Here is a 129,691-nt window from a genome sequence, read left to right as displayed (position 1 = left end):
CTGGTCAACATGCCCCAGTATATATCAGACAGAGGAACACAAAGATCACTTCAGGAAGGGTTAGACAATGACTATTGTGCAGTCAGGAATCCTGATACAAGTATCTTTGACATCCCTAACCTTGATATAAGAGTTCAGAAGCCTCCAATATCAGTAGAGCAGGAGATGAGTTAAGCTAGCTGGGAATGGGAGGCATTATATGGAGTTTTTTTTTTTGCACGCGTTTAATCGCCTGATGGCATTGTATGACCCATGTGCTGAAAAGGGCACATTAGCAGCACGTGTAGGCAAGTGGCTGCTTTTGAGGATTTAAAAAGAACAAAAACAAACAAAAAAAAAAATCCACAATTAGTTGGCCAGTTCACGTAAGCCTCATACACACTACTAGTTTTTCTTGGCTTAGAGCAGTGATCGACAGACCTTTTTCAGTCATGAGCCTTCAACAGAACTGCCCGATATTTGGCCCGCGTGTACTAGGCTTTACTCCTATGCCATTCACCATTGAAAGGATAAAAAGAAAAAAAAAACATCATGCCAGAAGTTACTTTGTAGGTTGTATACCACCTCTTCGATATGTGTGACCAAAAACCAACATTTTTTTGAGAGGGGCTGACAGCCTATAGCTGCAGGATTTCACACCACAAGTTAATGCCCTTTGTTTAGAGCTGGTCAATGTATACTTTTGCAGGAAATTTGTGTACAACATATCTACCGTCGGTAAATATACACAGGATGTACAGACTCACTTTTCTAAAGAAACATGAGCAGGGATGGCCATACAACTTGGCTTACAACCTAAAGAAAAAAAACATTTTTTAGGCATACTAGAAGCACTGCGGGCAGCAGTAGGTGAAGGGTGAATGGCAAGAAGAAGAAAAAAAAAAAAAAGCACCAGAATGATATTGGTCATAGGCAGCCCACCCTTACACAACAAAATTGTATATTTACATTTTGGGTGCTCCCTGGCATGAAAAAGGCCCCCCAAGTCTTCCACTTTCCATTTACTGATGCCCAATCTTCACCCGTGTTGTAGAAGGGTGGGTAGCCTATGACCATTTTGTTTTCCCCCTGCAACTATGCCTCAAGATTTGAGAGAGGGGATAATCCAAACCATGATCAGGGAAAATGCAGTAAAATAGTTTCTCTTGAACCGTATGGGATGTGACAATAGATCCCTCAATTTTACCCTTGTATCATAGTCATACAGTGCAGGACATAGGTTTTATATATATTTCTAGGCCCTGTGATATCCCCAAACAATTGAGGGGCAACAAAGAACAGTGCCGAAAAACACAACTTCGGATACTACGGCAAAAACCTTGCCACCAAAAGGTGCATCCGCAAAAGGTCTGAACATACACCTGGTAGAGCTTGGAAAAGTATGAGCACAAAACTAGGTGGCAGCCTTACAAAGTTAGGCAACAGAGGCTTAAAGAGGAAGTAAACCCTAATGGGTTTACTTCCTCTTTGATTCCCTGCAAAGGTAAAGCATAATGGACTACTATGCATCGCTGCTCCACCGCTGTCATTCGTCGAAGCCGCGATGTCACTTCCGTGCATGCGCACGGGAGCCGCCACTCGCGGAATATCGCCGTTGACAGTGGCGCACTCGGTGCACATGCGCGACGCTGTCTACTGCACATGCGCTGTAGATAGCGGTGCCTGTCTTTCAGCAAATATCTCCTAAACCGTGTAGGTTTAGGAGATATTTCTTGGACCTACAGGTAAGCCTTAATCTAGGCTTACCTGTAGGTCAAAGTGGTTTGTAAGGGTTTACAACCACTAAAGCGGGAGTCCGCCGGGACCCCACGTTTTTTTTTTTTTTTTAAAGCCAGCAGCTACAAATACTGCAGCTGCTGACTTTTAAAATAGTGACACTTACCTGTACAGCGCGCCTGCGATGTCGGCACCCAAAGCCGATCTCTCGATCGTCTCTCGGGTGCTGCCGCCGCCATCTTGGGTATGGGAATCAGGAAGTGGAGCCTTTCGGCTTCATTTCCCAGTTCCCTACTGCGCATGCGCGAGTCGTGCTGCACAATAAGGATGGACCCGCTGCCTCTGGGATCTGTGTGCTTCCCAGCAGGCAGCGGGGGACTTTCGGAAAGGGGCGTAATCTACGCCCCTTTCCGCAGAGAGCTATCCCGGAAGTGGGTGCAGATACCTGTACTGTACAGGTATCTGCACCCCCCTCCCCCCTGAAAGGTGCCAATTGTGGCGCCGGAGGGGGGGGGAGGGTTCCGATGAGCGGAAGGTCCACTTTAGGGTGGACCTCCGCTTTAATGTCAACCGAACAAAACCATACCGCCCTTAGTGGAGTGAGCATGTGGAGGTGCTTTATGCTAGGTTCACACTAGAACATACAGTGGCTCACCGTTTCAGGTCCAATTTCAGCCCGAATTTTGGTCTGAATTAGGACCTGAAATGGACCAAGAGATGCATAGGGCTCCTGTGTAATTCACACCGGAGCCGCTGTGGAGATGTGTGAACCGGCTTCATATAGAGAGCCAGTCACAATCTTCTGCTATGCAAATTGGATGCAGGGAAACACGCATCCAATTGGCATAGGTGTGAAGCCAGCCTTAGCATGTAATCAGTCAAGATAATTTGTCACAACTATCACCATCTATCAATGGTGGATCTTAAAGCAGGTTGTCTCTTGCGAGGTCCTGAGGAAAGACAAATCAGAATGCCTCTTTCCTGACAGAAGCGATAGCCTTAATAAAGGAGAAACGTATAGCCAAAGCTTGTTTTGATGTACTTCTATAGATCACAAGAGTGCAATTCATTTTGCACTCCTGTGGCCCATTTTCAGCAGAGAGCGTGTTGAAGTCAGCTCTCTGCTGACATCACAAACGTCAGTCCAGGCACAGAGTCATCCCAACACTGGGAGTCTGGATCCACCAGGTGCCTGGACTGACACCCCACTAAGCCTCTCAGCAAGCCGCTGAGAGTCTGAGCTGGCCGCTCCCTGCCCCTCCACAGCTCAGCGCTCCAGTGAGCGTAGAGGCAGAACAGAGTGATCGTGGTGTTCCATCGCTCGGTTCAGTGTTGAGGCGAATGCGATGTGATGTGATTTCAGCTAGTTTGAATGGCTGAATTTACATTACAGACATCGAATGTGATCTGCACCGCAATGCGGTGTGAAATCATATGTGATGTCTGATCACACAAGCGTAAACCCAGCTTGAAAGTGGCTTTTCTTGCTTTTGGAAGGATGGGAATGACGGAATCAGAAACCCTCAAGACCTGGGATTCAACAGCCATAAGGTTAAAAGCCAGAGACTAGCAGCAGTATGGAACGGGGGCCCTGAACTGGTCTGGTATATTTGGAAATGGCCAATGTTTTTTTTAGTCTGAGAATGTCTTGTTGAAACTGGGGACTCCCTTGGGTGACCATGTTCCTTGAGAAGTGTGATTAGAACACACATCCCCAACCCCAAGAGGTCAGCATCTGTTTGGATGCCAAGACTGGGTTGGAAATCCACTAGGCTAGGGAGCTTTTTGCTTTGCTGGATTGAAGCAGAGAGAGCCTTTAAAGAAATTGGGCAAACACCTCAAAAAAGGAGATTGCCATGAGGCAGAGCTTATGGAGAATCTCAGACCTAAAAGTGTCACTTCACCAGAAAAATTGGCCCCTCCCTCCCACCCCCTTTTTACATTTGGAACTTTTTTTGGTGGGGGAGTGGGTACCCGATTTTGAAAGGTACCCGCTCCTGCTGCTTGTGAATCCTAGACAGTGATGGTTAAATCAAAGGCATTTGTGAGAAATTGCAACATGGTGGAAGAAAAGCCTGCTTTACTCAGGTAGGCGGCTGCTTGTTATGAGAGCTAGAAATGCATGCAGACTGGTGTTAAAATAGGGTCCTGCTCCGGTGCAAGGAATGCATCACTGAGCAGTTTGGGCGTTTTATAGACCTTTGGTAGACAGAATGTTTGCCTGAGCTTTTGCCATGGTTCCCCTACAACTGGTTTCTGCAACTGGCATCAGTGAGGATATTCCTCTGTGGGGTACTCACAGGGTAGGGTGAGGAAATGGTGTAAGCGTGTCCACCAGCCAGGCATCAACCATCCTGTAGCAAAGTTCTTGTGGCGAGCAGGCAGGAAGAATCCTCCTTCCCCCACAGATTACCATTAGTGATGGACGAACTTCCGACGGGACGTTTCGCGAACGCGAAACGCGAACGGACACAAACGTTCGCGAAAACGACCGTTCGCCGCGGGCTCCATTGACTTCAATGGGAGGCGAATTTCGCAAACCTTTAGGTCGAATTTGCGGCCACGGGGTAATTATTAGGGGGTAGCACGTAGTCCCACCACCTGGACAATAGCATAATACATGTATGAGGTGAATTTGGGATCGATAACTACAAGCATTTTTTTTTTATTTGGGAAATTGTTCTGACAATTCAGGACTATGGAGCTAATGAAGGCAATGGAGGAGAGGGAAGGTCAGGGACCAGGGTAGGCAAACAAGAGGGTGCAGGAGATACAGAGCACTGACAGCAGCACCGTAATACAGAGCACTGACATCAGCACCGTGACATACAGCGCTGACAGCAGCTCCGTGACATACAGCGCTGACAGCAGCTCCGTGACATACAGCGCTGACAGCAGCTCCGTGACATACAGCGCTGACAGCAGCTCCGTGACATACAGCGCTGACAGCAGCTCCGTGACATACAGCGCTGACAGCAGCACCGTGACATACAGCGCTGACAGCAGCTCCGTGACATACAGCGCTGACAGCAGCTCCGTGACATACAGCGCTGACAGCAGCTCCGTGACATACAGCACTGACAGCAGCTCCGTGACATACAGCGCTGACAGCAGCTCCGTGACATACAGCGCTGACAGCAGCTCCGTGACATACAGCGCTGACAGCAGCTCCGTGACATACAGCGCTGACAGCAGCTCCGTGACATACAGCGCTGACAGCAGCTCCGTGACATACAGCGCTGACAGCAGCTCCGTGACATACAGCGCTGACAGCAGCTCCGTGACATACAGCGCTGACAGCAGCTCCGTGACATACAGCGCTGACAGCAGCTCCGTGACATACAGCGCTGACAGCAGCACCGTAAGCAGCCCCAGGAGGAAGTCAGCACAGCACAGGGATGGTGTGATCCCCTCATAATAAGAACCCCCAGGAGGAAGTCAGCACAGCACAGGGATGGTGGGAGCCCCTCATAATAAGAACACCCAGGAGGAAGTCAGCACAGCACAGGGATGGTGGGAACCCCTCATAATAAGCAGCCCCAGTAGAAATATGACACCGCTCAACCTCTTCAAAGAGGAGGGTAGGGGCATATAGTACGGTGTGCTTTTTTGGGTCAGGGAAGTGAGCCAAATGAATTAAGAAGGTCTGTGTGCTTGATTCCAAAAATTGTTTATAGACATATACATGGTCTACTGATCACATGTGTTGAATTCCTCCGAGATCCATGCCTCATTCATTTTTAGAAATGTGAGGTAGTTAACACTGTGGTGAGCTAGGCGAGTACGCTTATCGGTCACAATCCCCCCTGCTGCGCTGAACGTCCTTTCGGACAGGACACTGGATGAGGGGCAAGCCAACAGTTCGATTGCAAATTGGGCAAGCTCTGGCCAGAGGTCAAGCCTGCCCACCCAGTAGTCTAGGGGTTCATCACTCCTCAGAGCGTCCACATCGGCCGTTAACCCAATGTAGTCGGACACCTGACGGTCTAGGCGTTCCCTGATGCTGGATCCGGATGACACCTGTCGATGGGTCGGCTGAAAGAATGACCTCATATCCGAAGTCACCAACACATCTTCAAACCGGCCTCTTCTTGCAGGCGCTGTTGGATTGGTACCCGCAAATCCTTCTCTGGGAGTGGGAATTGCTCCTCTGCCAGCGCACGCAAAAGCAGAATGCAGCATTTCTCGAAGCAAGGCCTGGAAGTGCTGCATTCTGACAGCCCTCTGCGACGGCGGTAACATTTCCGCCATTTTGTGTTTGTACCGGGGGTCTAAGTACGTTGCCACCCAGTACTGGTCCTTGACCCTCATGCTTTTTATACGGGGGTCCCTATTAAAACACTGGAGCATGAAGGCCCCCATTTGCACTAAAGTGGAAGCGGTGTGGTGGCCTGGCTCCTGCTCATCATCCAGGATAATGTCGTCCTCTTCATTCTCCTCTCCCCATCCTCGCACAACAGGGATCCCAGAAAGGTTTAAAGCATGCTCTTCTTGCTCCTGCTCATCCGCCCCGGCACCATCCTCCTCTGACTCCTCATCAGACTCCTGTTGTTGACTTGTCTCAGATAGAGTAGCCCCCCCTGGGAATTCATCCAGCATTGCGACTTCCTCATCTTCCCGCTCCTGCTCCTCCACAGCCTGATCAATGACACGACGCAATGCACGCTCCAGAAAGAAGGCATAAGGTACCATGTCACTGATGGCGCCATGGCTGCGACTGACCAGTTTGGTGATCTCCTCAAATGGCCGCAGAAGTCTGCATGTGTCGCGCATGAGCAGCCACTGGCGCGGTGAAAAAAAACCCAGCTCCCCAGAACCGTTTCTTTCGCAGAGTTCATACAGGTAGACGTTAACTGCACGTTTCTGCTGGAGCAGCCTATCAAGCATATAGAAGGTTGAGTTCCATCGCGTCGGGCAATCGCAAATAAGACGTCTGACCGGCAGATGGTGTCGCCGCTGAATGTCAGCAAGGCGAGCCATGGCCGTGTAAGATCTTCTGAAATGGGCCGAGATTTTCCTTGCCTGCCGCAAGATGTCCTGGACCCCAGGGTATTTGACAAGGAATCGCTGCACGACCAAGTTTAAGACGTGTGCCATGCACGGCACGTGCGTGATTTTGCCCTGTTTCAATGCGCTAAGCAGATTGGCACCGTTGTCACACACCACTTTACCAACTGTCAAATTGAGCGGTGTTAGCCACTCATCTGCCTGTGAACGCAAAGCTGAAAGGAGTGCCGGGCCAGTGTGGCTCTTTGCTTCCAGGCACAACAGACGCAGCACGGCATGGCAACGTCTCACCTGGCATGTGGAATAGGTTCTGGGGAGCTTGGGCGGTGCAGTGGAAGAGACGCTAGCAGCGGAAAAGGAGGAGGCAGCTGAGGAGGAGAGGGAGGAGGATGGAGTAGGAGGAGGAGAAGAAGAGTCAGGCCTGCATGCAATCCGTGGCGGTAAAACCAAATCTACACGGGTGCCACGGGTTACATGCTTGACGGCCGTCAGAAGGTTCACCCAGTGGGCAGTAAAACTGATATACCTTCCCTGCCCGTGTTTGCTAGACCACGTGTCTGTGGTCAGATGTATCTTGGCACCGACACTGTGTGCCAGAGATACATTCACTTGCCGCTGAACATGGCCATATAGCTCTGGGATGCCCTTCTCTGAGAAATACTTCCTTCCTGGGACCTTCCATTGTGGTGTTCCAATGGCCACAAATTTGCGAAAGGCCTCCGAGTCCACCAGTTTATATGGCAGTAGTTGGCGGGCTATGAGTTCTGACAAGCCAGCCGCCAACCGTTGGGCAAGAGGGTTATCCGGCGTCATCATTTTTTTACGCTCAAACATTAGGCCCACGGAAGCCTGCCTTTTTGCAGAAAAATGTGAGCTTGGCGTGATGGAAGGTGGAGTGGAGGACAATTGTGAGGAGAGAGGAGAAGGAGAAGTAGAAGACGAGGCTGGACGGTGAGAGCCTGCAGTGTGGCTTTGTGTGTTCCGTTGCTCCCACTGGGCTCGGTGATGGCTGCTCATGTGCCTTCTTAAGGCGGTCGTCCCTAGGTGAGTATTGGGCTTACCGCGACTAACGCGTTGACTGCAAAGATTGCAGATGGCAACGCTATTGTCAGCAGCGGACACGTTAAAAAAAGCCCACACTGCGGAGCCATGTGCCGGTGTCCTGGGAGCGCCAGATGTGACCGTACATGGTCGATGACTCGCTCCTGATACATTTGCAGTCTGCTTTGTCCCTGCTGTGCAATGTAAGTCATTGCTGCTTCTCCTCCCTATCTGCTGGTCCATATCTCCCTCTGAACTCCCCTCCTCTTCCTCTCTTGTGGGCACCCACGTGACATCACTAGACACGTCATCATCAACGTCACCTTCCCCACCGCTATAAGTAGAGTAGGCAGCAACACCGGGGACCAACCTCCTCCTTGGGCTGATCTGGGTACTGGCGTCAGACTGCTGAGTAGCGCTTGTTGCTACCTCCTCTTCCTGATCCAATACCAAGAGTGGCTGCGCATCAGAAATGTCCTCTTGATATGGATCGGAAAATAATTCCAGTGACTCAAGCGGAAGGTATGTGGTGGTGGTGGTGGTGGTCGTGTTGTTGGTGGTAGTGTCTTTGGGGGTGCACATAGCAGAGAGTGAAGAAGAGGGTGCAGATCGAGAGGATGAGGAGGGTGCAGAAGAGTAAGGCTGAGCGAGCCACTCAACCAAGTCTGGTGCATCCTTTAAAGTAATTGAACGCACCTTCTGCAACTTCCCACTTTGGCTCAAGCCTGTTGCTCCTGCCCTACCCCTACCACCCCTGCGGAAGGGCCTGCCTCTTCCTCTGCATGTCATTTTTTAAATGACCCTGTGACAAAACTCTTAGTCCCTATACCGCTGAAGGACTGCTGCAGTATAGGTGAGCGGTCAGCAGTGGTGCACGTCAACCCTATCTATTGTGGACCTATAGCGGTCCTTACAGAACAGCAGACTGTACCGCACTCAAGCCTATGTACCGTAGCACCCTATACCAAGTTACCAGTCCTTATAAGAACTTTTGTGGACCAAGCAGGTTGTGTATTAGTGTTTAGCAGACTGTACGTCAGTCCCTATACCGCTGAAGGACTGCTGCAGTATAGGGCAGCGGTCAGCAGTGGTGCACGTCAACCCTATCTATTGTGGACCGATAGCGGTCCTTACAGAACAGCAGACTGTACCGCACTCAAGCCTATGTACCGTAGCACCCTATACCAAGTTACCAGTCCTTATAAGAACTTTTGTGGACCAAGCAGGTTGTGTATTAGTGTTTAGCAGACTGTACGTCAGTCCCTATACCGCTGAAGGACTGCTGCAGTATAGGGCAGCGGTCAGCAGTGGTGCACGTCAACCCTATCTATTGTGGACCGATAGCGGTCCTTACAGAACAGCAGACTGTACCGCACTCAAGCCTATGTACCGTAGCACCCTATACCAAGTTACCAGTCCTTATAAGAACTTTTGTGGAACAAGCAGGTTGTGTGTTAGTGATTAGCAGACTGTACGTCAGTCCCTATACCAATGAAGGACTGCTGCAGTATAGGGCAGCGGTCAGCAGTAGTGCACGGCAACCCTATGTATTGTGGACCGATAGCGGTCCTTACAGAACAGCAGACTGTACCGCACTCAAGCCTATGTACCGTAGCACCCTATACCAAGTTACCAGTCCTTATAAGAACTTTTGTGGACCAAGCAGGTTGTGTATTAGTGTTTAGCAGACTGTACGTCAGTCCCTATACCGCTGAAGGACTGCTGCAGTATAGGGCAGCGGTCAGCAGTGGTGCACGTCAACCCTATCTATTGTGGACCGATAGCGGTCCTTACAGAACAGCAGACTGTACCGCACTCAAGCCTATGTACCGTAGCACCCTATACCAAGTTACCAGTCCTTATAAGAACTTTTGTGGACCAAGCAGGTTGTGTATTAGTGTTTAGCAGACTGTACGTCAGTCCCTATACCGCTGAAGGACTGCTGCAGTATAGGGCAGCGGTCAGCAGTGGTGCACGTCAACCCTATCTATTGTGGACCGATAGCGGTCCTTACAGAACAGCAGACTGTACCGCACTCAAGCCTATGTACCGTAGCACCCTATACCAAGTTACCAGTCCTTATAAGAACTTTTGTGGAACAAGCAGGTTGTGTGTTAGTGATTAGCAGACTGTACGTCAGTCCCTATACCAATGAAGGACTGCTGCAGTATAGGGCAGCGGTCAGCAGTAGTGCACGGCAACCCTATGTATTGTGGACCGATAGCGGTCCTTACAGAACAGCAGACTGTACCGCACTCAAGCCTATGTACCGTAGCACCCTATACCAAGTTACCAGTCCTTATAAGAACTTTTGTGGACCAAGCAGGTTGTGTATTAGTGTTTAGCAGACTGTACGTCAGTCCCTATACCGCTGAAGGACTGCTGCAGTATAGGGCAGCGGTCAGCAGTGGTGCACGTCAACCCTATGTATTGTGGACCGATAGCGGTCCTTACAGAACAGCAGACTGTAACGCACTCAGGCCTATGTACCGTAGCACCCTATACCAAGTTACCAGTCCTTATAAAAACTTTTGTGGACCAAGCAGGTTGTGTGTTAGTGTTTAGCAGACTGTGCGTCAGTCCCTATACCGCTGAAGGACTGCTGCAGTATAGGGCAGCGGTCAGCAGTGGTGCACGTCAACCCTATCTATTGTGGACCGATAGCGGTCCTTACAGAACAGCAGACTGTACCGCACTCAAGCCTATGTACCGTAGCACCCTATACCAAGTTACCAGTCCTTATAAGAACTTTTGTGGACCAAGCAGGTTGTGTATTAGTGTTTAGCAGACTGTACGTCAGTCCCTATACCGCTGAAGGACTGCTGCAGTATAGGGCAGCGGTCAGCAGTGGTGCACGTCAACCCTATCTATTGTGGACCGATAGCGGTCCTTACAGAACAGCAGACTGTACCGCACTCAAGCCTATGTACCGTAGCACCCTATACCAAGTTACCAGTCCTTATAAGAACTTTTGTGGACCAAGCAGGTTGTGTATTAGTGTTTAGCAGACTGTACGTCAGTCCCTATACCGCTGAAGGACTGCTGCAGTATAGGGCAGCGGTCAGCAGTGGTGCACGTCAACCCTATGTATTGTGGACCGATAGCGGTCCTTACAGAACAGCAGACTGTAACGCACTCAGGCCTATGTACCGTAGCACCCTATACCAAGTTACCAGTCCTTATAAGAACTTTTGTGGACCAAGCAGGTTGTGTGTTAGTGATTAGCAGACTGTACGTCAGTCCCTATACCAATGAAGGACTGCTGCAGTATAGGGCAGCGGTCAGCAGTAGTGCACGGCAACCCTATGTATTGTGGACCGATAGCGGTCCTTACAGAACAGCAGACTGTAACGCACTCAGGCCTATGTACCGTAGCACCCTATACCAAGTTACCAGTCCTTATAAAAACTTTTGTGGACCAAGCAGGTTGTGTGTTAGTGTTTAGCAGACTGTGCGTCAGTCCCTATACCGCTGAAGGACTGCTGCAGTATAGGGCAGCGGTCAGCAGTGGTGCACGTCAACCCTATCTATTGTGGACCGATAGCGGTCCTTACAGAACAGCAGACTGTACCGCACTCAAGCCTATGTACCGTAGCACCCTATACCAAGTTACCAGTCCTTATAAGAACTTTTGTGGACCAAGCAGGTTGTGTATTAGTGTTTAGCAGACTGTACGTCAGTCCCTATACCGCTGAAGGACTGCTGCAGTATAGGGCAGCGGTCAGCAGTGGTGCACGTCAACCCTATCTATTGTGGACCGATAGCGGTCCTTACAGAACAGCAGACTGTACCGCACTCAAGCCTATGTACCGTAGCACCCTATACCAAGTTACCAGTCCTTATAAGAACTTTTGTGGACCAAGCAGGTTGTGTATTAGTGTTTAGCAGACTGTACGTCAGTCCCTATACCGCTGAAGGACTGCTGCAGTATAGGGCAGCGGTCAGCAGTGGTGCACGTCAACCCTATCTATTGTGGACCGATAGCGGTCCTTACAGAACAGCAGACTGTACCGCACTCAAGCCTATGTACCGTAGCACCCTATACCAAGTTACCAGTCCTTATAAGAACTTTTGTGGAACAAGCAGGTTGTGTGTTAGTGATTAGCAGACTGTACGTCAGTCCCTATACCAATGAAGGACTGCTGCAGTATAGGGCAGCGGTCAGCAGTAGTGCACGGCAACCCTATGTATTGTGGACCGATAGCGGTCCTTACAGAACAGCAGACTGTACCGCACTCAAGCCTATGTACCGTAGCACCCTATACCAAGTTACCAGTCCTTATAAGAACTTTTGTGGACCAAGCAGGTTGTGTATTAGTGTTTAGCAGACTGTACGTCAGTCCCTATACCGCTGAAGGACTGCTGCAGTATAGGGCAGCGGTCAGCAGTGGTGCACGTCAACCCTATGTATTGTGGACCGATAGCGGTCCTTACAGAACAGCAGACTGTAACGCACTCAGGCCTATGTACCGTAGCACCCTATACCAAGTTACCAGTCCTTATAAAAACTTTTGTGGACCAAGCAGGTTGTGTGTTAGTGTTTAGCAGACTGTGCGTCAGTCCCTATACCGCTGAAGGACTGCTGCAGTATAGGGCAGCGGTCAGCAGTGGTGCACGTCAACCCTATCTATTGTGGACCGATAGCGGTCCTTACAGAACAGCAGACTGTACCGCACTCAAGCCTATGTACCGTAGCACCCTATACCAAGTTACCAGTCCTTATAAGAACTTTTGTGGACCAAGCAGGTTGTGTATTAGTGTTTAGCAGACTGTACGTCAGTCCCTATACCGCTGAAGGACTGCTGCAGTATAGGGCAGCGGTCAGCAGTGGTGCACGTCAACCCTATCTATTGTGGACCGATAGCGGTCCTTACAGAACAGCAGACTGTACCGCACTCAAGCCTATGTACCGTAGCACCCTATACCAAGTTACCAGTCCTTATAAGAACTTTTGTGGACCAAGCAGGTTGTGTATTAGTGTTTAGCAGACTGTACGTCAGTCCCTATACCGCTGAAGGACTGCTGCAGTATAGGGCAGCGGTCAGCAGTGGTGCACGTCAACCCTATGTATTGTGGACCGATAGCGGTCCTTACAGAACAGCAGACTGTAACGCACTCAGGCCTATGTACCGTAGCACCCTATACCAAGTTACCAGTCCTTATAAGAACTTTTGTGGACCAAGCAGGTTGTGTGTTAGTGATTAGCAGACTGTACGTCAGTCCCTATACCAATGAAGGACTGCTGCAGTATAGGGCAGCGGTCAGCAGTAGTGCACGGCAACCCTATGTATTGTGGACCGATAGCGGTCCTTACAGAACAGCAGACTGTAACGCACTCAGGCCTATGTACCGTAGCACCCTATACCAAGTTACCAGTCCTTATAAAAACTTTTGTGGACCAAGCAGGTTGTGTGTTAGTGTTTAGCAGACTGTGCGTCAGTCCCTATACCGCTGAAGGACTGCTGCAGTATAGGGCAGCGGTCAGCAGTGGTGCACGTCAACCCTATCTATTGTGGACCGATAGCGGTCCTTACAGAACAGCAGACTGTACCGCACTCAAGCCTATGTACCGTAGCACCCTATACCAAGTTACCAGTCCTTATAAGAACTTTTGTGGACCAAGCAGGTTGTGTATTAGTGTTTAGCAGACTGTACGTCAGTCCCTATACCGCTGAAGGACTGCTGCAGTATAGGGCAGCGGTCAGCAGTGGTGCACGTCAACCCTATGTATTGTGGACCGATAGCGGTCCTTACAGAACAGCAGACTGTAACGCACTCAGGCCTATGTACCGTAGCACCCTATACCAAGTTACCAGTCCTTATAAGAACTTTTGTGGACCAAGCAGGTTGTGTGTTAGTGATTAGCAGACTGTACGTCAGTCCCTATACCAATGAAGGACTGCTGCAGTATAGGGCAGCGGTCAGCAGTAGTGCACGGCAACCCTATGTATTGTGGACCGATAGCGGTCCTTACAGAACAGCAGACTGTACTGCACTCAGGCCTATGTACCGTAGCACCCTATACCAAGTTACCAGTCCTTATAAAAACTTTTGTGGACCAAGCAGGTTGTGTGTTAGTGTTTAGCAGACTGTGCGTCAGTCCCTATACCGCTGAAGGACTGCTGCAGTATAGGGCAGCGGTCAGCAGTAGTGCACGGCAACCCTATGTATTGTGGACCGATAGCGGTCCTTACAGAACAGCAGACTGTAACGCACTCAGGCCTATGTACCGTAGCACCCTATACCAAGTTACCAGTCCTTATAAGAACTTTTGTGGACCAAGCAGGTTGTGTGTTAGTGATTAGCAGACTGTACGTCAGTCCCTATACCAATGAAGGACTGCTGCAGTATAGGGCAGCGGTCAGCAGTAGTGCACGGCAACCCTATGTATTGTGGACCGATAGCGGTCCTTACAGAACAGCAGACTGTACCGCACCCAAGCCTATGTACCGTAGCACCCTAGACAGACCAAGTTACCAGTCCTGATAAAGAGCTTTGTGGAACAAGTGAGTTGTGAATGATTAGCAGACTGCAGCAGAAGGGCAGCAGTCAAGTATAATATTCTTTCTATATTTGGAAGAAAGAATATTATACGTGTACAAGCCTATTACCGTACCACTGATACCAGTCCTGAAAAGAACCTTTGTGGAACTAATAGTAACAGCAAGTCTTTAAAATTATCCTCACTGCCTGACACACTGCTTCCTGCCTGTCCCTATACAAATTGGCAAAAAAGAGTAGGCTGGAACGATTAGCTGGAACAGCTCTTTTGTGGACCTGATAGTAACAGCTAATGATGATGATGATGATGATGATGAAGAAAGACTAATCTGGCTGAGCTGTCCCTAAAATAGCAGCATACAGCGCTCTGTCCCTTTATCTAAACTGACAAAAGAAACTCAGGCTGCTGACCTAACACCTATACCAGTCCTGAAAAGAACTTTTGTGTACCAAATAGCTAGCGTTTTCTCTGTCCCTACTCCACACAGGATCCTTTCCCTACAGTGACAGAAGAAAGAATGTAAAATGGCCACCGGATCGGGTGTATTTATAGGTTAGGGGGAATGTCCAAGTGTCCATGAGCTGTCATGTCTCAATTGGTTGTCCTGTAACACATGATAAACGTGTCACGAAAGGTTAAAGTTCTTGTATACATTAAACACGTAAGTCCGCCGGGGCGAACGACGGAAAAAGGCGTTCGAACCCGCGGACGGCGAAAGTCGGAAATTCGCCGCGAAACGACCGCCGGGCGAACCGTTCGGCCATCACTAATTACCATATACAAAGAACTCTTGGCAGAAGTGGTTGTAAATTGTGTGATCTATGGTGAAACTTCAAATAGATCTGGAAAAGTTTAAACACTAAGTGAATACATTTCAAACTGTTTCCAATATAATAACAGACTATTCAGAATCCACAAACACAGCAAAGCAACTAATCAAAGCATTATAACACATAAGTGCTGTGTGGCTACATTGACAGTCCAATTCAGAGGGTGACCCAGTCTTACCTTTCCATATAGGGCTTAGGTTTCCACAAAGTGACCCTGAACCTGTAAAGCACCCTGCAGCTAACTAAAACCATTGCACCAAGTGCCCAAGCAGGATCCAGTACCTGAAGCAACATTACAGGCCATCCTCCACAGTGTGGAATCTGGGTACAAGTCCAAGGTTTTACCAAGCTTTCACTGATTCCATTGTCTGACGTGTTAACTGAAGAACCAGAAGGAAAATCTAGTTAAAAAGACTCTTACCCCAACCTTTCATTATTCCTGGTATGTGCCTTTTGTACCATATACTCATGTTAAAAAGTATCCTGTTTTGTACCGCTTGCTTTGCACATTCATCGCAGCAAGGTCAGTTTTCTGGCTGTGCTGGGAGCACAGCCTGCCTGTTCAATGCCACAATGCATTGCACAGAATGCCTTGTGTTAGGCCCCATGTACACGGGACGCTGCTAAACGTACGTTCAGAGGCAGTTGTACGCTTTTTTTCAACTGCCCTGAACTCAACTTTATCCTATGTGACCATATACACAGTCATGTTTATTGCCGTTTTTTTAGGCAGTTGCGTTTAACAGCGTTTCTTTGAAAGAAAAAAAAAAATGCGTTCAGACGCCAAACACTTTTTTTTTTTTTTTAACGATTCTAAAAACTTAAGTGCTGCATGTAAACACGGCAAAATGGACGCTTTAAACGTGGTTACTATCTGTCAAGTGAAATCATTCAGGAGAGTTTTTAACATGCCGTGTACATGAAGCCTTACCATAGTGATAAAACATACATAAGCTACAAGGCATAGGTCAGAAGGTAGCCTAAAAGGCTGAAGAACTAAACTCTTAGGCCCCATGTACACAGAATGCTGAGGAAGTCCTCTGAACTAAGTTTGACACCTTGAAACCTGCGTTTATATGCCACGTTTAACTGCATTTGTGTCTAGAAGCGTTTAAGATTACCTCATTTAAGACCCTCCCCAAGCTCAAAAAAAAAAACGTAGTTAACCATTTCAGCAATTTTGACCAGAGTGAGTAGCAGCAGCAGAGAGCAGTTGTCTTCTTGTATTTGCCTCTATTTCTGTGCTTTTTTTGCAGTGGATCCCATAATTAGCATATGAGAGGAAATGCTGCTGACATAGTTCTTGATGAGGCTAGGTCGTAGAAAATTGCGTGAGGTCCAGTGTCAGTTCGTTGCTATTGGACCCATCCTTTGATTGCACAGCAAATGTCAGCAGGATATTTTGTAAACATGTGCATACAGTTGCGTACCTACCCAGACACATTTAATTTCACACGCATGTCCATTGCCACATTTGACCTTCTACTTGAAAAAGTACAACTATATATGGCTATATATGGTCTATGAATCATTGCAATTAAAAAAACATTTCATAGGGGCGTGGCCTGCAGCGGAGCCAGATGGTGGCATAGATCCAGAGCTCCGGCGCTTCAGGGATTAAGCGGCTATTAGCGAACCATCCCACCACCGATTTCACTCCTAAAACCGGCGATTTAGCTTGGGCAGCAGGCGTGACCATGCCTAGCAAACGGCGGAACCAGAGGCGCCCGCACCGCTTAACGGACTTCTTCCACATGAAAGCGATGGAGGGTAAGCAAGATGGCGCCGAGGCCTACTCCATCCCTGCAGCCCCAGCAGCAAGACATCACACTAAGACAGGGAATCCTGCTAGGATGACGCACTCACCCGATTCCCAGCCCTCCCCACCTTCCCCAGCAACCTGGAGCCCAGTTAAGTCCAGACCCAGGCTGGATGGCAACGGATTGCACAAATTGGATAGCCCAGGCCCCGAGTCGGGAGATGACACGAGGGACATGCCGGAATCGATCGAATCTTTCCCTACACAGAATCAGCCTGTGATGGACACTGTATTAAAAGACATGCTGTTGTCCCTTAGACGTACCATTCAATCAGATATGGCATCCTGTAAGCACAAGTTTAATCGTGATATTCATGAACTGGTTGAGAGGGTAGATCACATTGAGGTGAAAATGGGCGAATACGCCAATACGATTAACGATCTGGTCGATGTGTATGAGGACAAAGAAAGTGACACTGCATGGGTTAAGGCAAAATTGGCCGATTTGGAAGACAGGTCTAGGAGAAAACCTGAAAATAAGGGGTATCCCCGAATCAGTGCAACAACCTGACCTAAACTCCTACACTACAACGCTCTTTAAAACCCTCATTCCTGAGCTTACTGATCTTGATGTTACCATTGATAGAATACACTGGCTGCCTAAACCTTCCCATTTGTCTGAGCAAATACCACGGGATGCACTCCTCCACCCACCACTTCTTTCACGTTAAGGAAAACCTCATGTTATACATGAGAAAGCAGGAGGTCATTCCCCCACAGTATCAGAACCTGCAGTTTTTTGCAGATCTGTCCCAATACACCCTACAAAAGGAGAAACCTGAATACTGTTACGAAAGTTCTCCGGAACCACAAAGTTGCATACAAATGGGGTTACCCCACGAAGCTTGTAGTGACACGTGATAATCGCACATATGCGATCTCTTTAGAGGAGGGTATTGCTCTCCTGCGAGAATGGGATATTCTTCCTGAGGATGTGATCACTCCCCCATCCACCAGCACTCCCAGACAAGTTGACAGGGACTGGAAAGAGGTCACTGGCAAGAATGCTCGTTCTCATTCATGAGCTTATTGGATGGTCATAAGAAACTCTATCCCTGGAGTGTAGGGCCGTGACTTGTACGGTCGGACTAAACCCCCACAAATAGCAGCAGCTGCCCGCTGACTGCGGGTGACTTGTTATTCCTTTAGTGGAGCACCCTGTTTGGTGCTCAGCTGCACTGGACTATTTTACGTTTTTACATGTTTACTTCCTTTTTTTCCCAACATGTTCCGTTTCTTTTTCACGAGATGTCTACCTGCAACAGAAGCAGGAAACTTTGCGAACCTTCAGGAGACCAAGACAGGAAACCCGGACCATTGGCATATTACTTCTGAGTCTCTCAGGTGGACCCTATGTTTCTATGATCGGCAATGTGAGTACACTTTGTTACTGGCTATAGGACTTTTTCATTGGTGCACCCCCACTTCCCCCCCTGACGATTGCACCGCAGCCTCGGATCCTTATCACCGCTACATCCTAGCACATAGTTCCCAGAACATATGGCTTTGAGGATCCTCACTATCAACACTAGGGGTCTTAATCACCCCGCAAAGCGGAAATCCCTATGGCGGGAAGCCTTGCTCCACAACTGCGATATTGTCTGCGCTCAGGAGACACACTAACTCCTCGGCTCCCCCCAAATGCTCACATAGCAATTATCCCTATGTCTTTACAGCCAACGCTGACGCCAAGTCTAGAGGTGTGCTCATGGCTATCAGAGATACGGTGGCGTTTAAGCTACACCTAGAGGTAAAAGATCCAAAAGGTCTGTGAAGTGAATTCTACTACCTACACGATCGCCACCATATACTCCCCTAATGTGCACCAAGTACATTTTTTCAACAAACTTATTAGGAAAATCTGGAAGATCCAAAAAGGTTTATTAGTGCTATGCGGAGACTTTAACGCCACTCCAGACCCGACGTGCGATTCAACCTCGATTTCCCACCGGAAGGCGGTTAAACTACTACCCTCCATTCACACCAACAATTTGTATGATGCTTGGCGCTGCTTCCATGCGGCTGAAAGGGATTTCACTTTTTTCTCTCTTCATCCCACCGGGTCTACACGCGAATAGACCTATTTTTAGTTGATCAAAGAGTATCATTATTGTCGAAATCTGTCTCCATTGGTACAATATCTTGGGCGGACCATGCCCCAGTGGTGTTGTCCATTGTCGATCCAACAGCGGTGCAGAGGAGTCCGCTATGGAAACTTAACTCTTATCTTCTTCAACAGAAGGACTCTAGAGACACTGTTCAAAAAATTCCCAAAGGCGGGTATGATCATAATGATGGTTCAGTCGGAGATAACTGTACTATGGAATGCCCATAAGGCATTTATACGGGGAATTTTGCTACAGCTGGGAGCGAGGGCAAAGAGGCAGAGGCTGCAGCGTTTCAACGTGCTAACTACAGCAATTGCTGACACAGAGGCACAAAACAAACTTCACTCCACACCGACCTTATCCGCCAGACTGACCCAACTCAGACATGATCTTAGGCTCCTGCTCCTAGAAGAATACGAAAAAACATCCAAACGAGTGAAAATTAACTACTACATTCACAGCAACAGAGCAGGCAAACTCCTAGCGCACAACTTGAGGGGCGACAGACAAATATAAAATTCCTTACATAATTCACCCTATGACTAAGCAAAAAGTGTATCACCCCCAACAAATAGCTGATGCATTTAGCTCATATTATGAATCATTATACAACCTTAAAAAGGACCCTTCGACACACCAACCACAATTAGGTACGATTAACGACTTCATATCCTCCATCTCCATTCCCCGACTGACGCCAGTCCATCTACAAATCACTAAACGAACCATTTACCGATACAGACATCCACAAAGTTATTGCCACTTTACCACTAAATAAATCCCCGGGTCCGGACGGATTTGGGGGGGAATATTACAAAGAATTTGCTCCAATACTGACCCCTTACTTAGTGAAAGTTTTTAATGATGCGGCTGCCTCTGCCTCTTTCCCTCCTGAAATGTTAGAAGCAATAATTGTTACTATACCCAAGCCAGGGAAGACTCCCGATACCCCCTCCAATTTTAGGCCGATATCACTCATCAATACAGATGTGAAACTATATGCTAAGCTGATTGCTCAGCGCTTAGTCGAAATAATCCCTACAATTGTTCATCCGGATCAAACAGAGTTTACCTTGGGCAGACAGACGTCCGATGCCACCCGCAGAATGATTAATATCATCCACATGGCCGAGAAGCAGAAAAGGCCGTCTCTGCTTCTGACTTTAGACGCAGAGAAGGCCTTTGATCGCATACACTGGCTTTATATGAAAAGAGTCCTGGAAACCTTTGGTTTTACTGGCAATATACTCCTGGCCATTTTAGCACTATATTCGAATCCCTCGGCTAGAGTGAATGCATCTGGGGTTCTGTTCACCCCTTTGGCAATTTCCAATGGCACAAGGCAGGGGTGTCCGTTATCCCCGTTAATGGAACCCCTAGCTATATATATCAGAAGCCATCCTGAAATTAGAGGTTTCCCAGTAGGCGCAGACAGCCATGCTATCAGTTTATTTGCTGACGACATAATCTTGATCGTGACAGAGGTGGAGTCTTACCTGGCTGCGATTTCTGATACTTTGACTATGTTCAACCGCATTTCTTACTACAAGGTTAATGAAAACAAATCCCACATTCTTGGCCTAGGCATCAACCCTGCCATTCAAGCTCGCATAGAGGGAACCTACCCTTACTCCTGGAACGCCAATGGGATACAGTATCTAGGCATTACACTAACGGCTAGGACTGCACAATTAGCTGAAGCAAATTACACAGCTTTTTTCCAACATTTAGAACCCAAATTGCATTCTCTATCTGAAGTAGAACTAACGTGGTCCGGTCGACTAGCAGCCCTTAAAATGACAATACTCCCCCAATTTATATATCTGTTTCGCACTCTCCCTATTCCAACCCCGAACATTTACTTTACTAAAGCTCAATCCATGTTGAATAATTTTTTGTGGCAGGGGAAAAAAGCTAGATGCGCATTTCACAAACTTATCAAGTCTAGACTAGTAGGAGGTATAGGACATATCGCTCTAAAAGACTACTACCTCTGCCTACTACTATCTGGCAGCGTGCTTAGCCCAAATCAGTGGTTTTTAAGTGGGGCCAATGCTAGATGGATCGAATTGGAAGTCTACCAATGTCCTTACAGGAATCCATTGGATCTACTGATAGCAGCTAGATTTATGTCCGCACTACCCCCTAACATATCTCCGCCTATGGTGGCAGCCATAGAGGCTTGGAGAATCCTACTTCACACTCCATCGGATGATGTTCCTTCAAAATCCATTCCACTATCCCTATGCAGTCTTCAACTCTTGATCCCGAACTTAAAAATCAAACAATGGTTGGCCAAAAGGTGTCACTACAGTTACCGCATTGCAAATAGGACCATCTACGAAAACCTTTAGAGCATTACAATTGGAATTCGGATTGCAATCAGACATTTTTACTTACAATCAAATCTCCCACTTACTTTCGACACTTCCCGACCCGTCCACCGTTTTACCGTGGAAGGTCTACCTTTATTTCAACAACCCTACCACATCTATTAAAGGAATCTCACTAATGTATAGCCTTCTACAGCAGAAAACAACATTTGTTAAAACTCCTTCCATGCGGCCGTGGGAGTTGGACTTGTCCAAGTCTTACACCGACGATCAATGGCGTATTGCCATATCTTCTACCTACAAGACCACCAGAAGCGCCAACTTGTGGGAACTTTACCAGAAGTTGCTGTTGCGGTGGTACCTCACACCCTCGAGGATAGCCTGCTATACCCCACAAGCCTCGCCATTGTGCTGGAGGAACTGCGGCTATAGAGGCACACTCATTCATATCTTTTGGGAATGCCCAGTGATACAACCTCTATGGACTGGCGTATTCAGCCCAATATCCATACTTTCAAGCATCCTTGTGCACCCATGCCCAGAACTAGCTATTCTATCTCTAGGCATAGAAAACTTACCCCCTCGTTTAAGGAAAATCATAACTCATATTTTCCTGAGTGTACGTCTGGAGTTGGCCAGGGGGTGGAGGTCGGTGGTGGCACCTTCGCTCTCGGTAATTCTACAGACAACGCACTTACACATTTCTTATGAACTGATGTTTGCCTCTTCTCTGGGCAAATATAGGCAGGCTTGCAAAGAATGGGAACAGTGGCTGAACTGGTATAAGGGAAACAAAGTATAACTGCATATTCCTAATATGTAACTAAATAGTTTTTGGGCAACGCTAGTCACCGGAGAGTGGAGAAATCCATGACCCATAGCGTGGGGAGGTGGGGCCCACTGGCTCGGGTGCAGTTTGATCCCTGAGGGGGCGCCCGGGTCGGGGAGCCGCAAGCTCCCTATCTAACCGTTTCACCTCTACTCTCTGAAGACTATCCAGTGGTTATTCTACACACACACACACACACACACACACACACACACACACACACATCTAGATCGGGATGCTCCTCTCTTGATATATTATCTTATATTACCCAGTGTATAATACACATTTGCTTTGGCGGGTCTCCATTAGAGTTATATTAGCTTTAGTGGGTCTCTGGTCTCCATTAGAGTAATGTTGAACCTTATATACTTATTGTTTCATGTGCTGAATTTTTATTGCTTAAAACTATACTCTGTATGCTGTTGAATATCCTTTACTACTATTCTTGTGAAAATATTCAATAAAAACCTATTGTTATAAAAAAAAAAAAAACATTTCATTGTTTTCCCATCATATTTTTGTCTTTTCCGGTCTAAAACATAGGGCAACTTTAAAAATGCTTAAACGAAAAAGCGGCTAGACGCAGGTGGGTACCCGCGTTTTGGCATCTGAAACGTAGAAATCTTCTGCGTCTAAACCTATTTTTTGCTTGCAAAGAAACGCTTTTAAATGCAACTGCAAAAAAAGGGCAATAAGTGCGACTGTGTACATGGTCACATAGGATAACATTGAATAAGTTCAGGGGCAGTTGAAAAAAGCGACCAACTGCCTCTGAACGCAGATTTAACAGCGTCTCATGTACATGGGGCCGTGTACATGTACACAGGTTCGTTTAATGTCGTTTTTAGGCAGTTGCCTTTAGAGGCTTTTCTTTGAAGGCAAAAAAAGTTCAGATGCCAAAACACGGTACCGGCGTTTAGCATACACTTCTAAACACAAAGGCGGTAAAACTGATGTTTTAAATGTGGGCTTTTAGCTGTCAAGTTAAATCGTACAGGAGAGGTTATAAAAACGTCCCGTGTACATAAAGCCTTATTATGCACTTTTGCCTGAACCTAGCCCTACAAAGTGTAGTTTTGTTTTCACTGTAGGAAAGAAGAACAAAACCCAAAGTTAAAAAGTAACATTTTTATTTGAAAACAAGATACATACAGTACAACAACCTTCATGTGGGCCCATATCAAACTGGAACGTTTCATTAATATTTTGTTGCCAGTGGTCTGCTGCTCTGGCAGTAAAGTGGTTTACCTCTGCAGAACATCAAGGCAGATGTGGCTTCATTTTATATGGGAGGCGATGCATATTTAAAAAAATAAAAAATTACTCTTGACATTATAAAAACTACAAGACCAGCAAATCATTAAATACAAAAAAAAAAAAAAAAAAAAAAAAAAGGGAAGTAGCAATAGTACAAGTTAGAAGGTCAATTAGAGAGATGTAGCCCAACTACCATTTTTTTTTTTTACGTTCGATGCAGCAGGCAAGAATTGGGAACCTTTGATCAGATTTTGCTGTTTGAGTCTTCTCATTTCTCCTCATTTCCTGTCCTAGCAAGATCTTGTATGGGTTAAAGGAGGTTTGAAAAAATAGAATTGCAGGAACTATTTCCAATGACAAAAAAATAAAATAAAAACCTTACAGAGGTTCTAACCCTTCAAACTATGGAGAAAAAAAATGGGGTGTGCACTGTACAGCACTTTTACAGGTGGTGACTAGCTTACATGTAACAACCTAAGAACAGAATTTGATTGGGAAAACTTGACCGAGTAGGTTGAAAACGTGCCAATGTAGAGAGAAACTGTAAATACAACTTTCTTGACTTGAATCTTAAAAATCAGTCACTGCTTGTTGGTCAAATAAGCAGGGCATTCAAGATTGTTCCATATGAACAGTATCAGTATTAAAAAGTCAGAAAAAGCAATTTGTCTGGATGAGTTGAATTTCACACTCATTAATGACCATGTCAGACCACCATTAGTGGCTTCAATAAGAATCATCTTGAAGTATCGGGACACCTTACACTGCTTGAATTTCAGGCAAGTCCCACTAAATCAGCCAAAATTCTAGCCATGGGTGGTGCTGCAAGCGTCACCTGGCAGATTTAAAAATCAACTGAACCAGGTAGTGGATATTTCTCCATCCATGCAGTTCATGTGGATTGAAAAATCAATTGATTTTCTGATTCAGCATGTGTATAAATCAGCTTTAGCTCAGGCTTACGTTGCCTTTAATGCAATGCGCTTAAAATATTGGCCAAATATATTTTTATTTTACATTTTAGATGGCAAAGGAAATGGTTCATTTAGTTTTACTGCCATTTGAATTGCCACTGAAGATTTGCATGGGTACAGACGACTGACTGGTCAAGGTAGTGTTGTTCTTTTCTCTTCTCACCACTGACCAACAGGGCTGCGCAATTCTGGATAAAATGAGAATCGATTAGAATGACTCTTGGTGTAACATTTTTCACATAAAACTCCCTAAAATTGCACTTGAAAGACCATGCAACATAAAATATTGCAACAGCCATTTTATTCTCTAGGGTTTCTGCTTTAAAAAAAAATTTTTTTTTATATAAATATAATATTTATATAAAGTCTGATGCCGCATACACACAACCGGACTTTCCAGCCGACTAGGTCTGATGGGATCAGTCCGTCGGACAATCTGATCGTGTGTGGGCTAATCACATAGTTTTTCGTTATAAAAATCAGACATACCTAGAAATAGAACATGTTTCAAATCTGTCCGACGGACTCAATTACTAATCGGGAAAACTGAACGTCTGCATGCTGGTCCGACGCACCAAATACGACGCAAGGGAAGCTATTGAACTTTAGTCTCGTCTTAAGTCATCACATTCAAAACGAACAGACTTTCTAATGAAGTCCGTTCGTGTGTGGCCAAGTACGTTTGTTAGGAAGTTCGTCGGAACTCCGCTGAAATGTCAGTCGGGAAGACCGTCGGACCTAGTCTGCTGTAAAGTCCGGTCGTTTGTAGGCGGCATTAAAGGTTCTATAAACTTCCTCCATTTGAAAAAAAAATATGTTTGGCTGCCGCTCTATTTTAATGATAGAGTAGTAATTTAAAAATAGTAGGATTTTCCAAAAGCAAAAAATAAGAATTGGAAATTTTAGATACCACATTTCCCCCATGTTTTATCCCTGTAAATACACTGCAAGTACAGGAAAAAACTGTTGGTATGCCAGAAATAAAATATACTCTTGTCTTTAAGACATGACAAAATGGCTCCAAAATGTTAAAAGCACCTGTGATGAACACTGCTCTTACCCCAACCTTTCCTATTCTATTCCCGTCTCCATACCGCCAGAAGTTATCAGCTCATAAGATGTCTAGTACAAACAGCTATTTTTTGCACTTACTAAACAGATGAACCACTTTCAAAAGCGCAAAAGGGAGCAACCAAGAAAAGTTCAATGTTAAGGTTTACATGGAGATAGTAGCCTTTGCTATGGACCAAGCAACTAGCAAGTGTTCAGCATGCTTAACTTTAGAAAATTATGTGACAAGGAGCTGACCCCTTTAAAACGCTGGAAGAGCTTTGAGAGATATCCACTGCCTTCTCTGGCTGTGAAAGGTTTAATACTGAAGTGTGCACCACATCCGCACAGATTTAACAAATCCACACAACATCCACGTTACAGAAGCTTTAAAAAATATCCTAATATACATCAGCTTTTTCTGCTATAATCAAATCTTGAAACATGTCCTCCGGACCCGAAGAGGGCAAGAAAAAATAAATTAATACCCTCATGGGAAGAGGTAAATTCCAATGTTTGATGCATTGTAGCAGCATCTGAATCTTATCCTGTGAAGTCCTTGGAAGACAGAATCCAAGCGTTGCGTATGGATGGGTTTTGTACTGTCCACTTGTTCCTGTTAGATAAAAAAACTTTCAAATGGGTGGCCGCTACTTGTCTCAGCATTCAAACTACATGAATAAAAAGCAGCCAACCTAACAAGTTTAAAAAAGGGGAGTCTGAACAGATTGCATGAATAAGGCACATGCTTTAACATTCATAGAACTGAAGAATTTAAAAAAATAAAAATATGCAACGTTTAGTTTCTGTCTGATGAAAGGTTTGTGTGTAAGCTAGGAAAAAAAAAAAATGCTTCAAATAAGGCTTTAAAAACAGAATTCTATCCTAATACCGGGCTAGTGTGACGTATCAGTGTCACCCTGTTGATGGCTACCACCCAGCACACAAGGGCAAAAATAAAATAAATTGTCCTATATGTTACTTTCCTCTTCTTTTACAACATCATCTGAATTCTGAGGAACGACTGAGAGTTCATTGTTGACTTTGTGTTCTGCTTCGCCATTTGCTTCTTGGCTCCTCTTTTTCTCCTCTGCTTTCTGCTCTTTTGCAAGAAGTCTGTAATGGATAGTCATCCCAATAATCAGGTAAAATGCAGCTACGATGAGTACTATCCCACACGCTTGATAAGTATACCTGTAGTCTCCATAAATGTCATTTAATCGGCCTGGGGGGAGAAGAAGAAGAAGATTCAATGCAATTCTCATGCTGAATGGTAGTTACAGTATGCACAAGGTCGTCTGGTTTATACTGCCATACTTGAGCCACTCTTCACATACAACCAGCATGCAAAAAGATCCAGATTTAACATGCAAACAGTGCAAAAAAACAAAACAAAAAAAACAGAATTCACTTAAAGCGGAGGTCCACCCTGAAGTGGACCTTCCGCTCATTGGAATCCTCCCCCCCTCCGGCGCCACAATTGGCACCTTTCAGTGGGGTGCAGGTATCTGCACCCACTTCCGGCGTAGATTCTGCAGAATCCGCACCCCTTTCCAAAAGTCCCCCGCTGCCTGCTGGGAAACACACGGATCCCAGAGACAGCAGGGACCATCCTTATTGCGCAGCGCGACTCACGCATGCGCAGTAGGGAACCGAGAAATTAAGCCGGCAGCTTCATGGTGGCGGCAGCACCCGAGAGACGATCGAGAGATAGACTTCGGGTGCCGACATCGTGGGCGCGCTGGGCGGGTAAGTGTCACCATTTTAAAAGTCAGCAACTGCAGTATTTGTAGCTGCTGGCTTAAAAAAAAAAAAAGTGGAACTCCCGGCGGACTCCCACTTTAAATGGCCTTACTTCACACCAGGAACAGGGAGAGGAGGGAGGGAGGAGGAAGGAGCCCCAGGGTCATGTCACGGGCCACGGCCTGGACTCCCATAAGTGGGAACAGGATACCGGTCAAAGACAGGTAATCCTGTCCCCCCCCCCCCCCCCCTCGAAAAGGTACCAATTGTGGCACCAGAGGGGAAGAGGAGACAAATGAGCGAATGTTCCACTTTTGGGTGGAACTCCTCTTTAAGTGGAAAAATAGGCGCTCTGTTACCAAGCCAAGGTCCAGTAGACCAAGAATAAATGCAGCCACAATTGGCAAAAGAATTGCTCAGGATACAAAGAAAAACGCACAGGTAACCACAGGAGAAATAAAAACAACCACACTGTCTTTTTGTAAGGAGCACAATTCAACAATACTTGAACAAAAAAGAGCTGCATGGCTGAGCTGCCAGAAGGAAGCCTTTACTGCGCAAATGCCACAAAAAAGCCAAACAAGGCATGTCAGGGTGTTGGGCACATTGTAACCAGGCTTTTTTGTGGAACTTGTACAGTAAAGGCTTCATTCTGGCAACTTGACCATGCAGCTTTTTTTGTTCAAATATAGTATCATGCTCCTTAAAAACAACCACATCATTTTCCAGAGCAGCCTGCATTTCTCCTGAGGTTAACTGTGGGCTTTTGTTTGTATTCCAAACAGTTCCTATGGCAGTTGTGGCAGAAATCCCTCTTGATCTACCGGACCTTGGTATCAAGAGATCCTCAAATTTTCCACTTTTTAAGTGAACAGTACTGACTGGCATATTCAAGGCTTTAGAAATCTTTGTATATTTTTTCCCCATCTTTGTAAAGTTTTGTTATCTTGTTACGCAGGTCTTTTGACTGTTCTTTTCCATCTCCTCATGGCTCAGTGTTTTAAGCTGCTTATTGTATCCATGCAAGAGCTAATTTATTGACTATTTATACACAGACACCAATGGTGATTTTAAAAAAAAAGCCACAAATTTGGGAAATTGACCTTTAATTTCCATTTTAACCTGTGTGCCACCTTCTGTGTCTGTACCAAGGCCAAACATTCCATGGTATATAAATGCTTTATCAGGGCCATTTGGGTATGCATATGGATTTGATTTAAATCACTAGAGAAAAAAAAAAAAAATAAGCTTGATTAAAATCTGAATTTTTAAAGCGAAAACTGTCATTTGCTCCTCTGACCCACTGTTGACACACCGACAGCCCCATTCACTTTAATAGGATGGCTGGTGATGTGGCAGTGACAAGGTGAGAAACATGGCAGCAGCAGGTGAGTGGATGCCCACTAACAGGCGCTGCATGATGGATCTGAAATGACAGGTGCTCTTTAAATATAAGGACTTATTCTTGCTGGTAGTTAGAATCTTTAACCACTTTCAGACCGGACCATTTTGCTGGTAAATGACCAGAGGTCTTTTTACACTTTGGCACTGCGCTGCTTTAACTGGTAATTGCGCGGTCATGCAATGTTGTACCCAAACAAAATTTGCGTCCTTTTCTTCCCACAAATAGAGCTTTCTTTTGATGGTATTTGATTGCCTCTGCGATTTTTATTTTTTGCGATATAAACGTAAAAAGACCGCAAATTTTGAAAAAAAATGATATTTTCTACTTTTTGTTATTAGAAAAATCCAATAAACTCAATTTTAGTCATACATTTAGGCCAAAATGTATTCAGCCACATGTCTTTGGTAAAAAAAAAGTCAATAATTGTATATTTATTGGTTTGCGCAAAAGTTGTCACATCTACAAACTAAGGTACGTTTTCTGGAATTTACGCAGCTTTTAGTTTACGACTGCCTATCTCATTTCTTGAGGTGCTAAAATGACAGGGCAGTACAAAACCCCCCCAAATGACCCCATTTTGGAAAGTAGACCCCCTAAGGAAATTGATAAGAGGCATGTTGAGCCCATTGAATATTTTATTTTTTTGCCTCAAGCGATTGAATAATGACAAAAAAAAAAATTTTTTTTTTTTTTTACACAAAGTTGTCACTAAATGATATATTGCTCACACATGCTATGGGCGTATGTGAAATGACACCCCAAAATAAATTCTGCTGCTTCTCCTGAGTACGGGGATACCACATATGTGGGACTTTTTGGGAGCCTAGCCGCGTACAGGGCCCCGAAAACCAAGCACCGCCTTCAGGCTTTCTAAGGGCGTAAATTTTTGATTTCACGCCTCACTACCTATTACAGTTTTGAAGGCCATAAAATGCCAAGATGGCACAAAACCCCCACAAATGACCCCATTTTAGAAAGTAGACACCCCAAGCTATTTGCTGAGAGGCATGTTGAGTCCATGGAATATTTTATATTTTGCCACAAGTTGCGGGAAAATTACAAACTTTTTTTTTTTTTTTTCACAAAGTTGTCACTAAATGATATATTGCTCATGCATGCCATGGGCATATGTGAAATGACACCCCAAAATAAATTCTGCTGCTTCTCCTGAGTACGGGGATACCACATATGTGGGACTTTTTGGGAGCCTAGCCGCGTACGGGGCCCCGAAAACCAAGCACCGCCTTCAGGCTTTCTAAGGGCGTAATTTTTTGAGTTCACTTCTCACTACCTATTACAGTTTTGAAGGCCATAAAATGCCAAGATGGCACAAAACCCCCACAAATGACCCCATTTTAGAAAGTAGACACCCCAAGCTATTTGCTGAGAGGCATGTTGAGTCCATGGAATATTTTATATTTTGCCACAAGTTGCGGGAAAATTACAAACTTTTTTTTTTTTTCACAAAGTTGTCACTAAATGATATATTGCTCACACATGCCATGGGCATATGTGAAATGACACCCCAAAATAAATTCTGCTGCTTCTCCTGAGTACGGGGATACCACATATGTGGGACTTTTTGGGAGCCTAGCCGCGTACGGGGCCCCAAAAACCAAGCACCGCCTTCAGGCTTTCTAAGGGCGTTACAGTTTTGAAGGCCATAAAATGCCAAGATGGCACAAACCCCCCCCCCCCAAATGACCCCATTTTAGAAAGTAGACACCCCTAAATTTAGGGGTACACTAGTGAGACTAGGTAATAAATGGCGGGTGCCCTGAAACTATAAAAAAATAACTAACCAACCAGCGTCACCTGTAACAGTTATATGGTGATCACTGGTGAAAGGGTTAACTAGGGGGCAATCAGGGGGCTTTATGCGGTAGTATATGGGGGTCCCTGGCGCTATAAAAAGCTGCGGCGAACCTAAATACCTACCTGCCTAACTAGCGTCACCTGTGACACTAATACAGCGATCAGAAAAACGATCGCTTATTAGGCTGGGTTCACACTGGAGCGATGCGGGAACGCCACGAATGCGCGGCGGGTTCCCGCATCGCATGCCTCCCGGCGGCAGTTCACACTGCCCTATGCGAACTGCTGGGAGTGTCAGTGAAATGTTAATGACACCCCCAGATCAGTTTGCATATCGCAGTGCGATCTGCAAACTTGGATCGCATGGTGTGAACACCCATGCGATCCGATTCTGCTGCGGACCAAAAAAAGGGTCCCGTGCGAGTTTGCGGCGGGTGCGGCGGGTGCGACACGAATTCAGCCATACTATCTGTATAGCTGAACTCGAATCGCACAGAGATCGGATGTGATTTGCACTGCAGTGCGGTGCGAATCACATCCGTTCTCATAAACCGCTGCAATGTGAACCCAGCCTTAGTGACACTGGCGACGGGGGGTGATCACGGGGTTAAACCTTTATTGGGGGGGTTAGGGGGGTACCTTAGAACTAAAGGGGGCTAACCCTAACTGCCCTAACAGTTATTAGTCACAAATGACACCTGCCGGGTGATCAGGGGGTTAAACCTTTATTAGGTAATAAATGGCGGGTGCCCTGAAACTATAAAAAAATAACTAACCAACCAGCGTCACCTGTAACAGTTATATGGTGATCACTGGTGAAAGGGTTAACTAGGGGGCAATCAGGGGGCTTTATGCGGTAGTATATGGGGGTCCCTAGCGCTATAAAAAGCTGCGGCGAACCTAAATACCTACCTGCCTAACTAGCGTCACCTGTGACACTAATACGGCGATCAGAAAAATGATCGCTTATTAGGCTGGGTTCACACTGGAGCGATGCGGAAACGCCGCGAATCCGCGGCGGGTTCCCGCATCGCATGCCTCCCGGCGGCAGTTCACACTGCCCTATGCGAACTGCTGGGAGTGTCAGTGAAATGTTACTGACACCCCCAGATCAGTTCGCATATCGCAGTGCGATCTGCAAACTCGGATCGCATGGTGTGAACACCCATGCGATCCGATTCTGCTGCGGGCCAAAAAAAGGGTCCCGTGCGAATTTGCGGCGGGTGCGGCGGGTGCGGCGAATGGCTGAACTCGAATCGCACAGAGATCGGATGTGATTTGCACTGCAGTGCGGTGCGAATCACATTCGTTCTCATAAACCGCTGCAATGTGAACCCAGCCTTAGTGACACTGGCGACGGGGGGTGATCACGGGGTTAAACCTTTATTGGGGGGGTTAGGGGGGTACATTAGAACTAAAGGGGGCTAACCCTAACTGCCCTAACAGTTATTACAGTCACAAATGACACCAATGCAAAAAAAAAAAAAAATAAAAAAAAAATGACATTGGTGTCACTGTGACTGGGGGGCAGGGGTAATTGGGGGGGTGATCGGGGGGTAAAGGGGGGGTGTGAGTGTGCCTGGCATGTTCTACTGTGTGTGGGATGTGTTGGTGCAACTCACTGATCCGCTCTCCTCCGTGTCGGAACGAAAAATACCGACACGGAGGAGAGAATACATCACTTCCTCTCCTGTGTTTACATTACAGGAGAGGAAGTGATGTCACCGGGGATTTCCATTCGTCGGGAGCGATCGCGAGGGGGTGGCCATGAATGAATGGCCGTCCCCTCGTCCGGGATCGCTCCCGAACGAAAACCGACCGCCGCAGGCACCGGGCGGGGGCCCGATCGGGCCCCCGACCCGCGGGAGGCAAATCACGTACATGTATGTGCTTATGCCTGCCCGTGCCATTCTGCCGACGTACATCGGCGTGCGGCGGTCGGCAAGTGGTTAATATATCTGCAGACAAAACAAAAAGGTGTCCTATTTATAATAAGCTGTCGGGTTGGTAATACAGCGATATCAGAACAGATTCAGTCAGTTTGTAGTGTACATAGATTTTTTTTTTTTTGTTTTGAAAAAAGGATAAAAAAGGAATATTCCAGGCATTTGTTTTATCTCATGATTACTTGAAATTATGTGAGCGCATGTTATCTCAGCTTGCATTCACTGAACGATTTCTATTTAATATACATACATAGTGGGGACAGAAAGTATTCAGACCCTCTTAAATTTTTCACTCTTAAATTGCAGCCATTTGCCAAGTTCATTTTTTTTTCCTCATTAATGTACACACAGCACCCTATACTGACCGAAAAGCACAGAACAGTTGAAATTTTTGCAGATTAAAAAAGAAAAAAACTGAAATATCACATGTTCCTAAGTATTCAGACCCTTTGCTCAGTATTTAGTAGAAGCACCCTTTTGATCTAATACAGCCATGAGTCCTTTTGGGAAAGATGCAACAAGTTGTTGCAATCCCTCCATGCAGATCCTCTCCAGTCCTGTCAGGTTGGATGGTAAATGTTGGTGGACAGCCATTTTTATGTCTCCCTAGAGATGCTCAATTGGTTTTAAGTCAGGGCTCTGGCTGGGCCATTCAAGAACAGAGTTGTGAAGCCACTCCTTTGTTATTTTAGCTGTGTGCTTAGGGTCATTGTCTTGTTGGAAGGTTTACCTCCCCCCCCCCCCCCCCCCAGTCTGAGGTCCTGAGCACTCTGGAGAAGGTTTTCATCCAGGATATCCCTGTACTTGGCCGCATTCATCTTTCCCTCAAATGCAACCAGTCGCCCTGTCCCTGCAGCTGAAAAACACCCCCCAGCATGCTGCTGCCACCACCATGCTTCACTGTTGGGACTGTACTGGACAGGTGATGAGCAGTGCCTGGTTTTCTGCACACGTAACACTTAGAATTAAGGCCAAAAAGTTCTATCTTGGTCTCAATCGTATTTCTCACCATCTTGGAGTCGTGTGTGTGTGTGTGTGTGTGTGTGTGTGTGTGTGTGTGTGTGTGTGTGTGTGTGTGTGTGTGCGTTTAAAGAAAACTCCATGCGGGCTTTCATGTGTCTTGCACTGAGGAGAGTCTTCCATCGGGCCACTCTGCCATAAAGCCCCGACTGGTGGAGGGCTGCAGTGATGGTTGACCTTCTACAACTTTCTCCCGACTGCCTCTCCGGAGCTCAGCCACAGTGATCTTTAGGTGGTTCTTTACCTCTCTCGGCAAGGCTCTTCTCTGATAGCTCAGTTTGGCCAGACAGCCAGCTCTAGGAAGGGTTCTGGTTGTCCCAAACGTCTTCCATTTAAGGATTATGGAGACCACTGTGTTCTTAGGAACCTCAAGTGCAGCAGAAATGTTTTTGTAACCTTGGCCAGATCTGTGCCTTGCCACAATTCTGTCTGAGCTCTTCAGGCAGTTCCTTTGACCTTATGATTTTCATTTGCTCTGACATGCACTGAGCTGTAAGGTCTTATATAGACAGGTGTGTAGCTTTCCCAATCAAGTCCAATCAGTATAATCAAACACAGCTGGACTCAAATGAAGGTGTAGAACCATCTCAAGGATGATCAGAAGAAACTGGACAGCACCTGAGTTAAACATACGAGCGTCTCAGCAAAGGGTCTGAATATGTCGGACCATGTGACATTTCAGTTTTTCTTTAATAAATTTGCTAAAATGTCGACAATTCTGTGCTTTTCTGTCAATATGGGGTGCTGTGTGTAAACAAGGAAAAAAATAAAAATAATTAAACTTATATTTTAGCAAATGGCTGCAATATAACAAAGTGAAAAATTTAAGGGGGTCTGAATACAACACTGAAAAATAGATATATATCTATATATCTATCCATCAGCACAGTGGAGCGATCCCCCACTGAGCAAAGTAGAGTCCTTCGAATGGACGGCCCATTTAAAAAGGACCCTAGGGTATCCCCAGACAACTAGATTCCTTATCAGACCAAGTTTTCAGGGATATAGTTTTTCAACGTAGAAGTCTCACTGTGTGGAGAAATTAGTATAGTTATTGCTATTGAATTGCAACTAAATAAAGGGGAATGTGCATCCAAAATCTTGGATCCGTGGGTGGACATTTTAAAAAGGACTGTAGTCTTATAGTTACTTTTGGGATGCAGGATGTTTAAAACCGTGGAAGATATACACATTTTAAAGCGTGAAAAAACTAAAAACTCAGGTCTTAAGATAACAGTATCTAAAACATCAATCTTACCCAAGAGGGGTGGCCCAAGAAGAACAGGACAACATTCCACAATTGTCACCAGTCCAACGGCACTGGAAAATCTCTGTGCACCAACCAAATCCATTAAGGTTTCAAAAAGGACAGAGCTAAGCCAGCCAAAAAAAAAGCCAAAGAATGCAGCATAGATTGCAAAACCAGTATAATCAACTGATAAAGGTGCCAACAGGTGGCATACGCCATTAAGGAGCACAGCTACAGCAAAGAAATATTGCACCTTAGGTCTCACCAACTTGGTATTTGCCACAATCCCCATAGAAGGCCTTGCAACCATATCTACAAAGGCAAGGATGGAAAGCAAAAAGGCAGCACGCTCTGGAGAAATGTCTTTGCTTTTTGCATAGTTACTAAGAAAGACTAAAGGTGCAAAGAGTCCAAAGAACATGATTGTATGTCCAGACAGATAGATCAAGAATCCTCTATGAGTAAAAAGGGAGAAGTCCAAAAACGTGTTCATTGTCTGAAAGAAAGTTGGTTTTGTTTTTACTGTGCCATCAATAAGGTCTTTGTTGGCATCCTTGTCTTCTTTTGAGTTGCATTTTCCAGCTTCCTCCAATACTTCCTTAGTTACTTTCTTTTTCAAATCATCAGGCTTTGGTCCAATGGGGCGCATCAAGGAGCCTGCAACGCAACAATTGAGAAGAAGTCCTCCCAGGATCAAAAAGCTTCCTCTCCAACCAAAGATACTGTAGAAGTATTGGTTTAAAGGTGCAAGAGTTGACAAAAATACAGGACTGCCTGCCATTGCCAAGCCATTAGCAATTGGTCTTTTCTTGAAGAAGTATTTGCCAATCATTGTTAGAGCTGGATTTAAGTTGAAAGCAAGACCAAAACCTGCAAAGAAAAATAAATAAAATTTAAGCATACTGGTTGAGGGGTGGGTGAAAAATAAAAAGTTAAAGGTTAAATTAATTTAATTGCAGTAAAAACAAAAGTGCGTTATTCTTTTTACTTGGAGCCTGTAAAGGAATATATATTAATATAGTCAGCCTCTCCCTCTCTCAACCCTTAGCTATCCCTAACCAGCCCTAATAAAAAAAACAAAAAAAAAAAAAAAAAAACAAAGACCTCACCATACATTTGGGGAAAAATAAATCCCACACAGGTTCAGAAAATATTTAGGGCTACAGTCAGTTTCACGCTGTGCTGTATTAGCTGCCTATATAGAGGCCACAGTGACTATAGCCAGGAACCCCACCTTCATGAAACCCCAATACTCAACTCTATCAATCTCCTGTTGCCTCTAGCATAAATGGCACAATATACACAGCTTATATACAGGGTAGCATGTGCCTGAGGGTTTAGTAGTCAACCACTAGGACCAAGCATGGTCACATGGATAGAGTGACATCACCATTATCTAGGCTCTGAAAATAACCAAGACCCGCTGTTTTGGTGAAAGCTGTGCTGTGGAGCAAGGGTCTCCAAACTTTCTTTACTACCCTTCAGGTTTTAGGGGGGCCGAACTGTGGCCATTGGGAGTAGAAAAGCATTGAAAGAAAAATAATGCCCCATTGTTGGTCTCAGCGGGAGGAACTGTGTCCCATTGTTGGAATCACTTGGAGGAATTATCCTCTATCATTGGAAGAAATTGTTCACCATCACTGGTGTTATTGCAAGGAATTGTGCCCCATTGTTTATATCATTGGGGGGGAATAGTGCCCCATCTTTGTTGTAATTGGGAGGAATTGTGTGCCTTCATTGGTGTGAGTGGGGGGGGGGGGGGGGTATGTCCCATTGTTGGTATCAGAGGATGAACTAGTGCCCCGAGGGCTGCATAAAAGCAAGAAAAGGGCCACATATGGCCCATGGGCTGCAGTTTGGAGACCCCTGCTGTAGAGGCAAAATCACTAGAGGGAAATTGCTGGAAAGATCAGTGGGTTTCGTGAAGAGCTTTATTTTCCCCTGAATTTAAAACCAGGTAGGCAGGAGGAGAATAGTTAGGCTTTTCTTCTAATTTAAAGCTAAAATTTAAGCATGATTTTCGTTGCATAGTCACACTGGTATAGCTACATCTCAGTCCTGACCTGATAGGACGGCAGTGCCAAGCAGGCAGAGACTACTACACAGAAGGACAGGCACTGGACCCAAAAAGACTGCTGGCATCATGTAACAGTGCCGACTATTAGCGATATGCAGCTTCCACAGGGATCAGTCAGGTGGAAAATGTGCATACTTCTATTGGCCTAAAAAGGTGGATCAATGAAAAAAAAAAAAAAAAAAAAAACCCCCACACGATCATATCCAAACCTCACCTTTAAAAAGAACATGAAAATCATTTTGGTACGTCAATACCAGTGCATTCCAAAACTATAATTTGATCATAAAACGTTCAATTACCTGGAACTAGAAAGGATTATGGGTATATATTAATGGATTACAGAACTGCATTAATGTGTGTAAAATTAAATATATACCGTATATATATTCACATTCCTACAGTTCAGTGTTAGTAGGAAAAGTTATTGCATGGCAAATCTGATATTCTTATTACTCTGTGTACCTCTTTTTATTCTCACGTAAAAAATATAAAAAAAAAAAAAAAAAAAAAAAAAAGCATACAGCAAGAAAGTTAAAGCAGCACATTCACAGAATAGTAGTTTACATAAAAGCTTTCACAAATGTCAGTTATGAAGGTGGAAAAAGACTTACCTCCAATAACACCAATACAAAAGTAGAGTTGGCTCACAGTGTGACAGAAAGAGGCACCAATTAAACCAATTCCAGAGAGAAGACCACCACACATCATAATCGGTCTGCTCCCAAACTTATTCACCAATACACTGGATATAGGGCCTAAGAGAGAAAAGGTTAACACAATTGTGTTAAAGTTGCTAATCACAAAACAAATAAATCCATAACTTTAAAAATTTAGTGGCAGTCACTTAACACTGAAATAATTTATACAGCACATTTATTGCCCCCACGCCTCCAAAATAAATGGCATGTGTGACAAAGTCTTGGTTAAGGCATAGAAAAATTTGACTTTATGGTCATTGGGGTTCAATTTGTTAATGCATGATCTAATAAAACCCCACATCAAGTTAAGAGTATCTAAAAAAATAAATAGACGATTTTACAGGTAAATCAAATCAGGACAGGCTTGATATTCATAGATCCTGGGGTTATAGGGTGGTACCGTCAGGTGACTGGACATTGGCAAAGCTTTTGAGGACAAGGCATCTTTAACCCTACCCTAATCCAGGAGTTTTATTAGCAATCCATGCAGGGCGACACATTAACAGAGGGGAGGATGGCCTGTAACCTGTACTCCCAAGGTCTATGCTTTTATTTTTATTCACACAGTATATTGCACATCCATAGACACTGGGAGATCCCCAAGCAATGGATAAAAGGCCCACATCGACCAACAACGGTCAACAGATCCAATGCAAGAGTGCTGCTACAAGAACCTTGCACCTGAAAGCTGCTTCCTCAAAAGGATCAGACATCCACTTGGTAAAGCTTGGAAAAAAGGTATAATTCTTAAAAGGCCAACTTCACCCCCCCCCCCCCACTTCTAAATTCCAGCTCCCCAATGTACCAATATAGCATTAGTGTATTACTTTTGCAAAAATATCAAAGCTTCCCATCAATTCTACAGACACTTCACTGTCCTCATCCATGTTTCCAAACATATCCATTAGTTCTGCCTTACTTCCTGGTCAGACTTTAGGTCATGACACAGGAAGGAGTTGACCAGCTGACCTCATTAGTACACTCCCTGCATCATCCACCCTCCTACCAATCAACCACTTCCAGGTGCAGGTTTTCTTAAATGAAACAATCAGTGATCACCCTTCTTACAAAATACACAGGCATCAATTTTTTTTTCCTTCTTTAAATTTAATCTTAGATCATTTTGAAGTGTGCAGGAAATTATGAGAGAAGATAACAGCCTATGTGGATAGAGCTGTAGTAGTGAAAACAGGAGGAGTGTGCAATGGGTTCTGTAAAGTTCACTATACAATCCGATCGCACAATCTCCTTCAGAGCTACCATGAACAACGATGCAAGGGCCTGCCTGATTGGATATAGAGCGATTGGCTAGATAGGGGTTTCTTCCCATTTTATAAATTTGGTAAATTTAAAGGAGATTGTATAGTATATGGTCATCTTTATACACCTAAATTTACCTAGTGGCACTTTCAGTGCCTTAAATTGTTAACGGCACACCAAACACAAAAGCAAACAAATTTTGGCATGTGAAAAAAAATGAGTGGCAAATGCTGCAAAAAAAAAAAAAAAAAAAAAAAAAAAAAAAAAAAAAAACAAACACACAGAACATGCCAAAAATGTCCCGTGAGTCACATGTAGAGCACCGTTGAAATCAACAGGCTACCCTATGCACATCACACAAAAACGAGCCACAAAACGTGTGCTTCCACCATGCTAGATCTGAATGGGACGTGAAAGTGAAATTGGTGCATCAATACAACAATGAGGCTCCATTTACATCTGTGCATTTCCTTGCATTTGAGAAATGCGTTAGAGGTACCCACCCATCTATCCATTCACTCTGTATCCAATCAGGCAGGCCCTAGCACTAGGGTTGATGGTAGATCTAAAAGGAGATTGTACAATCAGACTATATAGTGAACATTACAGAACCCAGGACACACTTCTGTTTTCAATACTACAGCTATGCACCACATTAGAGCTGCACAATTAAATCGCAGAGACTAGTTATCGTGATTCTCCGCCCGCAACTCTGGAGTTTTGGGCGATTCTGACCCATCAAGCAATTTGTTGTAATGTGCTCACATTAAAAGCGTGCACCAAGTAATGGTGTCCCCAGGATGTTTCCCGTTTCCCTGTTGCTGAGGGGAAGCCGGAGCCAGCGCAAAACGTCTGACATCACCAAAGAGGAATGTGATTGGTCGGTAAGCATGTCAGTGACAGTCCTGCTCCCCCAGTGTTGGTAGGTAGGGGACGCTGCCTCTTTCTGTGTGCATCTGAGCGCGTGACGTCAGTGGGAAACATGGCGGAGAGCAGGAGCGGGCTGTACACCCCCCCCCCCCCCCATGAAGTTCCTTTGAGTGCTTAGCAGCAGGGCACAAGGAAGGATGTCGTCTTTGTTAAGATAGAGTACCAACACCACCTTAGAATAAATGAGGATTTCTGTTGCAAGACTTTTTCCTTGTGAAGAATGAGGCATGGCTTCTTACGAGAGTCACAGATTAAGACACGTCTGACATGTGATAGCCACCTAGGCTCTACGGGGCGGGTTGGGGCACGTTCATCCAAATATTGTACCCCCAATTAGTTTATGGGTGGTTTCTGCAGGGCAGAGAACTGAATTGGGGTCACAAGGAAGCACATGGTGCTTTAAGGGAGGTCTAATCCAAGAAAACCCGATGGAATAAAGGTTTTTACCAGGTAAAACTAAGCCAGGGGCTTAATGGAAAATAGAAGCCTGTCCCTTAAGGGTGTTTAAGGCCAAGTTCTGGTCAAGTACTAATTGTAGGAAGGCCAGAATGAGCGAAGGCGCATATGACCGGACGCGAGAGTGGGTACCAGTGTCAAAACCAGGTACCCACTCCCCTTCCCCCCAAAAAGTGCCGAATGAGGCAGTGGAGAAGGGGGAGAAGTCAGATGCAAACAAGTGGAACTTTCAACTTTTGGGTGAAGTTCTGCTTTAAATGCAGTTCATCTGTAATTGTCTTGATCAAGTGCAGTGGTCATTAAATGACAGACTGAGCGATCTTCCTGTCAGAACAGTCAGGCCACCAGTGTACAGGGTCAAATCCTCACTATGCACTCATTGGTTGCTGGGGCTGCAAACATTGCTGCAACCAATGTCCCATGCACACCCCAACCCCTGCTGTTTACGCTCTCCTGGCTGCAAGGTGGGGAGTGACATCACGTATGAGGCACCGTCCCCTGCTGCTGGTAGTCTCGCAGCTCCTGGTTCTCATTTGGCTGGCCGCGAGGTACAATATTATATATGTGTGCCTCACCCCCTTCAGCAGGACTTCCGGCACAGCTCTTGCCCCCTGCAGCTTAACTTGAGGCAGGCAGGGAGTCAAAGCCAGCTGAGGTATGTGGGATGCAAGGGAGCACTCTGATGAGGACACCTGATGCAAGGGGGCACACAATGTAATGAATTACTCTGGTAGGGGCACCTGATGTAAGCAGAAACATTGGGGACATTTACATTGGAAGTTTACATTAGTATTACCAGAGTATGCGGAAGAAGCAGCAAGAAAAGTGGCTTGTGGCAAAAAAAAAAAAAAACACGCGTACAATCTTTCATGGCAGACTTGTGATTCGGACATTGCCCGGAATATTTTTTTTTTTAGAGACCAGACCTCCTTGACTTAATTCACTACCCCGATCTAGTGTATAAGCAGGGCTGGTACACTTACTGCGGTAGCCTAAACATCCACCGAACATTTAGTAAATGTGTGAACAGAAAACCGGGCAGACCTGTGAACAGGAAAGATGTCAGATGCTGAAATGCACCAAAGGGCACTTGGTGATCCACTACAGACCCACAGAGGTTTTGAAGCATCTGTGTGCTTTTAGGTATATTCCAAGCAGGCTGTTTTGTGTTGTCAGGGCAGCAAAAATGGCTAACATTTTACTAATTCTGCTGAGGGTATGGGAGCACCCTTTACTTCCAATAGGTGTCACGTCTACTCCAACACAGGTGGTCAGACACTATAGCAGCCCCCTTTCTCATAAGGCAAGCAGGCCTACCGGCATGCAGTTGCTTTGAGGACTTCTACACAATGTTATAGTCCCTGGCTACTACACAAGGGCAGGCACAAACTGAGCAAAGCAAACATACTTGTGGTTGGCAGACAGGCAGAGTGGTTCTATGACAGTCCAGGCAAAAGGCAGGCTGAGTTTAGGGAATAGTCCAAAATCTGGTCCCAGGTCATACACTGGGAAATCCAATCTAGCAGGGCAGATAGACGGCTTTATCAGGAATTACACACGTATCACAAGCATGCGATTGAGTGTTTGGCTGGCTTAAAACCAGTTTGGTTTCCCCCCCAGAGACCGACCACATCAACCACCTTGCAGGTGGACAAAGACAGGAAGAATGCCATAGCCAAAACAGATGCTGGAATGAAGAGTAGGAGCGCTAGAAGCTCATGACACTGACAGAATACACTCTGGCTTGAGGGGGGCTGTGACTGACTGTAGAGTCCATGTGAAATTTGTACACAAATTAATAAGTGCTTAGATCCAGAATGGGGAATATGCCCCTATCTGCTTTGGGAAGTGGACAGGTTTAAGTAGAAACTTCTCTCTGGAACAATGGCATTACTCCAAAAGATAGGGGTGATGTGGAGGTCGGTTAGTTGGAGATGTTCACAAGTTTGACAAAAATAAATCAGGCAGAGTGAAAACTCCTGCTTATAGTTCCTGGATACTTCATCTTTGACCCATGCTGGATGCTTTTGGTACAGGTGACCGCAAAGGCTAACAGATGCCTCCCCACTTTGGGAAATGGGGGCATCACCCAAAAGTGAAAAGTTCTTTGCAGGTTTGGAAGGTTTTGGGAATCCAAACGGTTTAAAATAGACTGAAGAGAACAGAAGTATTCTTGTGATGCCATGGGTTTTGGGTCAGCCAACACAGCAGAGATCTTACTCATGAATTCAGATATAGTTTAAATGTAGCAGTCTAGTAACAAACATCCACCAAGTCACCCCGCTGCCAGACTCACATATATCACTTGCAGAGACAATGAACAGTCTTTTGCTGGTTTCGTTTTTGTTTATTTGGGAGTACAACTTGGATCACATGTTAAGCGGTGGCCTACTGTTCCCAGCTAGTAAATCCTGCGCCTTCAGGCCACATCGATTTGACACAAATCCCCAGTCTCTCCTCTGATCCAGGACTCATTGACCGTGTAATGAAGAAGACTTTGCTAATGACTGTGTAAAAGCAAAGTTCCCTCACAGACTTCCTGGCACATCCAGCACTCCACTGTGGTACACTCATCGACCTTTCTGTGCCCCGAGTACTTGATGGAGAACTTGACCGGGAGTTCTTTACCAATAACCGTGTAATGATAAAGACATTACCAATAACCATTTAAAGGAAAGTTTCCTCACAGTTATCCCTGGCTCGCCCCCTGCCAATACCAGTTGGGGATTGGTCAGGGCTCCTACACAACCTGCCTGACACTCCAGTTCCAGGCCCTGCCCCTCCACCAGAACATTATCCCTGGAAGGAGGGGAGGTGCGTCAGAACTAGAGCACAGGTGGTCAAACCCACCGCTACTCTAACCACTCTAGGGCTGAAACTAATCAATTAATCGACAACTAATCGATTATGAAATTAATAGATTACCATTTTCATAATCGATTAATCAGCCAGTAACAAAATGGGTTTAAAGTTGATGAGGCTGATGATATTTACCAGATTGACCCTTTAATAGTACATCTTTATACTTTACATATTAACTAAATTATAGACCACACTTTAAAGGTTATTAACCTATTAATCGAAACAATAATCGGCCAACTAATCGATTATGAAAATCATCCTTAGTTGCAGCCCTAAACCACTCCCTGTCCCCAGATCAAAACAGACCTAGCTTGTTTATGAAAAAATACAGAAGAGATGAGCTAATGAAGCCTTCCAAATAAAAAAAAAAAAAAAAAAAAGGGAGAATGTAGTCTCAAGCAGGGATCAATGCTAGCTGTGCTGTTAGCAACTGGTCTGAAAAAGCCCAGGGAACCCATTACTTGTGCTTATTAACTGCAATTTAATATTGACAGTATGATGGGAGAATGTACCTAGAAGCGGTTCGCACTGGCCAGCTACAGGAGGGGTTAATGTCCATCTATGAGTCACTGAGGTGGCAATAGCAACAAGGACAGACCTGGAGCCTTTCGGGGAACCAGCAGTGGGTCACCTCACATGAAGAGTGGAAGAAAAAAAAAACTGCACGTGCAACAAGTTGGCTGCCTTTGGTGTGGAAGGTACCTGCCCAGGGCATATGGCACAGAGCTGCATGGTGATTGCAACACACTGAGAAATGGTGTGGCCCTTTTCGGTCAAGACGAGCATGACGTTTAAAAAAAAAAAAAAAAAAAAAAAAAGTTGCATTCCTTGGGTATGGAAGGTCTGCATTTTTCACACCTCACAGAGCTTCAAGTTATGACCCCCTGTGGCAAAACAATAAAAGTACCAGAAAGCGATTTGCAATACCAAGTGAAACATGTATACACCACGCCATCATCCCCTCCAGTGGGTGAAATTCTGAAGAAGTCTTCAAGAAAAGGGTTACGGCCAGTCTCACAGTCCTGGATCTGCAGTGCTCTGAAGTTAAACAGCACACAAGGTGCCTACCGAGCACCCAAAGCAAGATTCTAATCAATGGGTCAAACTGACTTGTTTTTGACGTCTGACCAAAAATTTTAAGGAGCAGGATGGAAATTCTCAAACATTTCTAAATAAATAAATTTTATACATACACACACACACACACACACACACACACACACACACACAGTACAGACCAAAAGTTTGGACACACCTTCTCATTCAAAGCGTTTTCTTTATTTTCTTGACTATGAAAATTGTAGATTCACACTGAAGGCATCAAAACTATGAATTAACACATGTGGAATTATATACTGAACAAAAAAGTGTGAAACAACTAAAAATATATGTCTTATATTCTCAGGTCTTCAAAGTAGCCACCTTTTTCTTTGATTACTGCTCCGCACACTCTTGGCATTCTGTTGATGAGCTTCAAGAGGTAGTCACCCGAAATGGTTTTCACTTCACAAGTGTGCCCTGTCAGGTTTAATAAGTGGGATTTCACGCTTTATAAATGGGGTTGGGACGATCAGTTGTGTTGTGTAGGAGGAGGATACAGTACACAGCTGATAGTCCTACTGAATAGACTGTTAGAATTTGTATTATGGCAAGAAAAAAAGCAGTTAAGTAAAGAAAAATGAGTGGCCATCATTACTTTAAGAAATGAAGGTCAGTCAGTCCGAACAATTGGGAAAACTTTGAAAGTGTCCCCAAGTGCAGTGGCAAAAACCATCAAGCACTACAAAAGAAACTGGCTGACACGAGGCCCGCCCCAGGAAAGGAAGACCAAGAGTCACCTCTGCTGTGGACGATAAGTTCATCCGAGTCACCAGCCTCAGAAATCGTAGGTTAACAGCAGCTCAGATTAGAGAACAGGTCAATGCCACACAGAGTTCTAGCAGCAGACACATCTCTAGAACAACTGTTAAGAGGAGACTGTGTGAATCAGGCCTTCATGGTAAAATAGCTGCTAGGAAACCACTGCTAAGGACAGGCAACAAGCAGAAGAGACTTGTTTGGGCTAAAGAACACAAGGAATGGACATTAGACCAGTGGAAATCTGTGCTTTGGTCTGATGAGTCCAAGTTTGAGATCTTTGGTTCCAACCACCATGTCTTTGTGCGACGCAGAAGAGGTGAACGGATGGACTCTACATGCCTGGTTCCCACCCTGAAGCATGGAGGAGGTGTGATGGTGTGGGGGTGCTTTGCTGGTGACACTGTTGGGGATTTATTCAAAATTGAAGGCATACTGAACCAGCATGGCTACCACAGCATCTTGCCGCGGCATGCTATTCCATCCGGTTTGCGTTTAGTTGGACCATTTATTTTTCAACATGACAATGACCCGAAATACACCTCCAGGCTGTGTAAGGGCTATTTGACCAAGGAGGAGAGTGATGAGGTGCTGCGCCAGATGACCTGGCCTCCACAGTCACCGGACCTGAACCCAATCGAGATGGTTGGGGTGAGCTGGACCACAGAGTGTTGGCAAAAGGGCCAACAAGTGCTAAGCATCTCTGGGAACTCCTTCAAGACTGTTGGAAAGCCATTTCGGGTGACTACCTCTTGAAGCTCATCAACAGAATGCCAAGAGTGTGCGGAGCAGTAATCAAAGCAAAAGGTGGCTACTTTGAAGAACCTAGAATAGAAGACATATTTTCAGTTTCACACTTTTTTGTTCAGTATATAATTACACATGTGTTAATTCATAGTTTTGATGCCTTCAGTGTGAATCTACAAATTTTCATAGCTATGAAAATAAAGAAAACTCTTTGAATGAAAAGGTGTGTCCAAACTTTCGGTCTGTACTGTGTATATAGATATATAGATATAGTTTTCCACCCAGTCATTACAAAAATGAAATGTTAAAAGCAAAACTAAAATTTGAATGTTCAAGAATTTTTCTAAGAAAAATTCTTTCTATCTATGGGCAGCTTAACCACATAGCATGTATTCCTGGCTGTCAATGGGTAGATGCTGGCTGTGTGAATAGCTGCCGCCGTCAGCAACCTACCATTTTAGTGACCGTGGCTGGTGGCTGCTCAGAACAGTAGCAGGAAGCAGAAGATTCCAGCTGTTACAATTTGCACTGACCTAAATCATCAGTGTGAATGTAGCCCAAAGCTAGCATTAAGGCTAGTACCTTGGATAACAGTATGCCAATGGCATTAACAGATATACATTTTTTACAAAGCGCACAGAAAAAAAAAAAAAAAAAAAAGGGAAAGATTTGGCATTTACTGTATCCTTACCTCCTGCATACATGACTGCCAGCATTATTGAAGAAATCCAGGAAACTTCACTGCTAGTTGCACCAAATATTGCTTCTATATCCTTAAAGAAGACAGTGATGGATTTGGGGAAGGCATATGAAAAGCCAATCGATATAAAGGCTCCAATGACCACTGCCCAACCCCAGCCTCCTTCGGGGGGCGTGTAGCCCACTGGACCTCCAACGGCAGGTGGCATGGTTGCAGCTTCAAGCTCTTTTCGTTAAAAAATCCTAAAGATGAGGAGAAAAATAAAATAAAAAATAAGTTACATTACACAAAACTGTTTTAAATTAGCAAGTCATTTTACAATGTTCTGCAAGCAGACAAGGAAGCAATACCTCGATACAGCTTTACAAACAGTTCCAGTTTTAATAAGTTTACATACTCCCAGCAGAATTAGTTCTGCGCAAAAAAAAAATAAAATAAATAAAGAAAATCTATATTTGCTGTGACAAAACAGCCTGCTTAGAATATACCTAAAAGCACACAGAGGCTTCAAAACCTCTGGATTTAGAAGTAATAAGACAAAACTTTAACTTCATCGGCACAAACAATATTTTTAGCAACCAATAAGGCTTATAGGAAGCAGCACACCATTCCTACCATGGTAGCATGGAGGTGGATTTTTGCAGTTAGAGTATGCAAGCTGCAAAAGTACAGAGAATTTAGTAAAAAAAATAAATAGAAATAATTACCTGTTAACTACCGTATTTTCCGCACCATAAGACACTTTTTACCCCAAGAAATGTGGGGAAAATGTCTCTGCGTCTTATGGAGCGAATTTATGCTAGACATCGCCCCCCGCCACAGATGGCAATGCCCCCCCCCCCCCCCCTCCGCACCAGAAAAGAGGCAGGAGAGTGGAGGACCGACAACTGAAGCCCCTGTGAGCAGGGCCGGACTGTCCTACCTGTGACTGCAGCCCTGTCCTCCCTCTGTCCTCCGGCGCTCATATGTCACAGAGCACCGGGAGAGGGAGGTGAGCACCGTGTTGCGCAGAGGCTGCAATTGGCGGGCCGGCAGAGGCTGCAATTGGCGGGCCGGCAGAGGCTGCAATTGGCGGGCCGGCAGAGGCTGCAATTGGCGGGCCGGCAGAGGCTGCAATTGGCGGGCCGGCAGAGGCTGCAATTGGCGGGCCGGCAGAGGCTGCAATTGGCGGGCCGGCAGAGGCTGCAATTGGCGGGCCGGCGCCCATCTCTATAAGCCATTCTGGAAGAAGAATACTTGGAAAAAAGGACGGCAAGACAAGCGCAATTTGCATTCATCAGCCAGGGAAGCACTTGGGCTTTACAGTATGAGAATGAGCCTAAACATAAGAACTAGTCATTCTTTTAGGTGAAAGGTCTAAAGAGGCCATCACAATCTACTGGCAACACCCCTAAGCCACTATGGTAAAATTTTAGCCAAACTGCTGATGCTAGACAACCATAGAAGTGACACTACCTTGAGGCTTTTTGCCAAGAACCGACAGCTTTACCACAGGAGCAAATAAAGAGCCCCATTCACAACTAATCTTCTAAAGACTGCAAGCAGTCAATGCTAAAATGGGTAATACACCAGATTAAAATCTCAGGGTTTGCAAACTTTTTAAACAGGACTGTATTTCCTTTAGGGATCTGGGCAACAATTGCACTGTTCTGCAACACCTAATCGGTAATCTGATTAAAATGAAAAATAAACACGTTTGGTCTCCTCACTTATGCTTTCTTGGTCCACATCTTAAAAATTCTGTCAGATGTATATAAAACTTTATAGGCACAACTGTACATACACTGTTAAAATACATATGGGAACCATTTTATCCAACGACAGGATTTGTTAAGGCCCGTACACACGATGAGAATATCGGTAGAATTCTTATCTATTTTGCATGGTAGTCTCAGATCGAAAACTATGTGGTTACTCAATTTAAGAAAATTCAACTTTAGAAGTAATGCAATGTATCCTTTCGTCTGAGCATGCGCAACCTTGTTCCTCCAATTATTTTGGACAAAAGAAAAATTTTCGTTTGTTCCTTAGTATAATTTCACATGAACTGTCGTGGTCGCCTCTTGAAACCAACGATCAGATCATACAATCACTTTGAAAACAGTATTCTTTGTCTGATTTTCTGATAGTGTGCACTAGGCTTTAGCCTGAATTCAGGTTTGCGATTTAGACAGCAATTGCCAGACAGGGAAAAGAAATTAAAAAGGTTGTATGAGCTTTAGGCCCCTTTCACACGGGGCGGATCAGGAATGATCCGCCCCGTGATGATCCGCTCGCTCAGCGGAGATCGCTCAGTTGTCCCCGCTGAGCCGGCGGCAGACAGGGCGGTCTCCACACACTGTGCGGGGACCGCCCTGTCAGCTCTCCGCTCTCCTCTATGGGGATCGGATGAGCACGGACCATCTGTCCGTGTTCATCGGATCCGCTCTGCAGATGGATAGAAAAATAGGATTTTCCTCTGCAGAATCGGACCATAGCGGGTGTCTGCGGATGAACACTCCCATAGGGATGCATGTATGTCCGTATTTCATCCGCAAACGGATGGATTAAATACGGACATACTGTCCGCATGTGTGAAAGGGGCCTTATAGTGAAGTTCAAGGTTAGGCTAAGGAGCTAGGTATAGGGCAAATGCGATGCGTATTCAGCCATACCATCTGTATGGCTGAAATCGCATGTGATTTGCAGTGTGAATCACATGCGATATCGCATCACGCACTGGTGTGAACCAGCAATTAAAGTGCAAGTCAAGCCTAACACTAAAATCCCTGCGTCTCTAGACATCCACGATCTAACACTAACTTATCTATCCCTGTAAATAAGAAAAATTGGTATACATAACTTTTTCAAACCAATCAGACCTCCAGCAAGGGAAGCTCTGCAGAGGACACAGCCGACAACGGCTGTGAAATGAACGCACCCGCCTCCACAGCAAAGCCACTGCTGACAGCACAGCATGGGATTGCGTTGAATCAGCTTCAGAAAAGTTATGCATACCGATTTCTTCTTTACAGGGTTAGATAGGTTAGTGTTAGATTATCAATGTCTGTAGCTTCAGAGATTTTAGTGTTAGGGTGGGCTTCACATTGGATCAACTTGTCATGCAATCTGTCATGCACAAAAAAGCACATGACAAGCATCCTATTGCCAGCAATGGCGCTGTTCAAATCATTGCAATGCTGACTTTGCAGGGCCACACCGATCTGAAATCGTACATGCACTTAGTGATTTCGGGCGCGACTTGAATAGACATCTGTGCATGATGCTGTACAGATGTCTTCAAAGTGGCACTGAGCTGCGGCTTTGAAATGATCGATTTCAACTAAAGTGACGTCTCATGCTAGCCTCTATTCCTAGTCAAAGCCTCCCATGAGAAAACACGTTTGATCGGAGCTGGCAGCACAACGTCCATCATTGCTTGCTGTTTTGCAGGCGGCCGAGCAGGATTACCACATACATAGCCCATTTTTAGCATCTTGGATGCAAGTGAATTTTTTATTCAATAAATCCGTTTTATGCACAGCAATGCACTATTAGCCACCTCTATTGCTTAGTGAGACATGCGGGAGTAAGGAGATATATACGTGAGTCTTGAAGCCGGCTGGCCATTCGATTATGTGGAAAGTTGAATACACTAAAGACCTGTACACAATCAAAAAAGCTATGAAAATCATACGTTAATCTAATCATTAGTACAGAATTTGAGAGCCAATCATGACAGTTCATCCGATAGGACACGCATTCAATTTTTTCGTACAATTGTCGTTTAATCAGTACAGCCGTTTGAAAATTCAGTACAAATGCATTAAATCATTTTGTATGAGAAATTGTGACTTTAATAAACTCTTCAAGTTCAATCTGAGATTAGCATGCAAACAAAAATAAATAAAGCCGATCATTTTTCCCCATACTCCCATCGTGTGTACTGGGCATTACATCTTTTCCCCCCTTTTTGTGTACACATGAACAGTGGAACATGGTTTCTATTTTTTATTATAGAGACTTCTCTGTTGGATACGTTTCCAAGATTCTGATAATTGTTAAGTATTAGTAGGTTTTGTGTGTTTAAAGCGGAGTTCCACCCAGGTGGAACGCCACTTTAAGCTAATACACGCTGTGTTTATTGCAAGCAGTTTTCACAACATTTTTTGATTACCTTTTTTGTGGGCATTCGACAATGTACATGAATCACCCAGAGGGGAATTTTCTCAAAGTGGGGTTACTCTAAGGATCTCAACAGCATCTCATATGATCATAAATGATGTACTGATGAATTACACTGAGCTCCTGAACTTTCCAATATGTTTACTGTTAAACACCACTATAGGAAGTAGAATAACTTGAAAGAAAGATCAATGTTTTAAACCACAGGAGACCTGAAAAGTCAGCAGCTGCAAATGCTGGATCTGCTGCTTTTTAGGCTGCAATCACACTAGTGTTTTGAATTGAGGGGGAAATCGCAGCAACCCATATCGAGGGACACATGTCGCCCAAAAGTAGCACCTGAACTATTGCAGCATATTTTATTGCATGACAATCGCGGCACACCCACAAAGCTATTTGAGGGGTCATTCAAATTAATGGCATCTCAAATGCAGGTCCTGCGTTGTCATTCACACCTTAGCTCTGTCAAATCACAAGCAGATCCGCGGCAAATCTGCCCACGGTTTAAAATGCTGTAGTGTGAATGCAGCCTAAATATATGGACACTTACCAATCCAGAAAGCCCACAATGTCAGCACTCCACCTGAACTTCGGAACAACTGTCGAGTGCAGCCACCACCAATACTGATAAGGGAACCCAACAGTGAAGCCTGCACATGTGTGAAGCTTGCTGCACTTTCCAATTGGCCTGGCAGTGGATGAAGGAGGCGGCCCGTACAGCGAGATGGCGCCGCAGAACCCGTTCCCAGAAGTGGGCCTGTTAAAAACAGGTCCCTGTTCTCCCCCCCACCAATTGTGGCACAGGAGGCGGAGGGGACAAATAAGCACAAGTTCCACTTTTGGGTGGAACTGCGCTTTAACCCCATCTTGACAATGGTCAGCAGGTTAACCACTTCCCGATCGGCACACGACAATGTACGTCAGCACAATGGCACGGCCAGGCAAACTGGCATACAGGTACGTCCATTTGAAATTGCCACCCTGCCATCACTTGCGCAGCGGTGCGCGTGCCAGTCGGGAACCCTGCGAGTCCGATCGTGGGTCCCGTGGACTCGATCGCCACAGGAATGCCCGCGATCATCTCACGGGGAGGCTGAACGGGGGGATGCCGATGTTCTCCCCATTCTGCCTAGCAACAAGCGACACTGATCTCTGCTACCTGTGATTGGAGCAGAAATCAGTGTTCACTAACAGACAGCCCAGCCCCCCCCCCCCACAGTTCGTAACACGCCCCTGGGACACACTTAACCCCTACACTGCCACCTCCAGGTTAAGCCCTTCACTGCCAGTGTAATTTACACAGGAATCAGTGCATTTGTATAGCAGTCACAATAATTGCTGATCGCCGTCATTACTAGTTAAACAAAAAATAAATAAAAAAAATTATAAAAATGCCATAAAACTATCCCATATTTTGTAAACTCTATAAATTTTGCGCAAACCAATCACTTATGATTTTTTTACCAAAATTATGTAGAACATGTACATACATACATACTTGTGGGATATTACAGCAAAAAGTAAAAATAAATGCTTTTCAAAATCATTGCTCTATTTTTGTTTATAGCGCAAAAAAATAAAAACCGCAGGGGTGATCAAATACCACCAAAAGAAAGCTCTATTTGTTGGGGGAAAAAAAAAAAAAAAAAAGAACGTCAATTTTGTTTGGGAGCCACATCGCACAACCTCACAATTGTTAGTTAAAGCGACGCAGTGCCAAATTGCAAAAAGTTGTCTGGTCTTAAGCCAGCAAAATGGTCCGGTCTGAAAGTGACAACACATTGGTGGAGGGCTTTGTTTGCAGCAAGTTTCACAGGTGCTAGTAAATTGGGACCTCAGCATCAGTCCAACTGGACTATGAGCTGTTCAGCCTGGCCACAGGGGGCACCGTCTCTTCTGGCAGGCATGGAACTATGGTCTGGTTGGGTACTTAAGTTAGTCTCGGTGAGAGTGGCACTCTTGCTGTGCTTTCTGGGAGAGGGTATTTAAGATGCGGATGTCACATGGTCCGGGGTTCCGGTCCAGAAGGATGTACTGACTTCATGGTCTTGGTCCTCCTGACAGCCCCCAGGAAGGCTATGGCATGGGGTGCAGATCCACCCGATCTGGTTGTCTCGGAGCTGGCTAGCCCGAGGCAAGGAAACTAAAGGAGGATTCTGAGGCGTTTGGGTGCAGTCTCAGGTTTGGGAGAGACCCAGTGACTTCACGCTATCCAGGAGAGGACTCTTCAGAAGGCCACGTACGGGTTGGTTTCTTAGCAAGAGCCCGGAGGAGCTGAAGAACCCAAGAGAACCTGGTCTCGTGGATATCGCCAAGCTGGCTGAAAGATCCAGGTATCACACAAAGGTTCTACAAAAACGTCTGTGGCAGAGACTTGTTCCCAAGTAAGCACCTTGCTGGCTGCTAGGCCTTGTCTGAGGGACTATCAGACTTGAGTGAACATCCAGTTGTGAATGGCTATTCTCTGGATTTAGTCAAAGTAAGCAAGTTCTTCAATATTGACTTTGACATTAAGAGTACCTGAATTTAATTTTCAACCCTCTGATCGATCCCATTTTAAGAGGCTGTTCATGGTCTACGTTTTTGCAAATAAAATCCATTTAAGTGGATCTGTCGTCAGTCTCTCAAGTTATTGGGCCATCTACCACGGGACACCCCTAGACATGAAATGGAGAAAGAAGGTAACGGTAAGCACAAGCTAACCAGCAGCTCCTTCAGGGGTTAGTGCCACACACACACACACACTTTAGTTCCGCTTTAATGTCACACTTACAAGTGATTACAATCTTATAGTCTTGCCCTTTGGCTCAGTCACACAAAGCTTAACCCGCTTAGTACCTTTGTGTTGCAAATAAAACTGAAGCGCTACATTTCTAAATCAAATCTCATGGAGTTGAGCCCTCAGGAGGTCATTTAAAGTGTAAGCAGATAAATGATGTTTTTACATTTGCTGACACACAGGAAGAGATGGAAAAGCTGAAGTAAGAAAATGCGGGCCAGCAGTGTTACTGTGACAAGTGCAGTCTCAAAACGTCAGGGAATTAAAGTTCTGTGGTGCCATACGCTGTTACGTGCAAGCGAAGCCAAACAATGTATGTTTTATTCAGAAACCTGTGGCGTAACTAGCACAGATTACGCAGCCAGGAAGAGAATGAGGACACATACAGTAAGAGTCCCTAGTGTGATGACGTTATACAGCAAGTCTAGTTTCTTAGTCACGAGGGCTGGTCTCTTATACTACAGCTGATTTAACTGTCCAAAGAGCATGGCTTAGAGGCACAAAAAATAAATAAATAAATAAAATGAATTGTATTACATATAAAAGCACCATGTTGGGCATCACTGGACTATCAAAGTAAACAGCAAGTGCTTATTTCTATGAAATGTTATCCCTAGATATCCCACCACAGAACAATGCAAGCACACATGCAAAGGAGGAAGAGAACTGAGAAAATGCAGCAATTCAGTAAACCTAAATGGCAAAACAATGCCTAAAGCCCCATACACACTATCAGATTTTCTGCTGATTTTTGTCTACAGATTTACCAAAACCATGTAGTGCAAGAGCCTGCCTGACTGCATACACATTGAACTCCTAAGGTTTCACCTATTATATGGTTTTGGTAAATATGAAGGAAAAAAAAAAAATCTGCAGAAAATCAGATAGTGTGTATGGGGCTTAACATTTAACTAAGCTGCAATAAAGTAAGCATACAAATGTTTTACATTGTTCCAGCTTGGAGCAAATTATGTACAGTGAGGGAAAGTAGTGGCAAGACTACTAATCGATTATGAAAATAGTTGACAAACAATCGATTAATTGGCCAGCCGATTAGTCTGCATACAGAATGCATTATTTGTTTACATATCAGGAAATACAGTGCAGTACACATACAGCTCAGTACACCATCCATGTCAGTAAGTGCCTGGGAACTTGTGCGTTTGGAACAATGCCTCATGGGAAATGTAGTCCTGGGTAGGAAGCAAGTGGCTCTAATAGGCATAATTTTTTTTTTACCTTAGACCCCTTTCACACTTGGGCACTTTGCAGGCGATACAGCGCTAATAGCACCTGCGAAGCACCCTGAAACAGCCGCTCCTGTGTCTCTAATGTGAAAGCCCCAAGGGCTTTTACACTGGAGTGGTGCGCTGGTAGGATGCTCAAAAAAGTCCTACTAGCAGCATCTTTGGAGCTGTGAAGGAGCTCCTAAACCCCTCCTGCCCATTGAAATCAATGGGGCAGCGCGGCTATACCAGCGGCACAGCACTGGCTCTGCAGTGATTTTTAACCCTTTTCTCGCCTGCTAGCGGGGGGGGGGGGTTAAACCACCCCGCTAGCGCCTGAATAGTGCCACTACGACGACGGTTAAGTGGCGCTAAAAAAACGCCCCTCTCCATTGAGATTAATAGAAAGCTCTTAAATGTTTTACTGGCAGTTTCAAAGCGCCTCATTGTGAATGGGGCCTAAGGGAAAGTATTTGATCCCCTGCTGATTTGTACGTTTGCCCACTGACAAATGGTCAGTCTATATTTAATAGTAGGTTTATTTTAACAGTGAGAACAAAAAAATATCCAGAAAAACATGAGTGAAATAAGCATTTGATCCCCTATCAGCAAGATTTCTGTCTCCTATACAGGAGACAAGCTGAGATTAGGAGCACTCTTAACCGCTTAAGGACTGCGCCAGAGATGCCCTTACCTCTTGCCAACAAGCTGCCGTCATACTTCGGCAGGCCGGCTCCCCTGCAAAAATTGCCGTATGTGTACGTCAATCTGTACAAGGATTATAGTGGGCGTGCGGGTTCTGCAGACTATGTCCGCTGGCCACCTGCAATCGCTGTGCACAGAGGCAGAACAGCAAACTGCCTTATGACATGTCAGATCTTCTGTTCCCAGTGAGCCCACCCCCCCCCCCCCTACATTTTCAACACTCCCAGAGAACACAGTTAACACACACACACACACACACACACACACACACACACACACACACAAAATGTGCTGATCAATGTAATGTCACTGGTCCCCAAAAAGTATAATTTGGGGTCAGATCCATCTGACGCAGTCCTGGAAAAGTTGCAAACCACCACTAATATCAGTAAAAACAAAAATAAGTCCCTAAATGCGATAACTTTTGCGATTTTTTTAGACATACATACACACACTAACGAATAAATTAATTTTTTTTATATTTTTGGGGATATGTATTATAGCAGAAAGTAAAACGTTTGTTTTTTTCAAAATGATCAGTTTTGTTTATAGCGCAAAAAATAAATAACGCAGAGGTGATCAAATACTACCAAAAGAAAGCTACTTGTGGGGTGGGGAGACATTTGGGGACAGTGTCGCACGAGTACGCACTTGGCAATGAAAGCAATGCAGTATCGCACAAAATGACATGGTCAGGAAAGGGGTAAAACCCAAACTTTACATTTTTTTTTGTTTTTTTTTTAAGCACAAAAGTGTTTTTCCCCCCCAAAACAACACATTCGAAAAATTACTGCGCAAATACCGTGCGAGATAAAAATTTGCAACGGCTACCATTGTATTCTCTAGGGTCTTTGCAATAATATATATATATATATATATATATATATATATATATATATATATATATATATATATATATATATATATATATATATATATATATATATATATATATATATATATATATATATATATATATATATATATATATAATGTTTTGGGGTTCTGTGTAATTTTCTAGCAAATAAATGATGATTTTTACATGTAGGAGAGAAATGTCAGAATTGTCCTGGGTGCTCCAGAATGCCTGATGGCGCTCCCTGTATGTTGGGCCTCTGTATGTGGCCACGCTGTGTAAAAATCTCACACATGTGGCATCGCTGTACTAGTAATAGAATGTGTTTTGGGGTGTAATTTGTGGTATGCATATGCTGTGTGTGAGAAATAAACTGATATGTCAATTTTGTGGGGGAAAAAAAAAATCTTGATTTTGCAAAGAATTGTGGGAAAAAAATTACAACTTCAAAAAACTCACCATGCCTCTTACTAAATACATTGGAATGTCTTCTTTCCAAAAAGGGGTCATTTGGGGGGTATTTGTACTTTTATGGCATGTTGGGGGTCTCAAGAATTGAAATAGGCCGTCAGTACTTCAGGTGGGATCAATTTTCAGATATTGGCACCATAGCTTGTGGACTCTATAACTTTCACAAAGACCAAATAATATCCACCAATTTATACTTATTTTTACCAAAGAAATGTAGTAGTATAAATTTTGGCCAAAATTTATGAAGAAAAAAATTACTAATCTGCTAAATTTTATAACAGAAACGAAGAAAATTCATTTTTTCACCAAATTTTCGGTCTTTCTTTTATAGCACAAAAAATAAAAACCCCAGAGGTGATTAAAGCTCTATTTGTGTGAGAAAAAAAAAAAAGACAAAAATTTCATATGGGTCCAGTGTTGCATGAGTAATTGTCATTCAAAATGTGAGAGCACCAAAAGCTGAAAACTGGTCTGGTTATTAAGGGTGTTTAAGTGCCCAGTGGTAAAGTGGTTAAATTATATTTTTTTTTATTCTCTCACTGTTAAAATAAACCTACCATGAAAATTATAGACTGATCATTTCTTTCTCAATGGGCAAACATACAAAAGCAGTAGGGGGATCCAATATTTTTTTCCCCCTCACTGTATGTGCCACACTTGTGGGATCATGGAAACTAAACGCCATTACTACAGCAATTGTTGCTAGCTTCAGGGTGCCTGCCCGCCCCTTTCTGTACACAGGAGGAGGGTCACCCACTTGGCACAGGCACCATTTAGAGAACACTTTGCTTTTTCTGAATGAATGCAAAATATTCAGACTGGAAGTCACTATGAAGTATTCACTAGATGCCTATACCAGGACCCTGAAGCAATTGAGGATCACGGCAATAGTGGTGCCTACTACAGATATTTCCAGCTTCCACATACTTGCACCAATGTAAAGCGGAGTTCCACCCACTTTTGAGAGGTGGTCTTAAATGAAAGCACACTTTCTTCTAGCCAAAAAATGCCCCTCTCTTCTATATTAACTTTTTATGAAGTATGCCCTGTACTTCTGATCCATCCGGTCTGCGAAACAGGACGTCATATCCTCTTGTGTACCGAAAAGGTTGAGGGTGGGATTACTAAAAGCTGAGACTTTTTGCAAGGATATAATCATTTTTAAACATAATGCACAATATTGGTAAACTTACTTTAAATATCAGCGTAATGCCTTTTATTACCTCCTGTCTATCAGCATCCAGCTTATCTGGCTTCAGATGCTGATCTTCCCTGCACAGAACTCTTACATAATTTCCTTTACCTACCCAGGACTACATGTCCCATGAGGCATTACTCCTCACCCTTTCTCAGGTACTTACTACCATGTATGGACAGTATACAGAGCTGTACGCACTGCAGTGTTTACTGGCATGTAAACAAAAAATTGCATTCTGTAAGCCAGGGGTGCCCAACCTTTTAAAGAGTGAGGGCCACTTAAGCGACTTTGTAAGCGTCCACGGGCCACAATGAGCAAAGCAGGTGGATGACATGTCCATGTCCACTTTGCATATGCAGATTGGACACGGACATAGCTCACTCTATTCTATGGATCCTCCGATCTGATCCATTCAGATGGATCCTCTTCAGTTTTTTTAACGGATCAGATTGGAGGTAGGCGGGTGTAAATGGACACATCTGTTTACATCTGCCGTTTCATAGAGGTGAATGGAGGGCCCGTTTGAGTCAGACGGAATTTGTGAAAGGGCCCCAAGACTGTTTTCACACTAATGCAGCGCAGTGAACCTGTGTCTTTCCTGCGGGTTAGCTACACTTTGCCATAGACTTCTATTATATACTGCAGGTGTGGTGCACTCTGAAAGAACACCAAATCCACAGGTAATAAAAAGTGTATGCATCAGTGCAGGTAACTTGAAGGTGCACTGCACCTGCAGATCAGTTTGAAGGCAGCCCAGTAACCGCTGCACAGATATGCCTATATATACATACATACACTGCAATTTTTGTAATAAACTGACCTTTAATAACAGTCTCCCATTCAGGTATCGCCTGCTGTTGCTGTCCCAGGAAGAACGCATTTGGTATTACTCCGCCTGTGACAGGAACCGGCGTTATACAGGAAGCATCAGCTTACACAGCTCTGCTCCGCAGCCGCTTGCTTTCTCTACCATCGGCTTCATTAACACAGATGCTCTGGGATGGCGAGTCAGCAACCCATGATCCGGGTTTGCCAATCCGCCATCCCAGAGAAGGAGGTTGCGGGCCACATCAGAGGGTTCCGCGGGCCACTGGTTGGGCACCCCTGCTGTACACAGACCAAATAATCATGAAAAAATGTTGACATTTTTATCAATTATGTCAATAAGTTGTTTCAGCCCTACAAACATTATTAAAATGTCAGACATTTTTGTGGTTTCTTTCGAATATTGGTGAAATTCAGCACTACAAGGGCACAGACAATGGTGCACATTCTCTACACTATCATGTGAACATAGTTTGCCTAAAAATAAACTTGCTAACTGCAGATCACAGCACTATATTAGGGACTCCAAACAGCCAGTCTTTAAACAGTCACTAATTACTGGTAAATGCCTCTTAATAAAAGTCCATAGAATTTGCAGTGCTCAGTGAAACCTGCTTAGTGATGAAGAACACATTGACCTTAGTGAAGAATAAACTGACATTCCTGTATTCCTTTATCAAGAGGAAAGCTAATGATCCAGCACATTTCAAGATTAGACATATAGACTATATGATGAATAGGGCAAAACGAAATTGTGACTACAAAAAAAACTCATGCCTTTTACTAAAATACGTTGGGTTGTCTTTTTATTTTTTATTTTTTGAAAGTAAAGTGAATGGTGGGAGTATTTGTACTGTCGTGGCGTTTAGGACCTCAAGAAAAAGAGATAAGCTCTCAGGATGGATCCATTTTTAAATATATACCATAGTTTGTAGACCAACTGTCACACAATATACACTGGATTTGGGTTACTTTAACAAAGAAATGTAGCATAATACATTTTGGCCTAAAGACAAACATTTTTATAAACAAACAATGGTAACTAGAAAATGCATTTCCTAGAGAAAATTAGTTACATAGTTAGTAAGGTTGAAAAAAAGACACCAGTCCATCCAGTTCAACCTGACGAGTCTACAATTGTCCCTATCCCTGTACATTGCACACTCACATCTGTCCCTACCCTCAAGGAGCCCACATTCCAAGGTCCCCATTCATATACTAGGGCCAATTTTGGGTAGAAGCCAATTAACCTACCTGCATGTCTTTGGATTGTGGGAGGAAACTGGAGTACCCAGAGGAAACCCACGCAGGCACAGGGAGAACATGCAAACTCCAGGCAGGTAGTGTCCTGGTTGGGATTGGAACCAGCGACCCTTCTTACTGCTACCCTAAAATGCATGGGAATGCTGAATAGTATCAAAACTGCCCCATCATATTCCTCTATTATAAATCAGTACAAAAGTGTTAAAAAGCTTAATATTTTAAAAAGTATAAATAGTAGAAAAAAAAAAGTTGAAGTCCCATCATCAGCTGAACATATTAAAAAAGTTGAATGGCTTTAATAGCTGAAAGTATGCAGAAGTTACGCAGAGACAAAAAACGTCCAGAAATTTTTTTTTAGATGATTAATAATCTAGAAAATGCATTTCCTGGAGAAAATGCATGGGAATGCTGAATAGCATCAAAACTGCCCCATAAAAACTGCCCATCATATTCCTCCATTATAAATCAGTACATGGTGTGTCTGTGCTCTCCGCCCACTGCCCATCACTGTGTATAAGAAGTTTGGTAACCATGGAAACAAAACAGACAACAAAAGCCTGGATGCCCTAAATTTAATGAAAATTTCTGATATGATCACCAATTTTAAACAGCTTTTTCACAAACTATCAAACTGAAAAGACATAGCCAGATAGTAGAATATTTTGTGAACATTTTAAAGTTTGTTTGGCGCCTGTAGATGAAAGTATGAAGGAGCTGAAACTTTTGGGAGTGGAAGAAGATTTTAAGGATTTTAAGCATGCTCTCATTGACTTCAATGTAAAAAAAAAAATAAAAAAAAAAAATGTTAAAACGCTTAATATTTTAAAAAGTATAAATAAAAAAAGAGTTGAAGAAGTCCCATCATCAGCTGAAAAAGCTGAACATTTTAAAGTTGAATGGCTTTAACCAGTTGCCGACCGCCGCACGCCGATGTACGTCGGTACAATGGCACGGGCAGGCATAAGGACATACATGTACGTCCCTTGCCTCCCGCGGGTCGGGGGCCCGATCGGGCCCCCGCCCGGTGCCTGCGGCGGTCGGTATTCGTTCGGGAGCGATCCCGGACGAGGGGACGGCCATTCATTCATGGCCACCCCCTCGCGATCGCTCCCGACGAATAGAAATCCCCGGTGACATCACTTCCTCTCCTGTAATGTAAACACAGGAGAGGAAGTGATGTATTCTCTCCTCCGTGTCGGTATTTTTCGTTCCGACACGGAGGAGAGCGGATCAGTAAGTTGCACCAACACTCTACACACACAGTAGAACATGCCAGGCACACTCACACCCCCCCTTTACCCCCCGATCACCCCCCCAATTACCCCTGCCCCCCAGTCACAGTGACACCAATGTCATTTTTTTTTTTTTTTGCATTGGTGTCATTTGTGACTGTAATAACTGTTAGGGCAGTTAGAGTTAGCCCCCTTTAGTTCTAATGTACCCCCCTAACCCCCCCAATAAAGGTTTAACCCCGTGATCACCCCCCGTCGCCAGTGTCACCAAGGCTGGGTTCACATTGCAGCGGTTTATGAGAACGAATGTGATTCGCACCGCACTGCAGTGCAAATCACATCCGATCTCTGTGCGATTCGAGTTCAGCCATTCGCCGCACCCGCCGCACGGGACCCTTTTTTTGGCCCGCAGCAGAATCGGATCGCATGGGTGTTCACACCATGCGATCCGAGTTTGCAGATCGCACTGCGATATGCAAACTGATCTGGGGGTGTCAGTAACATTTCACTGACACTCCCAGCAGTTCGCATAGGGCAGTGTGAACTGCCGCCGGGAGGCATGCGATGCGGGAACCCGCCGCGCATTCGTGGCGTTCCCGCATCGCTCCAGTGTGAACCCAGCCTAATAAGCGATCGTTTTTCTGATCGCTGTATTAGTGTCACAGGTGACGCTAGTTAGGCAGGTATTTAGGTTCGCTGCAGCTTTTTATAGCGCCAGGGACCCCCATATACTACCGCATAAAGCCCCCTAATTGCCCCCTAGTTAACCCTTTCACCAGTGATCACCATATAACTGTTACAGGTGACGCTGGTTGGTTAGTTATTTTTTTATAGTTTCAGGGCACCCGCCATTTATTACCTAGTCTCACTAGTGTACCCCTAAATTTAGGGGTGTCTACTTTCCAAAATGGGGTCATTTGGGGGGGGGTTTGTGCCATCTTGGCATTTTATGGCCTTCAAAACTGTAACGCCCTTAGAAAGCCTGAAGGCGGTGCTTGGTTTTCGGGGCCCCGTACGCGGCTAGGCTCCCAAAAAGTCCCACATATGTGGTATCCCCGTACTCAGGAGAAGCAGCAGAATTTATTTTGGGGTGTCATTTTACATATGCCCATGGCATGCGTGAGCAATATATCATTTAGTGACAACTTTGTGAAAAAAAAAAAAAAAAAAAAAAAAAAAGTTTGTAATTTTCCCGCAACTTGTGGCAAAATATAAAATATTCCATGAACTCAACATGCCTCTCAGCAAATAGCTTGGGGTGTCTACTTTCTAAAATGGGGTCATTTGTGGGGGTTTTGTGCCATCTTGGCATTTTATGGCCTTCAAAACTGTAATAGGTAGTGAGAAGTGAACTCAAAAATTTACGCCCTTAGAAAGCCTGAAGGCGGTGCTTGGTTTTCGGGGCCCCGTACGCGGCTAGGCTCCCAAAAAGTCCCACATATGTGGTATCCCCATACTCAGGAGAAGCAGCAGAATTTATTTTGGGGTGTCATTTCACATATGCCCATAGCATGTGTGAGCAATATATCATTTAGTGACAACTTTGTGTAAAAAAAAAAAAAAAAAATTTATTTTTTTGTCATTCAATCGCTTGAGGCAAAAAAATAAAATATTCAATGGGCTCAACATGCCACTTATCAATTTCCTTAGGGGGTCTACTTTCCAAAATGGGGTCATTTGGGGGGGTTTTGTACTGCCCTGCCATTTTAGCACCTCAAGAAATGAGATAGGCAATCGTAAACTAAAAGCTGCGTAAATTCCAGAAAACGTACCTTAGTTTGTAGATGTGACAACTTTTGCGCAAACCAATAAATATACAATTATTGACTTTTTTTTTTACCAAAGACATGTGGCTGAATACATTTTGGCCTAAATGTATGACTAAAATTGAGTTTATTGGATTTTTCTAATAACAAAAAGTAGAAAATATCATTTTTTTTTCAAAATTTGCGGTCTTTTTACGTTTATATCGCAAAAAATAAAAATCGCAGAGGCAATCAAATACCATCAAAAGAAAGCTCTATTTGTGGGAAGAAAAGGACGCAAATTTTGTTTGGGTACAACATAGCATGACCGCGCAATTACCAGTTAAAGCAGCGCAGTGCCAAAGTGTAAAAAGACCTCTGGTCATTTACCAGCAAAATGGTCCGGTCTGAAAGTGGTTAATAACTGAAAGTATGCAGAAGTTACGCGGAGCCAAAAAACATACGGAATAAAAAGATGATGATTAATAAATAAAAAATACGAATAAAGCAGTCCCACAAAAAAAAAAAAATAGAAAAAACGAATAATAGTGGGACTGCTAAAGCAGTCCCACTAATTAAATGGCACCAAAAGAAAGCTCAGTCAAAAATAAATAAAAATGTTTGGGTAGAGTGTTGCATGACTGAGCAATTGGCTTTCAAAATGTGACAGCTGAAACTTGGCCTGGGCAGAAAGGGGGTGAAAGTATTTGATACTGAAGTGGTTAAAAAGATACATACCACCCGCAATCTGGGATTGGAAAGAAAAGCCTTGCCCTAACAAACGAGTTAAAAATATTCTCTGTTCAGGTTTGCCCCATAACAAGGGCAAGCTTTTCCAGATGCAGACCACAAGCCTGGTCTCATCAGATGTTCTAAACATTAAAATAGCACTACTTGCTGTTAGCAAGGGCGGCCTATTGCATCACTGTTCATTATAGAAGATACTAAAGATAAGTTTACACATAGCTATACAAAGATGACAGCCTGGCATGCAAGAGTTTCAATGACATTGGCAAAGGACAGTCCATGGGGGGAGTGGAAGAGAGCAAGGGGAAAAAAAAAAAAAGGTTCAGAAAAATGAGTCTTGTGGAAATTTAGTAGTGACAAAAAGATCCACTCTCAGTAATTTAAAAATTGCATTCAGAGGAGCACAGACCAGCATGAATAGACAACTGACATGCAAATTTCATCAAGCACCTGGAACATCAACAAAGCCTCAGCGGGCCAAACCACAGTACTAATGCCACTTGTGATACAAAACAGAGAACAGATCATTTTGCCAATTATCAACACGCTACAAAACATTGTGTACTGGAGGACTTTAGCCCTTCCATGGCATGGTAGACATTTGTCATTTGTCATTCAGCATTGCGCTACTTTAACTGACAGATGTTCAATCATGCAACACCGTACCCAAACTAAACTGATGTTTTGGTCACACAAGTGGAGCTTTTTGGTGGTATTGGATCACCACTGGATGAGAGAAGTGCACTAAATACTTATTACTCTTTGAAACTATGGTCAAAGAACGTCTTCAGATTCCCCCCACTTTGCATAACCTTAACTACTTCAATACTAAGAACTTTCGCCCCTACCTGCCCAGGACAATTTTTAGCTTCCAGCGCTGTTGTACTTTCACACGATGATCAGCTGCGATTGGTCACAGCTGATCGCATGGTAAGAAGCCTCTGTCTCAGGCTCCTTACCACTACCAGAGATGCGGTGTGTCAGACTGACCGCCATTTTATCCTGCTGGGCGTCATATCACCCAGTCAGGGTGGCACAATGACCACCCAGCCATTAATCTGCTATAGGCAGGGCAGTGGTTAAAGTGGAGCTCCACCCAAAAGTGTAAGCTCCGCTTGTTCACATCCTCCACTGCAGGGCTCGACAAACCCCAGGCGCCAGGTCGCCAATGCGACCAGAAATCGCAACCTGGCGCCTAAGCTGCCACCAGCCCACTCACTATTGATGCCCCAGACATGCAGAGCATAACACCGACTGCCGTCCTCCTCCACACTCAGCGACGCTGCGCTAAGTGTGTGAAACTGACAAGCAATGGAGAGAGGAGGATCTGTCAGATTTCAGCCTGATGTCGGGGTGGGCGGGACCCGGCTGTTATCAAACACCAGCCAATGGGATCTGGGCGGGCCGCTACGTGTATGTAGCCCCGCCCCTTTTCTTAAGCAGCCCAATCGTTGGCTGGTGTTTGATAGCTGCTGAGTCCTGCCCACCCGGCCGGGTCCCACCCATTCCGACATTAAGCTCAATTCTGACAGCTCCTCTGTTACATTTCAGTAACAGAGTGCTCCATGTGAAACCTGCCAGTGCCACCGCCAATCAGTGCCATCTGCCAGTGCCACCGCCAATCAGTGCCACCGCCACCACCAATGCCACCTGCCAGTGCCAATCAGTGCAACGTGACATCTGCCAGTGCCACCGCCAACCAGTGCCACCGCCAATCAGTGCCAACTAGTGCCACCGCCAACCAGGGCCACCTGCCAGTGCCACCTGGCAGTGCCACGTTCCTGCCAGTGCCAGCCAGTTCCATCTGTTGCCAGCCTTACTCTGAAACAGCGTTTCATTGGAGTTATTGACTGGATGCTCCATTGCGAGTTAGGGATAGGGGGTGAAAATGAGTGGCCTTACCCCGGGAGCTGACAATCCATACCACTCAAAAAAAAAAAAAAAAACTCCTGGCTCCTAACTTTTTTAACCGGCTCTTAAATTCAAAGAAAATTTGTCAACCCCTGCTCCACTGCCACATTTGGCACTGGGTTTGGATATACCTGTCAAAAACAGGTACCCGCTCCCACTTGGGCCTTGCGGCGATCTACAAAATTTCCAGTACGCACCCACCTTCTGGGAGACACACAAGTCCCCGAAGATAGCAGGACCATTCAGAAAGTGCAGTACGACCCATGCATGTGCAGTAGGAAACAGGCTGTGAGGCCACAAGGCTTCACTTCCCGTTTCCCCCTAGTGAAGATGCTGGCACCTGCACCCAAAACCGATTCAGGAATCAGCCAAGGGTGCCGAAGTTACGGGATACCTGGAGAGGTAAATGTCCTATTCTTTTACAGGCTGGAATTCCACTAAAAGTTGCCGCTTTTAGCCAACACAAGCATTGATTCTGCAAGTCAGATAATCATAGAACAGGACCATTATCTACTTGGAACAGACAATGGTCTGTTCTTTTTCTCACACTTACAGACTGCCAGATCTCAGAAAAATTATATTCCTTTTAAAATTCACAAAATGTTGCAGTTCTGACAATTCACATTGTAGGCAATAGAAGAAAAAAAAAAAAAAAAAAAAAAAAAAAAAGACTGTTATGAGGCTTTTTATAGTTCTGTTCAATGACCTCAAGTCCATAAAAAAAAAAAAAAAAAAAAAAAAAAAAAAAAAAAAAAAACCTGTTTCACAATGTTTAGGGTTCCAAGTCTTCATGCTTTATTGCAGCATGTATGCAGGCCCACACTACTGCTTGGAGACATGGACACTTCCCACGTGCTTCATCAGTGGGGTTCCGAAGACTACAGCCAGCATTGTAGGGCAACACCTCAGGGGGCAGATGTGGATCTATGACTGCAGGGATGAAATGTCTGATTCACAGAAAACCACTAGGAAGCTGCATTTAAAAAAAAAAAAAATAAAAAAAAAAAGCTTGAGCGAAGCTATACTTTCTATGCCCAACCATGAAATTACTAGCCTGAAAGCAGTTCTGTTTTATAAATGGGATCACATGGACCTTAAAGTGATATTAAGGGCAAGGTTTTTTGCTCCGATCCTCCTTTTCCTGGGTCCCCCACCAGCAATCTGGGCCCCTCCCCCTTGTTGAGTGCCCCGATAGGGACCTGGAAGAGACCTGGGCACCCCTGTATCAAGATCAGGCTTAGGCATGTAATAGGGGGAGCTGCACACTGAAGGTTTTTTACCTTCATACATAGAATACATGAATGTATAAAACCTTCAGCCTTTACAATCACTTTGACTGGTCTTCCTCCAAGTTTTGAATGGCTAGGCTGAGAGGTGTTCATTCAGCTCAGTAGATGAAGCCGTGCACTGAGCTGCATGCATCCATGGCTCAGTGTACAGTGCAAACTGGCAGGTAATGGTCCTTAAACGTACGAAAATTGGACAGGATTCCCCTGGCATTAGCAAGGGAGTCACGAAAAAACAAACAAACAACATTTTGGAAGTGAGGTCACGTGTTGTAGTGTATTTAAAGCGGAGTTCCACCCAAAAAATGGAACGTGTGCTTTAAGGAATGTGACCCCAACATGCCACATTTTGGCATGTCTTTTTTGGGGGGAAGCTGGTAACCTCTTTTCAGAGGGTTCCAGCTCCCACTGCACAGGAGATCACCTCTCCCCTTCCTGGCAATCTGGGACAAGTCACAGGTCCCAGATGAGTGCCTGGCCAGGTTCACTCATGCGCATTGGGTGCCTGGCTGTGAAGCCACAGCCAGGCGCCCACACTTAAAATGCCGGCGCCGCAGAGAGGAGGGGCAGACAAGCGGCACTTAGCTCCCCTGCATCACTAGAACCTGGGACGGGCAAGTGTCTGATTATTAAAAAAAGTCAGCAGCTGCAGTATTTGTAGCTGCTGACTTAAAGCGGTTGTATACCCGCTGATGTGTGTTTTTTTCCTACCTGCAAAGGAAAATGCATAATGAGCTAGTATGCACCGCATACTAGCTCGTTATGAAATCCTTACCTTAGAACGAAGCCCCGACATTTGGTCCGATCCACGCCAAGGGAGCTGACATCACTCTGCGTTTCTTCTGGGTATCGCGGCTCCTGCACTGTGCAGGGACTGCCCTGTCAGCTCTCCGCTCTCTTCTATGGGGGACTGGATGAACACAGACAGCTCATCCGATTCGCTCTGCAGACAGATAGGAAAACAGGATTTTCCTCCGTTTGCAGAATCGGACCATAGCGGAGACGGATGATATTGGGTGTCTGCGGATGTTCATCCACTATCCCATAGGAATGCATGTATGTCCACATTTCATCCATCCGTTTGCGAATACGGTCCGCATGTGTGAAAGGGGCCTTATAGTATATTGTAGTAGAGTCATAGTAACTTTATTAAAAGCTTGTCTGTTTACAATTATTTGAGTAAATTTGCTCTTTGAGTAAGAGTCATACAGTCCAGGTTGCTCTTCAGTTATTTTATTTGTATTTAAAAGGTGGCGTTGGGCTGTAAGTAAATCTAAGAATATGTTCTTTCAATAGCAGTACACAAGGATTAAAATGTTTAGGCGTCTGTAGGTTTATATAGACCTATTGGGTCTGTGTTCCAGTTAATTATAAAATGAAAAGAATCTGAAGCATCATAACCCAGACTTTAATTCCCATTACCAGAAAGCCATTTTATCCCCCCTCAATGAGGGCTAAAATAGATGTTTGCAATAAAAGAGCAGAGCATGCAAGATCTTGCCAGAAACTAGGTAAAAACAGGAAACCGGGAACACCGTCAGCACGATTGAGCCTGAATGACATTCTCAGACATAGAAACAAAATATGTAAATTACTAAATAGGACTACAGTAAGAAGTCAAAAGACTGGAAGGATTTATAAAGCATTGTTTCCCAGGTACTGTGACATCACGTCCTCCACACTGTTGCCAAGCTACCAAGACGCCGTTCCATAAGGCAGGCGGCTAGAAGCACGCACACACTGGTGAATGCAGTAAGTCATCATTAGTCATACCACAGCTCTGAAAGTCAAAAAAGGAGTAAGGTACTGAAAACCAGACACCGCCGGAAGTTAAACGAATGAAGAAGTTTGTAAGAGTAAAAATTCTATATAAAAAGAAAACATGTTATACCAAGACAACTAAGGGACTGGATAAAAGAAAACACAGCTAAAGTATTGCAAATATTAAAAACAAACAGAAGCTGTTAAAGTTTACAGAGGAACAAATACTGCTTGTATCTTCAATAGTTCAGCTTTACCAGCCAGTAACTTCACAGGGGATGACTGTCAAGGTCAAAGAGTACCAGTTATTATACAGATCTGAAAGTTACATTCCAACGCTACGAGTCTCATTCTCACAGATGACATACCACTCAGCTCATTCCAACCTTACTTCACGTGACAAAACCAAGCTGGACAGGAGGTAAGTAATCTGCACATTAGCAGATGAGCATTAAAGCGATTGTGTTTTTATTTATAAAACAAAACTCTGCAGACAAGTCATACTTACCTCCAGTGTGGTTTGTTTTGCACAGAGTAGCCCAATCCTCGTCTTCTGGGGTACCCCAGCAGCGCCGGTAGCTCCACTATATGACCCCCTAGGACAGGGATATGTAATTAGCGGACCTCCAGCTGTTGTAGAACTACAATTCCCCATGAGGCCTAGCAAGACTCTGACAGCCACAAGCATGACACCCAGACCCATGATGGGATTTGTAGTTTTGCAACAGCCGGAGGTCCGCTAATAGCATATCCCTGCCCTAGGAGAAGCGCTCTCCGGGGGAGGGGGGTTACCTTGCAGACATGCTCCCGAGTCCAGCATTTGTGTCCAAAGACGCTGAATGCAGGACTCAGCCCCACATCATTGGATTGACGGCAGCAGGAGCCAAAGGCTGCGCTGCTATCAATCTATCCAATCAAGAGGTGAGACAACGGGCAGATGGGGAAGAGTGTCTCCGTTTTGGGAAATACAGGGCTCAGAGACAGAAGTTCTCTCACCTCAATGCATAGGATGCATTAGGGTGAAAAAACACCACAAGGGTTTACAGCCCCTTTAAGCACATCTTGGTGGTGTGAAGAGGACCTCAATGACCTGAATCAAAGACCTGGAAGTAGTAGGCAGATGACAGGGTAGGAAAGTCCAACTTTCCTTCAATGCTCCCTTCAGATGTGCGCATCTCATGAATATGCGCTTTTCACATGCTTTGTTTTCCTGCACCACACTTAATGCGGTCTATTCACTTGAATGGGTTACACTACGCGCACCAAAGAAACTCCCACACCTTCTCGGATGTGGAACTTCACGAGTTTTCTGGCCCCATCTGAGGTGACATTAACAATAGCACAGCAAGGGCGATGCGTGTTATTTCACACGTTTCCAGGAGGAATGAATGAAGCTGAATATCACTACCTGCAGGCTGGCTACACACAAGTAGACCTGGGTTTAACCATTTCTGAAGGTTTGGTAGATTTTGCTAAAGGTTATCGGTGTCACAACGATGTTAGTTTTCAACAGCAGTGATAAGAACATGCGAGAGCGCGATGGAGAATTTATCCATTCAGAACTACTGTACGAATGAAAATCGACTTTAGTAAATGGAAATCTTTAGTAAATCTATTAGGCCAGGTTTAGTAATCTTAGAAGGTAGGTCAGCTCCTACATTGCTTTAACAGGCACTGAAGTTTGTAATAAAAGTATGAGGGACCAGAACAAGCTGAAGTACCAAATATATCATTTCTCCCTCAATACACAACACAGATGGAGAGAGCCCAAAGCACAAACCTCTCAACCAAGTGTCCAGGGAAGCCTGGGGTTCCTCTAGAGGTTGCCAAGGCTTCCACGATGATTATACAGGTTTTATATAGTGCCAGCAGTTTACACATTGCTTTACAATATAAAAAGGGCGGATAATACACCAATACAAGAGGGTTAGAAGGGCCCTCCTGATCATATTGATGACCTGATCCCTTGTATGATGGGTGCCCGCACAGCTGCAGTCTCAACATCCTAAGTGCCCACACAACAGCAGGCGCCCTGATATACCACCATGATGGTGCCCACAAAGATCCCACCATGATGGTGCCCACACAGCAGCGGCCCAGACATCCCACCATGATGGTGCCCACACAGCAGCGGCCCAGACATCCCACCATGATGGTGCCCACAAAATCCCACCATGGTGGTGCCCACGCAGCAGCAGCCCACAAAATCCCACCATGATAGTGCCCACGCAGCAGCGGCCCACACGTCCCGCAATGATAGTGCCCACGCAGCAGCGGCCCACACGTCCCGCAATGATAGTGCCCACGCAGCAGCGGCCCACACGTCCCGCAATGATAGTGCCCACGCAGCAGCGGCCCACAATGATAGTGCCCACGCAGCAGCGGCCCACAATGATAGTGCCCACGCAGCAGCGGCCCACAATGATAGTGCCCACGCAGCAGCGGCCCACACGTCCCAACATGATGGTTTCCCCACGCAGCAGCGGCCCACACGTCCCGCAATGATAGTGCCCACGCAGCAGCGGCCCACACGTCCCGCAATGATAGTGCCCACGCAGCAGCGGCCCACACGTCCCAACATGATGGTTTCCCCACGCAGCAGCCAACATCCCATCTGATGGTACCCATTTATGGCCCTCACACTCCACCTTCCAGCAGTGCAGAGGAGCCCTACTTTCTCTCAGTGCCCATCAATGTGGTGTGCCCTCTGTACCATGATCTGTAGCTCTGATACCATCCCTGAGCCCGCAATGCTAATTAAAGGGTCTGCCCATCAATGACTTTGCCTCGAGGTGACCCCCACCAGGGTCTCCTCCAGCATAGTGGAGTAATGTGTGCCCTGCACACCGGGGGACAGTCCCCTCTACAGCATGACTTACCCCACAACTGCCTACGTGTACGCCACTTTTTTTTTTTACCCACAGTCCCGCTCACCCCATCACACGTGGGTAACACGCCGACCCCTCAGAACACGAACAAAGGCATCCCCTCCCCCTCCTCCTACACGTGCTGCACAGGCGGTTATGGCGAGGACATTACACAACCCCGTCTGCTCACCTTTGGTCACCGGAGCCGAGAGGCGGAGAATGAAGCGTTATTGCTGGAAGAGCAATGACCTGATCTCTAACTATCCTCTACTATTCACATCAGAACACGCCTGCTCCGGCACCGCCCCCTTCCTCTAATAGCTTTGCGGGAGGTTGCAGCCCGCTGGCCCCCGCCCCCTTCATTATCATAAAACAGCTGACCGCTCTGCTAGAGGCTCCAGAGCGCTGGGCACCGCCCCCTCCATTACCATAAAACAGCTGACCGCTCTGCTAGAGGCTGCAGAGCGCTGGGCACCGCCCTCTTGTTATTATTCTGGAGGATGTGTTCTAAGCACCGCCCCCTTATTATGGAACAGCTTGAAGGGTGATGAAAGCTGAGCGTGTCATAGAATGTGATCAGATCTCCTGTGACCCGTGTATTGGTCTTATTACTAGAGCGGATGTGTGGACTGAGCTCTGCTATCATTCTGTTCTATCAATGGTGCATTGGATGTTAGGGATGCGCCACATACACAGATAGTGATGTTAGGTGCTCATACATTATGTATCATTACCAGGAAGAGTGGGGCAGGTGGGACCGATTTAAAGTCACACATACAACAGTAAAATCAGTCTGTATATGCAATCAAGTATGCTTGTTATACTCACTATGGAACCTAAGGAGTTAATCCTCTGCATTGGATAAAAAAAGGCTGTTTGATCCTGTATGCACAGATCCCCCCCCCCCTTCCATTGTTCCCTAATCATTTTCAGATAACACAGAGTCTATGGAGTCAGACTGCACATGCTCAGTTTGGTATGTATTGCTAGGTTTTTTTTTTTTTGTCTTGGGAGAGTGCACAGCGGGAGACAGCTGTGTCATGGAGCTCACTGTTAAAAGTTGGGGCACGCTGTGATAAAAGTCCCGCCCTCCTCCTAGACCAGCTCGTGTGATAGAGGCAGTGTTCTGTCTATCACACGAGCTGGTCTAGGAGGAGGACGGGACTTTTATCACAGCACGCCCCAACTTTTAACAGTGAGCTCCATGACACAGCAGCAGGAGATGCCCGATGTGCACACACACTGACTTGGTGAGACATTGTTTGGCACAGTAAGGCTGTTAGGGATGCTTGCAATGATGGTGAGGGGAGGCTTGCAATTATAGTGGGGGGGCTTGCAATAATGGTGAGGGGGGCTTGAAATGATGGTAAGGGGGGCACTGATTGGGCTGCAACATTGACCATCTCATTAGCCAAAAGCAGGCCCATAGTTCCCATTGAAATACTGGTAAGTTTGTTGATTTAACTTTACTTGTTCTTCATGGCAGTGTATGGGTCAGCAGGGCAGTGTACATGGGCCAGCAGGGCGGAGAACAGGGGGTCAGCAAGGCAGTGTTCATGGGTCAGAAGGGTGGAGGACAGGGGGTCAGCAGGGCAGTGTACATGGGTCAGCAGGGAGGAGGACAGGGGGTCAGCAGGGCAGAGGACAGGGGGTCAGCAGGGCAGTGTACATGGGCCAGCAGGGCAGAGGACAGGGGGTCAGCAAGGCAGTGTACATGGGTCAGAAGGGTGGAGGACAGGGGGTCAGCAGGGCAGTGTACATGGGTCAGCAGGGAGGAGGACAGGGGGTCAGCAGGGCAGTGTACATGGGTGAGCAGGGCAGAGGACGGGGTCAGCAGGGCAGTGTACATGGGTCAGCAGGGCAGAGGACAGGGGGTCAGCAGGGCAGTGTACATGGGTCAGCAGGGCAGAGGACAGGGGGTCAGCAGGGCAGTGTACATGGGTCAGCAGGGCAGAGGACAGGGGGTCAGCAGGGCAGTGTACATGGGTCAGCAGGGCAGAGGACAGGGGGTCAGCAGGGCAGTGTACATGGGTCAGCAGGGCAGAGGACAGGGGGTCAGCTGGGCAGTGTACATGGGTCAGCAGGGCAGAGGGCAGGGGGTCAGCAAGGCAGTGTACATGGGTCAGCAGGGAGGTGGACAGGGGGTCAGCAGGGCAGAGGACAGGGGGTCAGCAGAGCAGTGTACATGGGTAAGCAGGGCAGAGGACAGGGGGTCAGCAGGGCAGTGTACATGGGTCAGCAGGGCAGAGGACAGGGGGTCAGCAGGGCAGTGTACATGGGTCAGCAGGGAGGAGGACAGGGGGTCAGCAGGGCAGTGTAAATGGGTCAGCATGGCAGAGGACAGGGGGTCAGCAGGGCAGTATAAATGGGTCAGCAGCGCAGAGGACAGGGGGTCAGCAGGGCAATGTACTCTCCCCCTCCTGCCATACCAGCACTTCTCCATACAGCACATTACACAGGATCCATGGATCAGACTGTACATGAAGTGATGGAGGGTCTACTGATGCTGGTGTATCTATTGTTGCTGGAGGGGATCTATTTTCGTGTGGCAATCTATTGTTACTGGTGGATGATCTTTTGTTACTGGTGGGTCAATTGTTACTGGAAGGGATCTACTGTTTAGAGAGGGGTCTATTGTTTCTGGCTGCTGGGAGATCTGTTGTTGCTGTGGGGGGGGGGGGGGTGGATTGCTGCTGTTTTTTTTGTTATCATTACCAAATTCTACACAAATTACTTAGCGTTACAAAATGATACTTGGCTCTATATTCTCTAACAGGGGGCCATAGTGGGAGCTGGGTGCGGGTGGAACCAAGGGACAGTGCTCAGAGGTAGGTTGGGGGCTGAGACACAAAGTGACTTAGAAGGGGGGAGTTCCTGCACCTATTCTCTGAGGAAAAAAGCACCTTTCACATTTCCTGCTGCCAGAAGATGAGCAGTCCTTGGAGGTGATCATACCATGTACAGTCTGATCTATGGACCTGGTGTCACCTGCCGTATGGAGGAGGGCTGGTGTGAAAGGAGGGGGAGAGGACAGAACAGCCACTGTCACTTCTCTCCTGACACCTCAGTTAAGTTCCTGCTCCAGGCTGCCCTGCCCTTGTCCTGGATGCAGGGATGGGTAGAGGAGCTCAGCGACCAGGCACAAGATCCATAGAGTGGCTGGCCTGGCGCCTTCTCCTTTTTTGGGGGCGACAAGCTTTACACAATTTTGCCACAATTACAGTGCGATTCTGTCCCTTGACAGTCGCAGAAAAATTGCATGATTTGGAATCACAAGAAGAATGGAGGCAATTCCAAATTGCCAGGTGTGAATGGGCCCCAAGGCACTGTATCAGCGATCTTAAAGAGTACGTAAACCCAACATTTCATATTCCTGATATGTGCCAGCTGTACCATGTACTTGTATGAGAAAGTATCCCGTTCTCTTTGTATTGCTTCCTTTGTGTGAAATCCCTGGTGTTCCTGCCAGACCCTTTGCTATCCTATTAAAACTGACCACATGAAGCGTGAGAGCACAGCGTGGTCAGTTCTCCAGCTGTGCTAGGAACACAGCCTGCTCTCCTCCAATGGTCAGACTTGTCCTGATACCCCCCTCTGCACAGCCATTTACTGCAAAGTTCAGTGTGCTGCTATTTCTTCCAGCTCCCTATGCAGCAGAGAACAGAGGGAATGTGATTGCTTACATAAAAAAAGGAGATAAAAGGCATTTAATTTTTTTTTTTTTATATCTTTACACAAATGTTTTGCCTTTTATTTCTATATTAAACTGAACGGGTTGTTTTACAAGGTGAGGTTTTATATATACTTTAAGTCTTGTGATGACGGTGTGAAGGACATTGCATGCACACATCACAGGCACAGCAGCTCTTTCATTTGAATGGAGGTACACAGGGAGGGAGGGAAAGAAGTCCCAGAACTTTTTAAAAGCACACTGCATTGAATCACATGGTGCCACAGCAACATTTTGTTTAATGCATACAAAATGGCATTGTAGTTGATGATACTTGGGGGGGTACCGTTAAGAATTACTGGAACTCATGCACGCCTGTTAAAGAGCGATGCTTTTTGCCTGCAGGTTGGGAAAGCATGCGGTTTTGCGAGCGTTCCTGACCGACACAAGAGTGAATCTAGGCTAAGACATTATTAGGAACCCTTGTTTCAGCAGTAGGTCGATGGGAACTTTAAAACCCCACTCCAGGCAAAAAATAATCTTTTACCATCCCTCCCTTCCACCCTTCTCTAACCCATCATCCTACTATAGATTTTTTCCCCCCTTAATTTGTACCTCCTTCAGGTCCCTGTCCTTCGCCAGTTACGAGTGGGCGGATCGCTGATCCAGCACTGCAATGCCTCCCGTGAGGTCGCTGGTCTCTTGTGATGATGTCATCCTCTTCTGGATCCCGAGTGAACCCTGCCACTGGACATCCCATAGGAATTATCCACATCATGCAGGCAGTGACATGGACCAGTGGCGGCTGGTGGTAATTCTTTGGGGGGGCTCGGTCCGGCGTCTGATCGAAGCACTTACCCCATCTATGGCGGGCATCATAGGTAGCTTCCCCTTCCCTTGCTCTTCTCCACGAGCATCATGCTGGCTTATGCCTCTTCCCTCCTCTTCCTCTCTCTTCCTTGGCGGCGGCCAATTGAAATGCTTCTCTTTTCGGCAAATTGGGAAATGGGTCTCAAACCCACTTCCTGATTGGCAGAGAATAGGTGTGAAAATGGTGAATATTCATTTGCTATTGTTTCACAACTGGATGGGCTCGGTTCGCAGTTGCTCTGCGCCCCGAGCCAACTCTTTTTGGAAGCCTATTAAAGCCGCTGCCTCTAATCACGTGCTTCAAAAAAAAAAACACCCCCCCCCCATTGGAATTCATGCACCTGGCATCCTGCATGGGGGCCAGACGCATGGATGGAGGGTGGCGCCCGTGCGCCCTTAATGGACGGGCCCCTGACATGGACACTTGAAGAAGGAACCTTCAAAGAAGTAAAAAGATGAGAATGTTCGGAGCTGCAGCATTACGTGGCCACCATTTTTTAATCAGAAGTAAATGTGAAAAATTAAAAAAATATTGCCAACAAGCAGGCCTTTCATTGCAATAGGGTCATGCAATGTCCCTCCTGCAATAAGGTACACCTAACTGCCTATTTGTAATCCTCTGTAGAATGTACACGCAGCTCAGTTCACATTCTGAGACACTTCTAGTGTGGCGGGATGATATTATCCTGCACTGGCCAATCAAAACAGACAAAGGCCGGCACAAGGAAGAACCCAAAGAGAAGACGCCGGTGCCAGAAGGAGCTGGCGGGCATTAGACCATTGAAACTAAGGTAAGTATATGTTTCTTTATTTCTGCTTTAATGTGGTTCTAAAAGTTTAAGGTTTTTTTTATACCTCCATGTATTCATTTATTCTTTGCATGAAGGAAAAAAAATATTCAGTGTGCTTCTCCCTCCCCCCCCCCAAGTCCCCCTAATACTTACCTGAGCCCCATTGTGATCCAGTGATGTGCACAAGAGCCTCCGCTCTCCAGGGACTCCCCACCCACATTGACAGAGACATTGGTCAGGAGCGGTGGCAGGGGGACCCCAGAAGAGGAGGATTGGGGCTGCTCTGTGCAAAACCAATACCCAGAGCAGGTAAGTATTACATGTTTTTTATTTTTTATTTCATTCAGATAAGATTGTTTTTTCTTTCCAGTGATCAACTGGGGGAAGAACAATCCCAGAGTGAGGCACAGGAGAGAATATATCACCTGCAGGAGTGACAAAAGTATATAAATGTAGGCTGATTACTAAAATGTGTAAATTATTCTTATTATTTACTAAACACCTTAAAAATGACTAATCACTACTCACCACAAAAAAAAAAAAAAACATTCAATGCGGTGGGGTGTGTAACTTTTATATAGTGATTATAAAAAATAAGAACTGTATAGAGTACATAAGCACTCTCGAATATAAATAGAAATGGTAATCTTTATTACAAGTATGACATTCCCCAAAAACAAGCAGTCACCTCCCCTCCAGGAAAAAACACAACAGGGACGTGTGGTGAGGTCAGTGGCTGCTGAGGCACTGGCTAGTATCAGAGCCAGATACACACTGGTTACATACGCCGCAAACAATAGAGCGAGAGCAATAATTCTAGCACTAGACCTCCTCTGTAATTCTAAACACATAACCTGTAAAAAATTTTTAAAGTGTCACCTATGGAGATTTTTAAGTACCGAAGTTTGGCACCATTCCATGAGTGTGCGCAATTTTAAAGTGTTACATGTTAGGTATCTATTTACTCTGCGTAACATCATCTTTCATAGTATACAAAAAATTTGGGCTAACTTTATATATAGGAGGAAACTGAAGGTGAGGTGTCACAACCCCAAGGAGGCCAACATCAAGAAAGTGTAGAGAGCAGCCACCCTATTACATCACATTCTGCAGCTGTTATCTCCTGACGCACTTCCCAAAGCTCAGCTGTCTGGGCCTTTTTCAGCACATCTGAAGCAGATCACACTGTTGCTATCTGCAAACTGTGTCTCAGGCACATCAAATGTGGCAAAAACACCAGCCATTTGGGTACCAAATGCTTAAAAAGTCATTTAACGTCCAACCACTCAGTCCATTGGCAAGAGCACCTAAAAGCCACACAAAAGGGGCACAAATCTGTACATCTTCCTCCTCCTCCCTACCCAACTCAGTCTGCCTCTGCTATACCGAGTCATTACCTCTCAGCAGCCTCCACTGACAGGGATGATGGTATAGCACAGGGTGTCCCAGGTCCTAGCGGCACACCACCAGCTGTAGACTGTAGCTGCCAAATTTCTCTGTCCCATCTGCTGCAGCGGAAAGAAAATACAGTTCCTCCCACCCACAAGCCAGCATCTAAATGCAAGCTTATCAAAGCTGTTGGCTCTCCAACTTCTGCCTTTCAGCCTTGTGTATTCTGCTCCCTTCCTTAAATTTGCACAATGTGCTGTACCATGATAGCAGGTTCCCAGTCGCAACTACTTTTCACGTAAGGCTGTTGCATCTCTCTACCATCACGTGGAAGGGAATGTTCTGGCATCATTGGGCAAGGCAGTCAGCCGCAAAATCCACCTTACTGCTGACATATGGTCCAGCAAGCATGGGCAGGGATGATATATTGCGTTCACAGCACACTGGGTAACGCTGTTTGCAACTAGAAAGGATGCAGGACATGCAGCTTGTTGTGCCCCCACGTCTCCAAACAGCTGGTGGTGATGATGCCAGACCTGTGAGCTCTACCCCCTCCTCCTCCGCCATCTCCATGCCCTCCTCTGCAGAATTGTCCTATGAACATCAGGTAACCCCTAAGCATTGAAAGGGCTATGGGCCTGGCACATGTCCTCAATTTGGCGTTGCAGCATTTCCTAAAAATGTACCCAGGGTTGCAAGATATGCTAAAGCTGGCCAGAAGAATCTGTAGCCATTTCAGGTGGTCATACACAGCTAGTGCTCAGCTGGCTGAAATTCAGTGGGAAATCCACCTGCCTGTAAACTGCCTGATTTGTGACATGCCCACCAGGTGGAACCCGACTTTGTCAATGTTGCAGCAGCTATACATGCAGCAGAGGGCCGCCAACGAGTACCTGTGTGAATACGGCCCAACGACAGGCTCAGGCCGCCTCAACTTTTTTCCCCACCCCAATTGTTGATCATTAAGAATGCATGCACTGTATTGTCACCATTTGAGGAGACCACAGGGATGGTGAGCCATGACAATGCATGCATCAGTGACACAATCCCTGTTGTGTTCCTGCTGGAGCAGACGGGGCACTGGAGGCAGAGCAGCAGGAGGAAGAGGAGGACTTCCTTTCCTCTCAAGGCCCACTTTCATTCCTATGTCACAGAACACCCAGGAGGAGAGAGGGGAGGAAGATAAGGAGGAGGATTCTGGCACTTTCATAGACTTTGAAGAAGAGGAAGACATGCGTCAATCTGTAAGCAATGGCTTTCCAACCCCAGGTCCCTTGGGATTAGTACGTGGCTGGGAGGAGGAAGGTCCAGATGCTGTCATCCTGAGTGACCCAGAGGTCACAAGTCTCTGCAAATTTGAGGCACATGGGCAACCTCATGCTTCAAAGCCTGTGAAAGGACCCAAGAATACATGGCATAAATTAGAAGGATGATGGGGGCGTGGCCTAATCCCTTTCCTCCAGCACTCGGGAGAACGATATAGAAGAAAAAGGGCTAATTTCAAAGTATCCACGCCAGGGAAACGAAGACCGGAGCTCCCTGCCACCTCAGGCTCAGATGGAGCAACAACAGCAGCCACCGGTATGCATTCCAGCGATGTTCCGGACATCCCACGGCGAAGGCCTCAAAGCCGCGGCCTCGCCTAAGACACCTATGCCGCCCGGCGGCTCCATGCCACTCGCGGACACCGCAAACAGCGCGAACGGCGCTCATAATAAAGAGACACACCAACCTCAACCTTTTAGCCTAGCAGACCTCCAGGCCAACCTGCAGGCTATGTCTATGGATATAAAAGCTTCCTTTTCTGCTGCCATCAGCGAGATAAGAGCTGACATACAAGGCATTGCAGCAAGAACAGGAGCAATGGAGCAAGCTTCAGCACATGTACCAAACAGGTACAAAAGAATGCTGATATACACCTCAACCACATCATAGATATCCACCGCTGCATAGAAGATTTAGACAATAGGGGGAGAAGACACAATATCAGAATCAGAGGAGTTCCAGAAATAACTGATCAATGTCCGGTTGAGCAGACTGCAGCTGCATTATTTAATGATATCCTGGACAGACCCCTGACTCCCCTATTGAATTCGAGAGGATCCACAGAGCTCTCAGACCCAAGCGTAGAGATGATGACCCCCTAGAGACATAATCTGTTGCCTTGTTAACTTCCCCCTGAAGAAAGCAATTCTTAAAAAAGCAAGAGAAAAAGGCAGAATCATCTTTAATGGAAATGAAATCAAACTATACCAAGACCTATCGAATATCACGCTACAGCAACGCAAAGCCTTACGCCTGATCACAGAGCAACTGCGCACCAGAGGCATTCCATACAGATGGAAGTTCCCTTTTTGCCTATCAGCCACGTGTAGAGGCCACACAGCGTTGTTACGCACACCAGAAGACCTACAGTCCTTTTCCGAAACTCTTGATCTCCCTAGGATTGTGGTACCGGACTGGTATAGTTCCTTTACACCGAACGAATCGTGGATCGCAATTTCCAATAACCAAACTCCAAGAACCCAGAGGAATAGAGACCGCCGACGCAGATCACCGTCTCCACATTACAGTAGAAGAAACGCCCTCCAAAGAAGTCCTGGAATATCCCCACCCAGACGCAGAGACCGCATGGATCACCGAGAACAAATGGACACCTGAAAATCTGTTTTCCAGGACGAGCCATACTTCTAGAGGCTATCACAAATGTGACATTGCCTACTCAACGCTTCCAATACCCTTATCTTTTCTCGTTTTTGATTATCTTTATTTTTTATTTTTTTATTTTTTTCTCTTTTACTTTCTGTTTATTGCTCCCCTTCCTCTCGCAAAGAAGGACTTTTCAATCAAGACCTGGTAAGAGATTCTGAGAGGGGGATAGAGGAAAGTGAGGGGTTGCGGAAGAGAAAGGAGAATTCATCTCTTTTTTGACTACTTTTTTTTTGGTCCCTTTTGTACAGATGTACGATAGGACAATATCACAAGTAAAGGCTAGTAGAACCCCCTCCCCCTCTGGAATTGACCTTTTGAGTCCCCACAGCAATTAATACCCCTTATACCAAGACATATTCTCTGAACGACTCAGACCAACCACGTCTTAAAGTAGATAAGCATCATTCACTGGTACAGTATAATACAAAAAAGGAATGGAGGGGACAAAGAGAGAAGAGCGGGGAGGGAAGAGTTAAGATTTATTGTTGAACGAGTTATTTCAATGTTTAAATAGCTAGTCAGGCTGTTTCTCTTACCATATGTATGTTCAGTGATCGAAGACAAAGAATGCCTTTTTATGCATTTTTAGGAAAACTAACGTATTGATCTGAGCGCAACCTACTAGATACGTCTTTACACACCATACAATGTTTTCAAATACATGTTTTTTGTACCGAAGATAATATTACGCTGATAATAGAGTTTGTTATAAGATGATTAAGACATATACATTGTTGACACGGGTTAAAAAATGTCTAAAGCTCGGAGTTCTAAAAGAGTTATGTTTTATGATGTCAAGCTCCAAGGAGAGATCCTCTCCTTCAGAATTAGGAGTTGTCTTTACAAGCCGTTATGTCATAACCAATCTCTACCCCTCCTAAACTCCGCTAGGAGAGACACCTAGATCTGATCACAGGCAACATAATCGATAACGAAACTTTGCCTGATATTACCAACATTCTTCAAAGATATACACTTACACGCTATATCTTATCTCACATGGTTAGAAACTGACATAGAGGAAAGATCAACACTTGAAACCATAGGTGTAAGCTAAAATACAAATATGGGCTACTGGCGGAACTCACTTTTGGTTCATTATTCTTGCAATCTACTCACAGTTTTTCGATATAATGGTTTCCCCTAAAAGCTAGACAATAGATTTACTAACTTATTCCAGTAACTTGGAATGCACAAATGTCTTACACAAGCCATATGACAAGGTACATCCGCACAATATCTACCCCATTATGACTCTCCATTCTCACACAGGTGGTTGAACCAGGTTTACTCATCCCTAATACTATTTAATTGATATAAGTTCAAACACCAATCCTTATCCTGGCCCAACATATCAAGAACACACCCTAAATAAATTAAACAATTTTTTAATAGCTTCTCCCAAGTGCAGGAAGTTATTCAATAGTAGGAAGAGTAAGTTAAAGGAAGAAATAAAAAAATAAAATAAAAAAAGGAAAGATCTTCTTACTGACTGGTATACCACTAGTCACTTAGCAACAACAAGCTTCCATTGAATCCCGAGTGGACCCCGTTCTCACACAAGGAGCAACCCCCATTGCTCTTTGAACATACCGGTTTTTTAAGAGGGTAGACTAGCAGGTCTATCTCTACCCCCGGTCTACCTCCCACCACATACTCCTTCCCACCTCCCATCTTCTTCCCCCTTTAACACCCTCCTTTTATTTTATTTTATTTTTTTACTTTTATTTTTTTTTCCCCGTACAAACTTACCTCTATACCTAGAACTGTAAAACAAAAATTCGAAGATGACTTATTGTAAACAAAAATCCACTCCACTAATGATTAAACTTCTCTCAATCAATGCCAAAGGACTTAACATACCTGAAAAAAGAACCAAACTCCTCAATGAGTTTCACAAACACAAAGCAAATATCATTTGTATTCAAGAAACGCATTTCAAATCCGAAAAAAACCCAAAACTACAAGATAAAAGATTCCCAACTGCTTATCATGCCACAAAGCCCTAAGGGAAAACAAAAGGGGTCTCGGTATTGATTTCCAGACAGACACTATTTCAACTTCAAGACACTATGACAGACCCTGGAGGTAGATATATATTTCTAAAAGGCAAACTAGGACACCACCCTATAACCATTGCCAATATATATGCACCAAATTCCAAGCAGGTAGCCTTTTTTCGCAGAATCAAAGATCTATTAACGACTTTCGCTACAGGAATTATCATCCTAGGGGGGACTTCAACATCCCGCTAAACCCCTCAATAGACACTTCCAATGGAGCATCGAGCCTCCCCTACAGAGCATTAAAACAAATTAAAATCCAGTTACAAAACCTTATGCTACATGACACCTAGAGAACCCTTAACCCCCAAACCAAAGACTTCACATTTTTTTCCAACGTTCACCAAAAGTATTCAAGAATTGACTACTTTTTTATAACACAACCAGACTTAACCCGCCTGAGTAACAGTACCATCGAACCAATGACCATATCAGACCACCACCCAATCACCATGACCGTAACCTTCCCAGAGAAAAACACTAGCACCAAAACATGGAGACTGAAGACTTCCATACTGAAAGACCCCAAAGACATATCAGAGTTTAAAGAGGAAGTAAACCCTGATGAGTTTACTTCCTCTTTCATTCCCTGTAAAGGCAAAGCATAATGGACTACTATGCATCGCATAGTAGTCCATTATGTGTCACTTACCTGACACAGGAGCCAGCAATGTCACCGCTGTCCCCTGTAGTTCCGAGCGTCCATCTTCTTGGTGGGTCTCCGTGGGTCTCACTGCTCCGGCGCTGTGATTTGCCGAAAACAGCGATGACGTCACTCCCGCGCATGCGCACGGGAGCCGAGACTCGCGGCATTGCCGTCATTGACGATGCCCCGCTCAGTGCGCCTGCGCGCCGCTGTCTACGGTGCATGCGCCGTAGATAGCGGTGCCCGTCTTCGGGCAAATATCTCCTAAACCGTATAGGTTTGGGAGATATTTCTTGGACCTACAGGTAAGCCTTAATCTAGGCTTACCTGTAGGTCAAAGTGGTTTGTAAGGGTTTACAACCACTTTAATGAAATACTAAAAGATTACTTTGCACGAAACGATAACGGAGAAACCTCCCCAATCACACAATGGGAAGCACACAAATGTGTTATTAGAGAAGAATTTATAAAACAACTAGCCAAAATAAAGAAAGAGAAACAAGCCAAAATAAACTCATTGATAGCCCACATCCACAATTTAGAAATAACGCATAAAAAAAACATTGCAATCTCAACATTTGAGGAGCTTACAAATGCAAGAAAACTTCTTGCAGATGAATTAAATTTAAAAACCAAAAGGCAAAATGTCTTGAGACACAAGATATATTACGAGCACGGAAACAAGAGTGGGAAACTACTCGCTAAAGCAGTTCAAAACAAAAAAATCTCAGCAACAATCCCTGAGATAATGGACAAACAAGGCAAACTACAATTCTCAAATGAGGAGATTGCAAAACAATTCAAACTCTACTATCAATCTCTCTATAATATCCCATCCAACCCCAAATGCCTGCTAAACTCAGACCTAAGAGCTAACCTTAACCAAGACTTTCTAGGAAAATATAGTCCACCCCGAATCTCAGATACCACAGCCCAAAAACTTGAAGAACCGATTTCTGGCACAGAACTAGACAAGGCTATAAAAGAGATGAAAATAGGAAAAGCCCCAGGCCCTGATGGATTACCCCTTCAATATTATAAAACTTTCATTGAAATATTAAAACCACGATTCCTGAAATCTTTCCAATCATTACATACTGAAAAACACCCCCCCAACCAATTACTAGAAGCACATATAACCGTAATACCTAAAGAAGGCAAGGACATAACCCAGGTCACAAACTATAGGCCGATTTCATTAATCAACGTAGATGCAAAACTTTCTGTAAAAATTTTAGCAAACAGAATTCTTCCTTTACTAACATCCCTAATTACACTTGACCAAGTGGGCTTTATACCAGGCAGAGAGGGAAGAGACAATACGATCAAAGCTTTAAACATTAATCACTGGTTAACCTCAAAACAAAAACAAGAATTCTTCCTCTCCCTCAATGCAGAGAAGGCGTTCGATAGGTTGGCTTGGGATTTCATAGACGCAGTATTGAATCATATAGGCGTGTTACCTCAAATGAGATCTTACATCAATGCACTATACTCCAACCCGACTGCACGAGTCCGTGTAAATAACCACCTATCGAACGCCTTCAATTTACGAAATGGCACCAGGCAAGGTTGCCCACTATCCCCACTTTTATTTGTCCTCACTCTAGAACCGTTACTAAATAAAATCAGAGCAAATACTGACATTAAAGGAATAGAGATCCAAAATAACACTTACAAAGTTGCAGCATTCGCTGACGATATGCTCCTTTTCTTATCGGAACCACACATTTCCTTGCCTAATCTCCTAAAAGACTTGGAGCATTTCCATCTTCTCTCCAATCTAAAAATCAATCACTCCAAGTCAAACGCGCTCAATATCACACTGCAGTCAAGCTCAGTAGAACTTTGCAAGAAAAATCACCCATTTACTTGGGCTGAAAAGAGTATTACATATTTGGGAATTGAAATCCCCTCGGATTTACAAAATCTCTATCAATTAAACTATCTACCCATTCTAAAAGAAACACGAGAGGATCTGAGAAGATGGAATGCCATAAATATCTCATGGTTTGGTAGAGCCTCGTTGATAAAAATGACAATCCTACCTAGATACCTATACATTATGCAAACAATCCCCATCAGAGTGCCAAGATCCTTTTTTGAAGCTTTCTGAAAGGCGTGCTCCCTGTTTATATGGAGGGGCAAAACCCCCAGAATAAAATTTGCCAGACTAAACCTCCCTAAACACAAGGGTGGTATAGCTCTCCCGGATCTAAGGAAATACCACCAAGCATCACTTTTAACATGTATAGTTGATTGGAACATTCATCAATCTGTAAAGGATTGGGTGAAGTTAATTGTTGTTTACCTCAACAATTAAATCACTTCCCTGGATTCACCCTAAACACCACTCTAAATACATCAAAACTCATCCCCTCGTTGGGCCCACAATAGAAATCTTTCGCAACACATTCAAATCCAGGAACTCTACTCCCTAGTATAGCCCTCTCACACCTCTGAATAACAACCCCGACTTCCCACCAGGCTTAGAAAAAAACTTTCTTAAACATAACTGGCCACACCAGGAAATCCTTACTAAACATTTCTTTAAAAATGGGAAAATACTCTCTAGAGAAGACCTCCATAAAACTATTACACCTCTCCAAATACCCCAATGGACCTATATTAAAATTAGACACTTCCTGACCAATAGACAGACGACACACTCTTGGACGCAACCCCTTACGACTCTTGAAGACCTCTGTACAAAGAAAACCCCACACAGACATATTATCTCAACCATTTATAACTCACTATTTGAAGGGGCATCGGACTTCTCCAACAAGGCATGTATAGATTGGGAAAAAGACCTAGATATCTCAATATAGAGCAATGGGAGAAAATACATACCTACGCACACAAATGGTCTCTAAACGTAGCTACACAAGAATGCAGCTATAAGATTCTAACTAGATGGTATAGGACCCCCTCTATTTTACACAAATTATCTCCCCTAGTTTCAGAAAAATGTTGGAGATGTAAACGGGAAGAGGCTCGATGCTCCATATATGGTGGCCCTGCCCCTTAATCCAGACCTTTTGGGAAGCGGTTCACGAAACCATCAACACAATCTCCTCAGAACACCTGAGCTTTAATCCTGCACAATACCTTCTTCATATCAACGACATCCCCAGGAAAAAATATCTGAAATCACTACCAATGTTTATGGTTAATGCTGCACATCATTGTATTCCCTTCCGCTGGCGATCCAAAGACATTCCAACGAAAAGGGAATGGTTCAGGAGAATAAATAATATAGAACAAATTGAAGAACTTATAAGCATTTCTCAGAAGAAAATTAGAAGATTCCATGCAACATGGCATGATTGGATAGAATATAAGAACTCACAGGAATATAAATCAATTATCAAACATTAACAAACAGTATTTTTCTAGGGGAAAAGCTCACTTAGAACTGAAGTAAAATATAAAACCATAAGTATTATTCTCATTGTACTGTTCTCCCCTCCCTTCTTTTTTTTTTCCTTCCCTTCCCCCCTCAACCTCACCCCCCCCCCATATTGTGTATGCTCAACTTAACAATCAGCTGATCTTCATAAATATGATGGAATACTTTGTCTATATAACCACAAACTAAATGTTTTGTCCACCTGAATATTGATTCCATTTTCCTTTGTAACTGTACTTTGTAACAAACACATGTTTAATATGCTCTATTGTGTATTTCTATACTAAGGTGTATTATGTTTTATTTTTCACCCAATAAAACTTTGTGAAACAAAAAAAAAAAGAAGGATGATTATTGGTTTGCAATCCCCCTTGATCACCGTTATAAGGGGAAGGTCTCAGAACTCATCCCGTCCCCACATAGAGTGCAGAAGATAAAATCTCTTGAGGACACATTAAAGAGGATTTTATTGAACATTTTTCCTGACTCCAGTAGGTTACAGTGTCGTGGAAAAATCATATTAGACTTACCGGCAACTTGTTTTCCAGGAGTCTTTCAGAACAGCACCTGAGAGCGTGGCTCCACCCACTTGTCAGGAAACACACCTCCACCAAACTTTAAAAGGACACTCCTTCCCACTTATCACCAGTAGTTGTAGAGAACCTCCGGCCCAAGCTGGAACACATAATCAGAATATGGTTAGTCACGGCGTAGAAATCAAACAATAAGGGCGGGTTGCTGCTGTCCTGAAAGACTCCTGGAAAACAAGTCACTGGTAAGTCTAACTTGATTTTTCCATTAATGTCTTTCAGGACAGCACCTGAGAGTATAAAAGAGACTTACCCACTAGGGAGGGACCACAGTCTGCAAGACCTTTCTGCCAAAAGCCTGATCACTTGCTGACAGAAGATGCAGTCTGTAATGACTGACAAACTTTAGGTAAGTTGACCACGTAGCCACCTTACAAATTTGATCTGGGGTGGCACCAGCTATTTTTTGCCCATGTAGTGGCCTGAGCCCCTGTAGAGTGTGCTTTAATTCCCAGCGAGGGAGATACCCCCGACTGAGTGTAGGCTGCCAGAATAGCTGATTTAAGCCATCTAGCTATTGACCCCTTTGATGCTTGGTGGCCCTTCTTTTTTCCAGAAAAAAAGTACCATCAAAGAGTCAGAGGACCAAAAATCCTTTATTATTTTGAGATAATGTAATAAAATTCTTCTTACATCCAAATTGTGGAATTGGCTTTGTTTTTCCCCTGAAAGGTTGGTAGGATAATCTCCTGCAACCTGTTGTGAGCTGATGCTACCTTTGGCAAAAACCCCGGATCTGTTTTGAATATAATCCTCTCCGTGTAGATGGATAGAAAAGGTTCTTTAACCGATAGGGCGTGCAGCTCACTAATTCTCCTTGCTGATGTTATTGCAACTAAAAATAAAGTCTAAAGTGTAAGATTCTTGCTTGTATTGCTAGTAGTGCTAGTAGTGCAGTGGTTCAAAAGGTTCCTTTGTGAGGACTTGTAGGACCACTGATAGATCCCATTTGGGAAAATGTTTAGCTGGAGCTGGTCAGGATCTAGTAAGCGCCTTGAAGAATCTTGTTACCAAGGGCTCAGAAGAGATTGGTCTCTCCAGAAAGACTCCCACTGCGGCCACTTTAAGTGTGCTGACTAAAAGGTCTTTGTCTGTGCCAATTTTGAAGGCATTCCAAAAGTGCCACCCAGTTTTCTACTGACCTATTGGTCAAACGACACCAGGAGTTGTAGACTTTCCAATATATATCTCTCTGGTTACTGTTTTTCTACTGGAAAGCAAGGTGTTAACCAAGGGTTCTGACAGGCCTTTGTTTTTTAACAACTGCTCCTCAGATACCAGGCAGTGAGGCTTAGTCTGGCCATCTCCGGGTGATGTATCTGACCCTGCAGCAGTAAATCTTGCTGGAGAGGCAGCTGCTAAGATGGTTTGATTGCCATCTGCAGAACGGTGCCCTTTTTGGACAAAATGGAGTAATTAGAATTACCAACACCTTTTCCCTTCGTATTTTCCTCAATACTAACGGGATTCATTGAAGCGGGGAAAAGGCGTAACCCAGATGAAAGTTCCAAGGCTGCATCAATGCATCTATCCCCTGGGAAATGTCATTTCTGTGAATGGAAAAGAAAACCGGGAGTTTCACATTTTCTTCTGATGCAAACAGGTCTACTTGTGGCTAGCCCCAGGCCCTGGTGATCATTATGAAAGCTTCTGGATTCAAGCTCCATTCTGCCTCTTGAATCCGTCTTCTGCTCAGAAAATTTGCCATAACGTTTATGCCGTGTACACACGACTGGACTTTTCAACGGACTAGGTCCGACAATCTTCCTGACGAACTTTCAGTGGAGTTCCAGTGGACTTTCTGAATGAATGGACTTGGACACACACAATCACACCAAAGTTCGATGGATTCGAACATGATGACGTACGACCGAACTAGAACAAGGAAGTTCATAGCCAGTAGCCAATAGCTGCCCTAGTTTTGGTTTTTGTCCGTCGGACTAGCATACACACAAACGGATTTCCCGGTCCGGCAGAGTTCTGGCGGGAAAATTTAAAACATGTTCTGTTTCTAAAGTGTGATGGATTTTTGGCAAGCAAAGGTCCGATGGAGCCCACACATGATCTAATTGTCCGACAGACTCATTCCGTCAGACCTTTGCTGTCAAAAAGTCTGGTCGTGTGTACGCAGCATTAGAGTGCCTTTGAGGTAGACTGCTGATAGGGACAGCAAATGATTTTCCACCCACCCTAGGATCTTTAATGGTTTTGCTTCTTGTGCCCCCCTGTTTGTTCAGGTAGGCTATGGTAATGGCATTGTCTGAAAGAACCTGGACATGGAAAACTTGGATTGGAGAGAAGGCATCCAATGCTAAGGCAACTGCCCTTAGTTCCCTCCAACTTGAGGACCTTTCTGCCCCTGACTGGGACCATTACCACTTTTTCTATTGGGAAAGACCATTGTAGGCCTTTTGACAGAATCGCCTGATTTCTCTACCACCAGAGTGATCGCTTGACTTTGGTGGGAATTTTTATCCATGCCTCCAGAGATTCCGTCCTGTGGTTCCATGCTCTCAGGAGGAAACTCTGAAGAGGTCTGAAATGTAACCTTGCCCATTGAATGGCTGGCATGGTCACAGCTAAGGTTCCTAGGGCTGACATGACCTGTTTGACTGATAATTCCTGATTTGTCTATAGCAAAGCTTTTGGCATTTTGGACCTTGATTTTCTTCCTCTTCTGGGAGAAAAACTCTCTGCTCCACTGTACTGATTTGATACCCCAGAAATTGTACTTCTACGATCCAACCCAAGGCTTCTAAATGACTGTGGGCTTTTCCGATGTCTTTTTCTCCCTAGAAGGGGCAACGAAGAGCAGGTCTTCCAGGTATGGGATTACTGTGATCCCCTGCAGGCAGAGAGGCGCACAAGCTTCTGCCATCACCTTTGTAAATACTCACAGGGCAGAAGAAAGGCCGAAGGGGAGGGCCTTGAATTGTAGGTGCAGCACATTGTTCCCCATGTTTATTGCCATCCTTAGGAATCTCTGAGACTGAGGGGCTATAGGGATATGCAGATCAGTGCCATGAAGCACTCTTTTGTTAATAGGTTTCTGACAGTGAAGATGGAGTCCATGCGAAACCTCTTGTATAGGAACGAGCTGTTTAGTGGTTTCAAGTTAAGGATTAATCAAAAACTCCCGGATGGCTTTTTTTTATCAGGAATATATGGGAATAGAATCCCTGATGATGCCCCCCCGTGGAACCTGAGTCACAACCCCTGATTTATCATATTCTTTAACAGATTCAGCTCCATAGCTAGGGCCTTTGTTGCATCTCTTGGTAGGTTTGTTATAAAGTACCTTTCTGGGGGGGAGATCCGAAAATTCTATTTTGTAACCTAGGCCCAGCATGCGCAGCATATACTGGTTTTCCGTCATGCTTGCCCAATTGGGGAGAAAACCTTGAAGTCTTCCTCCCACTTGTAACCGGCTGTCATTGCGTCTTGCTGGTTGACACAGGAAGATGGAAAAGGACATTTTCTTTGCCTTTTCCCCCGACCAATTTTTTTTTTTCTCTTGAGGCTTGTTTTGTTCCTGAGCCCTTTGAGGACAAAAAAAAACATTTGACTAGCTGTTTCTTCTGTCAAGAACTGAATCCAAATCGGGGCCGAACAATTAATCCCCTAGGAAAGGGACCCTGTATAATATGTTTTTAAATGCTGCATCCCCAGCCAGGTCTTTAATCACAGAGACCTTCTGACTGAATTAGTAAGGGCTGCAGCTTTTGCTGTCATCCTTATAGATTCAGATAATACATCTGAGACATAGGTTACAGCTGCTGACAGGGTTGAAAAGGAATCAAGGATTTCTTGCTTAGGAGAATCAGCTATTATGCAAGCTTTATGTTGATTCACCCATTACTCCATATTTGTGGAGATGCAAGTAGTTGCCATTGCTGGCTTGAGGTTGCCCATGATGGATTGCCAAGCCCTCTTTAGTTGTTGATCCATCTTTTTATCGATGGGGTCTTTTAAGATCCCCATGTCCTCAAATACCAGATCTTGATACTTGAGAAATGGCTGCATCGCGTTTTGGAACTTTATTCCAGAGAGCTGCTGGGTCTTCATCGAAAGGAAACCTTCTCTTATGGGCATTTGAGAAGAAAGGTTTTCTTTCAGGATCAGTCCATTCTTTTTTAATTTCCTCAGAAATTAATGTGTGCACTGGAAAGGTACAAGTTTTGGGCTCACTGAGTCCTGCATACATCTTGTCATGCAAAGACAGTTCTTTCTGCTCTTCCTCTAGGCCCAAAGTAGCATAAATTGCCCTCAAAATGCTTTCTACTTGCTAAAAAGACAATTTGTATTTGGAAGGTGTAGTCTCCATCTCATCCTCATACTCATCTGATTCTTCATTAGAATGTGAGCCGGAAAGCACTTCCGGGTTCACAGGACCCACTTCTGCCTCCATTGGACTAATGCCGCATACACACGACCGGACTTTCCGGCAGACTAGGTCCGATGGTCTTCCGATGGACTTTCGGCAGAGTTCCGATGGACTTTCGGGAACAAATGGATTAGGCCACACACGAACGGACTAAGTCCGTTCGTTTTGAACGTGATGACGTAAGACGGGACTAAAAAGGAAGTTCAATAGCCAGTAACCAATAGCTTCCCTTGCGTCGCATTTGGTCCATCGGACCAGCATACAGACAAATGGTTTTCTAGATAGGAATTGAGTCCGTTGGACAGATTTGAAACATGTTCTATTTCTAGGTCCGTCTGATTTTTTTAAATGAAAAAGGATTGGATTAGCCCACACAAAATTGGATTGTCCGACGGACTGATTCTGTCGGGCCTAGTCTGCCAGAAAGTCCAGACGTGTGTACGCAGCATAACAGTGATCCTTGAGAGGATTGTGAGAGGGTCAGCTGACTTGAGGATGGATTTGTAAGCACAGATCGAAAGGATTGAATGGTGACATCCAGCTCTTTTACCTTGTTCAAATCCCACTTAATGGCCCTTGTAAGCCAGCTAATCTAAGTTTAAAGGCTAGGAAGCGCAATATGGTTACAAGCAGATACATCTGGCAAAATTTGTCGGGACCAGAAATTTCAAACCTGCTCGATCGTACCTAAAACCCATGGTATTGGGGAAATCTTTGTTTGATCTTTGTTTAACTTGTAACCTAGAGTGACGAAGAGCTGTGTCCATACTAGCAGAAAATGAAACTAGTGGTGTGTGACTACATGCCAACAAAATCTGGAAATATAAAAAAACAGGAAGATATGACGCACTCCAATAATTTCACGTGTACAAAACTTTAATGAGCCAGCCCCACCACAAAATAAGTCCACCGATGATAGGGGCGCTATTCCTCCCACTGACATCAATGATGGGGCACTATTCTTCCCCCTAATACTAAGAATGGGGCATTGTTTACCCTCACTGATGGCCAGGACATTTTCTACTCCCACACCCTCTAAAGTTCACAGAATAGTAAACTGGCCCTTTGATTAGAAAATTTGGAGACCCCTGGGTTAGAGTGTCCCAGTGATGATGCTGTGGTGGCAGAGGCGTAGCTTGAAGCTTGTGGGCCCGATGCAAAAGTTGACCTGCCCCCCTCCACTAGTTCCAATGTGCGTGCATATACATCCACCGCACTCCAAGATACTCAACGTGGCTTAAGAGTTTTGAGTTCCTCTTTACATCAGAGGACAGGAATTACCACGGGAGAATCAGATGACCAGGATCACTGCTGGAAAATAAGAGGACAGGGACCCCTGGCAGGTCACTTGGCAGAGCTCCTTTCCCATCCCAGCACTATATACAGTTCCCACCCCCACACACTACACAGAGCTGAAATCACATTCCTTTACACACAGTCTGTCTGCCTTCACAGGGTGTAGCTGGATTTTATGTTGCCCTTCTGACCTGTGAAATCCCCTGGTCAGACCGGCAGTGTAGTTGCAGTAGGCAGATACACTCTGTGCAGATCATGGCTGACTGGCTGTGTTGTAAAGGAATGTGATTTCAGCCCTGCGGAGGAGGAACAGTATGGAGTGCTGTAATGGGAAAGGAGTTCAGCAGCCAGGCATAGCATGCAGGGTGGAGGAGATGGTCAGGGGGCTTGGGGGGGGGGGGGAGGGAAAAGCCATGTGACAAAAAAATCTGAAGCCTGCAGCCCTTCAGGGGCTCCCCGGGAAGTTAAAAGGGATTTGTTTTAGCAATTTCTGAAGATTTCTCTGTCAGTGTTGGCAGGTGTTGAGGGAAGGTCGCCTCCCGGAGGTGTGTGTCTTTTCCCCAGTTGTCAGAGAAGTGGGGTAAGTAGACATTCCTGGGTGAGGGAGTGCAGAGAATCCCAGCTGGTGACCAATAGACACTGAGCGGTGTCATACCTCACCAGTGACATCGGTCCCATCGTGGCTACAGGACGGCACTCTCCTCCTCTTGCCTCGCTGAGCTCGGTTACCATTCCATGTTGCCAGCACACAGCCCAGACACTTCCCCATCCTGGTCTGTTCGTGCTCCTCTCCATTCAGGAAATGGCTCACAGCCTCTCCCAAGCCAATGGGAACTGGACTGTGGAAGGCAAAGTAGAAGCCCAGTACTGGAGTGTGGTTGTGGGACCATAGGGCAGATCGGAGCTGGATTTTGTGGAGGATATAATAATATAGCAGGGAGGCTGCATCGCCCCCTGGAGCTAGGGGTAGGGTTGCGATTGTGACCCCTGCAACCCCTTATGCTATGCCCATGTGTGATGATATCTTACATCAGTAAGGGCTCTTGCCACACTTATATCCAGTGATGTATATGAAGAAATGCAATTTCATGCAGCACTATTCCTCAGCTCTGAAAAAAAGGCATTATATGCAGGATAATTCCTACTTATTGTAGGGGGTTCAGGTTTGCACAAACACCAAGTGCTAGTTATGTACTTCAGGGGCCACAAACAAAAAAACTATTCAGAGCTATATCCACATTAAATACACATTCTTACCTTCTTGCATTCTGCAATTCAAATCAAAGCACTAAGCATCAAAGACAGCTTGGTATGTATGTGTACAAGCTCTCAAAATGGTTGTATAGTCTTTGTTTTAACTTTTACATACAGGTAAGCCTATAATAAGGCTTACCTGTAGGTAAAAAAAATATACAGGTTTAGGAGATATTCCCCTCGCAATGAGTCGCTGACTGTAGCGGCGCATGCGCACAGGGGATCCTCAGCTGAAAGCCCGGCAGACGCCGGATCATGGCGGAAAGAAATCTCCCACGCGCATGCGACGATATCAAGGCCACTCACAGCGCCGGAGCCACGATACCTGGAAGAAACGCTGAGGGAACATGTCAGCTCCCTCTGCGTGGATCGGGTGAGATGTCGGGGCCTCGTTCTAAGGTATTTCATAATGAGCTAGTATGCGATGCATACTAGCTCATTATTCCTTTTGCCTTACAGGTCTGGACAAAAAAAAAATGTCAGCGGGTTTACTCTCGCTTTAAAATGTCACAGGAGTTTTATAAACTGCAGGGGTGGCAGGGGGTGACAGACACTATGACTCCTGAGCTAGCTTCTGCTGATTACATGGATGGTTCGGCTACCTTCATACTTGGCCCTTTTACAAACAGAAGCAGCTTCCTGAGGTCCACCTCCTCCCAGTTCTGTGCGTTCCTTGTTTGTTTGTGGAACCATTTTTCCCTGCTGAACCTCTGTTTAGCAAATTATGATGTTATGCTAACACCATGCCATGAAGAGAGTCCAAGAGCAACAGTATGAAAGCATATCATTTACTAAAAACAGAGGGAGATGAACCATGTACCAGTCTTTTCTCTGATCGCACACTGCCCAAGCTGGCCACAGTATTTAACCCCTACAGTACAGTGGCATTCATTAGATTAAATTGTATGTAAACGCTAACAATAAATTTCTCTTATTTGCTTCCCTTTGGTCTGTTAAATACACAATTGAAAGCATTTCTTTATATCTGTTGGACAAGGCAGAAAACAGCTGTTCATCCAGTCAGAAATCTTTTGAATTCATATCTTCCTGTGTTCTCATCTTCTCAAAACAGTGATAAATTATCATTGTTCACAGATCTCTCCATTAACTACAAAATACTGCCCCCTATGTTCTAGAGATGGGAGGTGTTATCCTAACACACTCCCAATCCGGAATGATGGCCATGCTCCTCCTAGATACAGTACGTAGAAGAAATGTGTTTCTGGCAGGATCACCAGGTGAAAACAAAAAGGAATAATGTGAGAAAATGACAAAACTCAGCCACCATATCTAAGAAAAGGTAAGCTGTGATACATTTAATATTTGTCTTCTTGGGTTTAGATACACCTTAATAATTAATTGGTCCAAACAAACTATTTCTTTCACTAATGCTTGTGTAGCAAGGTCCCAGGCCTCCTTTGATCTGATGAGAACCTCCAGGGCCAGGGACAGCTCACATCCTTCTGTATATAGTGAGTTGTGAGGCATGGTGATTGCAGAGTAGTTAAAGTTACTGGGCGCCAGAAACTTCTTGGATGCAAAAGAAAATTTCTCTTAACAAACTTTTTTTTTGGGGGGAGAGAGGGTTAGGGTCAGGACACCCTTAGGTAGTTGCAAGATTAATTGGCAGACTCCTAGACTCAAATAGGAGGACAGCCATGCAGAGAAAGTCACCTAGCAAGACGCCACATCTGCATGTGTAGGAATGCTGTCTCCTATGGCAGCAGTCTTTAACAATGTGATTAAAAATTCGTATCTCCACAGGTGGTACTATGGATACGACACTTTAATATAATTTGCCACATCCCAATAGTTGGATTATTGAAAAAAATTGAAATTTGTGAATGATGGACTTTTTAGGCATAGCACAAGTGTATATTAAAAATATATTTATTACAAAAATAAAATAGAGACAATTACATCAATGGAGAGGAGAACAAGGAAGGTGGGACTTTATATGAGGCACATGATAGCAAAACATAATACCAGTTGAACAAAGGAATTTTATTCACATAGCAATATAATACATAGTTCTTATCAAATAAGATGTATAACATGATAACAAAAAATAATAGCAAAGATGACACCAGGGACATCAAAGGACATAACCACTGATATTCATGGTAAATAAATAAACATAAAATAGTAGACATTCAACAATTTAATAGCAATGGTATCTCAAGGAAATAATCATTGTGAAATTCCATATTTCAACATGGGCAAGCTTGGATAAAATCAATATTGCACATTAATATCTGCAGGACCTATGGCCTCACTGAGCCAGATGAGGTGGGAATCAAATAATAACTGTACAAATATAAAGTTGGATAAACGCACGGCAACAAATAGCTCTACGCGTTTCGTGGCTGATGCGCCACTCGTTAGGAGCATGCACGTGGGTATCTAAATAGGAGCAAAACGGAAAAAAATGAAAAAATAATAGTATTGTAAATTAATAAAATAAAACCTATAAACAGGGGTAGAATAATACCCCCGACCGCACGAAGAGTGCAAACTTACTAATTAGAACAGCTGGCAAATGGTAGGGCGGGAGAGACAATTACATATATAGCGCACTACCCACTTGCTGCCAGCTGCTGTGCTTGTTCATTACCTTTTTGTCAATAACCCCGCTTTCAATCCCCCATGCAATTTCATGGCGCCAAACAACTCTGAATTTTATAAAGCTTTATTCTGGTTGTAATCTGTGTAATCGGTGTAATCGGTGGGCTGTTGAATGAAATATATGAGATGCCCCATCCGACCCCAGCTCTGAATCCAAAAAGAGTACTGATTAGTGGCTGTAATATTTGGTAGTTGAACCCTTCTAGTGATCCTTTAGTAACTCAATTTCTATTTCTGACCTTGGCACTTCCAATGTGGACAGACCAGCATCACTCTGAATAATGCTGCGGATACAGACTCCAAAGTCACATGCCACACTGCCTATTTCCATGACTCTTGTTGTCAAATCCCCATCAGTCCTGGAAAGTGCTTGATATTGTGGTCCTTGGATGCACTCCCTTTGCTCTCTCCCAATCAACATCGCTTCTCGGCCTTTTGACTAAGATCAAGTGTAGTATCTGTTCTTATCAGTTGCCAAAGGAGGCGCTGTTCAGTCCCTATAGAGAGGGTTTTGGTCAGCACTCTCCAATGGCGTAATTAGCACCCGGAAGGACGGTTTTGGTAGGGGCCACGTCGTGCCGCCCGACAGTAACCTGGGGGCCGATGCATGATCGAGTCTGAGCCGTCTGGAAGGGTGCTCCTGGTGAGGATGGGTGCTGCATCTGGGTCTGATCCGGAGGCTCGGGTCCCTGGCCTTATGGCCTAGATTGGGGTAGCTCTAGCTCCGGACAGTTTTCCGGGAGGGAACACCGGGTTTGAACTGCAAAGTGGGGAGGAACGCTTAGTACCTCTGGATGTAATTAGGTAGGAGGGGCAGGAGCAGGGGTTTGAGCTTGTGGTGGGCAGGCTCTCCCTGAGCTTCCTTAACTCCATGCCTTCCTGACTGGAGTGGGGGCTGCTGTGGTCGGGGCTGTGGGTCAGGGTTGGGGTTTGAAAGCCTATGGAGTATGTGACCCTGGAGTGGCAGTGCAGGGGTGCCTAAATATCACTGTGTGAGGGTCACTTTGATTTTGGGCACCAAGGACATTGCACCATATAACAACACACTTTTTTAGCACCTGCCTCTTGGGCAAGGCCTTTTCGATAGGACCAGAGGAATTTTTTATTCCTGTCCAGAGGGCCTGGTCATTGTTTCACACAATGGCCACTCTTTTCACTCTCCTCTCCACTATCCCTTCCCCACTTTATTTATTTTGTGTGTGTCACATCTTTGTTTTGTCACTTTGCACATTTGCTGTGATGCGTAGGGTCACAGGCCTGTCCTGAAAGTCTGGGGAGGGGGTGGACATGGCCTTCTAGCTTAGTTTGCCCTCTCTCTTAGGGTTGGGGTCTCCCTTCGGGGGAGCCTCACCTAGTATTTGGGTGGGTCTGTTTCAGCAGACCTTCCAAAGAACGGGGTCTGCCTGGTTTTGGCCAGAAAGACCACGTTTTAAGTGTCCTTGTCCCTGTCTGGAGCCTGATGCCCTCTGATTTTAGAGGGCTTGTGTATCCGTCTGCACTTTTTTGTGTCACTGTTTATGTGTGTGCACATTTTTTATGCACCGGGTGAAGTTTTTGAGTGTGTTTTGCACGCCACATGCTTTCCAAAAAGACAGACTGATCACTCTAAAATATTGAGAAATTTGAAGAGTTAATGTGTCATAAGAAACTCAGCTCAGCTGGCCAAGGGATTCAAGAAAACCCCTGCCCATTGGCTGATATATCCCATATACCCATAATCCGACCTTGCGTTTCCCTTCTCATATCTTTTTTTTTTCCTTTTCATATCTAGTACCACCAAGTACCCAGCTACTTCATGGTAGAAGATAAAAGTGCAACAAGGCCAAACTTTGGGAGAAATCAATAGATCTCTAGCAATCAGCCAGTATAATTATTCCTGGCAAGTAAATTTGTGAGGAACAACCCTGCCTAAACTCCAGGGTGCTACATCTGCAACCCCTGTTAATGCTCTTTAAACTGTATGTGACATCGGCTACATACAAAATGCTGTACTGTGTTTTGGCAGTGGTACAGGAAAGTCCTATCTTGTTCCTGAAACAATATTGAGTCAGGCTGAGCGCTGCTCAGCCATTCACAGGAAGCCTTGTATTTTTTAGAATGAATACAAGGCTTTCTCTTCTTGGTTGAAGTGGAGAGGCAGGCGGATGACATGTCTATCCTATGGGAAAATAAATGTTTTTTACATAAAACCATATCACTTTAACTTTTTCACTTGCCGACCAGCTCACGTCAATATACGTTGGCAGAAGGGCACATACAGGCATATTAATGTACCTGTACGTTGCCCTTTAAGAAGCAGTTTGCGGCTGTGCACCCGCCGCGAGCTCCATGAGTGTGATCGTGGGTCCCGCGGACTCAATGTCTGCGGGGATACCCATGATTGTCTCACGAAGAGGAAGAACAGGGAAATGCTGATGCAAACAAGCATTTCCCCGTTCTGCCTAGTGACACTGACACTGATTACAGCTCCCTGTAATCAGGAGCGGTGATCAGTGTCGTGTCACACATAGCCCCTCCCCCCCACAGTTAGAATCACTGTACCAGTGTATGACTTCATCTCAGCGGAACCTAATTCTGTCAAGAGACATTTCCATCGCAACCTGCTAAGGCCCTGGGTGCTAAGAGGCTAAGCTAAATAATCCTGTGGCTGTCCCACCTGTACAGGAAGTCGCAGCTGAATGGTACCTGCCTCCTCTCTTACTCAAGCCTCCAGCCTCTCCTGATGTGGAAACAAAAAGCCATAGTACAGCGACTAGGGATAATCCAGCCACTCCTGAAAGTTCCATGGATTGTCCAGAATAAACTGAGGATTCGGACTTGCGTCCAGGTGACAGAAGTATGTAAGGCCTGATTGACCCCTATCCACCTGTGATCTTGGAGTCACAGCCAGATCAGAATCATTTGCAACCTGATTCCCCAGAGGGCACTGCCCGTTGGCCTTTGTGGTCTAACCGCAGCCAGCTTCCTGCAAGATACTCTGATTACGTTGGTTGAACCCGTTATGCTTTAATTATGTTTATGATCGCAAGAGGGGCTAGACTATCCATAGTCGCTGTACTATGGCTTTCTGCTTCCACATCAGACCCATGAGGTAAATAAGTTGATGTGTATGTCCAATGTATCACTTAGTACCTGAAAGTGGCAGTTCCAATTTTACTCTTATACACATAGTGGGAACAAACATACATGCCCTGTAGTGTACCAAAATGCACATATGAGTATGATTGCCTTGTGCTTTATGGTGTTCTGCATTGCCAAACGTTGTGTAAGCAGGCATGTACTGGCCATAGGGACTATAGGGAGTTTCCCGGTGGGCCGATGGCTCAGTGGGCCGGTTTCAGTGACAGCCAGTGGCATCGCTCAGGGGGACTTTTGGGGCCATAGCCCCGAATCTGGGGCCCATAGCCCTGAGTCAGTCCAGGAGTCCCCAAGCACAGGGTCCTGGCCCACTACTTTCCTCTTTCTGGTGACCCTGATGTAAGGAGGGGCTCTCTGGGGACCCTGATGTAAGACGGAGGCTCTCTGGGGAACCTAATGTAAGAGAGAGGCTCTCTGTGGACCCGGATGTAAGGAGGGGGGCTCTGTGGGGACCCAGATGTAAGGGGTTGGCTCTCTAGGGACCCTGATGTAAGGCGGATGATCTCTGGGGACCCTGATGTAAGGGGAAGGCTATATGGGGACCCTGATGTAAGGGGGAGGCTCTCTGGGGACCCTGATGTAAGTGGGGGGCTCTCTGGGGACCCTGATGTAAGTCGGGGGCTCTCTGGGGACCCAGATGTAAAAGGGGCTCTCTAGGGGCTTTGTTGTGCAATTGCGTACAGTTTATATACTGTTTTTTGCGTGTTTGCAAAATTAAAGTGGGCCGGTCTGGATGAAGTCCAGCGCCAAATTTTTGTCCCAGTCCAGCCATGTGTGTAAGTATGTATTTTTTCCTGCATTGAAGCATGTTGAAAGCCCTTTCAAACTAAATGGGCTGTTTTAATAATGAAATATACCTCCATGTACAAAAATGTGTGCATTATCATGCATGGATTAAGGTGTACAAAGGTCTAAATTGCAGTTCCCCTTTTGCTGTAAAATTTGGGAAAAACCCCACTATATGTTTGTTATGTGTTTCCATTCACGCAGTACACAATAATAATAATAATAATACAATTCCTTTTGCCTTCTGTGTATGTCCATGGAGTGTAGGTCCCTTCCCTCCACTTAGGGTTCAGGTTACATAGATCTCTCCTCTCTAGTCTGCCACAACATGTGACATCAGATCCCCGCCCCCCTGTCTGCCGGAGCTGAGAAAAAGCCTTTGATCTGTGTTTTTTTGAAAGATGTACAGGAGTAGTGATGGACGAACTTCCGACGGGACGTTTCGCGAACGCGAAATGCGAACGGACCCAAACGTTCGCGAAACAGAACGTTCGCCGCGGGCCCCATTGACTTCAATGGGAGGCGAACTTTGCAAACCTTCATGTCGAATTTGCGGCCACGTGGTAATTATTAGGGGGTAAAACGTAGTCCCACCATCTGGACAATGACATAATACATGTATGAGGTGAATTTGGGATCGATAACTACAAGCATTTTTATTTTATTTGGGAAATTGTTCTAACAATTCAGGACTATGGAGCTAATGAAGGCAATGGAGGAGAGGGAAGGTCAGGGACCAGGGTAGGCAAAGAAGAGGGTGCAGGAGATGATCACCAGCAGCGTGACATACCGGAATGACACATGCACCGTGATAGAGGCATCTGACAGCAGCACCGTAATACAGAGCACTGACAGCAGCACCGTGACATACAGCGCTGACAGCAGCACCGTGACATACAGCGCTGACAGCAGCACCGTGACATACAGCGCTGACAGCAGCACCGTGACATACAGCGCTGACAGCAGCACCGTGACATACAGCGCTGACAGCAGCACCGTGACATACAGCGCTGACAGCAGCACCGTGACATACAGCGCTGACAGCAGCACCGTGACATACAGCGCTGACAGCAGCACCGTGACATACAGCGCTGACAGCAGCACCGTGACATACAGCGCTGACAGCAGCACCGTGACATACAGCGCTGACAGCAGCACCGTGACATACAGCGCTGACAGCAGCACCGTGACATACAGCACTGACAGCAGCACCGTAAGCAGCCCCAGGAGGAAGTCAGCACAGCACAGGGATGGTGTGATCCCCTCATAATAAGAACCCCCAGGAGGAAGTCAGCACAGCACAGGGATAGTGTGATCCCTTCATAATAAGAACCCCCAGGAGGAAGTCAGCACAGCACAGGGATATCATAAGCAGCCCCAGTAGAAATATGACACCGCTCAACCTCTTCAAAGAGGAGGGTAGGGGCATATAGTACGGTGTGCTTTTTTGGGTCAAGGAAGTGAGCCAAATGAATTAAGAAGGTCTGTGTGCTTGATTAAAAAAATAGTTTATAGACATATACATGGTCTACTGGTCACATGTGTTGAATTCCTCCGAGATCCATGCCTCATTCATTTTTAGAAATGTGAGGTAGTTAACACTGTGGTGAGCTAGGCGAGTACGCTTATCGGTCACAATCCCCCCTGCTGCGCTGAACGTCCTTTCGGACAGGACACTGGATGAGGGGCAAGCCAACAGTTCGATTGCAAATTGGGCAAGCTCTGGCCAGAGGTCAAGCCTGCCCACCCAGTAGTCTAGGGGTTCATCACTCCTCAGAGCGTCCACATCGGCCGTTAACCCAATGTAGTCGGACACCTGACGGTCTAGGCGTTCCCTGATGCTGGATCCGGATGACACCTGTCGATGGGTCGGCTGAAAGAATGACCTCATATCCGAAGTCACCAACACATCTTCAAACCGGCCTCTTCTTGCAGGCGCTGTTGGATTGGTACCCGCAAATCCTTCTCTGGGAGTGGCTCCTCTGCCAGCGCACGCAAAAGCAGAATGCAGCATTTCTCGAAGCAAGGCCTGGAAGTGCTGCATTCTGACAGCCCTCTGCGACGGCGGTAACATTTCCGCCATTTTGTGTTTGTACCGGGGGTCTAAGTACGTTGCCACCCAGTACTGGTCCTTGACCCTCATGCTTTTTATACGGGGGTCCCTATTAAAACACTGGAGCATGAAGGCCCCCATTTGCACTAAAGTGGAAGCGGTGTGGTGGCCTGGCTCCTGCTCATCATCCAGGATAATGTCGTCCTCTTCATTCTCCTCTCCCCATCCACGCACAACAGGGATCCCAGAAAGGTTTAAAGCATGCTCTTCTTGCTCCTGCTCATCCGCCCCGGCACCATCCTCCTCTGACTCCTCATCAGACTCCTGTTGTTGACTTGTCTCAGATAGAGTAGCCCCCCCTGGGAATTCATCCAGCATTGCGACTTCCTCATCTTCCCGCTCCTGCTCCTCCACAGCCTGATCAATGACACGACGCAATGCACGCTCCAGAAAGAAGGCATAAGGTACCATGTCACTGATGGCGCCATGGCTGCGACTGACCAGTTTGGTGATCTCCTCAAATGGCCGCAGAAGTCTGCATGTGTCGCGCATGAGCAGCCACTGGCGCGGTGAAAAAAAACCCAGCTCCCCAGAACCGTTTCTTTCGCAGAGTTCATACAGGTAGACGTTAACTGCACGTTTCTGCTGGAGCAGCCTATCAAGCATATAGAAGGTTGAGTTCCATCGCGTCGGGCAATCGCAAATAAGACGTCTGACCGGCAGATGGTGTCGCCGCTGAATGTCAGCAAGGCGAGCCATGGCCGTGTAAGATCTTCTGAAATGGGCCGAGATTTTCCTTGCCTGCCGCAAGATGTCCTGGACCCCAGGGTATTTGACAAGGAATCGCTGCACGACCAAGTTTAAGACGTGTGCCATGCACGGCACGTGCGTGATTTTGCCCTGTTTCAATGCGCTAAGCAGATTGGCACCGTTGTCACACACCACTTTACCAACTGTCAAATTGAGCGGTGTTAGCCACTCATCTGCCTGTGAACGCAAAGCTGAAAGGAGTGCCGGGCCAGTGTGGCTCTTTGCTTCCAGGCACAACAGACGCAGCACGGCATGGCAACGTCTCACCTGGCATGTGGAATAGGTTCTGGGGAGCTTGGGCGGTGCAGTGGAAGAGACGCTAGCAGCGGAAAAGGAGGAGGCAGCTGAGGAGGAGAGGGAGGAGGATGGAGTAGGAGGAGGAGAAGAAGAGTCAGGCCTGCATGCAATCCGTGGCGGTAAAACCAAATCTACACGGGTGCCACGGGTTACATGCTTGACGGCCGTCAGAAGGTTCACCCAGTGGGCAGTAAAACTGATATACCTTCCCTGCCCGTGTTTGCTAGACCACGTGTCTGTGGTCAGATGTATCTTGGCACCGACACTGTGTGCCAGAGATACATTCACTTGCCGCTGAACATGGCCATATAGCTCTGGGATGCCCTTCTCTGAGAAATACTTCCTTCCTGGGACCTTCCATTGTGGTGTTCCAATGGCCACAAATTTGCGAAAGGCCTCCGAGTCCACCAGTTTATATGGCAGTAGTTGGCGGGCTATGAGTTCTGACAAGCCAGCCGCCAACCGTTGGGCAAGAGGGTTATCCGGCATCATCATTTTTTTACGCTCAAACATTAGGCCCACGGAAGCCTGCCTTTTTGCAGAAAAATGTGAGCTTGGCGTGATGGAAGGTGGAGTGGAGGACAATTGTGAGGAGAGAGGAGAAGGAGAAGTAGAAGACGAGGCTGGACGGTGAGAGCCTGCAGTGTGGCTTTGTGTGTTCCGTTGCTCCCACTGGGCTCGGTGATGGCTGCTCATGTGCCTTCTTAAGGCGGTCGTCCCTAGGTGAGTATTGGGCTTACCGCGACTAACGCGTTGACTGCAAAGATTGCAGATGGCAACGCTATTGTCAGCAGCGGACACGTTAAAAAAAGCCCACACTGCGGAGCCATGTGCCGGTGTCCTGGGAGCGCCAGATGTGACCGTACATGGTCGATGACTCGCTCCTGATACATTTGCAGTCTGCTTTGTCCCTGCTGTGCAATGTAAGTCATTGCTGCTTCTCCTCCCTATCTGCTGGTCCATATCTCCCTCTGAACTCCCCTCCTCTTCCTCTCTTGTGGGCACCCACGTGACATCACTAGACACGTCATCATCAACGTCACCTTCCCCACCGCTATAAGTAGAGATCTCGGAGTAGGCAGCAACACCGGGGACCAACCTCCTCCTTGGGCTGATCTGGGTACTGGCGTCAGACTGCTGAGTAGCGCTTGTTGCTACCTCCTCTTCCTGATCCAATACCAAGAGTGGCTGCGCATCAGAAATGTCCTCTTGATATGGATCGGAAAATAATTCCAGTGACTCAAGCGGAAGGTATGTGGTGGTGGTGGTGGTGGTCGTGTTGTTGGTGGTAGTGTCTTTGGGGGTGCACATAGCAGAGAGTGAAGAAGAGGGTGCAGATCGAGAGGATGAGGAGGGTGCAGAAGAGTAAGGCTGAGCGAGCCACTCAACCAAGTCTGGTGCATCCTTTAAAGTAATTGAACGCACCTTCTGCAACTTCCCACTTTGGCTCAAGCCTGTTGCTCCTGCCCTACCCCTACCACCCCTGCGGAAGGGCCTGCCTCTTCCTCTGCATGTCATTTTTTAAATGACCCTGTGACAAAACTCTTAGTCCCTATACCGCTGAAGGACTGCTGCAGTATAGGTGAGCGGTCAGCAGTGGTGCACGTCAACCCTATCTATTGTGGACCTATAGCGGTCCTTACAGAACAGCAGACTGTACCGCACTCAAGCCTATGTACCGTAGCACCCTATACCAAGTTACCAGTCCTTATAAGAACTTTTGTGGACCAAGCAGGTTGTGTATTAGTGTTTAGCAGACTGTACGTCAGTCCCTATACCGCTGAAGGACTGCTGCAGTATAGGGCAGCGGTCAGCAGTGGTGCACGTCAACCCTATCTATTGTGGACCGATAGCGGTCCTTACAGAACAGCAGACTGTACCGCACTCAAGCCTATGTACCGTAGCACCCTATACCAAGTTACCAGTCCTTATAAGAACTTTTGTGGACCAAGCAGGTTGTGTATTAGTGTTTAGCAGACTGTACCTCAGTCCCTATACCGCTGAAGGACTGCTGCAGTATAGGGCAGCGGTCAGCAGTGGTGCACGTCAACCCTATCTATTGTGGACCGATAGCGGTCCTTACAGAACAGCAGACTGTACCGCACTCAAGCCTATGTACCGTAGCACCCTATACCAAGTTACCAGTCCTTATAAGAACTTTTGTGGACCAAGCAGGTTGTGTATTAGTGTTTAGCAGACTGTACCTCAGTCCCTATACCGCTGAAGGACTGCTGCAGTATAGGGCAGCGGTCAGCAGTGGTGCACGTCAACCCTATCTATTGTGGACCGATAGCGGTCCTTACAGAACAGCAGACTGTACCGCACTCAAGCCTATGTACCGTAGCACCCTATACCAAGTTACCAGTCCTTATAAGAACTTTTGTGGACCAAGCAGGTTGTGTATTAGTGTTTAGCAGACTGTACGTCAGTCCCTATACCGCTGAAGGACTGCTGCAGTATAGGGCAGCGGTCAGCAGTGGTGCACGTCAACCCTATCTATTGTGGACCGATAGCGGTCCTTACAGAACAGCAGACTGTACCGCACTCAAGCCTATGTACCGTAGCACCCTATACCAAGTTACCAGTCCTTATAAGAACTTTTGTGGACCAAGCAGGTTGTGTATTAGTGTTTAGCAGACTGTACCTCAGTCCCTATACCGCTGAAGGACTGCTGCAGTATAGGGCAGCGGTCAGCAGTGGTGCACGTCAACCCTATCTATTGTGGACCGATAGCGGTCCTTACAGAACAGCAGACTGTACCGCACTCAAGCCTATGTACCGTAGCACCCTATACCAAGTTACCAGTCCTTATAAGAACTTTTGTGGACCAAGCAGGTTGTGTATTAGTGTTTAGCAGACTGTACGTCAGTCCCTATACCGCTGAAGGACTGCTGCAGTATAGGGCAGCGGTCAGCAGTGGTGCACGTCAACCCTATCTATTGTGGACCGATAGCGGTCCTTACAGAACAGCAGACTGTACCGCACTCAAGCCTATGTACCGTAGCACCCTATACCAAGTTACCAGTCCTTATAAGAACTTTTGTGGACCAAGCAGGTTGTGTATTAGTGTTTAGCAGACTGTACCTCAGTCCCTATACCGCTGAAGGACTGCTGCAGTATAGGGCAGCGGTCAGCAGTGGTGCACGTCAACCCTATCTATTGTGGACCGATAGCGGTCCTTACAGAACAGCAGACTGTACCGCACTCAAGCCTATGTACCGTAGCACCCTATACCAAGTTACCAGTCCTTATAAGAACTTTTGTGGAACAAGCAGGTTGTGTGTTAGTGATTAGCAGACTGTACGTCAGTCCCTATACCGCTGAAGGACTGCTGCAGTATAGGGCAGCGGTCAGCAGTGGTGCACGTCAACCCTATCTATTGTGGACCGATAGCGGTCCTTACAGAACAGCAGACTGTACCGCACTCAAGCCTATGTACCGTAGCACCCTATACCAAGTTACCAGTCCTTATAAGAACTTTTGTGGACCAAGCAGGTTGTGTATTAGTGTTTAGCAGACTGTACGTCAGTCCCTATACCGCTGAAGGACTGCTGCAGTATAGGGCAGCGGTCAGCAGTGGTGCACGTCAACCCTATCTATTGTGGACCGATAGCGGTCCTTACAGAACAGCAGACTGTACCGCACTCAAGCCTATGTACCGTAGCACCCTATACCAAGTTACCAGTCCTTATAAGAACTTTTGTGGACCAAGCAGGTTGTGTATTAGTGTTTAGCAGACTGTACCTCAGTCCCTATACCGCTGAAGGACTGCTGCAGTATAGGGCAGCGGTCAGCAGTGGTGCACGTCAACCCTATCTATTGTGGACCGATAGCGGTCCTTACAGAACAGCAGACTGTACCGCACTCAAGCCTATGTACCGTAGCACCCTATACCAAGTTACCAGTCCTTATAAGAACTTTTGTGGACCAAGCAGGTTGTGTATTAGTGTTTAGCAGACTGTACGTCAGTCCCTATACCGCTGAAGGACTGCTGCAGTATAGGGCAGCGGTCAGCAGTGGTGCACGTCAACCCTATCTATTGTGGACCGATAGCGGTCCTTACAGAACAGCAGACTGTACCGCACTCAAGCCTATGTACCGTAGCACCCTATACCAAGTTACCAGTCCTTATAAGAACTTTTGTGGACCAAGCAGGTTGTGTATTAGTGTTTAGCAGACTGTACCTCAGTCCCTATACCGCTGAAGGACTGCTGCAGTATAGGGCAGCGGTCAGCAGTGGTGCACGTCAACCCTATCTATTGTGGACCGATAGCGGTCCTTACAGAACAGCAGACTGTACCGCACTCAAGCCTATGTACCGTAGCACCCTATACCAAGTTACCAGTCCTTATAAGAACTTTTGTGGAACAAGCAGGTTGTGTGTTAGTGATTAGCAGACTGTACGTCAGTCCCTATACCGCTGAAGGACTGCTGCAGTATAGGGCAGCGGTCAGCAGTGGTGCACGTCAACCCTATCTATTGTGGACCGATAGCGGTCCTTACAGAACAGCAGACTGTACCGCACTCAAGCCTATGTACCGTAGCACCCTATACCAAGTTACCAGTCCTTATAAGAACTTTTGTGGAACAAGTGAGTTGTGAATGTTTAGCAGACTGCAGCAGAAGGGCAGCAGTCAAGTATAATATCCTTTCTATATTTGGAAGAAAGAATATTATACATGTACAAGCCTATTACTGTACCACTGATACCAGTCCTGAAAAGAACCTTTGTGGAACTAATAATAACAGCAAGTCTTTAAAATTACCCTCACTGCCTGACAACACTGCTTCCTTCCTGTCCCTATACAAATTGGCAAAAAAAGAGAACGATTAGTGGTTACTGGAACAGCTCTTTTGTGGACCTTGATAGTAACAGCTAATGATGATGATGATGATGATGATGATGAAAGACTAATCTGGCTGTCCCTGTAGCATACACCGTCCTTTCCCTTTCTCTAAACTAACAAAAGACACTCAGGCTGCTGCAAGAATCAGCAGCACAGCAAACCTATCAACACCTAACACCTATACCAGTCCTGAAAAGAACTTTTGTGTACCAAATAGCTAGTGGTTTATCTCTCCCTACTCCACACAGGAACCTGTCCCTATCGTAACAGAAGAAAGAATGTAAAATGGCCACCGGATCGGGTGTATTTATAGGTTAGGGGGAATGTACAAGTGTCCATGTGCTGTCATGTCTCAATTGGCTGTCCTGTATCACATGATAAACGTGTCACCAAAGGTTAAAGTTCTTGTATACATTAAACACGTAAGTCCGCCGCGGCGAACGACGGAAAAAGGCGTTCGAACGTGCGGACCGCGAATGTCGGAAATTCGCCGCGAAACGACCGCCGGGCGAACCGTTCGGCCATCACTATACAGGAGACGGGGCTGCAGATAAACAGGTACAACTTATGTTGGAGGATTTACTTTAGCTAGTCGACTGGGTATATGTGAGGGTTTACAATCATTTTAAACCCCGCCCCCTAGATTCTTCCTAAAGCTGGCCATACACTGTAAGATATCACTCGATCTTTCCTGGGCTGGGCTTCCCTGGGGAATCACTTAATTCCCCCATCAACATTATATCCGAACAGTGCCTGCATCTGTTCAGGAATTCTGACAGCCAGAAGAATGAGAATAAAAATATGAATGAAAGAATGAAATAAATTTATGGGTGTATGGCCAGCTTTAGTATCAGTTTTTTTTTACTGGGGCCTGACATTCCTTGGCTAAGGCTTGCTACCTACCAGTCCATATTTCCGTGAAGTGTCTGAGTAGACATTAGGAGCCCTACCATTAACCGCAATATGTGTATATACATTACGGTTTGCAAGTGGTTCACCGGAATTATGGCTGAAGATATCAGCCATAACCCCTGTATCGTTTTTTGCCAGCTGATGGCTGGCTTTCTCATAAAACTGGACTCATGAGCCCCTGGAACGGTTTCTGAAGCAGCGGGAGGGGACATCCCTATCCCGCTGCTCTCAGGTGTTTCTTAGGTTTACAGTTTCAGCGCCCGTTCATCCGAGAAATGATCCGATGGTGCGGCTGGCTGCTCCCATAGGCGATCAAAGAGTTAATACTCTTTGATTGACTATATGGTCTTGTTGGACCGAACCGACATCATGACATCACTTTCCATCCAGGCTGTAAGTACATTTTTTTATTTTATTTCATTTTTAAGCAAAAGATCTAAAAACAAAAAAAAAAACATTATTTTGGGGGTATTTTGCTTTTGAAAAGGTATAGAAGAGATTTGGGGTCTTTTGACTAAAGATCTCTCCATAAAGAGGACCTGTCACCCTTATTTCTATTACAAGGGATGTTTACATTCCTTTTAGAAGGAATAAAAGAGATAAAAAAAAATTAAAGGGACAGTATAAAAATAAAAAAAATAACAAAAAAAAGTAAAAATGCCCCCCATCCCTCCGTGCTCATGCGCAGAAGAAAACACATACATAAATCGATCACGCATATGTAAACGACATTCGCACCACCCATGTGAAGTATTGCCACAAACGTTAGCCCTTGTACACACGGTCGGACATTCCAACAACAAAATCCGTCAGATTTTGTCCGATGGATTTTGTCCGAAACTTGTGTTGCGTACACACGGTCGGACAAAGTTGACGGAAAATCCGATCGTACGTAAGGTGATGACGTTATTTCTTTATGATGGGACTACATTCAGGCTAGTAGCCAATAGCTTTGGTCTAGGAATTTGATCTGAGCATGTGTGGCACTTTGTCCGATCGGAATTCTCTACACACAATCGGACAAAGTCCGATTGGATCATGTTGTCGGAAAGTTTTAAAGGCCAGCTCTAAAACTTTGTCCGTCGGGTATTCCGACGGAAACAGTCCGATGGAGCCCACACACAGTCGGATTATCCGACAACACAGTCCAATCGGACATTTTCCATCGGAATGTCCGACCGTGTGTACAAGGGCTTAGAGTGAGAGCAATAATTCTAGTGCTGGACCTCCTCTGTAACTCTAAACAGGTAGCCTGCAAAGGCGTTTAAAACATTGCCTATGGAGATTTTTAAGTACCGTAGTTTGTCGCCATTCCACGAGTGTGCGCAATTTTAAAGTGCAACATGTAAGGTATCTATTTACTCAGCGTAACATCATCTTTCACATTATACATAAAAAGTAGGGTAAACCTCGTGTTTGTTTTTTCTGTAATTCATTAAAGTGTATTTTTTGTTTGCAAAACCGCTGACATGACAAAATTACAACGATCGCCATTTTACATACAGTCTGTGTTAAAAAAATTATAATGTTTCGGGGCTATAAGTAATTTTTTAGCAAAAAATGCTGATTTAAACTTGTAAACAAAAAGTGCCAGAAAAAGCCTGGTCGGCAAGGGGTCCTAAACAAGGAAATGGCACTTAGCATTTCATTTGCCGACTGATGTAACATAGTAATAGCAAGGAAAATCAAGTAACGTCAGTTACCATTATAAACCTGGTAAGTGTTATATATTATTTACATTTCAAATTTTGTAGCAAGCATATGTCCATCTAATCTATGTTTATATTTATCCTGATTTTGCTACTCGCAATTCATTCACTAAAACCAAGATTATACCTTTTTTAGAATCACATTGGCACTGTGAACATATGCTGTGCAGGAGTTTATTCATGAAACCATATGTAATGTGAAAGCAGGCTTGGCAGGAAATTACATCAGATGTATGGAAAAAGAACTGTCACATCTGTAGCATCAGCATGACTTTGCTCATTTCAATATAAAGAAATTCAATTCTGTAGTGGGCATTGTCTCTCTTAACCGATAAATATGTACAGCATATTCTTTTTTACATTCATTTATTGCAATGAATGGCTCTACTCTTGCTTTAAAGTCCAGGACCAAGCGGAGCACAGTGCACATTTGGAAAGCATAATGCTGTGCTTTGTTAATATGCTGGTCATTTTTTTCTTTTTCATTTAACCCTTTCACCGTCGCAAGATTTATGCCAGCAGCACTTTTAAACACACTCTTATCTGTCAAGCAGACTTTCATCTTTCTGATGGATGTGATTTAGGCAACTGTAAAGCAGCCTGATCGCTTCCACACATCTCAAACATTCAGTTTGTGTTTGATCAGCTTCGGTAGGGTCCAGAAGTGATATTAGGGGTCTAATAGACCCCTGATGTATCCTTAAAGAGGACCTGTCATTTCTACATTCAGCCTATAAGCTGAACGTCTGATCCTAAAGTATGCAACATTTTATTGCGGGGTATTCAGATAAAGTGGCTGTAAACCCCTAGATATACCCAGTGAAGTGACTGGGTTCAGGTGATACACAGAGATGAAACAAATCCTCCTACATTAGCTGTACCTGTATATATGCAGTCTTCTCTTCTCTACACCCATTCAAAGTCCATTTTATAAAGCTTGTCTGAGAGTTATGAAAAAGGGGGCAGAGAGCTGAATTTACACATTGCAGAGCTCTGTGAGCAGAGCCCTGAGAGCTAATTGCAGGGAAGGGACACACACCCTTCACACAGCTCTCAGGAACAGAACTGAGGCTATCAATCATGTATTAATCCCTCCCCTGTCAACTTTTTTCTCCCGGTGTCAGGAAGAAAACATGTCAGAAGTGATTCATGCTCATAGTAAAATGAAGCAGCAGATATAAATGTCAATTAAAGTGGAGGTAAACTCAACTTTTGAACTTGTACCTACAGGTAAGCCTATAATAAGGTTTACCTGTAGGTACAGTGAATATCTCCTAAACTTACTCAGTTTAAGAAATATTCACAAGCTATGCTGCCGGCGTTGTCACTCGTGCATGTGCTCTGAAGGAACGGCATGCCTGTGCCGTACCTTCAAAACTCCATGCTGGAGCTGAGGGCTCCCACACTCATTGCCACTGCTCCGGCTATTTATATATGTAGCACTAACCCCCGAAGGAGCTGATGGTTATTTTTGGGTTTACCATTACCTTCCGCTTCTCCTTGTTGCACGTCTACGGGATGTCCTGTGGTAGATGACCCAGTAACTTGAGACTGACAATAGATCCACATGAATGGATGGGATCAGAGAGTTGGAAAGGAATTTGGATACTCTCAATGTCAAAGTCTATAAACGTTAAGGAACTTGCTTACTTTGACTGCATCCAGAGAATAGCCATTCACAGCTGGATGAACACTCAGGTTGGGCAGTCCCTCTCTCACAAGGCCTAACAGCCAACAAGGTGCTTACTCAGGAACAAAGTCTTTAACACCAACATTGTTGCAGAAAACATGGGGAAACTAAGCTGTAGGATACCTGGATCTTTCAGCCTACTTGGCGATATCCACAAGACCGGGTTACTTCGGCCCTTCCAGGCTCTTGTTAAGAAAACCCCCGTATAGTCCTCCCCTGGAATGCTCAAAGTACACTGGGTCTCTCCCGGACCGGAGACGGCACCCATCCACCTCAGAATCCTTCTCTAGTTTCCATGCCTTGGGCTAGCCAGCCCAGAGGCATTAAAGTCGGGTGTAACCGAGTCCCAGGCCATAGCCTTCCAGGGGGCTGGTCAGGAGGACCAGGACCATGTAATCAGCACTTCATACTGGACCGGAACCCCAAACCACATGACGTCCGTATCTTAAATACCCTCTCCCAGAGGGCACAATGAGAGAGCTTTTCATCTGAAAATGCGACCGTGTGTAGGCGACGTCGGAATTTAGCTGGCCGAATTCCCGCCAGCAAAAATTTGAGAGCATGTTCTCAATTTTTCCAATGGAAAAAGTTTCTATCGGAAATTCCAGTCGTCTGTAGCAATTCCAACACGCAGAATTCCTACGCATGCTCGCAAACAATTCGACACATGATCGGAAGCATTGAACTTGATTTTTTCTCGGCTTGTCATATTGTTGTACGTCACTGTGTTCTTGATGGTCGGGGTTTTGTGTGACCGTGTGTAGGCAAGACAGCTTGAGTGGAATTCCGTGGAATTCCGTCTGGAAAACCATCAGAGCTTTTTCCAACCATAATTCATAATTATGCTCTTGGGCCCTGGCTAACTCTACAGTGTACCTGCCCTCCTGCATGCCCGCACTGTGCTCGGATTGCAGTTGCTCTAAATCTAAGGGGTAGATCTGCAATGAGGGGAAATGAGGGGAAGCTCTGCTGATTTTATCATCCAATCATGTGCAAGCTAAAATGCTGTTTTTTATTTTCCTTGCATGTCCCCCTCGGATCTACAGCGACTTTACTTCCAAGTGCACTTTCAGTGCAAAGTGGATTTTCCTTTAGTAAACAACCCCCTTTGACTTAACCCTACATGGGGGCCCAGTTCATTTTTCATTGGCGGTTTACTACAGCTTTAATGCTCTTAGTTGAGACAAGTGAACACTAGAGAGGGGTATGCTTTGTTTATATTTCATGTCTGAGGTTTAAAACCACTTCAACTCCTGCAACAGTTGATGTCAAAGTGTCTGCATCTACAATCAGGGCTGCTGATAAGCAGTACATCCTGCCCCCTGTATTGGGCTTGGGCCCCATCAGTTCATAAGGGGTGCCCGGGCACATGTTGAGCAGATGATCTGGCTGTATTGTCTTATTGCAGACACCAATCCTCTTCTAACTCCCCTGCAGTGCTGCCAGCTTCTCCTCTTCTTTCACCCTCTGACTGCACTGCAGGGGGATTGGTTTTAGCACATGCGTCCCTTCCATCTGCTGTCCAGGCCCCCTGTGTGCCCCTTTGCCCTGCATCGCTGCAAGCTTTCCTTCTCTCCTCCCCCACCTGCAGCTGCTGCAGGTGCACAGGGGGATTTTTGGAGATAGAGAGCGGGGGAAGGTGCAGGTAAATATGTCATTTACTGGCCCCTTCCTTTGAAGAATGAACACAGTGAGTGATCACTACCAATCACACTGCTGTGTCCATTCATCACTGAAGCATAGTAAACTGTGTTTACTTAACTGTGTCTACTATGCTTCAGTTTGCGAATGAGCAAGAAGACTCAGAGCACACTCTATTCAGGCATCTGTGCAGCTGAGACTACAGTCACTTTCGGATGGGGGAAGGGGGCCCTGTCAAGTAGGCTGTATGGGGAGCCCTGTCTACAATCAGAAAGTGATTGCACCAATTCCACCCACATAACAGATGTACATATATATCTGCTGAGCCTGGATAGAGATAGAGATAGAGATAGAGATAGAGAGAGAGAGAGAGAGAGAGAGAGAGAGAGAGAGAGAGAGAGAGAGAGAGAGATAGATAGAGATACAAATTCCACAGTGTTGCTCTTAAAAAGTTAAATGTATCTGTTTATATCTTTTATATTGTTAGGATTGCTGTTTTTATTTCTCTTTAGAATCAGATCACATTGCTGCGATGCAATTTTAACGTGATTTTCAGTGCAATTATGTAGTTTGACTTTACATATTCTATGATGCCAAATTGCACTGTAAATCACACCAAGGAAGCACAGGAACCTTTTCCAAACGTGAGACATGCTGAGTCACATTGATGAGAATGGGCACCATTGAATTTAATGTGTTTTACTTTGTAATGTGACTCTATGCAACTCAAGTCGCATCAGAAGTTGCAACAGTGTGAACCAGCATTGTCTAGTTCTGTCTGTCCATGTTCTTTCAGCCTAGTTTCTTCCATCTAACAGCCGCCATTGCTAGAGTGCCATAAGAGACCACATGTACCGACTCCCACACTTTAAACCCCTTTCACACTGGAAGCGTTTTTCAGGCATTTTAGCACTAAAAATAGCGCCTGAAAAAAGCCTCATCTGCAGTCCCAGCGTGAAGACCCGAGTGCTTTCACACTGGGGCACTGCCCTGGCAGCATGTCAAAAAAAGTCCTGCAAGTAGCATCTTTGAGGAGCTTTAGGAGCGGGGTATACACTGCTCCTAAAGCACCCCTGCCCATTGGAATTAATGGGCAGTGCCACCAAAGCGCCTACAAGTTGCCTTGGCAGCAGCACTTTTAACCCTTTATTCAGCTGCTAGCCAGGGTTAAAAGCACCCTGCTAGTGCCCGAAAAGCGCAGCAAAAACATTGTTAAGGTGCTGCTAAGACTAGCAGCGCTTTACCGCCGATGCCCCCGTGTGCTGGCAGTGTGAAAGGGCTATTAAAGTGTATCTTAACCCAAAAGCATAAATGTAATATGTTGCAGCTGGCCAGTCCTTAGATGTGATGGCTGCATTAGTATTTATTTTTCTAACTACGTGCATCTTTGTAGCAAGCAGAAAAAAACCTGCCAGAAATGCAGTGTCATTGTCACTTCATGTGAGCTGGAAAGATAGCATTAACCATGCTATCTTTTATAAATTACTAGTCTCATCAATTCAGTATGTAATGAAGAGAAATCTTTGAAGTCCAGCCTGTATGACAATTTTGCCTCTTAGTTACCATGGAGAAGTACGTGTAGACATGAAGGGGTAAAATAGTAGGTTGTAACATTTTTTGTTTTGCTTTTGCTCCTTTTTATCTGTAATGACTTTGACTTCTGTTCCTGTCTGTATGTTAGCTTGTTGGGTAAGTTATATCTGTCTGTTCGTGTTATCTGTCATGTACAGGCACTCCAAAAGATTCTGTTTGTCTTTAGTGCTAAGCAATCCTAAAGGCCATATGCTAGGCCTGGTGCCGCGTACACACGATCTGAGTTTTCATCGGAAAAATCCTGGATGGTTTTTCCGACGGAATTGCGCTCAAACTTGGCTTGCAAGCACACGGTCATACAAAAGTTCTCTGAACTTTCAACCGTCAAGAATGCCGTGATATACAACACTACAATGAGACAAGAAAATGAAGTTCAATGCTTCCGTGCATGCGTCAAATTGTTTCCAAGCATGCGTAGGAATTTTGCACGTCGGAGTTGCTACAGACAATCGGAATTTCCGATCTGAACTTTTTCCTTCGGAAAAATAGAGAACCTGCTTTCAATCTTTTGCTGGCGGAAATTTCGCCAGCAAAATTTCGATGGAGCCTACACACGGACGGAATTTCTGACCAAAAGCTCTCATCGCACTTTTGCTGGCGGGATTTCCGATCGTGTGTGCGGGGCTTGGGAGTTGTTCTGCCAGCCAGGTTCCAGGTGAATTTTCATTCCTAGATTGGTGGAGGACAGCACCCCCTTCTTATTCACATAACTGTTATTTTATTGTGCACTGGATTGCAGAATCATTTGGTGGTGGTCTATGGACTTCACTATTATAATTTGATTGCAGTTAAAAAGTTCATTCATATCATTTGTCACATGTATATGTTAACATAACAATTGTGTGTCCATACAACACTGTACACAAATTCAATTTTTAGCATTTTTCTTTTTTTTACACAAATAGAGCATTCGTTTGGTGGTCGCAAAAAAAAACAAAAAAAACAAATAGTGATCAACACTGTTTTTTGTTTGTTTTTTTGCGATATAAAAGAAAAAAGGTGAAACATTTAAAAAATAAAACAATTACATTTTTATTTTCTGCTATAAAACATCCAATAACATTTTTTCAAAATCGAATTTCTTCATGAATTCAGGCCAAAATGGGCTGATGGTTTTCCTGACGGAATTCCACTCAAGCTGTCTTGCCTACACACGGTCACACCAAATGTTTTTGATAAAAAAAAAAAAAATCCCAATAAGTGTATATTATTTGCTTTGCATGAAAGTTATAGCGTCTGGTATAGATACTGGATTAAAAAAAAAAATACTAGTAATGGCGGTGATCGGCAACATATAGTGGGACTGTGGCAATGTGACACTAACTGACTAACTGACACTGACATCAATAGTGACTAATACAGTGATCATTGCTAATATTATACACTGTCACTGTACTAATTACACTGGTTGGGAAGGGTGTTAACATCTAGGGGCGATCATGAGGTTAAATGCGTTCTTAACTGTTTACTATGTGAGTTATGTGCTGCGTTTACTAAGCGATCTTGCTGTAAAATCGGCAAGATCGCCTGTCAATATTCAGAGCCCTGTGTTGTTTACAGCACAGAGCTCCCTTCCCTGAATGATGGAGCCGAACAGTGGGTGGCCAGCACCTGTCCACCTACACATGTAGCATTTATGCACATTTAGACGCGCTTAGTAGCACTTACCATTTTTCTGCTCTTCAGCTCCTATCCCAAATACACCTTTGGTGTTTTTTCAGCCCTCTTCTAATATGCATGTAAATGCCTACGTGTACATGGATGCATAGAGGTTAATTTATTAAAGGCAAATAGACTGTGGACCTTGCAGGTGCAGTTGCACTCTGCAAGTGTATTTGCTCCAAAGCTTAGAAATTGAGGTAAAGTTTCACTATACAAAGAATACCCAATCAATTGTAAGGAAAATAAAAAAAGACTGTATTTTTGCCTGCACGTGATTGTATTATGGAAATCAGCAGAGCTCCCCCTGATTTACTAAGCTCTGGAGCAATTACACTTGCAAAGTGCACAGTCTATTTGCCCTTTTTAAATCAACCTCATAGGCTTATATAGAGATGCTTTTACAGGCTGAGAAATAAAAAGCTCAACGCCTGTAAAAGAGACAAAATTCAGTCCGGCCGACTTGGTTCGGCGGACCATCATTTGCCGGACAATCTGTCCGTGTGTGGGCTCCGGCGTACTTTTTTTCCCCAAAAGTCCGGCGGACTTAGAAAGAAGTTTTGACTCAAAATTATCCACTGGACTCAGCAGTCCGGCGGACAATCCGGCCGTCTGTGTGCTATTCCCCTGGACTTTTGAAATTAACAGACTTGCCCACACACGGAGAAAAGTCAGTTAATTTTGAACGTGGCTGCAAGTAGATGGGACTAGCGAAGGAGGTCCATGTCGCCGCCTCCATCGGTGAGATTGACACCTCGCTAGCCCCGTCACTTGGTATGGACTTAAAGGGGAAGCCCTACACCGAAAAAACGGCATGGGGGTCCCCCCCAAGTCCATATCAGCCCCTTATCTGAGCACGTAGCCCGGCCGGTCAGGAAAGGGTGTGGGGGCGAGCGAGCGCCCCCCCCCCGAGCCGTACCAGGCTGTGTGCCCTCAACATGGGGGGTGCTTTGGGGAAGGCGGCGACGACGACAGAAGACCAGGCCACTTCTAGTAAAAGAGCTGGAAGAAGGAAGAGGAGGCCCGGCAAGAAGAACCGAAGAGGGGGACAAGACCCCCGAAGTTGGAAGAAGAGGCAGCGGCAACAGAAGACTGGGCCACCGCTAGTAAAAGAGCTATAGGGAGAAAGCAGAGGCCCGGCAAGAAGTACCGATGAGGGGGATAAGACCCCCGAAGTCGCAAGAAGACCCCGGACGGCGGCGACGAAGAAGAAAGCCGGGCTCCTCTACTAGTAAAAGAGCTAGCAGAAGATGAGGAGTCCAGCGAGAAGACCCCCAAGACGGAAGACCACCGGAGCTGTGCAATTAATTATTTTAAAACTTTGTGTTGTGTTTTATTTACACTTTTTCCACCAGGAAAATACTCATTCGCATAGGGTGGGGGGAGGGTATCTGGGGGCCCCCCAGGGTTGTCGGAAAGAGGCCCTTGTCCTCATCAACATGATATTGAGGGCACGCGGCCTGGTCACAGCAGGTGTATACTCAGACCCGGGAACTCAGCACAGGGATGGTGGGAACCCCCCATAATGGACACATCAGGTGTACAGACCTGGGAACTTAGCACAGGGATTGTGGGGACCCTTCACAATGATAAATTCATTATAATGATCAATCGGAATTGTTACGAAAATTTAACATACCTAAAAGTTAAAAACCCAGGAAGTCAGGACAGCACAGGGATGGTGGGAACCCCTCATTCAAAAAACCCCTTGAATTACGAAATACGATTTTTTTTTTGTACGAAACAAAACGGAATGAAACAAAGCGAATATTATGTAGGCTTGGGAAAAGGATCTTAAACTTACTTTCTCCCCTGAAGAATGGCAAAAACACTTTACTTTAACCCATAAACTGTTAATAGCTATGAAAACTCAAGAAAAGGGGTTTAAAGTGATAACCAGATGGTATAGACGCCCTGTGGTTTTATATCACTTTAACCCTGATATATCTGACATCTGGCAGTGCCATGCCTCGAAGGGAAACATGCTTCACATCTGGTGAGATTGCCTCCCTGTGCGGATGTTCTGGAAACAAATTTTGGATCGATATTGCAAACTTTTGAATACTTCTACACATGCATCACCTGTGATGGCTCTCCTATCCATGATCCCCAGGCCCCTTAAAGAGATACTAAACTTTAGTTATTTTTTATTTTTTTCTTGTGAACCACTACACCACTGTGCACAGGCACAGTGGTGTAGTGGTTATCACTCTCGCCTAGCAGTAAAAAGGGTCGCTGGTTTGAATCCCAACCATGACACTACCTGCATGGAGTTTGCATGTTCTCCCTGTGCCTGTGTGGGTTTCCTCCAGGTACTCCAGTTTCCTCCCACACTCCAAAGACATGCAGGTAGGTTAATTGGCCTCTGTCCCAAATTGGCCCTAGTATATGAATGGGGACCTTGGATTGTGGGCTCCTTGAGGGTAGAGACCGATGTGAGTGTGCAATGTACAGGGATAGGGACAATTGTAGACACTCACTCAGGTTGAACTGGATGGACTGGTGTCTTTATTCAACCTTTGTAACTATGTAACAAACATGTTATACTTACAGTGCCTTGCGAAAGTATTCGGCCCCCTTGAACTTTTATTTTTTGTGAAGAATCACCAACAAGTGGGACACAATTGTGAAGTGGAACGAAATCTATTGGATAATTTAAACTTTTTTAGCAAATAAAAAACTGAAAAGTGGTGCGTGCAAAATTATTCGGCCCCTTTACTTTTAGTGCAGCAAACTCACTCCAGAAGTTCAGCGAGGATCTCTGAATGATCCAATGTTGTCCTAAATGACTGATGGTAATAAATAGAATCCACCTGTGTGTAATCAAGTCTCTGTATAAATGCACCTGCTCTGTGATAGTCTCAGGGTTCTGTTGAAAGCGCAGAGAGCATCATGAAGACCAAGGAACACACCAGGCAGGTCCGTAATACTGTTGTGGAGAAGTTTAAAGCCGGATTTGGATACAAAAAGATTTCCCAAGCTTTAAACATCCCAAGGAGCACAGTGCAAGCGATCATTTTGAAATGGAAGGAGTAACAGACCACTGCAAATCTACCAAGACCTGGCCGTCCCTCTAAACTTTCAGCTCAGACAAGGAGAAGACTGATCAGAGATGCAGCCAAGAGGCCCATGATCACTCTGGATGAACTGCAGAGAACTACAGCTGGGTGGGAGAGTCTGTCCATAGGACAACAATCAGTCGTACACTGCACAAATCTGGCCTTTATGGAAGAGTGGCAAGAAGAAAGCCATTTCTCAAAGATATCCATAAAAAGTCTTGTCTAAAGTTTGCCGCAAGCCACCTGGGAGACACACCAAACATGTGGAAGAAGGTGCTCTGGTCAGATGAAACCAAAATCAAACTTTTTGCCCACAATGCAAAACGATATGTTTGGCGTAAAAGCAACACAGCTCATCACCCTAAACACACCATCCCCACTGTCAAACATGGTGGTGGCAGCATCATGGTTTGGGCCTGCTTTTCTTCAGCAGGGACAGGGAAGATGGTTAAAATTGAGGGGAAGATGGATGCAGCCAAATACAGGACCATTCTGGATGAAAACCTGTTGGAGTCTGCAAAAGACCTAAAACTGGGACGGAGATTTATCTTCCAACAAGACAATGATGGCCAAGTCAAAGTCCAGACCTGAATCCAATTGAGAATCTGTGGAAAACTGCTGTTCACAAACGCTCTCCATCCAACCTCACTGAGCTCGAGCTGTTTTGCAAGGAAGAATGGGCAAGAATTTCAGTCTCTCGATGTGCAAAACTGATAGAGACATACCCCAAGCGACTTGCAGCTGTAATCGCAGCAAAAGGTGGCTCTACAAAGTATTAACGCAAGGGGGCCGAATAATTTTGCACGCCCCACTTTTCATTTTTTTATTAGTTAAAAAAGTTTCAAAAATCCAATAGATTTCGTTCCACTTCACAATTGTGTCCCACTTGTTGGTGATTCTTCACAAAAAATCAAAATTTTATATCTTTATGTTTGAAGCCTGAAATGTGGCAAAAGGTTGAAAAGTTCAAGGGGGCTAATACTTTCGCAAGGCACTGTACCTGCTCTGTGCAGTGGTTTTGCAGTAGCCCAGATCCTCCACTTCTCTGGTCCCTCTTTGGCTCTCCTGGCTCCTCCCTCCTGTCCAGTGCCCCCACAGCAAGCAGCTTGCTATGGAGGCACCCGAGTCGAGCCATTGCTCTGCGTGCCCATTCAGACATGGCGCCGCGGTTTGGCCACGCCCATCTCTCTCTTGATTGGCTAACTGACTTTGATTGACAGCAACAGGAGCCAACGGCGCTGCTGCTGCTGCTGTGTCTCAGCCAATCGGGAAGGAGAGTCCCAGATGGTCGAGTCACTTGTGCACATTGCTGGCTAGGGATGAGCCGAACACCCCCCGCACCAGAACTTTCTAACGGACCCCAAATTCGTATGAACTTTAGAACCCCATTGAAGTCTATGGGACTCGAACGTTCTAAATTAAAAGTGCTAATTTTAACGGCTAATATGCAAGATACTGTCCTAAAAAGGGTTTGGGGACCTGGCTCCTGCCCCAGGGGACATGGGTCAATGCCTAAAATGTTTTTAAAAATGGCCGTTTTGGCGGGAGCACTGATTTTAATGACGATTAAAGTGAAAAAAAAAAGTGAAATATTCCTTTAAATATGGTGCCTGGGGGGTGTCTGTAGTATGCCTGTGAAGTGCCACGTGTTTCCCGTGTTTAGAACAGTCCCTGCACAAAATGACATTAAACAGAAATAACATCATTGAAAACTGCTTGTGGTTTTAATGTTATATCTGGTTCCTGCAATATGGTTGAAAACCATTGAGAAAAATGGCATGGGTAGCCCTCCCTGCCCATTACCAGCCCCTTTGGGTCTTGTACGCATATTAAGGGGAACCCCGTACCAATATTAAAAAAAGGAAATGCGTGTGACCCCCAGGCCCTATATACTCAGAACAGCAGTATACAGGCGGTGCAAACAAGACAGGGACTGTGTAGGTTTGTTGTGTTAAGTTGAATCTGTTTGTAATTTTCAACTGGTACATTTTTAAAGTGTAGCTCCAGTTAAGCTTTTTGGAAAACATAGGGAAGGGTTATCACCCCTGTATAATTTGTTTTGTCGTCCATCTTTTTTCATCTCACTTGCTGTTGTCTCCTTCCGTTTGCAAGTAGGAGATGTTTGTAAGTTGGATGTTTGAAAGTAGGGGCCTGCCCTATATGCTCTGCAGAAATGGCGGAACAAGGTGTTGGTTTTGCCACAACATTGTAAGCCCTCAAAGTGTCTCTTGGTGGGCGCTGGAGCGCCCTGCTGTGAACGATTATATCAAGAATTGTAATTACATGCCATTGTTGAACAGTGGTAGAAAAATTGACCTTTGGTGGTTGTGGTGCTGGTGCCACAACACTATAAGTCCTCACAGTTACTCTGGGTGGGCACAGGAACGGGCCCTCCTGTGAAATATTATATCAAGAATTGTAATTACATGTCCCTGTTAAACAGGGGCAGAAAAATTGGGCTTTAGGCACTGGTGCTGGTGCCACCACACTGCAACCTCTCCCATATACTCTAGTTTTATTGCAGGAATTAGCCCTGCTGCAAAGCATTGCATCAAAAATTGTAATTAAACGCCCCTGTTAAACAGGGGCAGAAAAATTGGGCCTTAGGCACTGGTGCTGGTGCCACGACACTGCAACCTCTTCCATATACTCTAGTTTTATTGCAGGAATTAGCCCTGCTGCAAAGCATTGCATCAAAAATTGTAATTAAACGCCCCTGTTAAACAGGGGCAGAAAAATTGGGCTTTAGGCACTGGTGCTGGTGCCACCACACTGCAACCTCTCCCATATACTCTAGTTTTATTGCAGGAATTAGCCCTGCTGCAAAGCATTGCATCAAAAATTGTAACTAAACGCCCCTGTTAAACAGGGGTAGAAAAATTGGGCTGATGGCATCACCCAGAACCAGAAATGTTCTTCCAACATATCAGCGAAGGAGGAAGAGGTTGGACAATCAACATAACAGGACAGTCACTCAGCATCAGCATAGGCAGTCTTGAAGGGATGTGATATTTCAAAAAAAATTATTCGGTTACATCAGCTTCAGGTGCTTGGTAGCTGTGGGTGATCCAAGACTGATTCATCTTGATGAAGGTCAGTCGATCAACTGATTCGGTGGACAGGCGCACCCTGTGATCGGTAACAAAGCCACCAGCAGCACTGAAGGTGCGTTCCGAAAGAACGCTGGATGCAGGACAGGCCAGTAGCTCAATTGCATACTGTGCAAGCTCTGGCCAGTGATCCATCCTCAAGACCCAGTAAGCCAGAGGATTTTCGGTGGGAAAGCTGGCAATGTTTGCTGGAACCGATCATACCTTGGGGCTGCGGACTAAAAAATTGTCTGAAAGCATCAGTCAGACGGCCACCTTCTCCACCGCTCCTTCTGACCGATGCCTCAGCAACACGTTGTCCAGGACCAGGAGTTTGTAACCTCCCAGTCTCTGGGAACGCGTTGCACAGACCTTTCTGCAAGGCCTCCCGGAAATGTCTCATCCTCTGCTCCCTCTGCGATGGCAAGATAAGGTCAGCAACCTTACCCTTGTACCGTGGATCAAGGAGAGTGGCCAGCCAGTAATGGTCCCTCTCCTTGATCCGAAGAATACGAGGATCCTTTTGCAGGCTTTGCAGGATCAGGGAGGCCATGCAGCATAGGTTAGCTGAGGCATTCGGTCCGGAGTCCTCTGGGTCACTAAGGACAACATGATCCGCAGCTACCTCCTCCCAGCCACGTACAAGTCCACGTGTTTCTTGGGACTGTAAATCATCCCTACAAGACTGCTGCTGCTGCTGCTGATGCTGAGTGCCAGCCTCCACCTCCATGCTGACACAATCATCCTCCTCCTTCTCTTCCTCCTCCTCATCCTCTTCCTGTGTGATGGGTGGCACAGCAGGAACACTGTCTGGATAAAGGGGGCCTTGAGAGGCAAGGAAGTCCTCCTCTTCCTGCCTCTGTTCTGCCTCAAGTGCCCTGTCCATTATTCCACGCAGCGTATGCTCCAAGAGGTGGACAAGAGGTACAGTGTCACTGATGCATGCACTGTCACTGCTCACCATCCTTGTGGCCTCCTCAAACGGTGACAGGACAGTGCATGCATCCCTGATCATGCCCCACTGGCGTGGTGAGAAAAAACCGAGCTCCCCTGACCCTGTCCTGGTACCGTAGTCGCACAGGTACTCATTGATGGCCCTCTGCTGCGTGTGCAGTCGCTGCAGCATGGCCAACGTTGAGTTCCACCTGGTGGGCATGTCACATATAAGGCGGTTCTTGGGCAGGTTCAACTCCTTTTGGAGCTCAGCCAGCCGAGCACAGGCATTAAATAATCGGCGGAAATGCACACAGATTTTCCTGGCCTGCTTCAGGACATCCTGTAAGCCGGGGTACCTGCCCAAGAACCGCTGCACCACCAGGTTAAGGACGTGAGCTACACAGGGCACATGGGTCAGTTGTCCCTGTCGGAGGGCAGAGGGGAAGTTGGTGCCATTGTCACAAACCACCATTCCTGGCTTAAGCTGGCGTGGTATCAACCACCTCTCGGCCTGCCACTGCAGAGCTGACAAAACATCCGCCCCAGTGTGGCTCCTGTCCCCCAAACAAACCAGCGCAAGCACGGCATGGCATCGTTTTGCCTGCGTACTTGCGTAGCCCCTGGAACGCCTACGGAGCACCGCTGGTTCTGAGGACAGAGCACTGGAAGAGGCCATGGAGGAAGAAGAAGAGGAGGGGGTGGAGGAGAGAGGTGTGTCACAACCAATAGTAGCATTTTGGAGGCGTGGTGGCGGAACAACCTCCAACACTACTGCACCTTGTCCTGCATCCTTCCCAGCTGCCAGAAGAGTGACCCAATGGGCCGTGAAAGACAGGTAATGTCCCTGTCCATGCCTGCTGGACCATGCGTCAGCGGTAATATGCACCTTACCGCTGACCGCCCTGTCCAGCGAGGCAAGGACATTGCCTTCCACATGCCGGTAGAGAGCCGGAATCGCCTTCTGTGAGAAAAAGTGTCGTTTGGGGACCTGCCACTGAAGAACCGCACATTGTACAAACTCACGGAAGGGGGCCGAGTCTACCAACTGAAAAGGCAGCAGTTGAAGTGCTAGCAATTTAGCCAAGCTAGCATTCAACCGCTGGGCATGTGGGTGGCTGGGAGTGAACTTCTTTCGCCGGTCCAGCAGCTGGGGCAGGGACATTTGCCTGCTATAATCGGACGTGGGTGTACTGCTAGCAGAGTGCCCGGAAGCACTTGGCTGTGACACACTTAATTCTACACCTTCATTCCTCTCAGAGCAGGTTTCAGAGAGGACTGAAGGTCTAGTGGGGTTGAAGATGCCAGCTGATGAGGAGCAAGGAGAGGTCCGCTTTGTTCTTTGGTGTGGGTCTTTGAGGTACACTTGCCAACGAGCTGCATGGCAGGTCAACATATGTCTGGTCAAGCATGTGGTGCACAAGCGGCTGATGTTTTGGCCACGCGAGATACGCTTGAGACATATGTTGCAAATAGCAGCGGTGCGATCTGATGCACTCGTCTCAAAAAAGGCCCACACCAAAGAACTTTTAGAATAACGCGCAGAGGCAGCGCTCTGCACAGGCGGAGCTCTGCGGTGTGATTCAGTCGGTGTGCTGCCCCTAAGCTGGCCCCCGGAGGGCATCCTGCCTCGTTGGACATGTGCCTCCTCCTCCTCCTCCTCCTCCTCCTACTCCTCTCTCCTACCAGGCACCCACGTGGAGTCAGTGCCCTCATCATCCCCTCCCTCTTCATCGCTGTAGCAAACCTGGCAGTATGCTGCAGCTTGTGGAACATGACTGCCAGATTGCTGTCCTTCTTGAGCATCCCCTCTCTCTGCGCTCACGCTACTGCCTTCCTCTAGCTGAGTGTCATCATCAGAGCCTACAAAACACTGGGCATCCTCCTGGAGCATGTACCCAAACCTGTGCTCAAAGAGTTCAGGAGACTCCTCAGGAGGACGTGGTGGGTCTAGGGAAGGAGTCACTGATGATGACATTGAGAGGAGGGAAGACGATGCGTTGGCAGCTGCTTTGCTAGTACCCTGAGACTGGGTGAGAGAGGATGAGGAGGATGAAGAGGGCTTGGTCATCCACTCTACCAAGTCGTTGGCATGTTGCGGTTCAACATGTCCAGCTACCGAAAAGAAGGACAAGCGTGTCCCATGGCCACGTGCTGATGACAATGCACCGCGTCCATGACCAGCACTGTTGTCTCTAGACACAGAGCCTGCTTGCCCTCTTTTATCGGCTCGCGCCTGTCTGCCTCTCCTTGCTGGCCTTCCAGACATGGTAATGGCCTGAAGGGAGTTGGGTAAAACAGCAGTTGGGTAGTGTATATTGTGCTGGAGGCACACAACACCCACTAACTCCTGCAGATGCCTTTATTATAGAACACCAGAGATAAAGAGGTATACTGTAATGGTCTGCCGATATCTTCATGCGTCAAAATCCATATGCCTGCTCAATGGCCACACTTTCAAGCCTAAATTCGCTGTAACATGTCAGTCAGTGGGAGTGGTATATATTATGATCTGTCAATGCAATGCTTTTTACGTTGGGAAGACGAAGCGTCCCTTCTTCCACCGCATCAGGGACCATGTGTCCCTGGTGCGGGGGAGGAAGATGGAAACCCCAATCAGCCGACATTTTGGCTTATATCATCAGTTTAACCACTTGCCGACCGCCGCACGACGATATACGTCGGCAGAATGGCACGGGCAGGCATATGGGCGTATATATAAGTCCCTGCCTGCCCGCGGGTGGGGGGCCCGAACGGGCCCCCCCCCCGGTGCCTGCGGCGGTCGGCATTCCTTCGAGAGCGATCCGGGATGAGGGGGCGGCCATTCATTCATGGCCACCCCCTCGCGATCGCTCTCGACGAATGGAAATCCTCCGTGACATCACTTCCTCTCCTGTAATGTAAACACAGGAGAGGAAGTGATGTATTCTCTCCTCCGTGTCGGTATTTTTCGTTCCGGCACCGAGGAGAGAGGTTCGGTGAGTTGCACCAACACACCACACATACAGTAGAACATGCCAGGCACACTCACACCCCCCCTTTACCCCCCGATCACCCCCCCAATTCCCCCTGCCCCCCCAGTCACAGTGACACCAATTGCTTTTTTTTTTATTTTTTTTATTTTTTTGCATTGGTGTCATTTGTGACTGTAATAACTGTTAGGGCAGTTAGGGTTAGCCCCCTTTAGTTCTAATGTGCCCCCCTAACCCCCCCAATAAAGGTTTAACCCCGTGATCACCCCCCGTCGCCAGTGTCACTAAGGCTGGGTTCACATTGCAGCGGTTTGAGAACGGATGTGATTCGCACCGCACTGCAGTGCAAATCACATCCGATCTCTGTGCGATTCGAGTTCAGCCATACAGATAGTATGGCTGAATTCGTGTCGCACCCGCCGCACCCGCCGCAAACTCGCACAGGACCCTTTTTTTGGTCCGCAGCAGAATCGGATCGCATGGGTGTTCACACCATGCGATCCGAGTTTGCAGATCGCACTGCGATATGCGAACTGATCTGGGGGTGTCATTATTTCACTGACACTCCCAGCAGTTCGCATAGGGCAGTGTGAACTGCCGCCGGGAGGCATGCGATGCGGGAACCCGCCGCGGATTCGTGGCGTTCCCGCATCGCTCCAGTGTGAACCCAGCCTAATAAGCGATCATTTTTCTGATCGCTGTATTAGGCTCCATGCACACTGAAGCTCAAAAAAGCTATTTCTGGACGCCAGATTGCTGGCAGAAAACGCTGGTTGAAAAACCTGCTTTTAACAGCGTTTTATACTAGCATTAATGAGCGTTAATGAGCGTTTTACAGCGTTAGCGTTAATGGGCGTTTTTTATAAAAATACACAGAGGACACTCCAAAAATCCCACAATGCATTGAAAAATAGAATGCCGAACACTAATGAACGAGCGTTAATGAGCGTTAATGAGCGTTAATGAGCGTTTGTCGTTTTTTGCCGCTGAAAAACGGCACTTTGAACGCGAATTTCTGGCGTTCAGAAAAAAGCCCATAAACTCCACTGCTCATTAAAGCTGAAAAACGTCCATGTGTGCATGGACACATAGGCTAACATAGAGTGGAGTTTATGGGCTTTTACAAAAAACGCCCAAACGCCAATAAACTGCAGTTTATCAGCTTCAGTGTGCATGGAGCCTTAGTGTCACAGGTGACGCTAGTTAGGCAGGTAGGTATTTAGGTTCGCCGCAACTTTTTATAGCGCCAGGGACCCCCATATACTACCGCATAAAGCCCCCTGATTGCCCCCTAGTTAACCCTTTCACCAGTGATCACCATATAACTGTTACAGGTGACGCTGGTTGGTTAGTTATTTTTTTATAGTTTCAGGGCACCCGCCATTTATTACCTAATAAAGGTTTAACCCCCTGATCACCCGGCGGGTGTCATTTGTGACTGTAACAACTGTTAGGGCAGTTAGGGTTAGCCTCCTTTAGTTCTAAGGTACCCCCCTAACCCCCCCAATAAAGGTTTAACCCCGTGATCACCCCC

At 45.5% G+C, this 129,691-nt stretch overlaps 1 protein-coding gene and 1 pseudogene across 1 annotated transcript; one reads left to right on the top strand and one right to left on the bottom strand.

The window, feature by feature from the left end:
* Window positions 1-23,298: 23,298 nt before the first annotated feature.
* Window positions 23,299-71,591, bottom strand: SLC16A1 (solute carrier family 16 member 1). The gene is made up of 5 exons (XM_077481548.1): window positions 71,458-71,591; window positions 46,223-46,473; window positions 37,333-37,476; window positions 34,654-35,514; window positions 23,299-26,691 (listed from the first exon to the last, which is right to left on the bottom strand). Exons 2-5 carry the CDS (start codon window positions 46,437-46,439, stop codon window positions 26,438-26,440), a joined length of 1,476 nt encoding a protein of 491 aa, XP_077337674.1. The 5' UTR covers window positions 46,440-46,473; window positions 71,458-71,591; the 3' UTR covers window positions 23,299-26,437.
* A 25,797-nt stretch (window positions 71,592-97,388) lies between these two features.
* LOC143986360 (U2 spliceosomal RNA) lies at window positions 97,389-97,496 on the top strand (annotated as a pseudogene).
* The last annotated feature ends 32,195 nt before the right edge of the window (window positions 97,497-129,691 follow it).

This window comes from Lithobates pipiens, unplaced genomic scaffold (genome assembly GCF_037356315.1).
Source record: "Lithobates pipiens isolate NorthernLeopardFrog02 unplaced genomic scaffold, aLitPip1_a1.2 Scaffold_16, whole genome shotgun sequence".
NCBI classification, from domain to species: domain Eukaryota; kingdom Metazoa; phylum Chordata; class Amphibia; order Anura; family Ranidae; genus Lithobates; species Lithobates pipiens.
The sequence above is the reverse complement of the archived record's forward strand: the minus strand, read 5'-3'. Positions and strand labels throughout refer to the sequence as shown.

Bases quoted from the DNA above. Each gene is read 5' to 3' on its own strand.
- SLC16A1 (XM_077481548.1), bottom strand. From the start codon at position 46,439: ATGCCACCTGCCGTTGGAGGTCCAGTGGGCTACACGCCCCCCGAAGGA. The intron at 37,477-46,222 runs GTAAGGATACAG...TTTCTCTCTTAG, and splicing joins GGCAGTCATGTATGCAGGAG to GCCCTATATCCAGTGTATTG. The intron at 26,692-34,653 runs GTAAGATTGATG...TTCTCCCCCCAG, and splicing joins TCTTGGGCCACCCCTCTTGG to GCCGATTAAATGACATTTAT.